At 43.7% G+C, this 144,179-nt stretch overlaps 1 protein-coding gene across 1 annotated transcript; it reads right to left on the reverse strand.

Annotated features, from left to right (window-relative positions):
• Positions 1-45,845: 45,845 nt before the first annotated feature.
• On the reverse strand, positions 45,846-119,555 carry SLC1A3 (solute carrier family 1 member 3). The gene is made up of 10 exons (XM_080933760.1): positions 119,441-119,555; positions 117,586-117,862; positions 97,560-97,697; positions 61,400-61,604; positions 60,086-60,128; positions 56,170-56,462; positions 52,938-53,171; positions 52,214-52,408; positions 49,423-49,557; positions 45,846-47,964 (listed from the first exon to the last, which is right to left on the reverse strand). Exons 2-10 carry the CDS (start codon positions 117,764-117,766, stop codon positions 47,757-47,759), a joined length of 1,632 nt encoding a protein of 543 aa, XP_080789886.1. The 5' UTR covers positions 117,767-117,862; positions 119,441-119,555; the 3' UTR covers positions 45,846-47,756.
• Between the last annotated feature and the right edge of the window lie 24,624 nt (positions 119,556-144,179).

A 144,179-nucleotide genomic window follows, 5' to 3' on the forward strand; every position in this document is an offset into this window, starting at 1 on the left:
GTATCCAAGTTCTTTCTCCCACTTTTTGTTAAGATATTAATAGCAAAGCCTAGAATCCTATTTTAACAAGTAAAATATGTTTATAAAAGTCCAAAAGTATAAGAAAGAGTTGACTTTTACACAAATGTTCAACCCTCAAACACAGTGGCTGTGTCTGTGTGCTTGTTAAGTTCCCTCACATGACTGTAGCGATTAAGTTAGTGTTTGCCCAAACAGAGAAGTTCCTCAGGCATGTGGCTGTCACCTCTACAGCTCACAGGAGGCAGGAAGCTCCTCTTTGCTTGCTTCAAAGAGTGAATACTGAGGCTGGTGGTGGCATGTGCTCGAGGCACTGAGACATCACACAGCCACACCCACATGGCCTGACACAATTCCTTCACGACCCAGAGTCTCCCTTTCCCCACGTATGTATTGCATATTCCTGACGAGGAGCTGTCTTACAGTCACTAGACATAATGCACGCTTGTGCGTCGTCAGAGATCAATCCTGGGGCTGACTTCACTATGAACTTGCTCTTTGCCCGATAACCTGTTCAGGACGTGATCTGCTTTGACTCTGAATGCATTAAGGTCATTAACTCCTCTTGGCAATCCCATCTTCCCTCTTGGAATGTGTGAATAGCTTCACAAAACGAACCTCTCCATTCACCAAAAACCTGTTGCTAGAAGGGCTGAGAGAGCAGCTTCCCAGTGACCATCTGAAAGTTCACATCCCGGAATTCACTCTGATGAGGTACATGCGTGTTCAAAGATGCATGCGTCCGAATGTTAATTACAAGCTCAGGAATAGCTTTACAACGGAGGAGAGGCGCTGTCTAATACTTACACGTGATTAAACAAAAGTAGGGACAGAATGTGTTCGTATGATCAAAAGAAATAGTTGTTAGGAAACATTGGGATGGATGTGTCAGTGTTCCCAGGATATTAGGGGGCTGTGTTACACCGATTAAATTTCAAAACAAAAACAAATCGCAGAGCTGGGTACATAGCAAAAGTTAAAGTAATTTGTATATTCATAGGAAAAATAACTATTAACTGAACAGGCTATATTTAGGACACACACACACACACACACACACACACACAAATGAATGTATATACATTTGTGCTGGGAGTAACATTTGGTGAAAGCAGAGACCATGAGTCTGAAAGAGAGTGGGAGGGAGTATGTGAAGGTTTGGAGACAGGAAAGGGAATGGAAGAAGTGTAACTGTTTTATAATCTCATAAAAAGAAGAACTGCAAACAGCAAACCGTGAGAGTGGGCGACCTGCTGTACAGTGGGCTGAGCAGGTCAGGAGCCACGGAACGTGGAAAGAGCTTCTATCTTACAGGGTTCAGAGTTATCTGAATTTTACAAATCATAATCACGTGTGAATGTTGGTATTAAAAAGAAAAAATTCTTTATATTAACTTCAGGAAGGATATTGGAAGCCATCCAGGGGGGTAGATGGTATGTCCCATGTCAGGCAGGTTTCTCAGTCACTCCAGGACTCCCCACTCCAGCCACACACCTCAGATCCGCCTTGGGTGACCCTAAACAGCATGTCTCTCCCCAGACTTTGCCATAAGCCTCCAGGGACCAAATCATAGATAGTAATTCACAGCAACTGAGATGGTGCAGCCCAGTGAGCATGGAGTAAGTTAGGTTACACCGCAGAAGGAAGTCCAGCCCAGTGAACCACAAATGGTGTCTGGAAGACGCCCCAGACCTCGAGAGAGGATCCAGGTTCCAGAGAGTGACTGACTCCCTTAGGTGGGCAGGCCACTCTGACTCTTCAGCATTGTGGCAAGGGGCATCAGGGTCACTGTGAGCCGTATGCCAGACTGAGGTTGACAATGCCAAGGGAGGATCTGAGTCCTAGAGGATCATGGGTACCAGTCCAATAGCCAGAGTTGAGATGCCAGGAATATGTTTGCCCAGACAGAGCCATGGGTCTCAGGAACCATACAGAAGTCCCAAGGTCTTCCTGGAGGTCAGCATCGGAGACACCTGCGACTGATGCTTCCTGACACAAACAGGTCACAGGACACTTGGGTTTGCAGAGGCTACAGAGGCAGATGGCATGAGACACTGGGATCTAAATTCTAATCACTGTTTCCTTGGAGATCTGAGTTGGGTGTGTGCTGTTAGAGTAGGACACGGGGCTATCTTGATAAGCTGTCACGTTGGTTACTTTACTTTGTTTGTTTGTATGTTTGAAAGCCAACAGGATGAGAGATTTTGAGGTAGTATGTGTTGGGAAATCTTGTGTAGGACTGTATGTCCCACAGCCTCTGATGACAGGGCTCAGCACTGTACCTTGGATGTGCCACAGAGACTTTGAATCAGCTTCTTTCTCCACCTGGACCACTCTTCCACAAGATGGCTAATGCCCTGATGAATGAAGCCCGCTCCTTCAAATCGGCTCAAAATTCTGTCTTCTCCATATGACGATTATTTTATTATCTCCTTTGTTTTGCTTCCCCCCTTCACTTGTAGTGGTCGCTATTGCTTAATGTATTTTTTAAAAATGATATTCACTGCCTTCCTCCTATTTCCGGTTCCTTACTGCATCCTTTTGGGCTTTTTTTTTTTCCTGTTTGGTCCACTGAAACCCAATGCTTCAAACCGGGCCTAACAGAGGAGGAGGAGGTCTGCGCTGATTAAACGAGAGACTGAATGGTCTGTAGTGAGAACCGGGGACCTTCGATCACATAGAGAACTCCGTTTTCCCTGTGGCCACGCTCAAGTCCTCAGGGCTTTAGGTTTTGGCCTTCAATGCATGACCTATGGTTGCTGGCTAAAGCAGAGAGAAACAGATAAGAGCACAGGTTTGGATAAGAGTCGGGTGCACATCTCTGCCCGTTTTCTTTCCCAGCTGTGTGGCTTGGAGGAAGTCATCTTCTCCAGTGGGAGGCTGGAATACATGTGGACGGTCATAAAGCCTGACCTGCAGTGTATGCTCATATGGTCGCCAGTGGAGGTGAGTGAAGGAGAACAGCAGTGACTCTGGGAAATGTAGTTTTCCCCTATTGGCTATTTGAACTCTGGTCAGTGAAAGTGTTGAAGGAGGAAAACCCCCAGATTTTCTTGTTAATTGAAAAAAAAAAAAAAAAAAACCCAAGAGGTTTTGGTAAGGCGTTTTCCTTCATTGAGAAGAGCTTTAATTAACCCCAAATGATGGAGTTGGACAATGATTTTGTACCTTGTATCTTCCTCCCAGAAGAGACCACAGAACACTAGTGTGTCTGACATAGAGCCCATTCTTTGTTTTTTTGTGGTTTTATATGGGCAGATGTTTCTGCATTTGCAGCATCAACATCTGGAGCCAGGCTCCAGTAGTACAGATGGAAAAATAGCAAAATGCAAATTCTATGGGTTTAGCGGAGGGAGCCAAGGGTAGAAAGTCCGAGAAGGCTTATGGAAAGTGAGCCAGAACTAGAATTCAGGTAGGTGTCAGCAGCAGCTTTCTGACTAGAGCCTGTGGCCACGAGGAAGAGCAAGCGGCTAGGGGAAAAGCTCACAAGGTCTCAATCTACCTCACAACCTCTTTACTACTCTAGGAAACTGTGAAGAGCTCTGTTGCTCAGTGGTTAGAGCACCCGTCTTATGAAACTGGGGCGGAGAAGCTACTGTCAGCTTGACTGGATTCAGAATCACCCCGAGACACAGCTCTGGCCACAAAGAGTGAACGGGGGCGGGGCTTTCAGAGTAGAGAGGGTCCGCCCTGGATGTGAGCTGCAGCATTCCGTATTCTTGGGAGCTGAAGCTGAATAAAAGAACGAAATGAAAGGCAGATGAACGCATCCATCCATTCTCTCTCTGCTTCCTAATCTATGGAGATCCCAGGTGGCCCAGCCACACATTTCCAACACCAAAAGCCCCACCATGCCTTCTCCACCCCGGGAGACTGGAAGCTAAAATAAATCCTCCCTCATTTACATTGTCATTTGTCAGACATTTGCTAAACAAACAAACAAACAAGCCACAGAAATTTTCATTGTCAACAACCACAACTCTCAAAGTAGCTAAAGCAAAAACTTAGAGGAACAAAAAAGAAAGGCCTTCTGTTCTAAAGATCTATTCTCCTGTTTCATCAAACAAATTCCTGTATCGCTATCCACCCATTTAAAATTCATCTTTATTTTAAAACCCTTTCGTCCATTTTAAGTACATGTCTATTTAGAAGTCCCAAGATTTCGTGCATTTTTTCCCCTCTCAGCTTCTGCAAACTATTGCCTAAAACAAATGTGCGCACTGGACGCCCACCCCCACCCCCTACCCTGCCTCCCCACATTTATTTCCGTCGGGGTTGGGAGGGCCCTAAAGGAGAAGTGATAATCTGACCTGTGAATCTAGTACCTTGTACTGACTTTAAGCGAGAAAGAGAAGCTAACTCCACGTGCATTCTCCACACAGGAGGAAAAATAGCTCAGAAAGAGAAGCTCTTTCACTGTCTCTCTGCACTGTAGTGTGGCCGTGGGTGAGTGCTTGCCGGACACCCGCCAAGTAGTACTACTTGGGAAGTTTTGGAGTGTCACAGCTGCCAAGCGTATCAGATGCCCCCAAAGCTTTCTCTAGTCACGTTAAGAGGCGTCACTGCTCCACCCATCTGGCTAACCTTGGGACCGGCCAATCAGTGAAGTTTCCCGAGTTCCTCTGGGAAACACGAGGGTCTGGGACTTCCACATATATTGACTCCTCCTTGTTCCCCAAGTGGTAGAACGAACTAAAGTACAGAGGGATGATGTCTCAAGTGACTTTCACTCCCTGCTATGGCTGAAGACTCGGAGGGCCATAATGCTCCCGGAACCTGTACGGACCGCGATCACTGTTCTTATCTGACAGCTCCTCTGTTCGGTCCTTCACTAAGCCTATTAGCAAATGTTTACAAACTGTATTGCTGGGAACAGGCAGGTTGTTCCTGTGGTTTTATTTGAAGCTTTGTTTGTATTGGGTATTTGAGTCAGAAGGCACGGGGCACTTGGCAGTCAACTTTGGTGACCTCTGTCACTGTCATGGCTACTTGGACCTCCACTCTTCATTGCTCTTAGAAAAGTCATCTCCTCTTAATCCCTCTAGCACCCACGCCGTCTATTTTCCTGATCCCCTTTGCCCTTCTTTCGTCTCCCTTCCACGGTTTCCAGTCTGTAGTCTTTTGCAACGACACACACGGTTCCCATCTACCCCGCGCATACCTTGTCCATCACTGTCTTTACAGTGCGAAGTGAGGCTAACACCTTGGCTTGAAAGATGATTGTTCTCAAAGTATTCCCCACAGAAGCTGACCCACCTAACCCAGGTAAGGCTTACCAGTGAAAATAATTTTTGGCTCGGGGCCCATAACACTCACCAGTCATTACGCTGTATTGGAGAAGAAAACCGATTTGGCAGCCTCATTAGGTTATAATCAGTTCAGATCTCTCCTTCTGGCTCCTTGGAGTATAACTACCTGTCCCTGGGTGCAACAGAGGGGAGAAAAAACTACCTTTCCTCCCAGCTTTCTGTATTTCTTCTAGGCTCCTGTCTCAAATTAAATCTTCATTCTGCCAGAGCAAAGAATGACTCATTGGCCACCATGCTTTCCCACCTCTTAAGTGTGGTTCTAATTAGCTTCAGAAGCTCCCAGTGAGCCCCAGGATAGCATCTCAAGTCTCAAAGGTGCAGTTCTGGGGTATCCACTGTACAGCCAATGGATGCAGGGCTTAGATGTTTGGACCGCATTCAGTAACAACAGTAATAAGAGCCATGGCTTACTTCACGCTCATTAAGTGCCAGATGGTTCTGTATTAACCTGTTTAATCCTCAGATCAGTTTGGTGGGGTGTATGCTGTGTTATCTGACTCTAGGAAAAGGATGCTGAGGTACAGAGGAGTTTGGTAACTTGCCTAAAGTAATGGAGTTATTAAGTGGTAGGATCAAGTTGGAATGTGGACAGACTAGCTTCAGATTGCGTGCTCTGAAGTCTGCCCTGGACCACGGGCTATGGGAAGTTGATAAAGAAAACATGGTGACACTCATGTGGGAATGAGAATGCATTTGGGAATGAAGATGGAGCAGGGGGCGAGCAAATCAAAGAATCCGGGAACAGAGTCTCTCTTAGGACCCTCATCTGTGAGTATTAATGTCTGAATTGTGTAAACGGTCGTCAGGAGAAGCGCAGCTGTTAAAAATGGTGGTAAGCATGTATTTGACCTGACTTGAGACCCTGGATCGTTCAGCTTAAAAGAACGGTAGTGCTACTGTCAGAAGTGGGGGTGACAGAGAAATACCTCCAATGCCTGTGTGCCCCTTGGGCTGATAAGGTTTTAAAGATGCAAGGATGAAGGCTTCTCTAGTCTTCAAAGGAGAGGCTCTTGCTCGGAGAAGGCAAGAAGAAGCTGTGGAGACCTAGCTTATGTCCCACATTTCTCCCAGACTTTCTTCAGGGCCTGTGTTCCACCGAGAAGATAATGGACAGTCTGATGCAGGGTCCCAGGGACCTTGGGACTCTCTAACCCCCTTACAAGCCTTGGTGGGCGCAGTCAGCAAAAAGAAGCAGAGAGCAGTCCTTTAGGGGAAGGGCATGTTTGTATCTCCCTCTGATGAGAGAGGACTGACATCAGGGAAATGGAAGGAGCTGAGAAGTGAGAGAACCCACCAGCTTCTACTCTGGATCTGGGGCTAAGGGGAAAATGGAGCCTCAAAGCTCAACTCCCTAGGGTAAGGCTAGGAACCTGAGACTAAAACAGAGGTCTATGTTGAAGACTATCAGTTGTCCTTTGAGCAATGTCCCCTTAATCCAAAGCAGAAGTCATCAGGAGAGAACCTAAAGAGAGAATTTACCTGTACCCACTCTTATTATAAAGTGTGTTTCGTCTGTCCAGACTTCAGTTCTCTGTGTTCGAATTCCAACTTCCCATGTTTTCTCATTTTAGTAAAATGAACGGACTAGTGATGAGTAGACTTGAGGAGGAATAGGAGCCATAAAAATGAAGGCACCTTCCTCCACAGGTCCTCCGATGCATCAGAGCCCTGACTATAAGAAGCTCTCACTGCCAATAAACACAGACAATCTAAGGCTATGTGAATATTATTAATAGTTTGGAGACGTAGGTGGAGGTACCAATATTCTCGAACAGCATATGTTCACACTTCATCATTTTATTTAATGAAGTTTTTTTTTTCTTGTGGTTTCAGCAGGAGATGTCTTGGGGGTAAGAGAACAAGACCTGGATTTATGGGAATAGGATTTTTTTTATTTCATCGCTGAATCCAAATAGCATCTCCCTAGTGTGAAAGCAGATGGTAGGAACTTTATTTGTGGTCAGAGGCACTATGGCTGAGAACAAACCTTGCTTGGCAGGCAGATTTGAACAAATCCAGGAAATGATTTAAGATATGATATGTCTCCCAGGACCAAATCTATTGACAGGTACTTTTATTAACACAAACACAATGACTTGGGAGAGCTAATTTTCATTATGGCAAATCACAATTTCGAAAAAAAACTTTTTTTTGGCCCTTGACTATGTACATAGGGTTTAAGACCAACTTGGAAAAACCCATCCTGAGAATAAAAATGTGTGAATTTCTTTCATCCTCGCAGAAAGATGTCTCCTGACCTGGTTTTTGAGACTTCAGTGTATTTGAAAAGAATTGTTTTGTAGAAATAGCTAAATCTTGGTTTGCTATTTACTTTATTAGTCCCAAAATGGTAATTTTAGCATCTCTAGCAATGTAAACTTTCACTGATATATTGCCCCTAAAGAATTATGTAATTATACTATATTTTCAAAAAATTAGAGAAACAATTAAAGAATGTTTAGAGTTACCATTTACTTTGCAAATGTAAGAGAGTAATGCTATTTTTATAACATATGACCAAATTTCTCCTATGTTCTCAATGGGAATTAGGCAACAAGCTTACCCCTTCATGCTTCTAGAGTTAAACTGACTTTAGAATCCAAATAGGACATTTACAGGAAAGTCATTCTCAACCTGTGGTTTGAGACCCCTTTGGGGGTCAAATGAGCCTTTCATGGAGGTCACTTACAACTATCAGAAAATACAGATGTTTACATTATGGCTCCTAACATTAGCAAAATTATAGTTATGAAGTAGTAATAATACAAATTCATGTCTGGGGGTCACCACACATGCAAAACTGTATTCGTCAGGGTAGTAGGGATATTGAGAAGCACTGGTCTAAGGAATCCACAAGTAGGAGACAGCAGAGAATCGTATACTGGCAATGGCTTGCTGTTGTGGTCTATGCTGGGCTCAGCTTTCTTTGTGGCACTTCTCAGATTATAATTTCTTGATTTTCTTCTCAGTTTCTTTCTTTTACTCTCACCAATAAATGCATTGCCTGAAATCTGCAGAGTGAAGACGGGTTCGGTGGCAGAGTTTCCTGAGCTGAGAGCCTTGAGCTGAACGTTGCAGAGGTTGCGCTGAATAGATCAATGACATCCTCTCCTGGCCACTTAAAGCTACCCAGGTCTCCGTTTGCCTGGCAGGCTCCGGCTTTGGGCCAATTCAAGCCCTAATTCTGGTTAACAATCATCTTGTGGAAGAAATAGGACTCAGGGGCTGGAGAGATGGCTCAGAGGTTAAGAGCACTGGTTGCTCTTCCAGAGGTCCTGAGTTCGATTCCAAGCAACCATGTGGTGGTTCACAACCATCTGTAATGGGATCTGACGCTCTCTTCTGGTGTGTCTAAAGACAGAAACAGTGTACTCCTATAAATAAAATAAATAAATAATTCTTTAAAAAAAAAGAAGAAAGAAACAGGACACAAAAACAAAACCGGGTTCTGATCTAACAATCTAACCTGAACTGAAGTCATTCTGTGCAGTTCATGTAGCTGGTTGAAAGGCCACAGTTTGAGAAACACGACATAGGACTCCTAACTCTGTAACACCTTCAGAGCTAAAACCTTTTTTTAAATACAGAGACTAACGTAACTACTTTTGCTTGAATAGAAGCAATGATGTCCGCTTCAATAAACACAACTGAATCCTCTCTGAGGATTTGATGCTTCTGGTTCCTTCTTTACCATGACTAAAGACACAAGGTGAGTGTAGAGACTGAGAATTAATTTGGTCATGGAGAATACAGAACGCAGTGTAAGGATGCAGACCTGAGCTTTCAGGGACTTACACTACAATCACTCTTTCTGCATTGCCTTTTAAATCAGCAAGAAACAACTGGAGTGAGCCAGTTGGCAGATGAGCAGAAAACCAGGAGAAGCACAGAGAAGTGATGCAGAGAAGCAGGACCTAGACGAGATATAGAGTGACAGCCCAAGGGCTGAGACTAAGATTATGTCAGGAGTATATAAGCACAAGGGAGTTCCTGCATCAAAATGATTTCTGTTATCCATGTGTTTGTGTATATATGTATATTCATGGGGGAGGGTGTTAGGGTGCAGAACTATGCTGTGTATACTAGATTGTGAATGAGTGTGTGTGTGCATGAGTGTGTGTGTGCGCGTGTACTCCCTCTTCAGTTGCATGCTCTCATGTGTGCAGCAGTGTATGTAGGCCAGTGAACAACCTTGAGTCTCATCCTCAGAAACATATCTTTTGAGAAAGAGTTTCTCATTGTCCAGAACCTTACCAGTTAAGGTAGACTGGTTAGCTGAAAAGCACCAAGGATCCTCCTGTCTGCACTTCTCCAGACCTGAGATTTCAAGCATATGCCACCAGACCTAGCATTATGCCCTTGTGTGGCTGTCTTAGGGCTTCTGTTACTGCAATGAAACACCATGACCTAAAAAGCAAGCAGTGGAGGAAAAGACTTATTCAATTTATACTTCCATATCACAGTTCATTGTCAAAGGAAGTCAGGGAGTGAACTCAAGCAGCACAGGGGCCTAGGGCAGGAACTGATGCAGAGACCGTGGAGGCATGCTGTTTACTGGCTTGCTCTATGTGGCTTACTCAGTCTGCTTTCTTACAGCACTCAGGACCACCAGCCCAGGGGTGGACCTACCCACAGTGGGCTTGGCCCTCTCCCATTGATGACTAATTAAGAAAATGCCTTACAACTGTATCATATGAAGGCATTTTTTTTCAACTGAGTCTCTCTCTTCTCTGATGACTTTAGTTTGTGTCAAGTTGACATAAAACCGACCAGCGCAGTGATTTTAAAAATTGAGCATGAACCATTAGCATTTCTTCAAGGGGTCACTTGAGTATCAAAGGTACAATGGAGCCCACCATAGATGGCATGACATATGTTATTCAGCTTATAGCAGTTTACTTAGGGGAAACTGGTACTGTGTCTCTCAGAGCTTCTAGGTAAGTGGACAATATTTCTTGTGTACCTACTACTATGTACTCTAGGACCTGGGATATTGTAACCTGACTTGTATTCTGTGTTGACTACTTGCTACATGGCTTTACCATGTGTTTTTCATAGCCAACGTGGAGTTGACTCTTAAGTGTTTAGGTGTAGCACACAGGGGTACACTGGATACACGATTTACAGTACAGTGGTTTTTATTCTTTTTGAGGGGCCTACTATCTCTTAACTCAGAGAGATTAGCATGCTAATTGCTGCAGATCACCGAATTCTAGGTTAAAACTCGGAAACAAACCAAACCAAAACAAAGTTCTGAGTTAAATTGTGCATAATAGAGAACACGGGGTCCATGAATGTTCTGATTTCATTGGTGCTGTGACCAAATAACAGACAGAAACAACTTCTGGGAGGAAGGTTATTTTGCCTCCCAGTCTCAATGTGTTGTGGTAGGAAGGGCAATGCAAAGAAACTCACACCATGGTGGACAGGACACAGAGAGGAGAAGCGAGTGAAAGAGACCAGGGCAGAACACCTTCCATAGTTCCACCGCCTCTGAATAATCGAATAAAAATTCACCAGTGGATTAAACCCCACCATTATCTCAAAGCCCTTATGATGCAATCTTCTCTGGCAATGAAATACCCTGGGGCGGGATAATGGAGAAACACATCGGGTTCAGAGATTTTTTTTTTCGAAGAGGACAAAAGCCAAGTCAAATACAAGACTCAATTGGCAGAAACATGGACATGAGTCTCTCCTTTCAAATCTTTTGCAAAAGTGGCCCCGAGCCATTCCTCAATTGCTTCTGTGTGGACTTCTGAGCCCTCATTTCACACGCAGTCTCAACAGTGGAGCTAAGTGCTGATGCCACCCTCTCTTCCCTCTCTTCAGTGTCTACATCTTGACTGTGCCTCCTTTCCACATGAGAGACACCAGTCTCTTTGGCGGCTTCTGATTGCATTTTCTGGTTCCTTTATGTCCCATTTGGACTTAATTGTCCTCGGCAGAAACTTGTTGAATCCAGCTTGCCCGGAGGATGATAAATCCTTTCTCTACAAGCATTGTGTTCAGAGGCCTGCGGAGTCTTCCACGACACCTTAATTTTAACTATGTCAAGACCTCCCAATTAATGGAGCTTGGAAAGCAGCATTTTTAATGAGAGTCAGGGAGCTGAGAGCACAGTGCCAGTACCTTGGGGCGCTGTAACCTCTTGAGCAGCAATTCATTCTGCGCTCTTTGTATTTGGTTGCGTCCGAGTTACTTCAAAGCCAGAAGCACTCAGAAGGGACATATATTTTGAAAAGAGTGTCCAACCTTTTATTAAAGCTTTCTGTATATGACGAAGCACAGGCATTCTGGGTGTTTCTCCACCTAGCTTTCCCCATCTCTACTGCAGCCACTGACAGCTGCGCATACTGTTGCAAGCAGTGACTAAGCTGTGCAGTGGTTCAGTAGGAGACTACAGGCTGCATTCCTTTTTAGATATCAAGCTGTCCAACTTATCTTCAGTTTGGATCTGGAGCCACCTACATGTGACTTTTTCTGGTTGCCAGTTTTAGGTAGATAGCTTGTACATCATACAACTAGTAAAGAAGTAGCCACATGTAGTCAATATGCCTCTGGGTGGGTGGGGGGGTGTATTGAATGACAGGTCGACCAGTTGTACTGAGTCAGAATCTCTAAAGAGGAAACATCACACTTTAACAAACTTCTCAGATCCCCATTGTCGCTACAGTGTGTAAAGCACCACCCAGGACAGTGGTTTTCAACCTGTGGGTCGACACCCCCTTGGCAAACCTCCAGCTCTGAGAATACATTGAGATTCATAACAGCAGAAAAATTACAGTTATGAGGTAGCCATAGAAATAATTTTAGGATTGGGGGAGTCACCATGACACGAGGAACTGTCTTAAGAGATTGCAGCATTAGGAAGGTTGGGAACCACTAGATCAGAAGATTGGTTTGAAGAGAAAAGTACACCAGGGGGAAAGCTGAGGGAACTCATCTGAACATCTGTGCCATCCCCAGATCTCCGGTTTCTCAGTTTTGGGAAGAGCTGTGGATCACTGCCTATCAGAACACGCCAGCCCCACTCATGACCCGTCCTTCTAAGCAGGCCTCTCCTGCTCTCTCTAATTCACAGCCTCTCAAGCATGCGATTCCCTCGGCCACATTCATGTCCCACCTTAGTCTAGGACTAGTTCATCTCTGGTTTGATGGACTTTCTTGTTCCCTTCTTGAGTGTGACACATCTGATGACCAAAACCATTTTTAAAGGATCTATTGGCTTATGTTTCCAGGTCACAATCTATCATGGAGGGGACTCAGGACAGGAACCTGCAAGCAGGAACCACAGAAGAATGGAGCTCACTCAAAGGTGCATACACAGCTGCTTACACAATAGCTGAACTTTCTTACACCACCCAGAACTGTCTGCCCAGGGATGGTACTGTTTACAGTGGGCTGGGTCCTTCTATTTCAACTAATTGTCCAGACAGTGCCCCATAGACATCCCTACAGGCCATTCTGATCTATTCAATTTCTTGACTGAAGCACTTTCTCTCAGATGACTCTAGGCTGTGTCAAGTTTCAGTGAAGGGCTGTTCAGGACAGTAACCATTTAATTGGCTCTGTCTGGTATCTTTTTCTTTTATTAAAAAAAAAAACCAACAAAAACCTTCTCTCTGATGTGTGTGTGTGTGTGTGTGTGTGTGTGTGTGTGTGTGTGTGTATGTATGTATGTATGTGTGTGTGTGTAGAGCAGCATGTGCCATGATATGCATTCCATGTTAGAGGATAACCTTGGGGTTTTGGCTTTTGCCTTATCCCTTGTTTGAGGAAAGAGTCTCTTGTGCCCTCCTGCATACACTAGGCTAGCTGGCACATGAGCCCTGGGGATCTCCCTGTCTCCGCAGTCCTAACCATAGGGATGCTCAGATAACTGATATCAGCTACGGTGTCCAGTTTTAATGTAGAATCTAGGGATCCAAATTCAGCTCCCCATGCTTGCTCGAGAAGTCTAACCAAGGAACTATCTTCCCACATCAGCTCTGGTATTTTAATAAAGAAAGAATATCTCTTCTTCTGAAGAGTTCTGTTGTAGTTTGAATCTAAACATTTTCCCTAACGGCTTGGTTGTAGGCTAGTGGGCTATTGCAAGGTGATTGGCTCATGGGGGCCTTGCTTCACCAATGGATTCATCCTTGATGATGTCATAGCTGAATGGATTATTAGGAGGCAGGGTTGGAGGAAGTAGCTCCTTAAGGGAAGCCTTTCAAGAGTTTATCTTATCCCTGCCCTCTTCCTTTCTCTGCATCTTTCTGCTTCTTAGCTGCCACAAGATGAGAAGTCTTCCTTCGAGCCATGATGTCTCTGGCTTGCCACGCCCTTAAAGACAACGACATAGTCTGGCTGATTAAGGACTGACAAACTTCTGAACCTATAAAGTCAACTCTTTCCTTCCAAGTTGTTTCTTCAGGAGTTTGTGGTAGTGATGCAGAGGAACCCACACTGGCACCATGACCATGGCTAGCACTTAGAAACAGAATTTAATAAGATACTATAGCACCCAGAGGTGTGCCCATAATAGCAAGAGCTCATGTAGACTGCAGAGCACCATGCATCAGACAATCTTTTCCAAGCACTTCATTAATACTGAATCCTTCAAAACAATGATCTTCGACAAGTGTTTTACTATCCTTATTTTACAGATTAATTCACTGGGGATAAGACTTGCTCAGCAGTTCATAGGTGGCTTGAAGTCACATAGTTAAGGAGCCTTAGAGCTAAATGGCTGTTATTTATGAGTACTGGGTCATGCTAGAAGTACAGTGTGTGTGTGTGTGTGTGTGTGTGTGTGTGTGTGTGTGTGTGAGAGAGAGAGAGAGAGAGAGAGAGAGAGAGAGAGTTAAGAGGGAGAATACAAGACAGAAATTAGGTCAGAAAACCAAAAATGTTCAGAAATTCTCTACTGGAGTATGTTTTGGGAGTGGAGGAAGTTGAAAGTAGCAAGCTAGGCAGAATTCCAGGAAGAAATTCTTCCTCTCTCTCTCTCTCTCTCTCTCTCTCTCTCTCTCTCTCTCTCTCTCTCTCTCTCTCTCTCTCTCTGTGTGTGTGTGTGTGTGTGTATGCATGTGCCTGTGTGTGTGCATGTGCACATGAGCACTGTGTGTGTTCTCTTATTCCTTCCTTGACTTCTTATAAAGCAGCAGGAATGGCCTATAACTATCAATGTTTCTGTTCCCCCCCTCCAACATTAAATACCTTCTTTTGGAGTCGTACCAGCCAGCACCAGCTGGGACCTGCCTCTATTTGATAGACAAGTAGAGGATTTAGGATTAGACAGGAAAGCTTGGATCAGAGTGCATTTAAAGACATAAGAAAGAGGGGGGTACACATATACTGTGGAGCGGCGTGGAGCTCACAGCAGGAATGTTGAAAGAGAAGATAACCGTTCTGTGATGACTGTTCTTAGGATCGGAGCCCAGAACAGCTACTAAACCTGTAATCCAGTCTCCACCAGTGAGAGGCAATTATTCTAATAATTCAGGTGGAGAGGGAACTATTGAATTACTGGAATAATTATCTCCATTTCCTTTTCTTCTTTGGAGAGGGAGAGAGGGAGGAGGGAAGGAAAGAGAGGGGAGGAAGAGAAGAGGAAGGGAGAGGGAGAGAGGGAGGAGGGAAGGAAAGAGAGGGGAGGAAGAGAAGAGGAAGGGAGAGGGAGAGAGGGAGGAGGGAAGGAAAGAGAGGGGAGGAAGAGAAGAGGAAGGGGGAGAGAGAGAGAGAGAGAGAGAGAGAGAGAGAGAGAGAGAGAGAGAGAGAGAGAGAGAGAGAGAGGTTTGCTCATGTCAATACATGCTACATTCATTAATGGACAGAAGTGGCCTCCTCATTTAATTTTTAGAGTAAATATTTTTCTGAGTCTATATGGACCTTAACAAGATCTTGCTCCTGAAACTGATCCCTTTCACCCTTTCTAGTTACTTTCCCCTTTCAGTCAGTGTCTTGGTAGGCAATAGGAGCCAGGATGGGACTAATTTGAAAAGAAAATGGCTATTTAGTATCATTTGCAAGTCATGGTTTCTCTAGATTATGAATGATTTCACAGTGTCCACTGCAGGCAGAGGCATGAATATGATGACCTGATCCTCCAAAGTCGAAATCAACTGGTGAGCTAGGTCATGGGTAGCTTCTGCCCAATGCTCAATGCCCTGTGTAAATGAATATTTATATCCAAATGGGTCTTGGTACTGAGAGCTGACTTTGAAGGAGGGGCTGTTGTTCTCTGGGCCAGTTGTTCCTTTAAGAGACACAAAGATCTTCTGTTTCAGGCAGAGTGATTACTCCAGAGACCTTGGGAGTTTCAAGACAATTGAATGCAAGATAAGAAAGAGGATATCTTAAAAAAGATAGACTGGTGGTCCCTGCTGGGACTCTTCTGTATGGTGCATTACTGACTTCAAGGCACGAGGTCATGGAAGTGTTTTTCTTCAAGACAGTACACTCTCTGTTTTGGGAACTGAATGGAAAAAAGGGGGTGTTTTGGTTCTCCGTATTAGTTTTCTGAAATGAGTAAATTGTACAATGGATTTCAAACTATAAAGCAGCTAAATATCACTTACAGGTACCTGGATGGTCTAGAAGCTTCTTGGGGATCTCATCAAGGTAAACAGACAATGTTCTGTGCTACAGCAGGATGAAGGAGACATTTCTCAATGACATCAAGCAAACAGAAACAAATCAATAACTTTCCCTGGCCTACAACTGTCAAAGGGTCACACTGCAGAAGTGGAGAAGGTAAAGAAGGTTTTGCAAAGGGTTACCTCACACAGGCTCCTGTCACTGCTCAAGGCAAGACGACAGTATCTGGGATTAGTGACAAGTTTAGTAGATCAGCTCCCAGTATCCACCTTACCTGCTTCTAACATGGAGTGTTCAAATCACAGTTCCCAGACTTCCTGCCCTCCGGGTTCTGGATTGGATTTATATTTAACTGTGATTCTGTTTGAGTGCAAAGCTGGAAGGAAAGACTGAAGTAGGGGCCACACTTTTGATGTTTCTTTCATTCTTTTGCAACAAAACAAACAACAAACCAACCAACCAGTCTTATTTGACAACCAGTCTTGGAGACATTGTATCCTGGTTGTCAGGAGGCAGGCAGTAGAAATCTTCTTTTGCAGGCAAGAATAAAACCATTTCTGTCCTAGTGTGAATCCAACATTCTGTCCAGGAGAGCTTCCACCGTGTGACTTACTGATTTTGACACTGAGACTGTGGTTTAAGAGGAGGCAGATTCCTAATCTTTGGAGAGCTAAGAGTTCCTTTGGTGATACACTTCTACCACAGAGTTGTGGGAGCTATTTCTGAAATTCCAACCTTAGCTCATTTTCTTGGCTCTTCCAATGGCTAAATGAGCTTTTCAAATGCCCCATAGTAAATCACTCGATTCTCAAACTTACTAGAATGGCTTATGTGTCTTTAGTAGAGCTATAATTATACTTCTGCTGGTACCCAGAAGGTTGGGGACAACAGACTAAAGGTATGAAAGAAGCATTGGTTGGGTTAGTGTTAAAGTATGAAACACTGGCATTGTCTGGCAGGCTATGGCAAAATAAGTTAGCATCCATTGGTCACTTGGAATAAAGTATCTAGTGAAGGTAAAGAGAGTTTTGATGGAATTTTGTTGATTTATAAACTCTGGTTTGACTGAACCCATTCAAAGGACCCCATTGCAGCTCTCAGAGTCCTGTTTTTTCCCAATCAAGATCTAAACTTTTATATGAGAGACCTAGAGACCCTGTGGTCATCAACCATTCCATCAAGCCACGGAGTCAAACTGCACTTGTGATCAGAATGCCTTTGTCAGCCCACTTTGGTGGGTAAGATGAGGGGTGTAAAGACTATGGTAGTGAAGGGTTGTTTCTCCTTACATTGAGAGAACTTATAAAAAATGTTCTAAGGATTGTAAATGTACTGTTTTGAGACAAAATCAGAAGGGAGGTGAGAGCAGGGAGCTTTTATGACTCTCCAGAAGAACCACTCCTTTGACCATCTGCAAGACGAGTGCACTCTGATGAAGAATACAGTGTGATCCTGTGGGTTGTTGAAATGGGATCCACAGTGTCTCTAGGTCTCTCCTATGAAAGAACAGGACTCGGAGAGCTGCAATGGGGTTCTTTGGGTAGGTTAGGTCAAACTGGTATTCATAAATCAACCAAATTCCATTAACTCTCTCTTGCCAGAAATATCTTCTAGTTAATGATAAGCTTAGACAACCAGTTGCTAGGAGACTTTTTATCATTCTAGACCTGTGACAGATTAAAACTCTAACAGGCCCCATAAAGACAGGTTCACATACCCAAGGAACTATATGAGTTTGCTCACTTATATCAACTATTCCCCAAGAATCTGGGGACAAAAATGTAAGATACAGAGCAGGAAGCAAATTGTTCATCAGACTTGACTCACCGGTATGGGGGCATTTCTGAAAGACCAACTTCAAAAATGATTGTGACTCAACCTGTCTTATGGATTGGACACAGAACCAAGTGGCAGTATACATGGATGGAAATTGTGCTATACAGGGGAATTCCAAACACTTAGAAGAGTTTTTTTATGCATACATGCCACGCATGAACCAGTAACTCACCCCTTTTCCCAAAGCGTTGTGAGCAGGAGGGTGAGAAGTGCACTCTTGGGGACAGTGATGTAGTCATCCTATGTAGGAGAGGAGCAGAGGCAGCCGATACTACTGAAAATCAGTGAGTCTGCTGAGATGCTGGAGGAAGAGAAGAAATAATGCCAGAAGAAAGCGGTTTAAAAATTGAATTCTACCCCTTCCGTGATGGCTTTCTGACACTTTAATTTCCTTCTAAGCATAATACCAGTGACTCTTATTTCCAGTGGGTTGGACAACTCTGGCAGTAGGACAGATTGCCATTTTATTTTTGTTGGTAGTTAAGTTATTATTGAAGTTTTAGAGATTAGAGATAGCCAGGTTACCAGGAGAACACACTTGAAGTTCATATATTTATATCAACATGCATGCATGTCTGTGTGTATACACAAATGATAAAAAAAAAAAAAAACCAGCAAAAACATAGATCTGGAAACCACTGCCACAAGTTAAATTGCAAGAGTGAAATTGGAAAGGCTTTAATCCAGTTTTCAGACCTAAGGAGTTTATAAACCTAGAGCCACTGGCTGAAGGGGAAGCCAGAGTCTTTTTTTTTTTTTTAAATATTTATTTATTTTATGTATATGAGTACACTGTCTTCAGACACACCAGAAGAGGGCATCAGATCCCATTACAGATGGTTGTGAGGTACCATGTGGTTACTGGGAATTGAGCTCAGGACCTCTGGAAGAGCAGTCAGTGCTCTTAACCACTGAGCCATCTCTCCAGCCCAAAGTCAGAGTCTTGAGTCCCTGTCAAAAGGAGCTAATGTAACTTTAACTTTCTCAAATAGTAGAAGCTATTTGATATCTGAAATCTGACCCATGAAAAGGGAGAACTCAAGACCTCCATGCATATATTGATGTATTAATTTCCAGAGACCCAGAACACCACAGGGGTTCTTTAGAAGTGGCAAATGAATCGTGAGTGGCAATGTATCTCTTCAGGTTTATAAAGCCACTGTGTGATTGTTTTCCCAACTTCTGAATAGTGTTTGGAGCAGACATTATCAGCAGCAGGACCATGGGCACATTGGCTTTGTGGTGTAAAGACTGTTAACAATTAAGTGACAAGTGGAACTAGAACCACCTTTGCTGTCACAAAGAGAAAAACAAACAAAAGTATAACCTCACAGAAATCAGAGGTCAGGGCCTCCCAGAAGGCTTTTAAAAAGTGAAAGGGACAGTTGTTATCCTCAAATTTGCATTTAACTCATCTAGTTGGTCTTCACAAGAAAACTATGGGTCTTGGAGACATTGAATCACTTGAAACTTCATCAGGTGGTGACACAATTGTATTCACTTCATCAGATGGTGACACAATTGTATTCACTGTTCTTCATGTCCAGGCAGTGTAGCTTCTGTTCCTGATAGGCAGCTATTAAACTGGCTAATATTCTTTTTTTTCCCTTCTGTTTCAGTTGATACAGGATACTATAATCAATTGCTCTTCACCTCAGAGACGGTAGCTCATTTCACCACCTCTAGGCTCTGTCAACTACCAGGTTCTCAAGATGATTCCGTGTTATAATTTTATTTATTTTCTTTAAATGAATCGATTGACTGATGATGGGGGCACACGCATACACCATTATGTAAGCGTGGCTCTTTGTTTCCACTGTGTGAAGCCTGAGCATTCAACATGGTTGTCCAGCTTGGTGGTAGATGTCTACCTGCTGAGCCATCTCACTGATCCTTCTCAGCTTGGTGTTAGCTCCAAGAGTCAGGCTTATCACACTGGGACATAGAATACAACTTCCTGAACTGTGGGCTGCCATCCCTAATGGGTCATGGAACTAAATGAGGAATTGCAAACATCAAGGTACTAATAAAGCATTTCTGGACTTGCAGTGAACAAACACCTATTGAAAATCAAACACAATGAATCCTAGCACTTAGCCTATGGTGCATTGTGTGGCTTTATGGTTCTGAGTAGACAGCATGTACACTTTGCACTGCGAGTGTTGTCAAGACATGGAATGCCAGAGAACACACCCAGAGCACTGTGGTAAGAGACCATTGTGAACTGCAGTGTTTTTAACTGTACTTTACAAAGTTTTCTGTTCTTAGAAAGCCGTCATGGTTAGATTATGAAAAACAAGCAAACAAAGACACACCGACTTTGTGTCTTTGGGTGTATTGTGTACAGTGTTTGACTTTGAGAGTTGTTACTTGAGTTGATGGCATGAGTGAGTTTCATAACAGATCATCAGATGTCTTCTGGCTTGGCAATGGAACAGATTTTCAACAATTTTTGAAATAGTCCTAAACATGCATCTACCATTTTATACTCTATTTTTGTAAAGCAATGTGATTGTTGGAACATGGTCCAAGAAAGGAGTGAGGAAAAGTCTGAATGCTTGTGCGAAAACTCCAAGAAAACAGACAAGGATCCTTGGTTTCAGTTTCCTTAAAACACAAAATAGTTCTTAGAACGTATTTTTGTGCGCTCCAGGTGTATCAGATAGGAGTGAGTTTACTTCAGATTATTCATTACTCCTTGCTGATGTTATCAATTAATTGTTTAAATTATCCTTTATATGCCTCTATATGCAGCTTGTCCTTCTGATTGTATACTTTATTCATTTATGCTTCTTAGCCTTCCAAGTATAAATTGTCTGATGCTCTAAATAAAGTTGGCTGTTGCATGAGACTTTATTATACCTCATTTATTAGCTTTATTCTCTCTCAGGTCCCATCACGGGTCCAGAACAGTGATAGATAATCATGAAATGAAAATATCAATCAACTCTGAAAAGTGCTGATAGTATTCTACATATTTAAAAAAATATTAAGCCACACTGTCTATGAAAAATATATTATCCCCATCTCACTAGTGTAAAAATTTACCTTTATTTTAATAAATTATATATATATATATAAAGACTTTTAAAAAATAAATTTTTTATGATTGTTTGTAGGTGTTATTTTACATGAGATACACTTGGGGTTATGTAAGAATTTCTTGGGTAAAAGACATCATAAATGAAGAAAACTTAAGCTTTGACATAGAACAGCAGACACTGCTCACTGGGTTGATGACATAAATGTGGAAGCCTCAGTTCTTAGAAGGGAGAACAGAACACTCACAGGAGGAAATACAAGGTCAAACAGAGGAGCAGGGATTGAAGAAAAGACCATTCAGAGGCTGCCTCACCCAGGGATCCACCTCATATACAGCCACCAAACCCAAACACTAAGCTGATGCCAAGAAGTACTTACTGGCAGGAACCGGATAGAGAAGCCTCCTCATCTGCCAGAGTCACACAGATACAGCTGAGCATGCAGCTAACCATCAGACTGAACACGAGGACCCCAATGGAGGTGCTAAAGAAAGGAAGGACTGAAGGAGCTGGAAGGGGTTTGCAACCTCATGGGAAGAACAACATTATCAACCATCCAAACCCTTCAAAACTTCCATGGACTAAAACACCAACTATTGAGCACACATTGAGAGACCTATAGCTCCAGTTGCATATGCAGCAGAGGATAGCAGTGTCTGGCATCAATGTGAGCAGATCACTGACTGGCCTTTGGTCCAGGGAGGGCACGTTTTTCCAATGTAGGAGAATACCAAGGCAATGGGGTGGAGCGGGGGATTGGGAGTGAGTGCACCTTCATGAAGACAAGAGGGGGGGTGGGAGCGGGGTGGGGGAAGAGGATAACATTTCAAATGTAAACACACAAAGCATCTAATAAAAATGGATGAAAAGAGTTAAAATGAAAAAAATAGAATATATTCACGTTAAAAAAAAAAAGACGGAGTGAAAGAAGTCTCAGGTATTCTTGATCCGTGATCTAAACTTATTTGTTTGTTTGTTTTCAATGATAGGGTTTCCCTTTGTAGCCCAGGCTGCCCTGAAACTCACTCTATAAACCAGGCTGGCCTTGAACTTAAAAAAAAAAAAATCTGCCTCCTGAGTGCTGAATTAAAGGCATGCACCACCACAGCCCTGCATAGTCATAATCTAGAACACACACACACACACACACACACACACACACACGAACATGCATGCACACACACATATTTAAATCATAAAAATGTAAGGGTTTATCACTTCAGTAAAGTTTATGGACGTCTGTGGAGTCTGAGTGAAAGTGGTCCCCACTAGCTCATGTATTTGAATGCTTAGTCACCAGGGAGTAGATTAGATGGATTAGGAGGTGTGGCCTTGGTGGAGGAAGTGTGTCACTGGAAGATAGGCTTTGAGGTTTCAAAAGCCCATGATAGGTCCAGTTCTCTCTCCCTCTCCCTCTTCCCCTCTGCCTTCCTCTCCCCCTCCCTCTTCCCCTCTACCTTCCCCTCCCCCTCTCTCTTCCCCTCTGCCTTCCTCTCCCCCTCTGCCTTCCTCTCCCCCTCCCTTTTCCCCTCTGCCTTCCTCTCCCCCTCCCTTTTCCCCTCTGCCTTCCTCTCCCTCTAACCCCCCCTCTCTCACTCTCCCCCCTCTCTCTTATTCTTTACTCATTGTGGTCTACCACCATGCAAGCTGCCATGCTCCTGCAATAATGACAGTGGACCAAACCTCTGAAACTGTAAGCCAGCCCCAATTAAATGCTTTCTTTGATAAGAGTTGCCTTAGTCATGGTGTCTTTTCACAGCACTAGAACAGTGACTAAGGAACTCACTCTATCGTGTTACATAACATAGGGTAATTAGGCTGAAGGAGAATGGTGTTGACAATCTTCATGGACACAATGTAACTACGAGATCCTTAAACTCGGAAGTTTAAGAATGTGCCTTGGAATCCTCTGACAGCCTTGAACTGCCAAGGCCAGAGAATTTGGTTTAGCTAGTTTAGACAGGCCAAGAATTCCCTTTGCCACATAATCTAGCATATGTTTAGGTTCCAGGGACTAGGATATGACACTGTTTTACTCTGAGGAAATAAGGCACAAGGGCATGGGGAGCAGACACCTGGGGATCCCTCCTCCACACTTTTGAGTCAGAAGAGATAAGTGGAGAGTCTATAGTTTTATAGAATGGTTGTGCTGTTAGCTCAGATGAGGTGGGCTTTCTGTACACTGAATATCAGAAGCATGATTGGCTGGAATAGGCTGCTGTGAAGTTAGAGGACCTACTTGGATTATTTTCTGTTGCCACTTTAAACTATGTACAAACTTGTATCACAGTGTTTCAGTGTTTAGAAACAGCTCTCAAATTCCTGGTGACAAGAAGAATGCCAACACATAAACCTTCCCATTGGTCCACCTGTGTGCTCTTCTTTTTTTTTTTTTTTAAAGATTTATTTATTATATATAAGTACACCATAGCTGTCTTCAGACACACCCGAAGAGGGCATCATATCTTATTACAGGTGGTTGTGAGCCACCATGTAGGTATCTGGGATTTGAACTCAGGACTTCTGGAAGAGCAGTCAGTGCTCTTAACCACTGAGTTATATCTCCAGCCCACACCTGTGTGTTCTTGTTAGGGATCAGAGAGTCTTCCCACAAACAGGAGATCCTCAAATCTAGTTGCTTTTCTTTTTTAAGAGCCACTCAATAGTCAAAGCCCCACCCCAGACAGAATCTCAGTCTACACCTCAGGGTGGCCCGGAACTCTCCCCACCCTCTGCCTCAGCCTCCCGTGCCAGAATGTCAACTTCATACTACCACGCCTGGCTTAACCATTTTAAAATGGAAAGCATTCTTTTCGGCAGCAGTCCTTTCAAGTGCCTTACTTACTCCGTGGCTAGTCACCATCTGTGGGGGGCTTGCTCACCTAGCCCCTCTGGGGGCTGTTGCATAGCGTTCCACTCAGACAGGTTCATGGGGAAGCTATCCTTCACGAGAACGCTTCTGAGATGTCTTGGTTTTGTTTCTTTTAACTTGCTGCGTGACTGGTAACACCTGCTTTGAACATTTTCTGCGTCAAAAGTGTTAGAGTTATGACCCCTGATACAGGATGCCGGGAACTTAGCACTTCCTTGCTGACATGTTAGGAGCTAAGTGTTTCTCCAGGAAACCCCTGGCTTTGCCCGTGGGTAGACTACAGAAGTTCTTTTTGTTCTTTTGCCCACCTGATGTCAAAAGCATCTGGACACACCCTTCACCAGCATCTCTATCAGCAGGTTAATCCTTAGTCTGTGTCTGGGGCCACATTGAAGAGGAAGAAGGGTAGGTTAGTCTTGCAAGGTCAGGAGCAAGCCCCGCCCCACACTATGTCCTGTTGTGTGCACGTTCTTGCTTTTTTCCTGGTGATGCTGGACACTCTTGATGTCTCTTGCTCTCCAGTCTGAGGTGAGCCTCTCGGATCTAGTTCCTACGTTGCCACTTTGGTTGCCTGGAAACCACTTTCTCCGGTTGAACTGAAGGATAGCTGTAGAACCTGTGATGAGCAGGGATTTTCTATTTTTATACGTTGCTGGTCTTTATCCCAGCTTACGCACGATCACAGTGGAGTGTGTATTGATGCTGAGAAACTCTTTAAATTCTCTGTGGATCAACAGCTGGCATACTGAATGTTAGAACACCAACAGTTAATACTCAGCCCCATCGCTGGGGAAAAACTGGAGCTGAACACCAGTTACTTATCTTACTCCAGCAGATTGGAGGGGTGGAGGGTTGACCTAATGTCATCTACTTCACTGTGGAGATCATGGGGTTCTTGGTTGCCTCGTGAGAAGGGACACGCTACACCTGATTCACTACACTTTTTATTACAGATAGGTAAATGACCCATGAAACCACAGTACCGGGATTGAATCTCAGGGGCGGGTAGATGGAAAAAAAAAACCCACCACCTGGGACTTTCGTTTTTATCAAGAGAAGAAAATAAACAGGGCTAATTGCGTTTCCAGCCTTAGATTATGTTTTCTGACATGAAGTATGGCATTTTAAAACCTCATGGTGGTATCTAAAGGTCAGATAAAAGTGCTCATTCTGGGTGGTGCCTCCTGGGTTTTTTCATACTGAGGAAGCTTGAAAGACCCTTCCCCGCCTCTCACCGTGCATTTTTCCTTACTTCTCCCCTTCCTAATCCTGCCCAGAGTTGCCATGTGGGCCCCACTACTGTGCTAATAATAGTGGTAGCTGCTATTAATCAAGCCAGTACCTCGTGCCAGGCGCTGAGTGGACACCCTGGCTCTGTTAGTCCGGTCATTCTTCGGTCCCGCTTTCGAGGAGGATGGTCGTATTTGTGTAATACCCCCCCCCCACCCCGACATGGGTTTTAATTGCTCTGTTATGTCTTTTTGTCAGCACTGCAAATAATACAATTATTGGCATTCTTAATATTTCTGTGCCTGGCTTAAGATATATTGGGAAATATGATGCTGTGGCCACTGGGAAAATTAAAAGTGGCAGGCAGACTATAGGGAATTGGGGTTACGTTTCATTATTTTCGAAAGTCTTTCTCTAAGTAAGGATGACTGGTGGCCAATGAAAGTTCTGGAAGTGGCTGTTTGTTTCACATTGAAATGTAGCCAAGTCTCTCTCTGCAGTCAAAGAGATACCGGTGAGTAAAAGTAAGAGGCAGTCAGGTGCTGAGCTGTGAACTCAACTTCTCCTGGTAGGGTTGGTATGAACCATCATTTTCAATGCCTGATCACTTGAGAGAGCAAACCTACCACAGTGTGGGGGGGCTCCAGACTGTCTGCCAGAGCCAGCCTTTGGGATGGAGACAACTGGTTCTGGAGAGGACGCAGCCAACAAAGGCTGGGGGTTTTGTCTTTTTCTCCCTCTTGGACTGTGCATTACCTTGACTTCTCCCTGTGCTCTGTACATAGTATTCTCCAGAATTCTGCTTCTCGGGTCAAGTTCTGAAGGCTGCTTGCAAAGCCGGGGCTCTGGGGACTGACGAGCGTTCCACAGGCTAGCGACCCAGTTGTCACACAGGAGAATGGAGCCAACTTGCTCAGGCAGAGCAAGGCCCCGTGAGCCTGGCCTTACATCATCTGTGAAGGAGATTTCGTCAGTCGCTCTGTGAGGGAGGATGGGATCCCCAATGAGACAGGACAGGAGGGGCTGGTAGACTGGGACTTAAGTGACCCTCACCCGTGGGACAATGAAAGGCAGCATCTGGAGGTGCAGGATTTAACTGACAGCTGGAATCATCATCCCACATATTCTAAGATGACCTTAAAGGGAACCAGAATAAGCCTCCTGGAGGAAAGAGGGCTATTGGAAGATGAGGGTTGTTAGGGAACGGAGAATTGCCAGAATAGTTTCTTCTTAGTCTCGTCAACATAAACAAGGTGTGGTCAGGACTTTGGTCACTGATATTGTATGTGATTTGTCTTTGTGTGTGTGATTGATTGTAAGATGAAAAGTTTCTGTATATTTTGATACTATAGTGGACTGAATTACAGTCTTCAAAACATCAAGTTTTAAACCTTGGAACTTAATAATGTCATCTGTTGTGTTGATGCAAAACCACAACTCCCCCCTCAGAGGGCGCTGAGATAGTTTATTCTGGAGCCAACTATGAGTTACCATAACACAGATTTCGGTTACCCCTAACTTCATAGTCCAACATCGGAAGTACTTGCATGAAGTTTTTATAGCAACAGAACAAAGAATCACTAATCAAGGCGCTTTCTAAATATGTGGTCAGGTATTTTTGACAGTTACTATAGTAAGGCAGAGAAATTTCAGCGAAGGGTATCAGATGCTATACAATGTCCAGTAGGTAGAAACTATGGATTTATTAAATTAATATAGTCCAAAAGACTTGTCTATTAGTCACAGGTATTGGACTAGGTACCTAGATGGAAAGGGAATGCTACTTAGGGGGGTAAAGACAGCCCATGATACATTATCATTAGGCTCTAGACATGCAACATTCCAACCTCCCAGAGTCATTGACATTATAATCAGCTAATCCAATCTCCAGAAGATCCTGCTGTACCTTCTTTCTGGGAATTATGGTCTCCCAGTTGGAAAAGCATCTTTGCAGATCTTGAGATGGAGTTACTACCCCTCCTTACCCAGTATAGTCCACAGTGTAATTTTTATAAGAGGGAAAGGGTGAGATTTGGTACACACCAAAGTAAAGGCAGATACTGGAGTGGGGAGCCACAAGCCACGGAATGGCCAGAAGCTGGAAGAGGAGAGCAACAGATTTTCCAGCAGGGCTTTTGGCAAGACCTAGATTGTTGTCCAGTGATACTGACTTTGGACTTCTGCCCTCTGGTACCAGGAGAGGATAAATTTCTGTTGTCTTTAGGCATTAAGCCTGCGGTAATTTGTGACAGCAGCCACAAGAAACTAATCATTTAGATAACTTGAACTGGATGGGCCTCAGAGAAAAGAGCAAATAGTTAGCATGTCTCCTGTGTAGGGTGGACAGTAATGTATGCCAGTGAAGATACTTCTGTGGTCTACTTTGTATGTTTTCCTAACATTTGGTTCATTGCATGAGAAAAATTAATATGCTACTGAAAAAGAATAAGACACATTATTGATTGTATCCCTTTAGGATAACTCAGAACAGGAAACGGCTGCAGGACCTTATGGGATTTTTCTGGCGTGTTTCTGGGATTCGGTATTTATGGGTATGTATGTGTGTATGTGTATGAGAGAATCCATGTGGGTCTTCTCGTGTGTGTGGGTATACATGCCAGCGAAGGTGAAAGGTCATCCAGGGATGTTGTTATTTTGTTTGTTTATTTTGTTCTTCTTTTTTATTGAGAGAGAGTTTCTCCCTAGCCTGGAAACTCATTGGTTTACCGAGGGTAGTAGACTGGCGAGCCCTAGGAATTGTTTGCCTCTACCTCCCAACACTAGCAGTGCATGCGTGCACCTTTGTGTCCAGTGCTTGATGGGGATTCAGGGGACCACACTCAAGATTCTGTGCTTGTGAGGCAAACACGTTACTGACTAAGCTTTCTCCCCAGCCCCTGGATGCAGTGTCGATTAAGTTCAACATGAAGCAGGGCCAGACTTCCACAGCAACACTAAATGTGTTGCCATGATCTGATGCCAAATGTTACATTGCAATGGACATGCTTAGCTCTACCTGCTCTGACCACTCATGGTGAATTTTAGATCTCAGGCACACAGGAAACAATTTCTTTCTTTATTTTACAACTAGCCCGAGACTGTTCTTAATGCCACGTGAGTATTTTTACTTTCAAGTTAAACATTGGCTTGGGAGCTGAGATGAATGAAAAGGCAGCAGATAATGTGTTAAGAAAAAAAAAACATACCTCCATAAACCTAACATATACATGATTGGATTGTCCAAGTGTCAAGCATCCTCCCGTGGATGCAGTTTACACAAAGCTGACCCAAGAGCATAAATAGAAACCATCCTCCTTTACTTCTCCACACAAGGGTCCCACGTGGCCTCTTCCTACCATCCAAACTGTTACTGTAAAATCAACTGGCAAATGTTTATCCTCAGCCTAAGAAGTGTGGATGGAGGCCTACCAGAACGGCTGCGGTTCTCACTCCAGCTGCTCAGCACGAGCTGCGACACATTCATGCTCCTCTGTCTCCAGAGAATCCAGCATCTGCATCTTCACCTTGCCAGCAAGAGGCAGCAGTCTGGACCGGGATCTGAACTGAGCATCCTGCCCCAGTGCCTCTGGGAAAGGGAAGAACTCGACCCCTGCAGAGTATCTATTCTCTGCTAGGCACAGTTAAAATCAATCCACTCAGTCCTCTTGCCAGGTCTCCAAAACAGCTATCAACAGCCCCAAGTCCTGTGGCGGAGGATGAGCTTGGAGGCTTAGAGAAGTCAGGCAAGTGATACAGCTGGTGTGGGACCATAAAGCTACGACTCAGAACCTACTCCTGACTCCTAAATACATCACATTTCCCAATTTCAGGAGATAAGGATAAATGAGTTTTACAAAGTAGTGGTAGGGAACTAATTAAAGGGAAACCATAACAAAACAGTGGTTTTGTTGGAACTCTGTACCCTTGCCTGTACTGGGTTCTTGTTCCCACAGTTTTCTCCAATCCCTGCCATTTCTCTTCCCACCACTGATCCTCTTCTTTTGCCTTTAGTCACTTAGTGGCCTCTGATCTCCATTAATAATGCCGTGAGCTGTAACTTCCACACCTCCCGCTGTAACTTGCATCAAAGTGGCTTTGTTTCTTCCCTCCTATCCTGAATCTATCCATCTCTCTGTCTCCAAGGTTTGGCTCAGTGTTCACAGAGCAGGTGATCAGCAATTATTTCTTCGCTTGGATTCCCTTCTGGCTGCTTTTGAATGTCCACTGCAACTACTCTTCCCTCGCCATGTTTCTTTTGTAGCATCTCACCACCAAATTTCAACTCTCTTCGATCGGCAGGCACATTCTGGGGGAAGCCACAAATAAGGCTCTCTGCCACGGTAGCAATGTTTGCGCTCACATTGTGCGGTGTGGTAGCCGCTGGCCATTTGTGGGCTATTGTGACGAAAGAATCAACTTGCTTTTGTAGAGTTCGGATTGCTTTAAAATCAAGAATTAGCTTTTAGAAGAGCAGGGATGTAGTTGAATGGGTAAAGTGCTTGCCTATCTGCGTGAAGGTTTGGCTCTGCTTCTTCATGCTGCATACACCAGATGGTAAAGTAGGAATGGTAGAGCATCCCTGTGATCTTAGCACGCAAAGCCTCCCTCAGTTACACAGGGAGTCAAGTATAAGGCCAGCTCAGGATCGCTCTTTCTCTCTTTCCTAGGGAAAGAAAAAATCAAGGATACAAAAGAGTCAATTTTAATAGTCTTTGAAATAACATCAGTTGTTTAAATAACAGCTGCCTATTGGACGGTGCAGTTATCCAAGCAGGGAACAACCCGCCCCTCTATCTCAAGCCACACCTGCAGAGGAGACATTCTCAAAAATTCCTCAGAAGTACGTTGATAAGTTTATATAAAAGATGTCTGATGGAGAAGTGTGCAATTCATTCCCAGGCGAACCATGACTCCGGTTGGCTCTCAAGCTGTTTTGAGTGAGTCATCAAACAGTTAGTCTGAGGACTAATATGTAGGCACTGCTCATAGGGTGGCAGCTCCATTAACATGACATTCACATCTATAAGGGAACACAGGGAGACACTGAAGTGGGCTGTTATTGAATTGCCCTAAAATCTCTCCAAAGACATTGGGATGCTAACTGCGACATTTTTTCCTCCTCCTTTTCTTCCCCTTCATTTCTGTCAAATTTAATTTTCTTATTTCCTTTCTCTGAAACTGTAGTAGCTGTCAAAAATAAATGTACCACTGGAAGCCAAATGTGTCATTTTATCTCCGGTGGTTGAAGAACTTTGATTTTTCTCTCTAGGAGTAATGTGCCTCCACTTAGAGGGCAGCTAGTGAACGCTCTCTCCAGAAACCAGATTTGTTCTGCTGGCTTCCTTCCATTTGTCAAAAAGACAAAAAGCTCGGAAGCCTCACTTGGTAGTAATATCTCCAAATGACTTAGCGTCATCTTCTGCCTACTTTTCTTGTCTCTATTATCTTGCATGTATAGCGAAGAAAAAGTGAACACGTTTACAATGTCATGCTCTGCTTCTATGTAGATCGAAGAAGCTAATTATTCTAAGTGAGGTGCTTTTTTAAAATATTAAATGGACCAATGCCTATGCATATATAAGAAGAAAAGACAGAATTTTATGTCTTTCCCATGACAGTTAACCCCTTCATGTGCTGGCAGAGATAAGAATGGTATAAGGCTTTGCATATTCAAACCAGAAAGCTTAATGGTGTACTTATTACAGAAGTTTCTTCTACTGAGTTTGAAAAATTGGTATTAATTGGAAAAAAAAACTCCATTTGCAAAGGACAGTAGGACCACCCAGCATTCACTCTCTCAGAGTGACTCTGTGCCACTAATGTTGAATATTCGCTAAGAGTCTTTCAAATCCCAGTGTAGGCACCCCCTTAAGCTGGCCATTCACCTCCAACTTCAATCTGATATTTATAGCCTGTGTGTCTAAAGTTCATAGTGGAGAGTTGAATATCTAGAAAAAGACTTTTTGCTTATTTTACAAGGTTGAAGAAAGGAAGAAAGGCTGAGTCCTCTCAGCAATCAGACCAACATCTCTGTCTGTGTAGAGCCCTCTTAATCCCACGCCATCCACGTGGCAGGCAGATTTGTAACAACAGTGCTGTGGCTGGGCAAGCCAAGCCCCCCAGCACCCAAGAGAGGCTCCAAGAACTTAGAGATGAGGCATGACTGAGGAAGAGATAGTGTTAGAGATGGAACATTCAAAACAAAACAAGAATGCTGTGAGCAAGACTGACTCAAAGGAAAGTATATTCTATTGGAGTCGGAGCCACCTGTTCTATAGTGGTTCTTGACCTGGGGAAGATCCATCCTAGGACAGTTTCCTTAGAGTTGCTTCACCCCAAATTCCAACCAAGAAACACTGGAAGAAAGGCTTAGCATTGAAATGGATGCTAACACAGGGTATTAGTTTCACTCACTTACTTGTCTGTCTGTCTGTCTATCTCTCTGTTATCTGTCTATATTGTCTATCACTCAACCAGTCATCTATCATCTATCTGTCTGTCATCTGTCTATTATTTATCAATCATCAGTCTGTATCTATCTAATCTATGATCTGTTTATATCTATCATATATCTATCCATTTCTATCATATTTATCTATTTATTATCATTATCTAAAATTTTATGCTTTACATTCGAGTACTATGTGAAACGAAATACTTTTTGTCTCTTGTCTTAGTCAGGGTTTCTATTCCTGCACAAACATCATGACCAAGAAGCAAGTTGGGGAGGAAAGGGGTTTATTCAGCTTACACTTCCACACTGCTGTTCATCACCAAAGGAAGTCAGGACTGGAATTCAAGCAGGTCAGGAAGCAGGAGCTGATGAAGATGCCATAGGGGATGTTGCTTATTGGCTTGCTTTTTTTTATAGAACCCAGGTTTTCCAGTCCACAATGGGTTGGGCCCTCCCCCCTTGACCACTAGTTGAGAAAATGCCTTACAGCTGGGTCTCATGGAGGCATTTTCTCTACTGAGGCTCCTTTCTCTGTGATAACTCCAGCTTGTGTCAAGTTGACACAACCAACCAGCACATCTCCCAAAGAAAAACACCAGCTGGAAATGAGGAGGGAACATTTTACTACACTAGCAGTAGCCTGGGAAGCCAAGACATAAAAAGGAACAATCTGGAAAGACTTTCTGAAGGACCACTATCCTTGGATGTGGATGATCAGGTAGAGGGTGGGCAGTGTTTGGGACGGGTTAGCTGGAGTGAGTAGTGATGTAAACACAGGTGTGTCAGCTTGGGATTCAGAGAGCCCAGTGCCACTAACAGGGGTAAGGGTTGGGGATATGGGTAAGTATGGAAGGGTCCAGAATGAAGGCCATGAAATTCTATAGGAATGTGGGTTTTGTCCTGGATCTGGGAGAAGTCAATGAAGGGTTTAAATCAATGGTGGCAGAAACCAGAAGGCCGAAGACTTTAACATCAGACTTCCCTAGATGGAACCCCAACTTCCCCATCTGTTCACTCTACAGCTGAGAACCCCGAGTTCCTCTTCTGTTCACTTGACAGCTGAGAGCAAGTCAGCCTCAGCTTTCTCACCTATAGATGAGAGTAACAAGAGAGCCACCTCAGGGGCCTTATGAAGCACACACAGGAAAATACATGCAAAGAGCTCAGCACTTAATGTGAGCTCTGTACATGTTGAAAGGTGTATGAAGCTTAACATTGAAGGAGGTACTGGGAAGTAAACAAAATGAGCTACTCTGATTGTACAGTGGATTGGTTTTTCTTATTGTGATGTCACAGGGACACAGGACAGAGGATGATCCTGACCCCGTAAGACCGTAAGTGACCTTGTTGAGTCCAGCTGCATGGAGAAGCAAGATGGTCTAGGAGGAGGGACATATAAGAGAATTCTGCTTCAGTGGGGGTTGGTGCCTTTTCCCTGGGTCCGTGCTTAGAATAGGGCATTGTCATGCTGGCCTCGCCACAGCCACCAGATGTCAGTGCTGACAGGAGTTGCTCCAGGGTTCCGGTCTGAAGAGTTAGCTCCATGAAGAGGCAGGATGAAAACATACAGGAAGGGAAATCCTGGGATTCTGTTTTTTTTGTTTTTTTGTTTTTTTTTGTTTTTTTGTTTTTTTGTTTTTGTTTGTTTTTTTTTAATGTAAAGCATAAATAAAAAGCCCCTGTGGACTGTGAAAAAAAAAAGTTAGCCCCAGAATGCACTCAGGTCTTCACTGAGCAGATAAAGCAAGCCTCTTGCTGGTGACCAAGTTCAGATGTACCAGACTGTGTGATGCTTTCTGGGGGCAGTGGGCCAGAGGACCACCAACAGACCTTTGAACTGAATCTACAAAACGTGCGATAGGAAAGCATTTGGCTTTTTAAAATTCACGTCATTACTTCCTGAACAACCTGTCTCTAAAAGACAAACTTTTGAAGGCCATGAGTTCTGGAAACTGGAAAGTCCTCAAATTCTTGCAGTTCATAACATGGAAAATTATTGATGGGCTATTAGGTGTTGGCCAGAAAATACTTGGAACTAGAGCTTTAAACTTGTGGTTTGTGAGCTTTTAGAATAAAAGCTTATACATGTAAGTAATTGAGGAGTTGTCAAAATGGAGTTTTCGTGTGTGTGACTTCAAATCCTTCCATTTAAGAGTGCTATCTGGGGCTAGAGAGGTGGCTTGGTGGTTAAGAGCACTGATTGCTCTTCCAAAGGTCCTGAGTTCAATTCCCAGCAACCACATTGTGGCTCACAACCATCTGTAATGAGATCTGGTGTGTCTGAAAACAGCTACAGTGTACTCACATACATTAAATAAATAATAAATACTTAAAAATAATAAAAAAATAAAAGTGCTGTCTGGGGCCCATTAACCTCCAAACCTTCAGACTGTTTTGGACAAAGTTCTGGGTGTGCAGTGCTTACCTGGAGTTAGCTTCCAGGGTTAGAGTAGGCCACAACAGGGGAACACCTGCTTTGGATGTAGACCTTGAATAAACTATGCATCTTCCAAGCCTCCACTTTCTCATAGGTAAGTAAACAAATCAAGGCCTGTTTACAGGTTTCCTTGTGACATGTTGATTATATCTTTATATATATATATATGTAAACATATATATAAATCATATATATATATAATATATGATTATATATTATTAGGCTTTTAGCACATTCTTCCCCCTTCTGTATATGAAGTTTTTAAGTTATACATAACAAGGGAACATTATAACTTAACTAAACAAAGGCATTTCTGATGTGCAAGGGAGACTGAGCACCAAAGCCAGGCATGTAGTAGTCCTGTTGAAGTCCGTGTGCCATGGTGTTTGGGGCAGCATGCTGGGTTAAGTATCTCATAGAGAGTTGGAGGGATGAAGACAGGCCTGGCTCCTAGTGTTGTTCCCTGGGATGCCCTGTCTCACCGTCCGCTTGGAATCGTCACATGAATATCACCACTGCTTTGTTTTCCCTGACAGGATCTGTGCTTGTCTAACAAACAGTAAGCACCCCACATATTGTAGTTAGTGCATAGTTATCATGAGCCTGGAACTGGTAGAGGAGACATGTTGCCTAGAGGATTATAACTAGGGAGTCTTGGGTGATGGGGAAGATCTGGGAGTATCAACAGTAAGGACTTAGGATTTGCTTTCTAGGAGCTTAGTTAAGGTGGTTTTTTTTTTTTTTTTTTTTTTTTTGCTTGTTTGCACACCAGCTCTTCTGAGCCTTGATCTGTGTCACTGTCTTCTTGTGATGTGTTTATAAATAATCTTCCTTGCCCGAGCGTTAACTCCTTGGACCTGTCTTGTAGTAACATAACCACTAAATTACCCATTTGCACAGACTGCTGTGGCTTCAGAGCACAATGGTGACAATCTGCTGCCATCCTGTGGTGGCACTGCTCCCTCTGCAGACACAGCATTGTGGGACAAAACTCAGGAAGGCAGCACTTAGGGAGGACGCGTGTGTTAGTGTGTTAACGGTGGGAAAAGTCTTTTGAGCCACTGGCTTTTCAGACGTGGTGTGATCACACAGAGTCCCGTGGCCAGACTGGTGAGCGATGTTCTGCTTAATTTCAGCCCTAATAAAGTTCTGCCTTTTTTTTTTTTTTTTTTTTTTTTCAGTTCTGTAGCTGCTGGGCACGAGCCAAGAGTGTCTTGATTAAGTCTGTAAACTTCTCTGATTCTAATGTTGCTCACCAGAGGAGGAAGGAGGTGATGCTGGGAACGGAGATGTGGAGCTGCGAGTGCAGGGACCGCAGTATGTAGAAAGAGACGGGGGCTGGGGCGGCTGGCTGGGTAAAAACACTCGCAGTCAAGACGGATGATCTGAGTTGAGTTCCTGGAACCCAGACAGTAGGAAGAGAGATCTGACTCTCCTAAGCTCACCTCTGACCTCCACACGTATCCTTTCCAATAAACAAACAAACAAATGACATTTCAAGAGACAAGGGTTCTGATGTGCGTCTGGAGCCTCAGGCTACGCAGCCGGTGCACACCGGTCATTACCAGGAGTGCGACTCCACGCCTCAGGAGCTCACTGCAAGCACTGGGTGGGAACAGGACAAGGAATAGAAGCTAATGAACAAGGGAGCGTTCTTTTGTTTTTCCAATCTGCAAAGACGGACCGTTGCTTTTCTTCTGTACGATGGGATTCTGGTTGGAGATACCACCTCTGCGTTCCCATAGGGACAGGACAGTCGTTACTGGCTTCTCCCTACACCAAAGTCTTCCTCAGTCTTGGAGAAGACCCCGTTAACTCATGCAAAGTCACGTCTCCTCTCACTCAGGTTCTCAAGAACCAGACAGGATGCAGCGCGCAGTGTGCCAGGGCCAAGCTCCTTCACTGACTTCTAGGGTGGCCCAACTCGTTCTTCAGTGGAGGCTCTTACCCTTTTATCTTACGGGGCCTCTGGAGTGCAGGAAGTCCCGGGTGATCTGCTGGCATGAGCTGCCATTTCAAGGGAGACCTAGGTAGAATAAATTAGAGAGGCAAAGCTCAGCCAGACATAAAAGGCCTGCATGGTTTGAATTTCATGGATGAATAAATCTCCGAGGGAGAAATAGGATGCAGAAGATGAGTTTTTGAAAAACTTATATGAAAAAGAACCCCAGAGAAGAATTCTCTGCCAGGCCTCAGGTTTTTTTTTTTTTTTCTTTTTATAACACTGACATAATATTTGAGGATGAGCTGATGCAATTTTCTCTTTTACTTGTCAGAATACCCTCAGCACAGCCAGCCAAGGCCACTCATTTGTCTGAAGAAATTGGAATAATTGCAGTAGAGAGAAATTGACAGCACTCAGGTTTTTTGGTTCTTAAAATAGGATCCTAGGCGATAGGACTGAGAGCATATATTGCAAAGGAATCCCATTTGCTAAATTCCCTCTTTTCCCTTCCTACTTATCGTAAGCCAGACCGCAGGGTTCTTATGCAAAAGTGGGCAATGCCAAACCCAGCCTGGCCAGCTGTGGGCACGGCTGGAGAAAGAAGGGTCCAGGAGGAGAATGACTGTATGCCCGACCTCATTTCCTGATTGCCTTTTGTGCCCTGACCAGCAGAGGGCGTGACGGGCATAGCTGATCCCCCACCCCCACCCCCACACGCATTCCCGTAGAAAAGGGAAGGACAGGTCGACAAACAGGAAGTCTCATGGGGCTCGGTTTTGATAGGCTAACAAGGGCTGACTGAAGAGAGGGAGAAGAGGGGGTGGGGAGACCAGGAGGTGTCGTCGATAGGGTACCAACCACCTCAATAGGAAGTGGCTGAGTTTGAGATTTGACTTGCATGGGTAAAAATATGGGATGGCCTCGCCAGAGGACAAACAGAGAGGTTATATCTTAGTTCCATTTGCTATGATCAAATTCCTGGCACTCTGGGTGGGGGATGGGGGGCATATAAAGAGCAAGGATTTACTTTCCCACAATGCTGGAGGCTGGAGAACTGAAGATAAAGGTTCGGTAGTCAGGTGAGGAATTTATTCTCTGGAAGGCTAGGGTGTGAGGAACAGAACGCTGCATGGAGCCTTTTTAAAAAATCAGGACCGTTATCCCAGTGAGAAGGAGAAGCCCCATTGCATACTCACATCTTAAAAGGCCCACTGCTTACTATCCAGGTGATGTCAATGTGCGAACGTGTTCTGGCAGGGACACGTTCAAATCTAAACGAAGGGGCTCTTAACCCTTCCACCGCTGGAGGCAACCCAGCACACCTAGACTGAAGGCCTCTTCTTCCATGTGAGCTGTAAGACCCTCTCGGTGGACCCTTGGTCCTTGTCTGTCTCCAGCCCCTGCATTCGGTCACTCTGCCTTTGAGTGGTACTTTGCTTTCCCCGGGCAAGCCCACCCTGCATACCCGAGGTGCGTTACCACCAGCTTTTTCTTCCCTCCAAATCCAAAGCTGGTGCCTTACGTTCTGAAGATCTAGCTCCTCTCCGGACTTCACCCTGCACCGGTGTTCTTCCCAACAGTGACTACACCTATCCCACATCTTAATCTGCTTGGGCCGCCGTAACAAACACCACAGACTGGGCAGCTTAAAGGACACACAGTTCATCTGTCCCAGTCTGGGGGCCGAAAGCCCTTGGAGTGCCAAAATGTTTGACCTCTGAGCTGGTTTCTCCCGGCTTTCAGACACGTGTCCTTTGCTCTGCGCATGCTCCCTCCCCAAATACATGTCCACAGGGGTTAAGATTCAATGTATAAACATTGGGGGTGAGACATGGTTTAGTCCTCAAAAATGGATTTTACACCTGAATAGAATAGAGTTCTACAAGGGAGGGGGAGGAGCTTTATCGACAAGTGCCCATACTGTGCCTGACGCGTGGTAGACACTCCATAAATACCTAACAAATAAGTGGAGAACCTGAGTTTTCTCGGTGGGTTGAGGGGTACCACGAACAAATTTGTTGCCTCACATAATACACTCATTAAAAAATCTAAATTAAATTAAATTTTAATTAAAGTATTGGTAAGTCTAAGGTTGTTAAAAGTCACAGAATGAAAGGAAAGAGAGATCTGGTCGTGAGGAAATCTAACATCCTCACCAATGTAAGGAAAAGATGACGGGGCACCAATGAAAGGAAAAGTCACAGGGCACCAATGTTGTGAAAGGATAACGATCCGAGTCACGGCACCAATGTTAGGGGAAGGATGAAGAGAGTGGGGGGCATATGGCCCATGGAGGTGCGGCGAGGCCTGAGGGCAAGGGAGATGCCTCTGAGGGGTCCATGTTGGGAATCCCTTCCCTGAGGGACCAGCCACACAACAGTATAGTACGGAATAGAGTTTATTCAGGTCATGGGAGAGTTAAGAGGGTGGTAGAGGCAGAGAGAGAGAAGTAGAGGAGTAGAGGCCGGCCATGAGCACGTGGGAGAGAGGGGGGAAGGGAAATGGGAGAGCAAGGCTGCAAGAGCACAAGGGCAGGAGAGGCCAAGAGAGAGAGGAGGGGTCAAGCAGCTCCTTTTATAGTGTCAGGTCACTGGGGCGGAGCATACCTGGCCACTGCTGGGTAATTGAGGGGTGGGGTATACCTGGCTGTTGCTAGGTAACTGAGAGGTGGGGTTTACAGAATCCCAACAGTAAGTCTTTGAACCAGTAAGCATGTATGCATACCAGTGGCTTTTCTTTTGTTTTGTATCTATTCTGTCAAATCCTAGGAAACAAAAATGCTCGAAGGCAGGAGATGAAAATGCTCGAAGGGAGGCGATGAACTTTAAGTAACCCACCGAAGGGCCAGAGCATACCGCCAAGGAAAGATAAGGACGCTGGCGGTAAGCTTCGTGGCCCTTGCCTTTTCAGACTCTGGATCTGCAACCTTGTTCTAAACAAGGTTCTAAAACCTTGGTGTGCAACAGTCTTGTTAAAAGCAGACCTCTGAGTTCGACCTCCCAGAGTCTGACCCAGGTCTGGGATGAACCCTGCAAAGTCGCCCTTCTAGTAAGTTTCCAGTCAACACCCATCCCGTCCTACACTTATGGAATCACACCGCAGACACGGACTTCTTCAAGTTCACTTTTCATCCGACTTCTGAGCTATGTCTCGTTCCGCAGCCCTCCCCGAGGCCATCCCTGATGAGTTTTAGAGAACGTCCTGCGTTTTCTCTGGTGTGGACCGCTCTGGGCCGGAAGGCCCTTGCCACGGGGTGGCAGCAGTGTCCCAGGTTCAGAGTGGCCGCCTCTCTGGGCTGCTTTAGTATCAAATCTCCCGGTTCCCACCAAGGGAAGGCTTGCTTGACTGGCTTTTCCCTTTCCACTTGGCTGGGGGAGAGGAGGAGGACAGCAGTGGGAAGGGGGCCGGCGGAGGGGGAGGTCACCGGCACACAGAGGGACAGTTTTGTTCTCTGGGAGACTCTGGGAGAGGAAGCTGGGTGGTCTCCCTGGAGTGTCGAATTATGTATGCGTTTCACAAAACCTCCACGCAGCGCAGGGCTGCTGAGAGCCAGCACTTGACAAAAGCTTCGCAGACACCAGCAGGGGAGGCTGGTCTGCCCGGTGCAGCGCCCTGGGCCCCTCCTGAAGAGCTCTGGCAGATTTTGGAGCCTCTAGTTTCCAAGGGAGACAGGACTCCTCCCCACAGCCTCCCTCCCAGAAGACAGCAGTTTCTGCAACTTCTCATGAGCTTCCTTCCCTCCCATCTGCAGACTCCTTAGCACCGCTCCTCGTTCGGTGTCACGGCGAAGCCTCTTAATGCCTTTATCGGTCTGTTTCGTTATAAACATTTCAAGAATCGTCCAGAGTGCCAAGAACTGAGCTTAGAGTTTGATGAACACACATTCATGTAAATGATATATGGGTACTCTGTTTACTGCATTGCCAGCCCTGCAGAAGGAATAATTACATACATCTGAGATGACGACGTTGAACTCTGTAACGGGCCATTTAACTAACTTTCGCTTTATGAACATCCTTTCTAACGTAATGTGAAAGCTAGTTTGGGGATGGTGTCTTTATCCGTCCCCTACAGGTACAGATGGGATCGCCGAGACCCAGCGGCTTTTGCAACCCGATTGAGAAGTCGGGTATATTATGGTTTAGATTAACCAACTGTGTCCAGATTTGGGTTTAAGGAACATCTCTGGTGCTGGAGAGATGACTCAGCAGTTAAGAACGCTGACTGTTTGCTTTTCCAGAGGTCCTGAGTTCAAATCCTAGCAACCATATGGTGGATCACAGCCATCTGATGCCCTTTTCTGATTTGTCTGAAGACAGCTACAGTGTACTTAAACATAATAATGAAAAAAAAAAAACTTAAAAAAAAAAAAAAAAGAACATCTCTGAAGCCGAAGGCCTTTAAGTTTCAGGAAACATTTCTCTCTTTCTCAGTCTCAGGTTGAGACATGATCTCAACTGGCTTCAAACTTGTGATACTTTGGCCTCAACATGCCAGAGTATCACTCAAGGCATGAGCTACCATGCCTAGCACGATGTTTTCCTTAGGATAGCTGTGTTTTCTGTGTGTTTGGTTCATAGTTCTAGGCTTGAAGGCAAGCTGGCGTCGGGACCCTGTAGCTTCAATGCGGTGGGTCTGGGTACAGTGTTCAGATGAGTGCTCCTGGCAGAAGACAGGCCATTTGACCAGTTCAATGACCGGAACTGAGCTGATACCTAAATAGTCTTTATTTTCTCTTGCAATGGCTATGTCTCCAAGCTCCTGTCTGGGCACTTTCAGGACTTTCCCCAAACTTACACAGTTAGAGAAAGCACTCCTAAGTCGCCACCGATGCCATTTTCCAGTAGATTTACCACGGTCTTGAAAGTGGCTGTGTACCATCACTTGGGCGGGAGACAGTGATTCTATTTGTCCCTTCTGTTGTCCCAGTTGGACACTGCTTCCCCAGCCACCAGACCCGGCTAACCTAGGGGCTTTTATGGAATGACTGCCGTTCAGAGTCTGGAAAAGATTTTGAAAAAAAAAAAAAAGCCCCATTTCCCTCTTTATAGCTCCTGGAAAACGGTCAGCGTTGAACAGGGCAATAGGGCAGACACACAGGTACTTTTCTAAAAGTAAGGGGGAAATGGGGCCATCTCTTGAAAGCCATGATGGTGACATGTCTGTATTTTAATGGATTGCAGAGGATGTTCTGTGTGGAGTAGGGATGGAGAGAGAATGGGAGGAGAGAAGGGGAGAACTAGAAGGAAGAGGAGCAGATGGCAGCTGTAAGTACTTCAAGCACAGATAAGCTAAACATCATTTAATTTATGTAAGACAGTTGTGTGGAGCCTCATCGGGCTTTTAAACGGTGGCTACGAGATTTACAAGGACATGATCAGTGGTAATATTAGCAGGACAGATAAACTGTAGGAAATTCTAGATGTGGGAGTTTTAAAGAATGTTTTGCTTTCATTTAGCAATTAAAATTTGGAGTGGTGACAGTGAAGACCCTCTCCTCCAGCACAGACTTTTCTCATATTATGTCCCATATTATCAAATAACAGAGCATTCCGTGTTCTGCTTTTCATCCTCACTGCATTCTTTATTTACTTACGCTAAGACAATATTTACTTCCCTGAAGTTCAAGTTTAGTGGGATGCTGTATTTTATATGACCACCCTTCCTTCAGAGTTAGAACTTAGTGGAAGATGAATGCTCTAAAACCTAAGGCTGGAGTAGCAGTTGTGTGGGCTGGACAGCTCTGCCCTGTGGCTGGAAGGCGTTGCCACATTGTCTTCAGAGTACAAGTGTGTGTGAGAAAGGACAGGAGAATGAGAGTTCCCTAAGACCCTAGAGCTGTGATTCTCACCCTAAGTCCAATCTCTAATGCTGCAATCCTCATTTTGTGGTGACCCCCCCCCAATCATAAAGATAGTGTTATTGCTACTTCATAACTGTGATGTTGCTACTGTCAGAAATCGTAATATCTGCGTTTTCTGATGGTCGTAGGCAACCCCGATGAAAACGTTGTTTGATCCCCAGAAGGGGTTGTGACCCATACATAGGTCGACAAGGATCTCTGAGAGGTGATGGAAGAGAAAAGCTGAAGGATCCCAAGGAAAATGAGGCCTTTCAGAGAGTCTGCACAGATGAGATGGCAGAGGGAACCGAGAAAGGAGAGCCTTCCGGAGTTTTAAGCCACTGATGGCTTTTACAGATTAAGCCTTCTCCCTGGTGCACTTAGAATTAAGCATAGCTCAGGTGACTTCTCAGGCAGCATCCTCCAGGGTGGTTCCGGCTGGGCTGCCCCCCCCCATAGGCACAGTGGATGTTCTCATCACTTAGGACACAACTCACCCGTTCCCTTCCCTCCCCATTCCCTTTCTGTGGGCTTATTCATTCAGAGTGTGCCCCAGTCGCGGAACTCGGTTGCCTTGGCCCCGGAGAGGAGGCCACACAGAGCTAGGCATTGTTGATCCAGATCTGGGACCACCCGGGTGGGAGCAGTGGAAACACAACCTAGTAACACAGAGGCCTCATGACTGACAGCAGCTTCGGGTCAAGTGCCCTGCAGGCTGCCCGGAAAGAGGCCCTGTGTTGGGGAGGGGAGACCCATCGAGGTCTTCCCTACAAAACTCCCCTCCAGGGGGAAACAAACCTTCCTCCAATCTTCCTTCAGACTCGGCAAACAGTAGTGCTACAGTCCCCCCCCCCCCCCCCCCCTTAGCAAGGACTCCTGTGCCTTATGGGAGTGACAGGTTGAATACAGGAAAAGGAAAACAAGGGCCTTCACTTCTGAGGGCCTAGAAACTTTAAAATAATAATGTTAGAAAGAGAGAGAAAACAAATGACAAAACCAAACAACAAGGAACAACCGAAACAAACAACCAACAAAGCTTAGTAACGGTAGAAAATGTTAGCCTGAAATTTTTTTTTCATAATTCTGTTTGTGCACAAATTTGTGACCACCCATGTAGGGAATCTTTCCCTATTTCCTTCTCATTCTGCTTAGACTGGGACTGAGACTTCCTGTTCCTCAGCACAATGGCCCTGTCCAGTCTCACAGGGACCAGCTTCTTAAGATGGCTCTATGGCCTTGACAGACTGACTCCACCTGAGGCTGCAGAGTAAAGAGAAATTGGTTAAGGAGCAAGTACTTTCTAATGATGGGGTGATTCTCTATGCTTCCCGGAATGCTTTTCAACGTCTAGAATATTCCACAGGCTTGCAGATACTGATTTCTTCTTGATAACCAGGTTTTGTTCTCTCAGGTTTGAGCCATCTCCTCCTATTCCCATGTAGAATATCATCTATGTTTTAGAAAAAGATTCAAATTTATAAAAAAAAACTTCCTAATATCCTATAGAGAAACTGGTGAAAATTAAGAAAAATGCAAATGTGCTAGACTATATAATATCAAGCAGAAATCATTCTGCTGAAGTCTTCCCAAGGATGGCTCTGGCACCACAGGCTCCATTTAGGAAACTTTTCTGAGAGCAATTTGCAAATTCATTTGGAATAATAAAAAACCCAGGATAGCAAAAACCATTCTCAACAATAAAGAAACTTCCCGGGGAATCACCATCCCTGACCTTAAGCTATATTACAGATCAATTGTGATAAAATCTGCATGGTATTGGTACAGAGACAGGCAGGTAGATCAATGGACTAGAATTGAAGACCCAGAAATGAACCCACACACCTATGGTCATTTGATCTTTGACAAAGGACCTAAAAACATTCAATGGAAAAAGGACAGCTTCTTCAACAAATGGTGCTGGTTCAACAGCCAGTCAGCATGCAGAAGAATGCAGACCGATCCCTTCTTATTTCCTTGTACAAAGCTCAAGTGCAAGGGGATCAAAGACCTCCACATAAAATGAAGTACACTGAAACTATTAGAAGAGAAAGTGGGGAAGAGCTTAGAACACATAGGCACAGGGGAAAATTCCTGAACAGAATACCAATGGCTTATGCTCTAAGATCAAGAATTGACAAATGGGACCTCATGAATTTGCAAAGTTTCTGTAAGGTTAAGGACACTGTCAAGAAGACAAAATGTCAGTCAACAGATTGGGAAAGGATCTTTACCAATCCTACATCTGATAGAGGGCTAGTATTCAATATATACAAAGAACTCAAGAAGTTAGACTCTAGAGAATCAAATAATCCTATTAAAAAATGGGGTGCAGAGCTAGACAAAGAATTCTCAACTGAAGAATATCGAATGGCTGAGAAGCACCTAAAGAAATGTTCAACATTCCTAGTCATCAGGGAAATGCAAATCAAAACAACCCTGAGATTCCACCTCACACCAGTCAGAATGACTAAGATAAAAAACTCAGGTGACAGCAGATGATGGTGAGGATTCAGAGAAAGAGGAATAGTTCTCCACTGTTGGTGGGGTTGTAAGCTGGTACAACCACTCTGGAAATCAGTCTGGTGATTCCTCAGAAAATTGGTCAAATTGGTCATAGCTGTACCACTCCTGGGCATATACCCAAAAGAAGCTCCTGCATCTAACAAGGACACATGTTCCACCATGTTCATAGCAGCCTTAATTATAATAGCCAGAAGCAGGAAAGAACCCAGGTGTCCTTCAACAGAGGAATGGATACAGAGATTGTGGTACATATACACAATGGAGTACTATTCAACTATCAAAAATAATGACTTCATGAAATTTCTAGACAAATGGATGGAACTTGAAGCTATCATCCTGAGTTAGGTAACCCAGTCACAAAAGAACATTCATGGTATGTACTCATTTATAAGTGGATACTAGCCAAAAAGTTCGGAATACCCAAGAAACCATCCACAGAACTTAGGAAGTTCAAAGAGAAGAAAGGCAAGAAAGAGGATGCCTCAGTCTTTCTTAGAAGGAAGAACAAAATGTTCATGGAAAAAATAAAGGAACAAATAGAGGAGCAGGGATTGGAGAAAGAATCATTCAGGGACTCAATCATGGGGGGATGGGGGGTTGGGGGTATCCACCCCATATGTAGCAACTAAACCCAAGCACTATTGCTGATGCCAAGTAGTGCTTACTGGTAGGAACCTGATATGGATGCCTCCTCAGAGGCTCTGTCAGAACTATACTGACACAGAGAATGCTTGCAGCTAACCAGCAGACTGAACAGGAGAACCCCAATGAAGGAGCTAGAGAACGGACTGAAGGAGCTGAAAGGGTCTACATCCCCATGGGAAGAACAAAATTAGCAACTATCTAAACCCACCACAGCTCCCAGGGACTAAAACACCAACCAACGAGTTCACATGGAGAGACCCATGGCCCGAGGTGCATATGCAGCACAGGATAGCATTTCTTGACATCAGTGGGAGGAGAGGCCTTTGGCCCAGTGAAGGCTCATTTTCCCAGTGTAGGGGAATGCCAAGGTGCTGAGGTGGGAGGGAGTGGTTGGGAGAGGGAGCACCTTCATGGAGGCAATGGGAAGGGGAAGGGGGATGGGACTGTGGGAAGGGGATAACATCTGAAATGTAAATGCAGAGAATATCCATTAAAAAAAATTGGACGGAAGGGGGGGGGGAAGGAAACTTTTCTGTAGGTGACTGCCCCGTGCTGGTAGCCAGAGAGATTAAAGGATGTACAGCTGAAACTTCAAGCTGTAGGCTTTGTGATATTGCTCACCAACTCTTTATTAAGAGGCTTGAAGAATAGTCTTCCATAAGTGGTTATTAGTAACCAGGGCTGCTTTTGAAATGCCTTTGGGGATCTAATCCTGTTCTTTTTCTAAACGGCAGTGGTAATCACAGAGATAAATCTATTTAATTTGAAGGTCAGGCAGGAAATCATTTTATTTGAAAGAGTCCTATGGTACAGTCCTGCTTTTCTAATACCAACACAGAAATGGTTCCTTTTATTTGAGAAATCAGAATCTGACGTGCGCAACCAAGTGTAAGTGTCATAGCCCCACGAGTCCCTCATCTCGAGTCCTCTTTTTGGCCTCCTGTTTTAGGAGAATGAGTGTGTCATTACTTATTGCCTCATAGCTGATTCCCACAGCCAATTCTGCCAAGATTTTACTGTCCAGAGAGCCATCTTTTTCTAGCTCTCCTTGAACTCACCATTCCCACCAATGGGGAAGAGAATAACAACACTGTACAGATACATTAATGTAAAACTATTCTTTCTTTATTGAAAATACATCCACAAAGTGATGTTTCCCAGCCCACCGTGGGTACGCAGAGCCTGTAATGGGCTGGCGAAAGGATCACCCTAGAGGATCTGTTTTCGTAAGAGACGGTTAGTATAAAAAATATCACACTGGGTGAACAGCATTAATTCGACATGATTAAGTTTGTTCTACAAGTGTCCCCAAATGACTGCCACGCAGATTAACCTCTGTCGTGTATTTCCCAAACAGAGCCTGCCATTAAATGATCACTTCACCGTAGCCTAGTGTTAACCTTTATATGCACGTCATGCTCAGAATCTCTAGGAAAAATGTCTCTAACTGTAGACTGTAGATACGATTCTAGATCTTCAATCTGTTAGCATAATTATGTGTATTCACCACCTTCGGTCAGAAAGCCTCACACAGCTGGTGCTGTCAGATGGCTCGACTGGATATTTCTAAGGGAGTAAAAAATAATCTCTTTTTAACCTGGGAGTTGCCTTGCCTGAAAGTAATTCCCCTGCTGTCTTTTCTCCCATCCTCCCCGATCTGATTTTCATGCGGATCTATCTGCATTTGGGGAGGGTTAGGAACACAAGCAAACTCCACCCCAGATGAGAGTTTTGAATTTGTCAAGAGACGTCTCTATACAAAGAAGTATATGGTTTTGTCATCCTAAGAACTTCTGGTTAAAATAGCAAAAACTAACCAATCAACCGGAAAACAACATTTTTTTTCCCCCAGAAATGAGACCATCTACCCTGCTTATGGACCTGTCTCAGAGATAGCGTTTGTTGGATCGTGAAATAAGAAGTGGTGTTATATGTTGTTTCTGTGGGAACTGATTGGGAACTGAAGACAAAGTGTTTCTTTAAAAAACAAACAAACAGCCTTTTCTGATCTTAAAAAGAATCCTCCCTTTGTAATGTTGGCCATACTCTATTCTTTCTCTGCCCTTTAGTGTTCTATAGTAAGACCTTGAACACATTTGACAGTTGCTAGTCTTCTCTATATTTCCTAAACTTCTAATTGGTGGTGGGAGGCTTTCTTCCCTGGGGTTTGGGAAGAGTACCTAAGAAAGGAGTGCTTCTAATATTGGAAAACAAAAGAAAATAAAACAGAACAACAGGCCAAGGGGATGGCCTTCCACCTGTCTACTTATATAAACCAACATTCTGGACCCAGGATCTAGTGAGCCACACACAGCCTGCCCCTAGAGAGAAATGCCCACGCTCATTAGGTGTCCTGTCTGAGATCCTCATGGGATCCTTCCTGATGTTGCAGAAGGCTGGGCTAGAGAGGTTTATGGTATCTAGAGTCACTCATTTTCTGCATGAGAACACTGAGGCCAAGTGATAAGACAAGGCTCACTCAGGACCATTTGGGAGCCTCACGCTCTGTTCCTCACAGCTGTGCATGAAAAGTCAGGACAGAAGATGCTTGTAAAGTCAGGACAGGAGTCCGAAGGAAGGGGAAGCCTCTCAGCTACCCAAGGGTAACTGATAATTGCTCATCAAATTGTTACGTTTTAAGACTAAAACTCAATGGTGTTCTGAAGGGATATTTTACATTTCGAAAGCTGATTTTTAAAACACTTTTGTAGCCTATCGTTTGCTTAATGCTTTTACTTATAAAACAATCACACTGGATGGTTTGCCATCTAAATTTGCAATATCGAAACTGTGTTTGATTGTAGTCACTTATTGGTAAGAAACGATTTAAAAAATTCAAATGTGGGCTAGAACCAATACATTTTGGCTGCTGCAGAGCCCTCCTTTGCTTTTGGACATTTTCCAATCCTATCAGAGTAGGGAGGAAAGAGGAGCTCACTGGGAGAGTGAGCTCAGGGAGATGGATTCATTGTAGCATAGTGTCCAACACCTGGTGCTTAAGAAAGCACTTCTGAGTCAGTCTACATCTTGGTTTCACTATCTGCCACGGGTTTCTCTGGTTCATTGTCCTGGGCAATCAGCTGATACGGCTTTTTCATTTCGTTCTCCTCAATCACAGAGTTCCCCATTTCAACATCTCGGTTCTTCAGTTCATGTCGGGACAAATGCTCAACAATCCCAGCTCCGAGGGAGTCACCCAGCACATTGGTGGTGGTTCGGAGGCGGTCCCTGCAGGTGAAGCAGGAAGGAAGGAAAAGAGAGGGTCACGTGAAAACCACCAGATCTCGGCTGCTTGAATTGGCTGGAGAAGGCTTTAGAAGTATCTTTCAAGCTCTGGGTAGTATACTCCTCCGATGGAACAATTTCATACTTGGACACACAACACCTACAACTAATCACAAGTAGGTGATTAGTTTCCAGCTATTTAGTCTGGCTATAAACAGAGAATTGACTTTCTCTCTCTCTCTCTCTCTCTCTCTCTCTCTCTCTCTCTCTCTCTCTCTCTGTGTGTGTGTGTGTGTGTGTGTGTGCATGTATGTGAGAGAAAGAAAGAGAGAGAGAGAGTAATATGTTGTCCATTTCAATCAGTTTTAGTATAAAAATAAAATCTTGAGAGTAGAAGCTTCTCCCAAAGTACTTTTCTTGTTTGTGTTTTTGTTGAGACACATTTTTATTTAGCCCAGGCTGCCTTTGAACTCCTTATGTGTCTGAAGAGGATAGCCTTGAACTTCCCAGGTGCTCAGTAACAGGATTGAACAATCCCCCCTCCTCCCTCTCCTGTGGTGCTGGGAAAGGAACCCAGAGCTTCATGACCTTAGGCAAATGCTGTAGCAACTGAGCTATATCCCCAGCCCCAATGCATTTGCACCAATTGATGCCTGGCGCCAGACCACAGGCTAAGTTCTGATCTGAATTTGGTCCCTAGAGTATCAGCAGGAGGCAGAGAACATGGGCATTTCAACTTTTAGGGAGGTGTAAACTAGGGTGCTTAGGGAGGCCGACTACTGTTACAGAGAGCTGATCTAGGGAACCTGAATGAGCTCAGTCCCCTAGCCATAGTGCACAGCCGTAGGGGCTCTTCCTAGCTCTGGTGATGTCATCCAACATGGCCTCCGGCATCCAAGGTGTTCTCAGAGGTCCTCTTTTTGAGTATCCCTTAAACATTTCCCCCCCCCCAGTAGAAGGAAATTTATGAAAGACAAGGGACAGGCAATGTCCCCGGAAGGGTGAGGAAAGGCGGCTTGAAGACCGGTCCTACATTGGTGGGGTCTGAGGATGTGGAGGGTACATTTCTTAGGATTTTCCTCAGAGCCACAAAGCAATTTCTTTTGATAATAAGAGCTCGCTTCTCACTGTCTGCACAGATATCCCTTCCCTCATGGGTCTCAGACATAAACATCTGCCCCGCATTATCTCACTGTGGGAAGCACAGGAGGAAGGGCCTGAGCTGGCACGTGGGGTCTGCAGCTCCAGCTGCTGAGAGGATGTGTTGCGCAACCCAGAGAGAGCCGGGCTGATTTATGTCAGCTTTGCAGACAGCGAGTGGCTTTATGGAGTGGGAGGGAGACCAGCCAGATGTGCCCCGCCCGCTGACTGAGAGAGGAGGGAGTTTGCTTGACGTGTTAGGCTGGGACTCTAGGTGAGGACTGGGGTCCGGTGATGAGGATGGTTCCCTCAAATACTCACAGAAACCAGTCCACTGCAATGATGAGTGTGATGTCATCCGTGGGCAGGCCCACAGAGGTCAGCACGATGACCATGGTGACCAGACCGGCCTGAGGAATCCCAGCTGCCCCGATGCTTGCGGCCGTGGCGGTGATACTGTTGACAGGGGACCAAAACCGAAAAGTTTACTTACAAGTGTCTCCTAGTGGAACCTTGCAAGACTCCTGTTCCCGTGTTTGAGTGGATGGCCTGCCTTAGAAGAATGGAAATAAATACATACACAAACAATTCCCCCAGTTAATGGTCAGACTAATTTAATTAAATCATGCACATGGTGAGCATGCTTTGCCTCGTTTGATTGTCACAATGCTGTGGTAGCCCACAGAGAAGTGGGCTTTATTCTGTGACCGGTTTTTAAGTGAAGAAACTGGTGGATACATTCTTTTGTATGTCCTCAAAATCATTTTGTATGCTATAAAGAGCAATAGAAGAGGGAGGGTGACTCTGGGGTAGAGCATTTGCTTAACACTCGTGAGGCCCTGGGTTCACCCCAGCACCACAATGGAACTGAGCTCTAAAGGGCCATAGATTTATAGTGACAACTTATTTCTAATAATTGCCTTATTCAAGAGGCTGAATTTCTATGATTGATGTGGCCACAAAATTAAATTTATTAATTCAAATGAGGAATGATTTATGAACAAAAACCCTGTAATGTTATAATTGTGTGTGGGGGGTGTGGGGTCAGAATGGATCCGGTTTGCATGTATGCTAAGTGTCTAAGACTTATTGATAAGGTGATGTGAGAATGTGAACATGTTTCCTCAGGAATAATAAAGTATTGGCAAGACTATAGCAATATTAATAAAGCAGTGAGTCTGTGGGTAAAACACTAATGATTCTTCATAGTCCTCCTCATGCTATACAGCATTAGAATGGCTAGTTGGTATGGCCACTTGGGATGGGAACTACACTTCCCAGCCTCCTCAGGGACACAGAATAAATTCTGACACATGAAACACAGATGGACGTGATTAGCCAACCTCTGACTTCCCCTCTTCCCATTGTCAAAAATTTGGCCATGTTGAAAAGCTGCCATAGATCCCCTAGGTGAAGGGGATACCTAGAAACTTTGCATCTGCAGCCTCTGTCCCTTACATTGTAGAATACCAACCAGCTTTTTAGGCTTTAGGTCTTGTTTTAGGGCACTGATACCATTATCAATATTAGCTCACAAGCAGCTGAACCTCTGTCTTAACTCAGGGCTCTTCAGCCAGTATGTCAAGATGCATGTGAGAATAGTTGTATTGTACCAAGACATTGTTTTCCAACCTCTGGTGTGGTTAGCGTGGGCTTCCTGATCCCCAGTCGGCCTGGTCTTGGTAACCTAATCTCAATGTTTGCTAATGTTTACTACAGCTATTGCCCTTCTAAATGGTATATATGCATACGAAAACCATTTCTAAATAAATATCAGCAATATATGGGGTGAGTGACAGAGATTAAAAGAGCACAAAACATACTTTAGGGTATGAAATCGAGATTCGATCTTTATCCGAGGAACAAGAAAACTGTAAAGGACGTTGGGGAGGGGCAGTTAGGGGAAGTCTGAAGGTAGCAGGTATTCTGGAAGTACTTTTGGGATTCTGTTACTGTGGGTACAGAAGAAGAGGAATGCTAGGTGGTGTAAGTGAAATATGACAGGAATATAAAGGAAAGAAGAAATGAAAAGAGGAAGGGGAAGGGAGGAGGAGAGATGGAGAGAGAAGGAAGAGACAGAGGAAGAGAAGGAGGGAGCGAGAGAGGGATAGCAAAAAATGATAGAATGTTAATTTCTAGATCTCAGTAGAGGATATTGTAATATTGTTTTAACATTTCTAAGGATAAGGCAACTTTCCTAATAAAGAGCTGCAAAAACAAAAGTCTGGCTTCTAATATTGTTAATATTAGCCGAACCAAGCCCACAGCAACGAAAAGCACAGACAGTCTGAACTCGGAGTCTTAAAGCCTCCTGTTCACTGGCTTGGTCTTTCTGGCTCATTGTGCCTGTTCCAGTGGTAAGAAAGGGCAAGGGGTGAGGTCTGCAGGCACACAGGGGCTGACTCTGCAGATCACGAGGAAAGTTACTAGGAGTGAAAGCTGATAGGAATGCCATACAGAATAAAACTAGGAGGCTTGAGAAAGCTCAGAAGGGAAAATCACTCTTCATTGGACATCTTAAGTGCTGGTTAAATGATTCTCTGTAATCTCAGCCTTGTATGCTCTGTTGTTATTCACCTTATACTGCCTAAAAATTAACCTAAGAGAAAAGTCTTCAAGTGTATTTTTACTTTTCAGTATTGCCTATACACATAGCCTAATGTTTTCAAAATTGCAATATAACAGCGTGTTTAAAATGGAATTATCTGTACCATATTTTTTTAGATATGTATTTTTTTTAAACAAGCTAGATGTATTTCTAAGTTCTGATTTGATAAACCAGTCAAGGAGCATGTGTATGGTGTATGGTTAATTACTAAAAAGAAGTGCTTATACATCCTGGCGTTGGGAAAGGTCTTTGGGAATCGATCGTGGACAATGGTTATCTACAGACAGATTTAGAGTGATATGTTAACAGGTAAATCATACTTTTCAAGTACACGCTTCTGTATTATTTGAACGACTATTCACACCTGAAGATAACCGCTCCCTCCAACTCCAACCTCCTGCGTATGTGTGATCTCTTTCCCAATCAATGTCTTCACCCAGCGGCTTCCGCTCATGTGTTAAAACCGTTCTGAGGAAAATGACGACTAGAAACCTCCCCTTGTACCTTATTGTTATAATCTGTCCAAAGTTCAGGTCAAAGTTGTTGACTTGGGCGATGAAAATGGCGGCCAAAGCCTCATAGAGAGCGGTCCCATCCATGTTAATGGTGGCCCCCACGGGAAGCACGAATCTGGTGATGCGTTTGTCCACACCATTGTTCTCTTCCAGGCACTTGAAAGTGATGGGCAGGGTAGCAGAACTGAGGGCAACAGAACAAGGCGTGTCAGCTGAGTGTCCCCCAGGAGTTCTGTATTTTTGTCTTGGCTCTAGCACAGACAGTTCCTTCCCCTCTCATGTCCTGACTAGTTCAGCATTGTCTAAAGTGCCTGGAGGTTCAGGGTAGTTTGATGCCCTCGCAGGGGTACTTGGGCACTCGTCTGTGCCTGGATTCCTCCGAGGCATTACTTGGGATGATTTCCATACCCGTAGATGCCCGCCCCACATCGTTTTCTCCCTTTTTTTCCTCAGGCAGACGTCGATGGAAGACAGGAAGCCCGAGGGTAGGAAAGTGCTCTTCCCCTTCCCTTTGCCCTTAAAGGGATTTACAGACAGCTTTTTCCGGGTTCCAAGGAGATATGATCAATATCAGAGGTGAAAAGGCCAATTCAATATTCCTGACATTTGTAACAAAAAATGCCTCCGCTTACTCGCAACCCTAGGCTCAGATCCCAGGTAAAGGTTTAGACACACTTCCTTAGAGGAATAAAGCCGCGTGTATACACACATACCTTGACGAGGTCCCAAGGGCTGTGATGAGCGCTTGCAGCAACCCTCCAATGAAAACCCAGGGGTTCTTCCGGGTTACCAGGAAGTAGAGGAGAGGCAGGACGATGACGGCATGAATGAGGAGGCCAACAATGACTGTCACTGTATACATGGCAAGCTGCCCCCCAATTACACCCATGTCTTCCATCTCAACAATCTTCCCAGCGATCAAGAAGAGGATGCCCAGAGGTGCATACCTACGGCAGAGCAACACATGCTCAGTTGTGAGTTTGGTTTTCTATAAGTTGTACGTCAATTACCAAGTAGGAGAGAAAAAAAGAATAAAACAAAATCAAAAGGGCAAGACAGGGTATAGGTTTGTGTTAAAGCAATGTATGATTAGACCGGTGAGAAATAGGTGGGGAAGGTCTAGGAGTGGAAGAGGAGGCAGGAGGCAGAGATTGGAGGGAAGAGACTCTGGGAGGAACGAAGATGGAGGTGGATATGTATGTCTCTCTCGGTGCATCTCTTCAGAAATAAGGTTGTTATGAATGCTTTATAAGAGATGGAATTATACAAGATCATTTGACTTATCTAGGTTGGAAAATTATATTATACCTATTGGAATAGAGTATGTTCTTTGATGTGACTACTCAATTGAGTTCAAAGGGTGTAGTGGCAGAATGCATAAAGCCTGCCACAGAGTTGGGATGTGTGTCTAAGGCTTGGTGACCACATGCTGGGGTGCTTGTATCCACCCGGGTCAGAAGCAGCAGGGGCGGTAGAGTGAACCACACCAGAGTTCACAGAAGCGCCCTGGAGCACCAAGTGGTGTTGGTGGAGTGAGACCTCGGGGGCCAATAGAGGTTAAGCCGTCTTTTAATATTTACTGCAACACAGGGGATTTCCAAGCAAAGACCTGTAGAAACTACAGATGTCATTCTTTTCTATTTAAAATACAAAGTCCCCAGATAGCTCTAAATCAGGTCTTCCTTTTACTCTGAATTGCTCTAGGACACCCCCATCCCATCCCCACTGGCCTTAGACCATAGGAAGGAGAAACACTTTGGGCCTCATCCCCGTTTTCCTAGGCATAGCTAGATGCCTGTTTGGGTCTTCAGATGCCTTGTAATTCCCATGTTCTCTTGACTCCTGCTAAGTATCTGATACAAGCCACTGTACCAATACCACACTTTTTAGAACATTTCCCACACCACAGCCTGCTTCCCACGCTAAAGCAGGCAACATGCTATGGCATGTCACACCACGTGATGTCAGTGTGCTAGATGTACAGTTAATGCTCTTTCTCTAGGGCAGTGATTCTCGACCCGTGGGTTGGGACCCCTTTAGGTACCGAACAGCCGGTTCACGGGGATCACTTAAGACTCAAAAAGCAACGACAAAATAATTTTATGGTTGGGGGTCACCACAACATGAGAAACTGTGTTAAAGGGTTGTGGCATTAGGCAGGTTGAGAACCCGTGCTGAAGGGCCGGTTTTATTGCTTTCTTCCATAAGCTATGTTTCTCTTAAAATGTTACCCATTAATTTTCTTCGAGTAACCTTTTATGCTTAAGTAAATTTCCTTTCACAGGAAATTTTATGTTACTATGTAAACTAAATACTAGTACCGCTTGCCATAAATAGAAGACCATAAAAATAAACCCAGAGCTATTAAAATTAATAAAGTGTGTGGATGTACGACTCCAGTCAGGTTATAGGCATTTGAATTAAGTAATTATCCACAGGCTGTTACTCACCGTCTCTGCAAGAATGGGCAACTGACCCCAAGATGACTCACACCGAACTAACCCTAATTGTTCAGCTCCCTTTGTGTGATGTGTGCGCTGAGCTACAACCAGACACACTGCCAAAGACAGAAGCCAATCGCCTTTGAGGGGAAGGGGCTGCTGGGAAGTGCGGGGGACCTGCTGCAGCTTGAGAAACACAACGCTTCTTTCAGAGGCCCTTTAAAGAATGCAGGGCAGGAAATCACAGAAGTACCTGCTCTCAGAAATGTCATAATTCAGTGTTGAGTGGGTAGCAAATGTATAGCTAGAACTCCATGTGAGGTTCATTCAGTGGCCTTGAATGGGCTCCTTTCATAGCAGAGGTGAAAGGTGGAAGGATTTTAATAATATGAAGATAAATGTCCACTTTCAGCCCGGCCAGGATTTCAAAGGAGATTTCCAGTTGAAGGTTCCTGTGGGGACCACATTCTGACCTGTCTTTGTGCCAAGTTCATATTCGTCTTGTGCAGACTCCCAAAGAGGTGGATTTCTATGGGCTTTGTGGGCATTCGAGACAAAGGATATTTTTAATCATGTTGGAGAGTGGACGCTTTTCTTGGTGAATGATGCCTTCCTGCCCCGGGTACCAAGAAGGACCCTAGATATTAGACATGAAGGATGAAGGAAAAGCAGCTCCCACACTAGGCCCATGGCAAACAAGGCTCTTTCTCTCTCCCTGCCTGGAAGAGCTTATTTTATAAAGTGGACGCAGCACCCTTCCCCCCTCACGCTTGGATTTAGTCTTTTCTTTTGTCTCCTGCTCTGAATCTTACTAATGGAAGTTGGGTTACAAGTTTCGGCTTAGCAGTACTTCCTCTGCATCCTCCTGGATGCTGTTACAGCTCCGACACATACACTCCTTCTTATGGTTCAAACAGAATGGAGAACTCACCCCCCCACACGCCAATGAGCTGGGGCTTGTGTTTGCTTTTTCTCCTACCGGGAGTGTTCTTCTGTATGATGGGATGTGCCCAGTCATTCTGATCTGAACAGAAAGAGTCACCCAAGCCTTTCCGTACCCCCCAAGGCAGATGGCACGCCTTCTACCTCTTTTTTCACCACACTTCTCAGGAATTCATATATGTATATATTTGTTTGTTTATTCTTTGTTTATTTCCTCTAGAAGCATATGAGATGTAGAGTACCATCTACTCTCCCTGCGGTAGCTAGTGCGCTTGGTACTCTATTCTAAACACTGAATAGAAACTCAGGAACTGTGTGAAGAAACAACCAAGCACATGTAAGAGGGTGAATGGGGTATGGGAGTCAAACCTTTTCAAAACAAAGACGGAAATGTAGGTTTAGGGCCTCCGCAGAGCCAGAACCACACGGGCTTTCTTGTGGCTGGCTTCCAAGATGGATCACTGTGAGTATCCATCTTGGTGACATCTTTCTCAGAACAGACCAGACGTGGAATGCAATAAACCTCTCTGTACACAGCCAGAAAGCACACAGAAATACATACCACATTATCACCGCTACCAATCTCATGATGGCTTCGTTAAGAGAATCAAAGAAATCTCTCAGCGCTTGCCCCTGCTCCTTCATGTTTCCGATCACAAAACCAAAGCACATGGAGAAGACAACTAGACCCAGGGCGTTAACCCCATTCACAGATCCAGGAACTGGCACCATCTCTTCCCGGATCCGGGTCAGCGTCTCCATGGCCTCTGACACGTTGTTGATCACGGCGCCCAGAAGTGTTTCGTTGGACTGGATGGGCACTTTGAAGCTTCTCTTCTCATAGCTGGTTTTAAACTTAAAAATAAGAAGCAGAAATAGGAATTCAGTGGTTGCTATACTGTCTTGCTGTCCAAATTTTCTATCATGATAATATGTTATTTTGTATTCAAAGGACAGCGTTGTAGATAATGTCTGTATATCTACCCACCCATGTATGGCCTATCTGATTTGTACCAAATTCCTGTTTCTCATCACTGACACACACATTGAAATACATGTGAATCATAACACACACACACACACACACACACACACAAGTACATAACAAATTACAATAAAGAGGAGATATCTGGCTAAAGGTGTTAGACTCAATATATACTTGCACCTCTGCTTTCTTCTTCTTCTTTTTTTTTTTTAAGATTTATTTATTTTTATTTATATAATTACACTGTAGCTGTCTTCAGACACACCAGAAGAGGGCATCAGATCCCATTACAGATGGTTGTGAGCCACCATGTGGTTGCTGGGATTTGAACTCAGGACCTCTGGAAGAGCAGTCAGTGCTCTTAACCCCCGAGCCATCTCTCCAGCTCCTCTGCTTTCTTTGGAAACCTTAGTAGAATAATTCTAATGAGATTGGCCCAAAGGGTTCCAAACTCAAATACCCTTGAGCCCTCTTGCCTTCTATGGTCATCACGCAGTGGGCTCATACGCAAAAATAACCTACCATCTTTCTTCCCACAGCTACGTAACAGGATGGTGACTGACTTTACCTCACAGGGTTGTGGCAAGGACCACCAGGGACATCATTATGTAAAATGTAAAGTATAACACTAATGTGGACTAATGGTATTCAGTGACAATGGCCTTCGGGATTAGACCTGGTTGGAAACTTCAGAGGGAGGGAGTGAAGATCCTCAAGTGCCCAGTCTTCAAGAGAGTCCTGACGTAATAAATACCAATCCTTAATGTCCTCCCTGCTGAGGATAACCTGCTTGCTCCAAGCCACTTCTCTCCTAAGCGAACCCATGGCCTAGCACCCCCTACCCCACAGCTCCTGCATAGATGTTCCAGTCAGCAGGTGCTGAGAGCTTGCAGTGGATAAAATGAAGTCTATCCCCCTCTGAGCTCCAGAAAAGTGAAATTCCCACCCTGGCCTTGATAGCGTTGGTCGGGAAGCCTCACTGAGGAATGGTGTATGAAGGCTGACTGGGTTTAGGCATGGCCACACACCGAGCGCTTGGCTATTTTTGTACCAAGAAGTGTGCAGGAGACTTTCTGGCCCATTGGAAAACCACTGTCTCCAAACAAGCACGTGGTCAGCCGTCACTACCGTGGATTGTTGGTAATTTTAAAAACACATAAAATTCCAGTACAGACAGCTCCAGTCTCTTCACTCTTGGATATTTGTGGAGTCTGTGGGTTCTCTGGGGGGTGCATTTTCAAGCCTGGTCATTTTCTCCTAAGCCTCCTACTCTTTGCCTTTGCACGTAGTTTAGAGCCCACTCAGAAACTGCAACCGTATTATAGATCTCGGGGCAACACGTCTGCTTCCCCCCATGGGACCGCCAATGCACACAGACTAAAGGCAAGTCTGTGAAGTTCAGCTCTTTTCTCATCTGACAGATCTAGAAATCAGAATTATTCTTTATCTCACCCAGTGCCTGCTAATGAGCAGACAGACCCCTACGCTGGGCTGCTTTGCTGGATTGAAAGGGATGTGTTATTTATTGTTATTGTAGTGCTTGAATAATAGATTTTTTTCACCTGCCTGAGCATTTTTGACTTTTGTGGTCCTGGGAACTAAACTTAGGGTCTTTCATGCACTCTCTAAGCACTCTACACCTAGACTGTATCCACATCTCCCTCTGTATTTTATATATGAATATAGAATATTTTTATATATAATATATACAACTCAAATGCTGTTTTATTTAAATATTATAAAATATATTTTTATTCAAGTTTTATTATTTTATTTAAATTATTAGTTTAATTTTTAAAATTAATTAAATTAAACATATCTAACTAAAATTGTATTGCATTTATTTGTCTTGTGGGGGTAGGGATACATGCTAAGGTGCCCATATGGGGGTCCGAGAGCAATTTGGGAGAATTTTTTCTCCCCTTCTAACAAGTGGGGTCCAGGGATTGACTTCAAGTTATCAAGCGTAGTGACAAGTGCCTTTACCAGCTAAGCCATTTTACCTGCCCTTTGATTTATACTTTGAGACAATATCTCATTAAATGACCAAGGGTACACTTGAACTCACTCTGTAGCCCAGGCTAGCCCTGGGATTGTTATCATCTTTCCCTCCATTGGCTTTTTGTCTCTTCCCCCCACTCCCTTTCTTTTTTAAAGAAAAGAGTGTGTCTGAACCATTCAATCTGCTTGTGCATTTGTAAAAGATAGCGTGTGTGTGTGTGTGTGTGTGTGTGTGTGTGTGTGTGTGTATGTGTGTGAACACACACATTTGTAGATGTTGTCTGATATATGTAAAACCCAGTGCCCAATGAGGTCAGGGTTCATTTTTATTTTGTGTGTCCCAAGCCGAAAGGTCAGGTGATTTGATACCACATGGAGGAGGAGTGTTTGGGAAGGAGAATTTAATCTGCTGTATGTTTCCCTTTCATAGCTTGGGCAGCAAAGCTTTACTAGTCAAGGTGGTTAGAATGAACTGTTTCCCAGTGCTAGAAGATATCTGTGTTCACCATGTAGAGAGCCAAGAGCTGCTTAGATGTGAGGCAGAAGGGGCTGAACCCTACCATAGCCTCTGGGTGGAGTCTCTGGGTTGCTTTCTGGGAAACAGTGTGGAGTGGTAGGAAGAGGTTAGAACAACCAGGTCTGAATTTGGGGTCTGCTATTCACTACTTGTGAGAACTTGTGTTCAATACGTAATCCCCTGTTCTCATAAGTGAGCAGCCTCGTGGACGAAATGAAGACAGTAATACTCGTCATGTCCATGTGAGGACTAAATATAACACGGGTACTTGGCACACAGTCAGCCGTTCACAAATGATGATGCCATCCCTTTCTGACATGGCCCTTCTTTAGAATCCCTAAGGCTCTTCATAGACTTTTAATAAGTAGGTCAATGATTATTTTTAAATCAAATCCAGAAATAGAATAGTCTAACTTTAAAGCAAGTTGTTAATGTATTTATTTACATTTAAATTTGCTTACATGGGAACACAAGGAGGGGAAGAGAGGGCCTCCCAATTAATCCTCTTTAAAATACATAGACCCAGTGTACTGTTGTGTGCAAGATGAATGTGCTTGGCAGCTAGGCCCCCTTTAACACAAGTGAAGGGCCATTGCCGCCAAAGTTCCCCAGGTAATCCCAGCGCTTTGCATGTGGTTGGCCAAGGAGGTATGTTTTACTGTAGAGAAATGAGAAAGCAAGAGAAGAGTGTCCTCCTGGCTTGCTACAGTCAAGAGGAATTGACATTTTATTATTTTTTAATTGTGTATGTGTGTGCGTGCATGTGTATGCATGTGAATGCAGGTGCCTAAAGAAGCCAGAGGTGTTAGAATTATTGTAGCTGAAGTTCCTGGGGGTTGTGAGCCACTAGGCACAGGTGCTGGGGACCTGGCTGGGGTCCTCTGGGTGAGCTGACAGTGCCCTTTATGACTGAGCCATCTTTCTAATCCCCCAGGAAGAATATAAAAGGTAACTTGGAAGTGGGTGAGTATTTACCTGTTTGAAGCAGGCTTCCACCAGATTGGGAGGGAACATGTTCCTACAAAGACAACAGCAGTCATTTGCAAAACTCCCCCAACAGTAACATTGTTCCTTAAATCCAGATTCCCTGTGTCTAAGGTAAGGAATGCACTGAATCCAGTAGCAAATGGCAAAAAAGAAATGGTGACTTGAGGCTGGGTACATAGTGGCTCCTAGGTATGGCCCATGCAGCTCATAGATTTCCAAGGAAGCTGACAGCTTAGAGAGCAGTGAGAAAAACAACAAAAACAACAAAGGCCATGTACATATTCACAGCACCCTGGTTCAGTCGGACTGACAGCTCTTCCTCTCCTTGTAGTTGGACCGCCTACACTGAGGCCTGTTTCCCAAAGCTGCAGCTCTTTCTGTGCTTCATTAACACTTCCTTTCTGTGTCCCTTCACAGACAGGGGTGATGACAAAACAGACTTGTCTCATTCTACGTTGGAGCCCCCCCCTCCCCAGACTCTGTTTAAAGACAGGGTCTTGCTAGGTAGCCTGGCTGAGGCAGACCTCAAACCCGTGACTCTCCTGCCGCGGTCACCCAGTGCTGAGATTACAGTTTGTAGCGCATGCTGACTTTCGAAGTTCCTTTTGAAGCTGTAGTGTGCTTTTTGCTAGGAGCTGACTGATTCGAGGGAGTGTATGGAGAGAAAGGAAAGTGCCAGGCTCAAACTTGGGCTCCGTTAATGATCATCAACCCCATTGCAAGTGTTAGATAAGACTCAGTTGTAATCATTGTCTAGTTGTTTATAAAACACAGCTGAAGGGCATCCTTCAGTGTTTCACTACGACTCTGCCAAATACTTCCTCTGCAAATGGTATAAAAGAAGGAGCATTAGTCAGGAGTGGTCAGGTGAACCACTGAAGTTCCTGCTGAGCTGTGCTGTTTGGGACGGACAGCGGTACTGACTACTGATTTTAAGTTGGGCGTCTAAGGAAGGAACAGGTCACACCTTGGTAAAAACTTTACAGAGTGAGACTTGGGAAAAGAGCATTAAGAATTATCCGGTGATTCCAGGGTGAAGTGCTCAGTGATGAGAACTTAGTGCCAAGGGTTTTGAGCCCTATAGCCGGGTTCTTCAGACCTTCTTCATCTCACATCATTTATGTGGGATCAGAAGTCATAGGCTCAATATTAACTTCTGCTCGAAGAAAGGAGACTTCTATCTGAAGCCTCACAAGGCTGGTTCTGGCCAAACCCTCTTTGAGACTTTGGTTGGCTTCACAAAATTTAAGAGGGATCGGGCAGTCAGAGTAGACACCCCAGGGGTGGTTTTCAAGGACATACCTGATTAAATCCAGGAAGGCATCCGCCGCAGTCACCTGCACGATTTTACCTTCTCTGTACATGTTTTCCTTTGTGCCCTTTCCGGGATGGATGATGATGACAATGATTATGCCAATCACCACAGCAATGATGGTGGTAGTCATGTAATAGACTACGGCTCGCATCCCCATCTTCCCGGATGCCTTACTATCTAGGGCCGCCATTCCTGGGGAAGGCAAACAGAAGGGTTTCAGGGAGTCAGTCCAAGGGGTTCTCGGGTGGAAGACTGTGGGAACTGGTATTTCCTCCTACCCTCACTTTCCTCGTCCCTCCCAGAAATACCCACTATGAGAAATCGTCAATAACTATGTGATCACCCATGTTTACTCCAGGAGCTAATTTCATGTGGGTAAGTAACACCAGCTTCCCAAAAGCTTGAGGTGCAATTGACTTCTTCCCAATTATTATTAGTTGGGAAACCTACTGTATGTGTAGCGGTGTGTGTGTGTGTGTGTGTGTGTGTGTGTGTGTGTGTCTGTGTGTGTGTGGGTGTGAATATGTATATAGAATTTCTAAAACTGATTTCCATCAGGATAGGCTAAGTTTACCTTGTGAAGAATTATTATTTTAGATGTGCTTTGTGTAGTCTTCTGGGTGTCTCTTCTATAACGTTTGTTGTTTTCATCACAAGCACTGGCCAGTCTGTCTTTAGTTTGTACTTCAGGCAGACATTTGGGTCCTAAAAGCTAAAGTGCTTCTGTTGCTTCTTTGCTGTTTTATCTCATCTCATTTAATAAAGTTGAAATGATGATTTTTGTGGAGTCCTCCTCACTTTTGTACCCTGTCTTCTTCTTTCCTGCCCCGCAGTCTGCCCCATGACAGGTTAAAAATGGTTCTCCTTGTTTTCAAGACATATTCAGAGTCTACTTAAGGTAAACTCTAAGTGTTAATCAAGGTGAAAAAGGATGTTTGGTTTTTAAGGGCTCCCAACGGTGTAGGCTAATGGGATATACTTCAGGGTTTGTTGGTCCATAAGACAATGGGAAAGAAATCCTCTGCAGAGTAACTCAGCTATAATAATATGGCCTCTCCTGTTTGATCAGCTGTTTCTCCTTGTCCTTCCTTTATCCTTTTCAAGTTTATTATAATACTGCAACCTAATTACTATATAATCTAATCAAACTTTTATTTACTGCTTTCCAAGACTTATTTTTACTTATGTGCATATGTGCATGTGTGCATACGTATGAATATAAATGCTCACAGAGTCCAGAAGAGGGCATCCGATTCCTAGGGCCTGGGTTTACAGGCAGTTGGAAGCTGCTTAGTGTGGGTGGTAGGAATTAAACACGGATCAGAACGTACTCTTAAGAGCTGACCCATCTGTCCAGCCCTACGACTAAGTTGTGTCTTTATAAATGTACTAAAAGATAATAGTATATTTCTTTTTTTAAATGATTAATTTATTTTTATTTTATATGCATACATGTATAGCTGCATGTATGTCTGTGTTGAGGGTGTTGAAATCCTGGAGCCAGAGTTCCAAACTGAGCTGCTGGGAGTTGAACCTGGGTCCTTTGGAAGAGCAGCCAGTCCTCTTAACTACTGAGCTCTCTCTCCAGACCCATTAATGACAGATATCAGTGTCCACATTTATACAAACACATTTAGAATATGTATTGAAAAAAGTATTCATGATTGTTAAAATTACGGCTTACAACTTATAATTCTAATAATATTCTACGGGCATCATTTATAATTTTCACAAGCACTTAATAGCACCTAAAGTCTAAGATTTTAGTGACTAGCAAGTAGGAATAGACTGGGGGCTCAAACTTAGACCGTATGTAACTAGGTTTGGTAAACATGTTGCCCTGAGACAACCAACAGCAGCTCTCACAGATGAGGAGGCTGGCTGGCTTTGTTTAGTGCATGAACTTGACACCTTATCTTTGAAACCCAGGGTTAAAGATCCATTTACTGAGATGGCACCACTCAGACAGAGCTTCAATCCGTTACGATTGGGCTAATCCGTTCTCAGTGGAAGTGGTCATCCTCACTGTCACTCCCGGGTCTGATTCATGCACCAAAATATCTTTACTCGGCTGTAATTTCGATGATATCTCTGTCTCAGCCTTCTGGCTCTTTCCCTGTCTGCAATAGTTGCTATCTGGGCTAGGAGGTACCAGGCGGCCGGATTTTCTTGGGGGGGGGGGGAAGGGTTTCTTTTCCTTTGCCTCCTACCCTGCAGCTCTTCTCTGATGCTTCTGCCCATGACTGTCAACCTATAACTATTTAGAGAGAACACTGGTGGTCAAGACAGCAACGGGGTCCAAAGTTGCGAACAGAAGAGGAGGATTCCACACCCTTCCCCCACCCTGGCCAGAGAGACAGGAATCTTATCATCATGGGCACAGCAAAGGGATAGAAACTTCAGGAAATGATTTATAGGGTTGTTTTTTTTTAATGTTTTGAATGAAAACCAACATAAAAGTATCATTTTGTACTTTCTGAAATAATCAAGACAACCATCTGAAGGCATTGTCTTAGCAGAGAACACAAAATGAGCCCCGCCCATCAGAGGAGAGGACTCGGCCCCTTCTGCATACTGGCCCTTTAGTTCTGGAAGAAAATAAACTGCTATTGTTTCAACCAAGGAAGATGCTCCCACGAACCAATTCTCCAGGGAAGTCCTTCTCCTAAGGACAGTGTGATGTGCTCCACTGGGCCACTTACTCACTTTTACCCCTGCCACACTCCAGCTTGTAAAGCTGAAGACCCCATCAAGAACAAGGCCACATGCTGTTGCCAGGGAAACAGTAAGGAGAGGTATACAAGTAGTTCCCCTCACAACTGCCTTGAAACCAGTGGGGGCCCCAGAAGCGATAGACAGGAGAATTCTAGAAGACAAAGCCTTGAGTGGACAGAAATTGTTCTTCCTGTCCCACTCCTGAACTCTGTAACCATCCTCTCTCCCCAACGTGATGAAATATGAGAGAGCAAGTCCTACAGCGGAGACTAAACACACGTAAAGAGAGTCTGTGGCAAGGTTAAGGCACTAAATCACTTTGTAGAAGGGGGGGGGGGCTTTGGTGGGAATGTCCCAAATGTTTAGAGAGGGAAAGTCTGCATAGATCTTTGTCATTTAGTTTAAAATATAAGGGAGGGGGGCATCGAGGTGGTGGGGAGATGGGAGTCACTTGGGCATAGGGGTGCTTTTAGCTTAACATGTCTGAAAACACATTCCAGAGAGAGCTGTTAAGACAGTGAGCTCAATGATTTCTTTTTGCTCCTTGACATTGAAAACATCTTTATTAGGAAAAAGCCCCCCCCATCAGAATCCTGGAATCGAAAGAAATCCTCTGTTGTGTTCTTGTTAGAACCTCAGCTCTTCTAGCTACAGCAATATGCCCGTACATTTTGTATACTTTGAATTAACCTTTAAGTTCATTCACAGGCTCATTCATAAAGTCCTAATGGTTTCTATTCATTTAACTCCATGGCATGCCAGAATGCAGATATCACTGATACTGTGTTTTAGGTAAAGAAACAAGAAGGCAGAGAAGGAAGTAACTTGCCTTGTGCTTTGCAGCTAATAAACTTCAATGGCAAGATCAAAACCATTCTTCTGAAAGAATGTCTTCCTGCTTCACATCCTTTTGGGAATTGCCCACATTGATGCCCGCTTGTTACCCATGTTGATTCTCTCTAGCCTTCATGTGTTGAGATAAGATACAGTCCTTAGCTTGAGGAGGACCCTACTATAGTGATGTCATTATAGAAAGCCTCTGTTCTCCTACATGCCTTAGATCTATCCAAGGGTCAAGCTGAGTACTCCCAGTCACTGGAAGAAATAGTTAGAAAGGTAATCTAATTGCAAACCTCCATCCACTCCTGGAAAAGTGGCCCAGAGCAGGCAGGCGCACTGTACTGGAGGGTGGAAGATGATTGATCTTTCCAGCTGTGAGCAGACTTTGCTTCTGAAAAATCTATTTATCAATAAGCAATAATTATGCAAGTAATTATTTCTGAAAACCTTTAATATATTTAAGAGTTAAGTACTGGGCTGGAGAGATGGCTCAGTGGTCAAGAGCACTGATTGCTCTTGCCAAGGTCCTGAATTCAATTCCCAGGAACCACATGGTGGCTCACAACCATCTGTAATGGGATCTGATGCCCTCTCTTCTGGTGTGTCTGAAAACAGTGACAGTGTACTCAGATACAATAACAAATAAATAAAATCTTTAAAATAAATAGTTAAGCACTGAACAGAGATGACAGGATGGGGTTCTAGAATACCAAAGATTTAAAAATTGCTACAAACAACTGTGTGTCTGAGGTGGTAGTCACCTGAAGACATGAAGCAATCTTCTCTAAACAAATAGAGAATAACTGTTTTACTTCTGAGGATTGTCTTTTGGTATTCAGTTTGTCACAATGGATATGCACCAAAATCCATGAGATATTTTAGAGTGGGGAGAGAGGGAGCATTTCCTGCACATACTACGTGGAACTCTGAATTGAAAATTAAAATTTTTTTGATATGATGCTCTCTATGACTTGAATAAATAAAATATGTCTTCAGCCAAGTTTTAAAGGGGAACATAAATAACTCCAGGCTCCCAAGGTTCTGTCATTTTCATGGATTCCATTCTCCCATCTGCTAAGAAATGTATGCCTTTCAGAAGAGCGTGTTTTAGTCTGTTTCCCCTCACAGTTCCTGTCTCTGGTTTTGGAACAAGAACTCCAAAGCAACCCTCTGTTTTGAATTGTCTTTCCATGTATCCCCATGATATTGTACTGTTCTACCAAGGACCCTGGACCAGGCCCAAGGGGGATAGAAAAGGGTGATGGCAGATGCTGATTCAAGACGATGGCTGGCTGTGCTTTAGTTCTGAGTATCTTAGATGTGCTCCTTCTGCACAATGCACTCTCAGATGCTCATCTAATGAAAGCCGCCTGTTTCCAGCCCTCCTAGAATTTCAAGATGGGCAAACTTACAGCACAGATCTCAAGAACAAACATGTACCGTATTCATTGGAGTACAAGGTTATGTGATTTCTAAAGATAGGAAAATTAAACTCTAAGAATACAGTTTATTTCATATTTCTATTGTGGATAGGTGTGGTACATTGAACAGCTAAGTATTGGGCAAACAGACACTTACAAAGGGGTTGGGACCAGGGGGCCAAAAGCTTATAGAGAAAGGGCAGTAGGTGGAGGGGGTGAACACCAAGCAAGTCATTTTAAATCCTCGACTACAATTATGCAAACATCTTTCGTATTATACTCTTTTCTTCTGGCCCTTTATAGATTAATGATTGTAAAGAAAATGCCAAGTTCTATGATTCTATTTACCTTCCAGCAGGCAGGTTTCAAATTAATGGTAAAGAATGTGTGTTGTCGTACTGAGACTGGTAGTGTACAGTCTAGCTGATGGGGGTTAGGTGGGGGCTCAGGAATGCAAGTTCAAGGTCAGCCTGGGCATCTCAAAGTGGAAAGTCTAAGGCAGGCCGGGGCTGCAGTGGGCAGCGTCTGTATATTTCTGTCTTAGTTCCTCTGCTTGCTGATATATTCCATTCTTTCAGGTGGGCACACAGGGTTTCTATTCCTGCACAAACATCATGACCAAGAAGCAAGTTGGGGAGGAAAGGGTGTATTCAGCTTACACTTCTACATTGCTGTTCATCACCAAAGGAAGTCAGGACTGGAACTCAAGCAGGTCAGGAAGCAGGAGCTGATGCAGAGGCCATGGAAGGATGTTACTTACTGACTTGCTTCCCCTGGCTTGCTCAGCTTGCTTTCTTATTGAACCTAGGTCTAGCAGCCCAGGGATGGCACCACCCACAATGGGTTGGGCCCTCCCACCCTTGTTCACTAATTGAGAAAATGCCTTACAGCTGGATCTCATAGAGGCATTTCCTCAAGGGAGGCTCCTTTCTCTGTGATAACTCTAGCATGTGTCCAGTTGACACAAAACCAGGCAGGGCACATGGGTAATTGCTATTGTTCTATCTTTCAAGACTTTGACAGAAGAGTGACCAAATTAACAAGCAAACAACATAAGTATACAAAGGTGAGTTCTAAAGAAAAGGCACTTCTCAGGTTGTGAAGTCAATTTAGTGGGTCTTGACATTTAAAAAAAAATCAACTAACAAGAAACTAGCACAGAAAATACTAGAATATATCACATGTGGTAAAGATGAGCAATAGTTGCTGGAGTTGTCTTCAGCTTCCCAGCCATAAATATGGATGTGGCAGCCACAGTGTAGGATGAGTTTGTCATCCAGGTTCAGATTTACAAGCACTAATTATGCTCTTACTCAGCTGACAGCAGGGGGTGCCTGTGACTCTGGCGTGTTCCAGGGACCTAAGAACTAGCTTGTTTTCATAAAAAGAGACCAAGGAATAGGGTGTTGGTTTCCAGTGTCTGGTCAACTCATCTGACCAGAAATCTTATAGACATTATGATAAGGGAAAGATCCTCAGAAAGCTTTACGTCATGGAATTTTCTGGAAAGAAGGTAATGTCTTCTGTGTGTGATGTATGCATGTATGTGTGCATTTTACATTTATTTTCTGTTTCACCAAGAACGAAACCCTCCAAATAAAAACTAACTTTAAAACAAAGTAACCAAGCACCATTTGATTATATTTAAGGGCCACCCCATGAGATAGAATCTATACCTGAGAACATTAAAGTAGCCAAGAACCAGAGAGGGGATAGGTCATAGGAGAACACTTACCACTATTCAGCTAGAGAAGTGTAGCAACAAGATGATTCCTGACAACACATTGCTACACGGTAAATCAGTGCTTGACCAGCCGTCATCGGAAAAGCTTCTTCGTGCAGTAGATGTGAATTAACAGAGACTCAGAGCTAGACAATGTGCAGAGATGTCTTTGGAACCCTCAGCCCTTCCCCTCGGGGTTCAGGGATTGATGTGAAAGAGAAAGCAGAAGGATCTTGGGACCCAGAGGTGAAGGATGAGCCCAGTGAAACCGTATCTTCCAGTCACAGCAGGACTAGTAATGTACACACAGATCCACAGAGACCGCCACAGCATGCAATAGACCTGCCCCTGTTCAAACTAGACGATCCCAGCACAGAAGTACAAATAAAGCCCAGTGCTTAACCGTGAAACCATCTGCAGTGCTACCTGGGAAAATCAGTTTTGTTAAGTGGAGTGTCACTAGATTGCCAGCTGCACTCCAGGACAGGCCTCATGCCCAGGAGTAAACGGCCAACATAGAATGGATCCTGTTGTCAGCTTCTAAAGTGCATTCTGGGGATCCAAATTTGGATACTCATCGTGGTTGCCCCAATCTCTGTCTCTCTCCCTCTTCTCTCTCCCTGGGACAGGGTCTCACTGTGTAGCTATAGCTAACCCACAACATCCATACCATGGAGCCCAAGTTGACTTGCAGTCCTGACAACCTTCTCCCAGCCTCCTGAAACTGTTGGCTTTGAGCCATCCATGAAAGTTAGCTCATCTCCACAAAGGCTGACAAAGACTTTGAAGCTTTCTCTGCCAGTCCCATTACAAGTATTTTCATGTCAGCCAAAATTTCCCTCCTAATGATGGCTGATCATATCGAAGAAACTGCCACTTTGCTATTCTGGAATGCCTTTTAGCTCTGCAAGGTAATATACTTGAAGGTAATAGGCAAATGGTACTTTTTGTTGCTTTGTGACGGCATATAATCTGTAGGGAAAATAGATTGTTTTTTAAATTTGCTCCTAAAAACTTGTTAACACATCTTTGAGTTCCAGCGTTCCCTAGAAAAATGAAGTGCAGAAAAGTAAATGAGAAACACTTCTTTTTGAAAGATTGGTCAATGAAAACATCAGTGCGGGCAATATTACTAGTGGCAGAAAAAAGCCAAATCACTTTTCTCCTCAGCCTTCGAGGACTAAGCACACAGTCCTTTTGCTTTTTCTCCCTCTAAGCTGTGATGGGATTGTTTGGTTTTGTTTCTTAACTTATATAGCGAGTAGCAGGGAGGGGAAACCAAGGCCCACCATTGCTACCTCTTATAAGAGCCGAAGTGCCTGTTGGCTTAACCTTAGGTTGGAAGTACCTTCTCTTAGCTATTCAGGCAGTGAGAACACGGAGAGCCCAAACTACCCCTCTCTCTGCTCTGGTCCTTATCCAGCCCTGAGATTCTGGTGATGCTGTTTACTCTGGAGCCTACTCCAGGGACTTCCTGTCACTCTTAGCAAGGTCACCGGAAATGGTCGCAGGGGGCAACTCTGAAAGTCTCCTCTCAGAGGATCCCAGCTGCGGGTGCGAGACCCCCTGCGAGGTGATTTAGATACCCATTTACCCTTCACATTAGCCCATCCTTTGCTCACAGTATTGGAATGTACCACACAATATGCTTTTTTGAAGAGGAACCAGAGAGTAATTCATCTTCTTTATGTGTGCTAAGCAGAGCAAAGGGAGAGGCGAGTGGACCCGCGACAGGCAGGGGAATAGTGATTAGTAACAGCTGACAGCCTCAGACCAAGACCCTTTCTTTGGTTACCTCACTGTAACAGGCCAGCACAAAGGGATCACTGTCTTCCTGCCAAGATTTAGAAAACCCAGGGCCATGAAAAATAGAAGGAAAAAGACAAGTGTGTGTTGGGTAGAGGGGACAGTAGGGTGACCAGAGACTCTTGATCGTACCTGTAGAAAATAACCCTCTGTCTAGTGGGAAGACGTGCCTTCCCCTGCAGGGTAGGGCATCCAGTGGTACCACCAGGAACCCTAATAGTGGGAAAGTAGGTGAATTCACTAATAGAAAGAGCCTGCGGAGCCAGTCAATAGTTTGGGGTTAATGAGAGGAAGTTCTTTGAGGGCCAGAGCCCCAGCTGAGGGCCTCCCCTTGTCTTTTCCCCCTCCCAAATCACAGCTAGCAACCAACCACTGGATGAGTAGTTTGCAATTTCCCTCTTTACAGTTGGGTTGTGTTTCCTGCTATGGAATAAGTCTTCCTGCATGCTTTTCTTATGAAGATGACCACGACACCGTGTCTCCTAACTGCCAGAGTGCTGAATGGCCACTACCAGAGTCTACAACTGGGCTCTACTTTATCCGGTTAAACCTAAGGATGTCTGTAGTGGAGCGCAGAACATGTCAGACATCCAGGGGGTGCCTTTTCTTCCCATGCAAGGCTTGTCCCTTACAGAAGGAACTTCAATAAAAGCCCCAGAGAAATTGAAAGCATCCATAGATGCTGAAAACTAGTTTAACCTGGCCCAGCTCCTAGAAGAACAGCTGAGGCAGGATAAAGGGCAGGCCCAATACAGTGTACACCTTCTAGGGTCAAAAGGCATGCCAAGATCCTGGAACCAGAACCAATCCTGGAATGGGTCTGAGGTTCAAGTTCATAGCCCAAGCATGAGATTAGGAATTGTTAAAAGATGCATTTTTTTTTAATGCCATCAGAATAAACCTTGCTCACCTATTTCCTGTTAAGTTTCAAATCCAGGACAAGCAGCTGAGGTTTCCTACTTAACATATCAAGGCGGACCTGGTCTCCAGGTTCTCCCAGCAGCCCTCAGTCCCAACCTGTTACAGGGTACAGCAAGCATAGCATACCCTGCCCTCTACCCTGAACTCTCCAGCCTAGGGACTCGGTTGCCCTCCACCTAAAGGCTCTTCCTAATATAATCTGGACATTTTGGTTACTTGCCCTCTTTTTGTACCTTTGGCCTCCTGGTTGCTGTATTTGATTCTCCTCTCTCCTTTCCCTTCCCAATCTCCCCATTTGAATGGTTATATCCAGATGTGGAGTGGTCTCCTACAGATGTGTCTGCCTCTGGCTACGCTCCCCCACTTACCTACAATAAACTTCCTCTTCCACCCATACCTAGGAGCAGTCACGGCCTTTCCTCTCCTCTTTACTTCGATTTTTTTTGTTCATCTGATTTCAAGCCCTGGGTGAGAGGACACTGAGCCGGTGAGGTGAGACAGATCATTAATAAGGTGGGGAAAGAAGCTGCTGACGAGGACTCTAGAATCAAATTCCATAGATAGGAAAGCCAAGTCTTCAGGAGTCTCCCTGCTTGGGAGCATGAGCACCGTAAGCAGCCTATGCCTGTGTGGGACCACTGTGAGCATAGCCAGCATCAGTACCAGAGCCACAGCCTGCGTGGGACCACTGTGAGCATAGCCAGCATCAGTACCAGAGCCACAGCCTGTGTGGGATTACTGTGAGCATACCCAGCATCAGTACCAGAGCCACAGCCTGCGTGGGACCACTGTGAGCATACCCAGCATCAGTACCAGAGTCACAGCCTGCATGGGACCACTGTGAGCATAGCCAGCATCAGTACCAGAGTCACAGCCTGTGTGGGATTACTGTGAGCATACCCAGCATCAGTACCAGAGCCACAGCCTGCGTGGGACCACTGTGAGCATACCCAGCATCAGTACCAGAGCTATGGCCTTGGTGACCTCAGGCAAAGCAGCCTCAAACCTGCCTCAAAGGGTGTCTCTTCTGCCAAACAACCACTACCTCATGGGTCCTGGAGAACTGTTTCCTGCACACCTGATCTACAGTTATGATGAACTCCAGATGTTGTAGTCATGGCTGCCGATGGATTACTATGGAATTCTCCTAGCAGCACCCACGGCCATTGCCTAGAACAAGTAGAGACTGAGGGATGCTGGGAGAACCTGGAGGCCAAGTCCACTTTGATGTGTCCGCTTCCTTGTGTCCTTGGCTTGAATGTTAACATCTCCTAAATTAAATGTGAATCTCATTTACTCTATAAAAGAATATATTATAAGCTAAATTCAAGTCCACTTTCCGATTAGTTGGAATGTGCCAAACTCAGTCTTTGGGGATGGAATTAGGGCTGGGGAAGGGAGGAAAAAAAGAGTGTGTGGAGAAAAGAGAGTTGACCCAGTGACAGGAAGAGAGAAAAGAGAAAACAAAACAAAACCCAGACTGTGAATCTGAAAGGCAGAAGAACAAGAAGCATAGAGGAGAAAAGTTCAGTGGGAGCCTTTATCTTGGTGTTACTTCTTGGCTGTGGCCAATACAACTGCCTTTTGGTTCTGATTAGCTTTCTCAGCATTTAAAAGCTCAATCAATTGTTCTTGTCTAATCTACAAAGGAATCGACACACCCAGGGACTCAGAGATTATATTTTCCCAGTTACCTTAGCCAAACAATAAAGCAATATCACTCACGGTGTGAAACAGGCCTCGGGTCTGGAACCAGTCAGCCTTTCCCATCTCTGTCTTTGCTGTGATATGACAGTTTTCCCCCTAGTAACAGGAAAAGCTGTGGTTTTGCCCTAGGCCCAAGGGCAACACTGGAGTGACATTTCCTGATAAGTTCTTCAAGCAGAGGCCAACACTTTCACAACTTCATGCTTTCCAGAGAGGGGAGTTAGTTCTGTTAAGGCTGCTTGAGTTCTGTAGCAGTCTGTCTGTCCACTGCTTTCCCATTTGAAAGGCTTCACAGGGGGTGGTTAGGATTCCTAAAAAACTTTCCAAAGAAAATTGGACAGTTTCTTACATTAAACTACATTTGTTACCAGGGATCCTAGGATTGATCCAAGATCACTACATAATTCTGGCTGTCCTGAACTCACTATGTAGTGCAGGCTGGCTTTAAACATGCCCTGATAAACTACATTAATTAATTACCAATAGACCAGATATCTAGAAGTGTGTACAGAAAAAAAGACATAGAAGTGACATTTGGCGATAATGTATGGGGCTGGTTGGTATCAAAAATTAGCTCAGAGTGTAGGAATAGGGTGGATGTTTAAGTAGCCACAGGAAATGCATTGGAGATACTGTTGTTAAGAAGGAATTTGCGAGGTAAAGAGAAACAAGATTGAAACATGAGCTTTAAATGAGTGAGCCAGGGCTGTGGCTGACCCATTACAATAATGAAATTAGTTCAAGTGGCCAAGTTCTATCAATAACACCTTTCTCCTTCTAGGATGATGCTCACTGTTGGAAGAATGCTCTCACTTATGAATGCGTTAAGTCATCACAAAGCACCAACTCCCCAGCTCTGAGATAGTACTTCACCTAGGCAGTTTTGATTAGAAACAAAACAACACCAAGCCAGTGCTTAGGAACACCTGAAACCCTTTGAGACACATTTTTGACCTGGAGTAAATCTGACCCATGTCCGCCATGCAAATGTGGCCATCTTTGCTCTTGACCAAACACCCTTCTCTAAGGGAGGTTGCATGTCACTACTTCCCAAGGCTCATTGACTGCAAAGCCTCCCCTCCCCTTGCCCCCCAGCCAGTGTCCTCAGACTCTGTCCTAAGCTTTTCACAGGTCATTTCCCACTCATGCTTACCCCGCTCTTCCAGCCAACCTAGGCTGCTCAGTATTCCTCAGCGATGCCTTGGGTTTTCCTGTCTCTGCATCTTTGCTTCCAAGGCTTCCTCATTTCCTGTACAAATCCTACAGCCACCAAATTCCCACAGCACATTCTTTGTGCTCCTGGCTTTCCTAGCCTGCTTTGTTTTACAGTCATGTGCCTACCTGTCTGGCTCTCCCTTTATATTTCCAAGTTAGAGACCAGCAACGGCTCTTCCCAGCATGACTGCCTGCACTAGTTAGCACATCGGCGGCTCGAAACAGGAGCCCCATAAATGTATCTTGGACTGGATTCAACATCCTCTTAATAGCTACTCTGCTTTGTCAAAAGTCCCCACTGAATGCGTTTGGGATCCAGCGTGTTACTCCCAACTCAGTGTGACCACCGCAGAGTAGAGTGAACTATTAATATTTCTACTAAGGACGCACACAGCTATATTTCTCCCTTTGTAGCCATCGCTTCCTACTGTTGGTTCGGATTAAGCTTTTAGTCCCAGGAGCTGCTGCCAAGCTCGGTGGCTCCCATCCTGTAATTGCGCAACTGCCTTTTGAATCTAAAAGTAGAAGTGTACATCCCTTGCCTGCTGTACTCTGTCTCCTTGGTCTCCGTCCAGCGCTGCAGCCTATTGAAGCAGATTTCATTGTGAGTGCAGGCATTTGCTGTGAAAACCATCTTTTGGGGGAGGGGCCTATGCCATCTGAGACACCAGCAAAGGCTTCCCATGTCCCTGGGTTGCTGATAAAATAAGGAACAGGATGAGTTTTTTGTTTTTCGGTTTTTACATGGGATGGTTCCAGGCTACCATAAAACTTTAAATATTCGAGATAGAAACACCCAGTTGTGTTAAAATCTACATTGCTGTCTTTTGATATTGCTTATTTCTTTGTTAGGGACAGGGTCTCACTATGTAGTCCTGACTGTCCTGAACTCATCATGTACCCTAGGCTAGCCTTAACTGTGCCCCGGTCTTTCTGTGTCTACCTCCTGAGTTGTTGGAATTACACAGGAGCCACACTGCATCTGGTGACGTCACTTTGTATCCAACCCTGCCTTACTGATAAAGGTAACAGGGAAGGTTCTGCATGTTTCCAAATAGCCAAAACACATTTTATCAGGAATCTCACAACCCAAAATCACCGTGGTAAAGGAGCATGTTTTAAAAGATAGAAACAATTCTCATAGTATAAAAGCTATTACGAGATATTTTTGGGGGTGCTGGGAGAAGTTAAGGTTGAGCTTATAACTCTAGGAAACAACTTCTGTAAAAGTATCTTAGTGTATATGCTAAGTATTTGAGTTTAGTAACTGCTGACCTTTGGGCCAGATTACCTGTAATGCCAGTTACCAATCAGAATAAACCTGCAGCCAGAAAACCATTTTCCCAGATTAATGGGGACATTTGAGTGATCTGTGGGGATTTGAATGGTCTGACTGACAGTAACAAGTGGTTCAACATCGGCATCTTCAGCTGCAAGCAACATATCACATAATTATCGAGAGTTATCAATGGCCAGGCTGGTTCTACTTTAAGTAAACCACACAGTGTAGCCTTTAACTTGCCTTAAACTTTTATTTTATTTTATATTCAACTTTATTGTGGGCGCTGGTGATAGACCTCAGAGCCGAGAACAAGTTGGAGCAAGCGGTACCCAGTCACATTCCTAATATCACTCTCACTTTAATGCAAGGGGGACTGAGTTACAGAGACCATAAACCCACAGGGACTCCACAAACACCCCTGGAAACCAAGTCTATCATCAGAAAGCCAAAATTAGCCATCTACAACTGGGTCTAAGCTAGAGTCGAGGCCCTCCTGGTTTGGCAAGTGGTACCAATGACCCCGAAAGGCTCACTGGTATAAAAAGCGACACTATTTGTTACTGGTACAGCCAGGACTGAATGAAAGCTTCATGTCCTTTGCTAACACAAGTCAGCTTAAGGCTGTTCTTAAGGGTACTAAAGTGAAATTCGTTACATTAACAGCAACAACAACAACCCCCCCACCCCTGCCCTTGCAAAGTCATGTGCTTCCTTGACAAACTCCTTCCCATGCCCCCTATTACTTTCTCTTCTTTCTCTTCTTTCTTTCCTTTTTTTTTTTTTAAAAAAAAACTTCTAATGTCCTGTAAGCAGCATCCACAAAGCTGGGACGAGCAGGACTCCGGAGCATGTCAACTGAAAGCATTGGAGAAACAAACATGCGGTACCTCTGAAATTGGCCAGTGATGGCCAGTGGGGATGCCAGGAGGACCTGGGCCCTGGCTAAAGAAATGGTGCTCTCTCGGCTGATTCTGCATGTCTGCATGAAAAGATTTGACATTTTCCACCAAGAAAAGCAAAAAGAGGTTTGGAGTTTATGTTCATGGTGCTAAAACAGAATCTAAGAATATTGCGTCTCACCAACACTAGCCCAGACTCAGGTAAGAAAAGGAGGCTTGTAGTCTAGTGTGGTGATACATGATTGGACAGTGGAGAGAAAGGTGGGGGAAAGGCTAGAAAAATGGAAGAGGAGGAGAGAGAAGAGAAGAGAAGATTCTGGAAGGAACAGAGATGGAGGCAGATGTGTATGTTTCTCTTGGCGTGTCTCTAGTTTGAGGAGGTTGTTATTATTCCTAAGGGTTTCTATGGGTCTTTTTATCTCATATAGAAGGGCAGTTAGAGCTCTGTCCATTGGATGTAAGCTTATTGTGTAGAGGGTTTGTGGATTGAGAATGTAATATATAAACCTGCTTGATAAGCTACCGGGCTATGGAGTCATGTTTGTACCAGGCAATGGAGGAAAGGAACACACTGGGCGGTTACATCCACCCGGGACAGAGGCAGCAAAGGGGACGGTAGAGTGAACCGCGCCAGAGTACGTAGAGGAGGTGTAAGGCCGCCAAGTTAGAGATGCCAGCAGTGCCAGATGGCCCCATGTGGGAGCCGGCAGAGCGCGGGATAAAAGGTTGAACCATCTTTTTAATATTTACTGCAACAGTCTAGGTCTCCATCAAGTCGCCCCAAGCTTGGAGTCTTTCCATCACACTCACTAGTACTCCGATTTCCACCACACAAAAGAGCTCCTGATGTGAAAATGGCTCCTACAGGCAGCCATGGCTGGGTCTAGTATAGAACTAGATTCTGGTAGCCCTTAAGTTTATCTTCTTAAAAATCAAGCAAAGTTACCAAAAATAAGCCACGGTGGCCTGTGCATCCTCGGCACCTCTCTTTGGGCCCCAGTGCAACGTTTCCGATGCCAACGTCTTGTCGCAGATGAGGGAGGTGAAGGGGCTGGAGGCCAAGGATAGCAGCCCCCTGCCTCCCCTCATCATCATCTTGCCAGAGGAGTTGGATATTGAATGAATGAATAGCCTCAGCCCCGCGGTTGCTGCTGGGCGAAACTCGGAGCACAAACTCAGTACGGGATAGAAAGGAACGGAGCAAGAATGTACACACTGTCGCTGTAGCAACTGTTTACTACGGCATGCTCAGTGAAAGCCCGGAGCTATGTAAGGCTGGGCAGAGAAGTAAAGGAAATGCTGTAGGTCATGGCGCCGAGAGGCATGTCAATCGTTCATGGGAAGTTGCAGAACTTTGTAAACTGTCTCTTGGATGCTGTGGGTAATCTTTCAAAAGAGCATTAATGCCAAGTATTTTAAATTGGGGGGGCGGGTGGAAGAAAGATCAATGGGGTGTTAATGAATGAAGACTCAGATCATAGACAGTCCCAAGTCTTGGTTTGAGGCATCAGAACTTTCTCACTGGCACAGACAACCTACACTGTGTTGTCTGTGTACCTGGCCAATCTGGGGTGTGCTTCTCAGCAGCCCCAAGAGAGGCCTCAGCGTGGCCAATCTGGGGTGTGCTTCTCAGCAGCCCCAAGAGAGGCCTCAGGGTCCCTCCGGAGCAGATTCTGAGTCTTCTGAGGTTAAGTGGATGAAGGAGAAGACATTAACATTTTCCATACTCTTAGCTAAGCCTCCTTGGCTCATCAGAGATGCATGGATACGTTTACTGCATGCTAGCTGTAGGGGCAATAGACAGAAAGCAACCAACACAGTGCGTGTACTCTTGAAGCAGTCCAGGCAGATCTGTCTCACTGGATGTGAGGCTGAGAAAGGCTTCTCATGTGGCAGGAGAGGAGAGGAGACCCAGAGGAGGGGACTTGGAGCTAATACGGTCTAAGTTAGTTTTGTGGCAACACTCCTGGGGTCAGCTGGGGAAGCTCACCTCAAGAGAAGGCGTGTTAAATCCCTTAAATGTGCCAAGTCAGATCAGTTCCCGTTTGTTTACAGACAGACTTGACTGGAAGTCAAGGATTCAGCTGTGGTCTTGTCAGAACCAAGACTAGGTTAGAACTAGTGTGAAGAGAAACAACAGTTAAATAGGTTTTGTTTTTGTTTTTACGCACGGACATGGAAACACAGGAAGATCCCAAAGGCTGTTGAAATATTAAATATGAGATATGAAATAACCCAACTTTGGGGGGTTAGCATCTCTCACAACTCCTAGCATTTGTTTACCTCTAGTAAGAGCCATCTCCTAGGGGAAAGGCATGAATGGGAAGCCGCAGAGGTGTGTGCTGCTGGGAGAAGCTGCCCCCTCCTGCAGACATATTTACAAAAGGACGTGTTAGGGGATACCGTTCTTGAGCGTGCATGGTCATTCAGGATCAAGAAGTCTGGGGAAACTTGAGGAGGCCATCTTAGAAAATGAACCGAGAGCCAAATGAGATTTCAACCTGCGTTCTCACCCAGCTTTTTCAAGCTGTTCCCCTTGCTCTTCCAGCAGAGGCGCTGTGGTTTTCTGCCATTTAACCCAGACCCTTTCCCAGCGCTCAGGGCAGCCATATTGATTTCTTCGGGGTAAAGTTTGGAGGTCTTAACTTTATTCTGGGGTCGGGAAAAGGAGTGTGCATGTGCTCTCCCGTTCTACAGTGACTCGGGAAGAAGCCCTGCTTGCTACAGCAATGCCACCGAGCTAGATCGCGTTACTTCCTTTTTCACTGAACATTCAGGCCCAGTTCTTGCTCTGTGGGGAACTATGGGAATTCTCTAGAGGCCCACAGAAGATGTGAATCTAGTGCTTTGTGTCTGTAACAGAATACCTGTTACTGATGCACGAGATGAAAAGAGCACGCTAATCACACGCAGTTCTATTTTTAAGCGATTGTGCTCAGTTCTGGGAGAGGGAGAGCTGACCTCTCCCCTGAAACTTACTGAGAGCTGGCTACTCTGTTGTGCTGTAAATGTAGCTCCCAGACTTTGAGGACTGGTAGTCTTAGGTACTGAGGGTGACCAAATGGTGGTGGTGGTGATGGGGGAAGCATGTAAAAGTGTGTGTGTGTGTGTGTGTGTGTGTGTGTGTATTGTGTGTGCATGCGTGCCCGCTCTGGTTGGAGCTGCAATGCCAAATTTTTATCATTCTTCACATCCAGAAATGCCTGTCAGAGAGGCAAACTAACTGGCAGGCAGAAAACTTGCATGTCATGCCGAGTGTTTTCACGGCAGGCTGACACACTCATGTGTCCTAGGGCGGATTACATGCCGTGGCTTTAAGCAGACATTCCACCAACATTAACCAAAAGACTGAGTCGCTGAATCTTTCCAGGAAAGCACGACAGAGCTCTCTGCCTGTTGGAAGAGTGAGAGGAAGAGAGCGAGGAAGGGAGAGAGCGAGGAAGGGAGGGTTGAAGGAAGGGAATTCAGCTGCAAAATTGGCAGTAGATTATAAAATCTCTCAAGTTAAGTCTCTCTCTCTCTCTCTCTCTCTCTCTCTCTCTCTCTCTCTCTGTCTGTCTGTCTCTCTCTCTCTCTCCCTCCTGGTCTAATAGTTCTCAAGGAAGCAGTACCAGACCTGGGAACATTAATACCTTCTCCCACTCCTCCCAAAAGCACCTCTGTAAAACTGCAGTGTAGAATAGAATGCTTTCGAAAGTGAAAGTGGGGATATTCACACAGTGCCACAAAAGAAATTAAGACTGTTAAGAATCTCAAATAACTGCTGGTGGCAGTCCTTAGGGATGGGATTGTTGAACACAGTGGTTTTTGCATTTAGGTCACAGTTGGCTAGAAGAGGGCAGACAAACTGTGGGACCACCTAACTACAACTCAAAAGTGGGAGGGGATCCTGGAGACAGTGACTTACCGGGTAAGACCTGAGAGTGAGGAGGGATGTCAGGTGAAGAAGCTGAGAAGGGTTCAGGTAGGCACATTGGCAAGAGTGCAGGGTGTGGCTGGATACAAGGGAACTGAGATGGAAAGACCAGACAGGACCCATACCGAAGGCATTTGGAAGTGTGGACTTTATTCCAAAAGCAATGTAGGGAGGAAGCGCAGAGCTGAGCTTTGGAAAGATCATTCTGACTTCATGTAACAGAAAAAGTCAACAGGAAAAGAGGCAGACTCTGGAGAGGGCTGGGAGAAGATCAGGCAGACCAGAAAGAAGGTCACTGTAGATGAAGATCAATATGGTGCTTTCTGGACAAGAGTGCAGGAGGAGGCTACAGTCAGAAGCCAACAAAGGAGGTAGTCTCAGCCAACATGGCCAATGGAGGAGAAACTCAACAATGGACCAACTTTTTGCCTTAACCCTGAGTTTCTTTATTACCTCTGGTAACAACAACTTCTCTTTCTTTTCTTCCTCTTCTTCTTCTTCTTCTTCTTCTTCTTCTTCTTCTTCTTCTTCTTCTTCTTCTTCTTCTTCTTCTTCTTCTTCTTCTTCTTCATCTTCTTCTTCTTCTTCTTCCTTCTTTTAAACAAACTTTTCTATAGTTCTCTTTTCTTTAAAAATCTAAAATAGGTGATTTCTATATGTTTATATTCTTTTTAAAAACATGTGTGTGTGTGTGTGTGTGTGTGTGAGAGAGAGAGAGAGAGAGAGAGAGAGAGAGAGAGAGAGAGAGAGAGAGAGACTGGGAAAGGTGGCTCATGCCTTAAATCCAGGCACTCAGGAGGCAGAGGTAACTGTGAGTCTGAGGCCAGCCTGGTCTACATAGTAGTAGGTTTCAGACTAGTTAGAACCACACAGTGAGACCCTGTTTAATAAATACCAATGCAATAAATACCTGAGACTTCTAAAGGAAGAGATGTTCTAAAGCTCATCATTCTCTGAGAACTCTACTTGGAGAAACAGATCTCATTCAAGTGCCGAGAAGAAGAAATGTGCATGGGAATGTTAGAGTAACTTTCAGAGTCTTTAAGCCCTAAGTTTGCATATTTTGTCCTGATGCTTCCACATTAACAGTCAGAACAGAGGGAGTGGTAACTGAGGAAAGGAAGGGTGGTCTGCTCTCTCCTGTCAGTGTCTGGGGATTGGCACATCTTTGAGATGCACTGGTCTGGACTTTCCTTTAGGGCATTTTCTCAAAGTGGACTATACCCTGTCCTTTCAACATTGCTGGGGCTTGTTTTAGAACAGATCTGTTGGAATGAAGAAGCTCTTGAAGAAGACAGATGAACCTTTCTGTAAGCTGGCAACGACTTACAGAAAGGCTGGAGCCCCTGCCTTTCATGCTCCTTTTAATCCCAAATGCCTCTATCACAAAGCACTGGGTGTAGATCACCATGCCCAGTGTTATGCTATACTGGGGATCAATCCCAGAGCTCTGTGCTTACAAGTACTGTGTCACCACTGAGCTACTTCCCAAGCCTCACCCCCAAACCCGGGAGATGGTGAAACTTAAGGAATTCAAAGTATAAGTGTCTGGAAGAACAAAATACTAGTCCCCGAATCTCTCTCTCTACGTGCTTGGTCTTCAAAGAAGGGAACCCATAAAAATCCAAACAGTCACCTTAATGCTAGTTGGTGCCTCCACCAAATGAAACATTTAAGTGGTCATGTGAGGCTTTTCTAACTCTGGTGCTGCAGGCAAATGTTGATGATTTAAAAGATAGGGTTCCAAAGCCTTCTCCCAATCAACATTGGCATGAAAGGGAAGCCACAGAGTTACCTCGATAAACTGGGATGTAGGAAACAGCCACAGGTGATAATTGTGGTCCCAGTGCCTTTTCTCAAAACACAACTGTAGTTATGACATGAAACGAACCTCTGAAGTCTGGATTCTCATTAAGGAAATGTCCTTCAGTTGGATAACAATCTCCCCTTTTCTGGAGAGAAAAATCATCATCGTTGAAAAAGTTACTGACTCTCCCTCCCCCCCCCCTCTCCCTCCCTCCCTCCCTCCCTCCCTCCCTCCCTTCCTTCCTTCCTTCCTTTATTTCTCCTTGCTTGGTTTTTAAAAATGGCTTGGTTTCATTCATGCTGGTTTTGAACTCCTGACCCTCTTGCCGCTCTCCTCTATGCCCCAGGATTACAGGCATGGCCGCCACACCAGGCTCTGTCTTAAGTCTACAGTGGGTAGTGAGTCAGAACCCACTTGCCAATGAAGATTTTCCATTCACGGATGCATTTGTGCTCCTGCCTCTTTCTTTTGGTCAATGTTTTGAGTGATTTTCAGATGCCAAAGGAAATATTCCCCTTACTGAACAGTGCATCTGAATTTGAGTATATCTTGATAGAATGTCAAAAGTAAAAACATTTGTTTGGAAGAATCGAGGATACTTTGCTCTAGTGAAATTCATGGCAGCTAATGTTGCCCTTTGTACATAGAAAATCAGCAATTTATTTCATTTAATTTCTCTTAAGAGGTTGGATCGTGACTGGTATGTGACTGAAATTGGAAACTGGTCAAAAGTGAGTGTTTGCTGAGAACTTGCAGGACCCAGAGGGTATTTCAAGAGGAAAATGATCGAATGTTGACTCTTATTTGAAATGGGGAGGGGAGAGAGAGAGAGAGAGAGAGAGAGAGAGAGAGAGAGAGAGAGAGAGAGAGAGAGAGAACAGTTTCCAATAGAGTAAAGGAAAACAAACGAAAACGTATTTCACAATAGATAATGTTCCCTAGCCCCTGGGTTTTACTAGAACAGAGAGACAGGAGGAGGTTGACTAATGACAAGAGGGCTTTGGAATGGAGATCAGTTCAAGCAGAAACATTCTGTGGAATCAATTCTACCCCTCAATAGCACAATTAATGTGGGGAGTACAGTGTGCTTTTAAGTTCCTGCCAGTCCCTCTGCCTTTCTCATGCCAACCACATGGTTCCCCACTAAGGCAGGGGTAAGCTTGCACCTGCAAGCTTGAACACACTCTCTCTTTCCCCCTCAGAAGTAACTCTTTCAATATTATTTTTAGGCACTGTTGAGCTAGAAAAATTTCAAGGACTTAGGAGAGACGTGGAATTTCCTCCTCTAAAAACCATAAAGTGACACTGTGATGTATTTCTCCCTGTTGCACCAGGAAGCCAGAGGCATCCTAAAGAGTTTTTTACAGTCTTGCTGGGTGCCCAGCCATGGGTGCAAGTGGCAGGACCAGGCTGACTGCAAAGCTCAAAGCAAAGCCACTCCTGCCTTCCTGTGTCTTGTACTTGGAGAGGCAACCGGTGCCGAGCCGGGGAAAGCAAAGCGCAGGGTGGAAGAGCCCGCACACACCACAGCAGGCAGACAGGGTGAAACAATGTCTAACATTCAGATTTCAGAAAAGCTTGAGATAGTCTCTCTCCCTCTCTCTCTCTCCCTCCTACCCTCTGAGGGTTTGTATTTTATTATGCCCCTGTGTGGATTTCAACACAGAAAAGAAAATCCGCAGAAGCAAAATAAACAGAGGAAACCAATTGTTAGTGAAAAACAGACATCCCTTGTTATCACAGAAAGCATGCAAAATACAGTCAGTGTTCTTAACATCCCAGTACATCCTTGGTGTCATTAATTACACCAGTGGAGGGTTTAAGGGTGACACTGTGGTCCTCCTAGACATCAGCTTTGGAAGACTCAACCATCTTTCATTTTTCCTTACCAGCAGTGCTCTGTTTCTGTAAAGTTGCTTGCACTTCAGTTTTACTAGGGACTCTTCTGGGTTTTCTCGAGTGAGTTTAGTAGAATGCCCTAGAATCTACACATGCGTCATAGTCAAGCTTCCATATCTATGAATTTCATACCTGTGGATTCATTTGGGAAACACTTTCATTTGTCCTGAAGGTGTACAAGCTTTTATAAAAGTTTCCATGCCTTAACGGTATTTAAATATTAAGTTCATCACAGGTATTATAATCATATTATATTATATTATATTATAATATGATGGGGAAGAGCATATAGGTTACATGCAAACACTACAGCATCTTGTTACCAACTAAAGTCAATACTGAAGAGGCAGGCTAGAAAAGGAGAAGGGAGAGGAAGGACCTTCTCACTCCAGAGTCTGGTTGAAGCTTCTTGGTAGCTGAGAATCAAGATTTCTAACATAATTCATGGCATATGATTAAGGGCTCTTCTCCCTTCCAGATAATCTACATTTTCCAAGGAATCTTATCAGAAACCTCACCATGTGTATATGCATGTGTGTGTGTGTGTGTGTGTGTGTGTGTGTGTGTGTGTGTGTGTGTGTGTGGTCTCAACACCTTTGTTCAACCCTAGTGGCTCCTAGTTTTACCATATCAAATCTTCTTGTAAGATTATAATCCTATTCAAGGTACTTCTAGAGCCACCCTAAATCTTACTGAGAGAGAGAGAGAGAGAGAGAGAGAGAGAGAGAAAGTGGACAAATATCTTAGGGGTTAAGAGCATCTTGCTCTTGCAGAGGACCCGAGTTTGGTTCCCAGTGCCCACACCACATGTCACAGTTTCAGGTGATCTCATACCTTCTTCTCACCTCTGTGGGCATCACGCACAGACATGGGGTACCTACAACTAATCAAAAATGCAGAGCTGTGGAGCCCAGTCCCAATCTACAAAGAAACTCTCAAACCAAAGGCTAGGGATCATTTTATAAGAGGCGGGGAGGGAAAATCGTCAGAGCCAGAAGATCAGAAAATTGCTGTGAGATTCTGTCTCCTAGTAATGTCAGAAGCCACGCCCATAAAATCTCACCAACATGACGGCCTAAGCACGACCTGACCAAAGTAACGGACGGAGGAAAGCCCATGAGGCCTCAACCCTACACAAAGAACTACAGGCAACTTGGGGATGCTGATGGCAGGAAAGATAGTCTTTCCTCAGGGGAAGAGTACACTAACTGGCTATCCAAAACCAATGGTCAACCCCTAAAGCACAGACAAGTAGCATCATGCAGACAGAGCAGGTTGTAGTTATGTGTTTAGAAATATACATTTCTATACATATATGCTCTCGACAAGCAACTAATGAAAAAGGAGCCCTGAATTTGAAAGGCAGCCAGGAGGGGTATATGAGAGGCCAGAGGAAAATGATGTGATTATATTATAACCTCAAAAATAGAATAAATAATTTAAAAGGGAAGATGCCTGTTATTGATACCCGCTCTTCACGCACATGCACAAATAATAGCAAGTACATGTGCATGCATACACTCATGTATATACACACGCATACACATGCACATAGGGTTTTGGAGGTTATGCAAGACAAACAGTATAAAATGTGGATTTTAAGTGTTATTTGTGCTTTTGAAAGAGAAAGATGATCTTTTCTGGCAGACTCTTAAAAACAGACCTGCAGAAAACAAGTGCGTCCTTTCTGGATTGAAAACAACACGCTTCAGGTTTAAGATCTCAGAAACAGGAGCTTACAGGGTATCAATTCAATCTATTTTCAAAGGTCCACGCAGCTTGTAGCAACACAGTCCTTCTGTGAGGTGGTCTGTACCTGGACACCAGGCAGCCTGTGAAATCCACTTCATACCAATGGGGTCTGGGTCAGCTCTCTGGTCTTAGTATCCACATTCCTCAGAGGCAACTCCTGTATGTATAACCCAGTGGGCTTTCTGCTTTGTGCCTTTCCCCACTACTCTGACCCCAACCACCTCCTTAGGTCAGTTACAGGGCAGCTGGAGAATGTCTTACCTAGGAGACAGCTGGCTGATCACTGCCTCTGACACTTGTCCTAGATAACTCAAGTATTTGAATGACTCATCTCAGAAAGCAAAACCAGACACGGGGAGACCGTCTAACTCAAAAGTCGCAAGTGAAGAGCTTTGAAAGCTTTTCCAAATTATGAAAACGAAATAAAACGCAGAAACAGTAATGGCAGGATAAATTGTAGTAGGCTATATTGATAGGCTAGTGTCGAGCATTTAGAATATCCTTGGAGTTTTGTTCAGCCACAAAATTAAAATCATCAGGTGCAATGGTGCTTGCCTTTAACCCCAGGACTTGGGAGGCAAAAACAGTCTGATGTCTGTGAGCACTGAGACCAGCCTTCCCCACAAAGTAAGTTCCAAGCTAGTTGGGATCACATAGTGAGCTGTTGTCAGAAAGCAAGCAAGCCTGAGGGGGAAAAATGAAGAATCAAAGACAGACACCATGCATTTTCTCATTTGTGGGTCACAAATTGCCAATAGGTATTCCCCCCACACCAGACACACACACCCTTCACACAGAGTAATTGCTATGTAATCTAGTGTATTCAGTTTTTGAAGGGTAATTTTAACACAGAAAGAAGTGACTACAGTTCAGTAACAGAGTGGCAACATGAATAAAAGAGGACCAGGAATCCGACTGGATGTACTTCCGATGACGATCTCCAATGGCCAACACAGAAAGTTCATAGGTAGCTATATCATGAGGATATCTGCAAGTCTGTGGGAGTCAATGCCAATATGGGGGGTAAGGGGAGAATAGGGCAGTATGGTCAAAGAACATGATAGATTGGCATAAAAGCATGTTTATGAAATCCCTTACCACATACAATAAATATGTTAATGAAGCTTATATTTAAATTATACCAACCTTTACATTTTTTATTTTTGAAATTAAATGTAGGTACATCATTTTCCCTTTCCTCCTTACCCTTCCCCTATATGTTCTTTCTCAAATTCATGGCTTTTTCTTTAATTGTTGCATGCTTGTGCATGCGCGAGCACAAACACACACACACACACACACACACACACACACACACACACACACACACACACTTCTAGATAAATAAATGCAAAGTGCCCAGTCTGTAAAATGTGACTTGCATATGATTTCCGGTCTGACTACTTGGCACTGAATGACCAATTAGAGGGGCATTTCCCTGAGGAAGGTCATTTTTCCTTCTCTCAGCATTCTCTAGTTGCCCATGGTTCTTTGTCTAGGGTCAGAGTTTTTAAATTTTAATTGTATAAAGTCATATAACACAATTATCCTCCTTGGCCTTTTAAAAGCACACAGATCAGTAAAGTTAAGTTTATTCAAACTGTTGTGTTACATGCATCATTTTAAAATTAACTTCATTTGTAATAACTGTACATAAAGAAGTAAACACATACTGTATTCTAATATAAAAATACACATTGACAAATTTAGAATCTATATTTTATGGAGTTCTGCAAAGTGTACATGTCTAGGTTTCAGCTAAAACACAAAACACATAAGAGCAAGAGTCTGCCTGGGCTTTAGATGAACAATATATACTTTAAATCACATGTCACTGTTTCGGTAAATATTAAAAGAGTGGTAACCTTTTATCCTGTGCTAGTGCCGCCACCATCAGGGCCACATGGCACTGTGGGGTATCTTTATCTCAGCAGCTCCAAGTTGCTGCCAAGTGCCCTCAGACCCAAGCAGTCCGAGAGTCGTTCTAGCATCCCACTTTGTCACGCTGGTCTCTAGAGTCATAATTTATCTCTGGTTAGTGTATCTCCCGACAGCTCTTTACTAGCCATAAACTCTCTGGTTCCAGCTACCCAGCAAAATCAGGGCTTTAGAAGTCCAGCATGGGCTGGCCTATCATGGTTCCCCGCTACAGACTCTGCTCACACTCCCAACAACCGCGCCCTGGGAGTTAAGGTATAAACTCCCAACTATCCTGTGAAATCATGACTCAATAAACTAATTTTTTTCAATCGGGTTTATATGTTAAATTCTCAATCCACAATAAACTCACAACCAGTTGGTAAAGATATAAACCTCCCACCTAGATAAGATAAATTGACCTATAGAAATTCATCCCTTAAAAAATATACATAACTATGTAGGGCCAACTAAGACCACTCGTATCTGGGTCACCCTACTCTGTCTCCATCTTGATTCTCCTTTCCTAACCCTTCTCTACCGCCTTACAAAAACTTTGTCCCCTTTTTACTGTCCAACTATGCATGGCCTTGACCTAACTTGTGCCAGCCCTCACCTGCATCTTGGACAAATTATATGCATAATAATTGCTGTTATTATTTAGTGTATAGAGGGTTTTAAAAGTCTAATTTTAGCATACAAAGGACATACAGTTCAATACTACACAGACGGGATCTGAATCGGGATTCCTCCAAGAGAGTTAACAGACTACGGTACGCGAAAAGACATTCAGTGTCGTCATCTGAAAAATCCCAGTTAAATCTCAGGAAGATAGCATTTTGTACTGGCTTTGATAAAAATGTATATGCCAACAAAATAATAGTCCCTAACAAGTATTGGCAAGAAAGTGGCAAAGACAGACTTGTTCTACTTTGGGTGGTTAAAACAGTGCATCTGTTTAATAACTACTCTGATTTATTTTTTAAGGCAAAGGAAAGGCACTGTAAAGCACAGAGATTCTATTTGTAGATACCTAGGAGAAAATGATATGCCTATAAATATTCATAGCAGCCTTATTCATAATAGCTAAAGCTAAATAATGCCAAACAAAAATGAGAAGAATTGAAATGTCCACTGATGAACTGAAAACTCAGTGCGGTTTGTCCATCAATGAACTATCAACCATCTATAAAAAGGACCAAAAAGGTGATGTGTGAGGAAAACATGATGAGCCTTGCAAACATGCTAACATGAAAGAACCACAAAGGAGCATGAACTGCAGGTACAACCACACTCTTAGACCTGTGGACAAGTGAATTATGAACATCCATTACTGTGTGCCTGACATTGAGGCAAATGGAGGAATTTGGGGATGCTGGCAAAGGAGTACAGAATTTCTTTCTGAGGTGATGAAAATCGCTCTAAAATTGATAGTCATTATGACTGTGCAACTTCATAAACATAGTAAAGCCCACTGCACTGTAGACTTTTACTTGTAAGTGTCAATACATTGTAGCAAATTCTAACAACCCTAAAAAAATACGTGCAATTAAAAATACCTAAGGCTGTTTGTACTAAGACTCATATAAATGAAGTAACTTGTCTTTCAACTGTGAATTAAGTTTCTATCATTTAAGGAATAGGGCAAAATCATATAGTTGACAATTTGGGCAACAAAATATGTTCTGACAATTAGACGGTTTGACACACTTTGATACATCACATCTGTCATGTAAAGAAGATGTGTTCACTGGATGGATGGATGGATAGATGGATGGATGGATAGATGGAGCACTTCCCAAGCATCTGATCTCATTCCCTGAGGTCAGATGATTATTTAATGGTAAATTATATAGTAGCTGCAAGGTATATCCCTACAGAAACCCTGTACCCCATAAGGCATATGTAGATTTTTTTCAGCTAAAATAAAATAGCCCTCAGTGCCCATTTTAGAGGAGGGAAAAATAATAGATTAAAGGTAGTAGATCAAATTGTTTCAATATTGGGATTTTTTTCACCACAACATTGTCATTTCTCCATTTTTCTAGTTTTTTTTTTTTTTTTCTGAATACTAACAGAAAGGAACTCAGCAGCTCTGAAGCATCATATACCTATGTAGTATTGGAAAATCTGAAATTGTTAATCATACTTAGATTTAATAACTTTACATTCATGGAAAATAAATCTTGACTTCATAGGAGTTATGAGTTCCCATGGTAAATATTTTTGCATATAGAATTCAATATATAAAGGTTGGTTTTTTGTTTGTTTGTTTGTTTGTTTTGAGGCAGGTTTTCTCTGTATAACCTTGGCTATCCTGGAAGTCCTAGAACCTGTTCTGAAGACTAGGCTGGCTTTGAACTCATAGAGATCCACCTGCCTCTACCTTTCAAATGTTAGGATTCAAGGTACATGCTATCACCTCCTGGTGATAATAAAATGGTATGAACATTTTAATTGTTTTTACAACAATATTATGCATTTTATATTGCTTAGGTACTGCTACATTAAAGTCTGTCTTGTTTTTTTTAGGGAGGTGGAGCTCAAATCAAAGGAATGAATATGATAGTTAAACACTGGGTCCCAAGACATGACTGAAATTCTAGTCCCAAGTAAAAAGGAGCCAAGAGAGAAATATAATATAGGAGCTGCTGCTGCCTCCAATTTTTTTTTCATAAATTCTCAGTGTGGGGTGTAGGAATGCTGACACTAGGGGTTTGTTTTCTATATTGATGACTATGTTTCAATTTGGAAATTTCTGCAGTATATTCTAAGTTATCCTTAAGATAACGACAAACCAGCTTGTGGCACACCCTTAAAACAATGTGTTCAAACTGCAGTTCAACTAGAAACCATCCAACATTAGCAAATTCAGGTTATCTGTTTTTTTTTTTTTAAATCAATCATTTCAAACATACAAGGTATTTGAACAATTAAACAACATCCCTTCAATTATCTGCACTATGCTTTCCAAAACTAAGCCTAGCGCATTTGCTTTGATGTCCTTAACACATTTCCCTAACTTCCGTAGCTACTACTCCGGAGAGGAGATCCTTGCTCTCAGGTGGAGTCAGCAGGGGCAATTTTGTGCCAGGCCTGAAGGCTAAGCTAGCTCTCAGAGGAGTCAAGGGACTACAGTGGGGCTGTGGAAGAAGTTGTGTCAAAAGGCAAAGCACCCGAGGAGGAAGGATGAAGTGTAGAACATCGAAAGAGGAAGTGGTCAGGGAAGCAGTGCACCACAGAGCTGGCACCGTGGCTCGTGAAGTCTGTCAAGGGTCCCATTCGCCTTGCCAAGAAGTCATTCATTAGGCAATGCAGAGAACAGGCCAGGCAAATGTTCGCTACTCTCCTGAAGCCTTTGTAAGAACAGGAGGCAATGGTGTTGCAGTTAACTATGAAACACAACTTGCTAGAGCAAAGATGGGGGAAAGCCAGGGATGGCTTCCTGGAAGAGGGAGCAACTGAACTAATTAGGGATGTAGTTAAATGGCAACACTGGAGACCCTAGGTCTGGAAACCAGAGGACAATTCTACAGAAACTATAAGTGGTAACTGACAACCCTAAGTACACAGCAGAACCACCTTGAGGACTAACTATTAAGTAAACATCAATTTTTGGGGTCCCTTTCTGACCGGGTAATTGAAGGACTCTTATGGGAAGAGTGATCTGGGGCTGAGTGCAGCCTCCAGAGGGTATGGTGAATTTGAATGGGGCAGTGAGTCTTCTCAGATCGTGAGCTCTGGATGTCAGAGGGCCTAAGACAGTTATGGTGGTTAGCTTCCATAGACAACTTGATATAACCAAGAATCATCCGGTGAGAGGGCTTCAGTGAGGGACTGTGTACATCGTGTTGACATGAGGACATGTCTGTGGAGGATTGTCTTGACTGTTGTAATTGTTATAGGAAGCACTGGGCCTCCTTCACAATGTTGCCAACAAGGGTTATTCTGCCGGTCCGTTACCCTCCATATCCCAACTGTGAATTAACCTCCATAAACCAGACTAAGAATTCTTGGGGGACAGGGCCTTTGCTTTCTTCACTTAGGATATCCTTAGGTCCTGGCAATAAAATACCTGACATATCCAGAGCCTTAATAACTGCTTACTGAGTGAAGTTGTGGCACTGGAAAGATGCAGTTCTGTGACAGCCAGATTTCGATGACCACCCCTAAAATCCTGCTCATGAACATTGGTCTCATTTCCATGATATCTGATGCAAGTTGCCCGGTTCCTTGGATGGGCTCTTCTTACTGTACCCTAGGACTGCTTCGTTCAGGTAGTAATGCTTCAGCCTTCTCTCCCACATTTGTGAACAGCTTCTAGGAGACGTCATAGGAACCCCCTGGAGGCTCCAGATGAAGTGTCTTCATGGACGACTCCTAGGTCTCCATGAGTTGGATGTTAAGGTAGAGGCTGAGTTTTCCCCAAGTGCTGCTAGTTGTAGTCAGTCCCAATGGAATCCAAGGTGCCCTCCATGGGCTGAGTTTCTCAGGGAAGACTGAGAAGTTGTATAACCAAACGATAATATTTGGAGTTATGCAGCTGTGATCAAGGAAATGGGATCTCTTGCTGCAGGGCAGAAACCAATCGCCCCCAGTGGTGAGTGAGGAATTCTCTTTGGCTCCATGCTGTTTCTGGATTAACTTTCCGGGTTATTTAATTTATTTTAATGGGAGAGTGGTGGATGCAAGAACCATAGACAAAGGAGGCTTGTGGAAGCCACAGCCGTAATTACAAGCCCACGAGCTTGAGTTCTCTGTTCTCGCTGTTGTGTTTCCATATGTGCAGTGGGTGGACAGCCCTTGCTGTCACTGCTCTTGCTGTCAACAGCTACTGCTAGTTGAACACATTCCAGGGGCCAGGCAACATGCAACCCTCACACGGAGCCCACAACATGCACCCCACTATCTATGTTACTAAAAATGAGAGCGAAGCCTAAACATACCCCTCCCTTTAGAGTGGGGCCATCTATCCCAACTAACGGAAATGAGTAAATGGCTTGCCTTGAGTTCTTGTCCATAAATGCCCAGAGTATTCAAATTGGCCTTAGATACATGCCAGATACTTGGCAGACCAATACTTCAAAATATTAAATTTCCCTTAGCTGACCTTGGCTCTCACTTTTTGCAGGCGCTCCACATGTGTTTCAAAAGCCCAAGAATTAAGAGTTGCCTTGCCCAGGTTTTTGTTCTTGATTACTTGTGTTAAATGACAAAAGTTTAGTTTGCATTGGTTGTGAACTATCATGGTTCTGAAGCCGGAGCGCCACACTCTGAGGCCAAATGTCTACTTCATTCATATTCATTGTTTTCTCAGCTAGAAGAACCCTTTGCTGGCAATTCTGGCTTGTTGGCTTTGTACATAATCGATTCTTTCCTCCCACAGAATTCACTGGTCTACACATTTGAAAGGAAAATGTCTAAGTAATATTTGACCAAAGAGAGCCTGTCACATGGGGAAGGGGACCACAAGGCAAGTGGGTATTTTGTTTTTTCTGGTTCTTTAAGTTATTGCTTCTTTTATTTTGGGTACAAAGAGAACCATTAGTTTTACAAGGACAAGTGAGTTCCAAGGATCTCCTGTTCCTGGAAATGTCTGGGCAGAAGCTGGACAATCATTTGGAAGGGAAACTGTATGCAAGGGTGAGCATCAGTATTTCCCAATGAGAGGTAAATATAGGGTTCTGGAGGAAGAGAAACACTTTCCTCTTTTATAGGAAATCAGACAGAGAGTGAGAAATTCCCTTTTCAGTCTTTGGGTTAGGGGAAAGAGAAAGCCCTCAGGGTTAGGGTATACTGAACATCTTGTGGACACTGCTAATTATATCTCTTTTCCTCCTTAATATGACGGGGGAGGGGTCTCAGGCAGCAATGTTGATTCAGGATGAGGCAACATTATAATTTATTGTCTCTTTCACAAGATAAAGGATGGGGGCTTTCCATTCTTAGTAGCGATTTGAAGCAATGTAAAAATTGTGTTAACTTGAAAAAATGTTTGCGGGGAATACGAGTGACATCTTTGCTGGTAAACTCTAGAGTAGTTGACGTCAGGTGGGAGACGCCTCAAGTGAAGAAAATCAGATTTGGAATCATGTTCTAAAAAGTGAACCAACGGGAGGGGGAGGGTGGATATGAGCTGCATACACATTGTATACAGACATGAAGTTGCCAAAAAAAGAAAAAAAAAAAAAAAAAAAAAAAGAATTAAACTGCCTCTTCCTTTTGTGGCTTGGAGAGTACCAGTGAAATTGGTTCTCTGAGGATTTGCTCATGTACACTCTTCTGTGAGTCAAGGAATTTTGGGAGCCTCTCTCCATCTAAGTAGACATACACAATAGACCCATGTACATCAACTTAGGGACTTTCTCTTTGTATTCAGGCACCTCCACTGCCTAGCTGACTTTCTGACATAGAATAAAACTGTGAGTGAATGGGTGAATGAATGAATGTAACAAGATGAACTTCATCTATTTTGTGATCTAACCTCTGGTATGCCCCAACACAGGCTTCAAACTGCTGCTCTCATAAATGTGCCTCATACACCTCTCTCATCTCTGTCACTTATACTACACCCCATGAGAGACTGTCTGTCAAAAGCTTTATTCTTACAGAAAACTGGGGCTGATGGCAAAGCTTTCCTATGCCGACTGGTTTGCTCAAAGATGCACACTTCAGATGAAAACACAAGAAAGCACCAATTAAAAAGAAAGAGATTCAGGAGTAAGGCTAGCTATGTCCACTCAATATAACCAGACATGGCATTTAATTACTATCCTGTGCATTGAATCAGGTTAAACCGGCCAAACCAACTCATATTTCTGGCATGAAATATCTAGTTTGGCTGCTTATCCTGACCAAACCAATAGGAAATGGTGCCAAAGCCTTGTTTTATTGTGTGGGGGTGTTGGCATAGACCCATTCTTCTTGTCTGAGAAAAGAAAGAAAGAAGAAAAGGTACTTGAGTACAAATGTAGCCACTGGGCTTTCTCCCAGATTCTCCCTGGAGCTTCTGGAACTAATACACACCAGGGATGTTTGGGAAGGCTGGATTTCAACTCAGGACAAGAATGTGCCTCACAGAGCTTTAATGCCTCAGCTCACAAACACGAGTGTTTCAAGTACAAAAATTTGACTCAGAGCTTTTTATGTTGGTCTGGGATGTAGCTCAGTGGGAGGAGAGAATGTTTGCCAGTCATGTACACGTTGTGTGACTAGAACACAACAAACGAAGAAACTAATGTTAAGAAATAAAACATGACGTAGTGCCGCTCTGTGTTACGTATATTCTCTTGAATCTTTGACAACTAAATGCAATCATGATTTTATTCAACTTAATTTCTATCTAGCAGACCCCTCCCCCGAAAAACTTTTGAACTTGAGAGAAGGTTTGAAGCATTTTCCCATAGGAGAACTTCTTGTATGGCTGTGTGACCTCTGATTTCTTACTATGATGCTCTTGTCCGATATGTAACAGAACAGCTGGGACCACACTCAGAAGATAGAGGGGAAAGCCTTCCCAATCACTGTTTGTTTAACAGTAATGAACATGGCGTCCAGTAGCCAGTTCCACAGGAGGTGAACTGTGTTCGATTTAGGATGACCAGTGGGTAAGTCAGGTAACATAAAATCCAGTAGAAGCCTGATAGAGGTCCAGAACCAGCGGGGCGTTTCTCAAAAGCAGTAGAACTGACAACCAAGCCTGTGTTTTGACACTGTACTTCAAGGGTTGACTGAACCAGGGGATGTCCTTTGGTTGGCCGCACTGTCCCTCTTTTGTGAATTGTATCAAAACTGAAAACTTGGGAAGATCTCTTCAAACCTTAGATAAGTAAATTCTCTTGAACACTATGACAGCTCGTTGAAGCTGATTCATTTTATATTTCTCAAGTCTCAACGGCCTCCTTGTCCCACTCTCAGCCACATTATTCTGCGGTGCAGTCACAACCTACTTAGTCATCTCACTTAGCCCGGCTCTCTCTCCGGTTGCAGAAAAATAGTTCCCTGTATCCATGACTATGAAAGTAGGGAAACATGAGGTAGCCTGGGAGAGCATCTTCGTGTGGACACAGTCACACACTTGATGACTGCAGGATTGAGCATTGATTTCTTTTTCATTCTCGAACAATGGAACCTTACTTTGTCACCTCCCAGGGCAACACATTTCCCCAGTAACATTTCCCAGGACACCCAGGGACCCTCTATGGGCTCCGTGTAATTTGCAAATATTTCCTCTCTATATTCCCACTTTTTAAAAATGTTTTGTATTTTAAAACCACAAAGGAAAGTCTCACTGAATCAATCAGTCATTTTAATTGATCATAAGTATCTGAATTACTGTGTAGCTTGGGGATTAATCCCTGGAGACAAACACTGTAAAACCATCTTTGGTTCAGTTGAACTCTGCCTCCCCCCCCCCCCCGCCCATTCCTTGACCCAGTCCCCGAAGTTTGACCAAAAGTTTTTTTTTTTTTTTTTTTTTTTAAACCACTGAAAGGGATCAGATCAGGGGAATTTTTTTTTTTGTCTGAAAAATTATCCAACCAAAGCACTTGTTTTTTTTTTAAATAAAGTTGGTTATTAAGTATCTAAAACACAAGGAAATTCTACTTCAGGGGAGAGGTCAACTAAAGCTGTTTCTAAACTGAAACAATGTTTTTCTTCTGTGACAGGACGAGGGGTTTCTGGGTGTGTCCCACCCAAAAGGTTTTTAGCACACTTGTGGGAAAGCAGAAGCAGGGGTTCCTCTAGAGAACTGATAGCAGACAGGAATCTGTGTTCAGAAGAGCGTACCCTCAGCCCAGAAGTTAGCTGCTACTGATGACGTGGAGGAATTCCCTGCTTCACTCAGAACAGTGTTGGATATGGGCTCTGACCTAAGTGATTTCTGCAAAGAGTTCCCCCTTAGAGGAAAAATAGTTAATAAAATGAAAATGTGTCCCATGCCAACGTTTAATAAAGTATCTGTAGTAAGAACTGTAGCTTCCATAGTTACTGCTAGTCAGCAACTGACCAGTCCAGTTTTGTAAATAGATACCCGAAGAGATGAGAGGGCTGGTTTATGGGTCATTTATCCTCCACTCTGAGCTTATAGACATGCAGTTACTTGTTTAAGGCCCTGGACAAGTGGAAGCCAGCTCAGATCTGCAAGGCACCAAGGAGCACCCTGAAGGTTTCTGTGCATGTAATGGCTAGCCCTCTAAGGCATGTGGTAGTCAGAATGTTGCCCTCTGACCTTTTAGTTGCTCTGTGAAGTTTTTGTTACACAGAAAGCTTGAAAGATTCCTTCTTTGAAAACCCCTGGAAAGAGGGAGAGAGATGCAGCTTGCATAGAGGTTCCCAAGGACACTGACCACAGGTAGAAAAAGAGGCCAGGGTCAAAGTACCTGAGGTCTGGGACTTTAACTACAAACCCCAAAACCATCCTGTTGGGGAGATGTTTATGAAAATTCTCCAAGTCAGAGATGTGTAGTGAGGAAAGAGAAGAGTGGGCGGGAAGGAATGGATGGTAACAATTTTTTCCCCCTGCAACTTCTTGCCCTTTTTATATTCGTCAACCATTCAGCTAATGACTCTTAAACCTGTCCCCGTGCAGAAGTAAGCTGTGGCCTCACTGTCACAGCAAAGAGATCGTACCCTGTGAAGCTTCCACTGGTTAGAAATCAAAGTGTCTGTGGATAGAGTAGCCAATGGGGATATATCCCACTCCACCCCCATTCTCCCACCAGTATAAAAGGGAATGGGGGCGGACGGGGAAACTGGAGAAGGAAATGAAATCATGCAGGTACACCAGGAGGAGATAAGTGTTGGTGGCAGCGGAGTTGGTGAGTGTGTTGTGGCATTACCTCTTGATGAGGCTTCCAAGAAGTCTCCCGCTCATGTCCTGGTGGCTCTGAGAACAAGCATTCTTGCATCAATAGCTAATAGGCTGTCCAACCAGATGTTATCTGGGTGGGATAAGAGGGTGAGAAAACAGACCTGTTGTACGCTGTTGTCAACTACATCACTATGGTCAGAGAGAGGCTGTTTGTGTGGTGTTTAGCAGGGCACCTCGTTCACGGTGAGGCAGACCAGATTACGTGGCTGTTTAAATCCATTTCCTCTTGTGATTGGTAAAAATACGAGAGTTCATAATCATTCATGCATTAGTAAAGCCTCCTTTCCGTCATCTCCAGGAGACATTTTCTTACATTTTTTTTTCAAGAACAGAGCATGCATCCAGCTGAAACCTAAAGCATTGGCCTTTCTAAGCATTCTTTTGCCATAAGCACACTTAAATGGAAAGAAAGAAAAAGAAAACACACAGCAAAAATCTGTCTATGACAGGTACCTGTGACGAGACTGGAGATGATCAGGGGTAAGACCAACATCTGTAGCATCCGCATCAGAAGCTCTCCAGGAAATGAGAAGTACTTGACCTCCCGGTAGCTCATTTTATATGGTCGGAGGGCAAATCCAAGGATTGTACCTGAAGGGACAGAAAAGAAAGAGAGAGAGAAGGGAAAAATGAGTCTTTTAAAACTAAGGCAACAGCCTCTGGAAGAAAATGAGCAAGTATCTGGCCGGTGGTTATTCAAGTTTGACAAGAGTAATTTATTTAAGCAGCAAATATTTATACAGCACTGGGAGCAAGGGATGTATCTGTCTTTGCAGCCATTATGTGGAAGGGTTTGTGGAGTCCAGGACTTCCAGTAGCATTTGCAGAAAAAAAAAGGCTATCTGGGCTGAGTAAATGAAAAATGTCTTTGTCTAACTTGAATGCAGTGGGACCCGTTTTGACCCGACTTGGTGTAGGGAGGAAGACTAAAGTATAATCTGGAGACAAATCAAAGGGTCCTGCGCAAGATAAAATGGGAAGAAAAGGCCACAGGAGAAAGTTCGAGAAGAACAGATGATAGAATTGTATAACCACTTATAAGACACAATTAAACTTTCCTTTCTAATTAAAAACAAACCAACACCCTGATGCTCACACTGTAACTCTGTTTCAGCATCTCCCCTTTGTACACACCATACCTTCTCTCTCACAGCCCCTGATGCTCACACTGTTACTCTGTTTCAACATCTCCCCTTTGTGCTCACCATACCTTCTCTCTCACAGCCCCTGATGCTCACACTGTTACTCTGTTTCAACATCTCCCCTTTGTGCTCACCATACCTTCTCTCTCACAGCATGCTCTTGACACTGCCTTGACAACTATATTGCACAAGAGGAGCAAAAACTTCCCCCCCAAAGTTTCTTCTTGAGAATTCTATGAGGGGTGGGTAAAGAGAAAGGAAAGTAATTCTCGTTTTAGCTTTCCTTCAGTCTAGAAACTTTGAAATGCTTTTTCAGAATAATAAATTCATACACAAACTAGATGAGGCATGACACCTGCTGACATCCAGAAGTTAATATGATTATCAAATGCATTCATTCCCTCTCCTCTTTCTCCACCTTCCTTTCTTTGCCCAAGGGAATTTAGTCATTTGGATATTGCAAATATTTTCAAACATTTGCCTTGTGTTGAGATTTCACTTTTTAAGAAGTCAGAGTGAATTATAGAGAAAATAAAATACCTAATATTGAAGGATTTTTTTTTTTTTTTTTTTAAAGCCAGAGGTCAGGGGCGGGATAGGGGAGGAGTGAATTCAAGGTTTTCCTGAGAATGTAAGAAGTCCTTACGGAAACTAAACTTTCCCAACTTATTATGAAATGGCTCCTCTGTCTTAAGAAACGAAACACAAAGTTCATTTCAACCACCACTACAATTCCAATTTCAGTTCTTGGGTCCCGGCAACCACGGCCATCCATTCTCCAACTCTAGACGGTGAAGGTCTAATAAAAAAAACACCTCAATGTATGTGACTAGAAAATCCAGTTGACCCGGGTCTCAGGAAATGCAAGAGTAATACATAGGCAAGAGAGGAAAACAGATTTGGAAAATACAGACAGCTTGGAGCAGAAGCTGCCTGTGTTGGCCCTACCACTTAGATAAGGAGGAGATAAATGAATCTCACTGAGCTCTTACCGGAAGCCAGGCATTGTCAGTAGTTTTACTCCTGTTAGCAATGCAGATGCTGTCTCACAGTTTACAGGTGGAGAAACCTGATCACAGTGAATGTAACAATTGTCCAAAGTCAAGCATACCCAGGTGGCAGGGCTAGAACTTAAGGCCATGGCATTTCCACTCAGGTCTCATGCTTTCCCTCATGTCTAACCCTTCCTGTCTCTCATGATAAACCCTGTTAGCGGTCCATACTGAGTTTTATTTCCAGAATGTTCTGGCACATAATTTCATATATGGGTAGTGTACAATGACAAAGTCCTTTCCTTCTCCTAACTGCCTAGTGTATACTGAACAGTGCAAAAGAAAGACACCCAAGGAGACAGTGTCTCAGGAGGTTGTGTTCTATGAGTCTCCTTATAGCAGTGGACTAGTCCTGTTGGGCGGTGCAGCCTGGACAACAGCTCCTCTCCAGTGAGTCTCAGTTCTTTGTTACAGAGTTACAGGTTCAGTTCAGCACGTTCACATATATCACTTTCTTCACTGCCCATCTGCACCTCCAGCCCTGCTCTGGCCAGTTCCATTTCCCTCAGGTGTCACTGCCTTCTGACTTCTTTTATGTGGATTCCATTTCCCTCTCCTCTCACCTCCCACCTCTGAAGATCTTTTCCTTTCTCTCCTGCTTCCTCTTCTAGTTTCATGACCTCTAGACTCATTAAGCACACACACATACACACACACACCTCAGTTACACATATAAGAGAATAATATGGAATTGTCTTTCTGAATCTGGCTTATTGTACTTACACAAGTTCACTTTCATCCAATTTTCCTGAAAATATAATTTCATTATTCTTTATGGATGAATATAGTCCCATTGTATGTGTGTGTATTTATATTTTCTATATTTATCTGTTATTGATGGACATCTAGATTGGTTCCATTTCCATTTCCTGGCTATTGAGAATATTATAGCAACAAATATGAATGTACACTTATCTCTGTGATATGTGGCCTTATAAAAATTTTGTTGAAAAAAAATTCCCCTCCTCCTCTAGTGCTGGGGGTTTCACTGCGGCCTTGTGCACGCTAGGTATGCACCGTGACCTACAACCTTAGCCCTATAATCTCCATCTAAAAGCTCGTTCTTCCTGTGGGAGCATCAGAGGTGAGGCAGCATTCACTGTAAGGTAGTGGCTTCAGGGATGGTGCTGTGAGGAGTGAAGTTGGGTAGGATAGAAACACTGGGAATCAGATTTGTCCTGGATTAGGTTTTGTGCTTACTGTCCTTGTTTCACCGAGTGAGCCATTTCTACCCTTGGGAAAGAGAAGTTTATATTGGGGTAGGGCTATTTACTGAATCCTTATTATGTATTAATGGTAGTCTCCAGCCCTCATCCCAACTTTATTAGGCAGCTATGAACATGTCTATTTTAAAATCAATAAAATGATACTAAGAAGTCAGTTAACTTGCTTAAAAAGCCAGTAAGTAGCCTGGAAGTCTTGGAACACAGGCCAGGGCTTTTCCTACTATATGCTGGTAAGAGTCCCTACAGTGCAAATGCATCTTTGTAGCTTGGGTCTAAGGGTAGTTCAGAAAAAGTATTCCCCTGGTCCTCAGCATCTTTAAGTAGCATATTGCTCACAGCTTTCAGTCATGTTGGATTGCCCGGAGATGCCACACTAATCTGAGCTACTGTGGAACACTGATCTTTTCATCTTCTTTCCCTCATTTTTTTTTCTTTTTCTTTTTAAAGACCATATTGCTGGGTAGCTCAGATTAGTGTGGAACTCACTAAGTAAGCAAGTCTGGCCCTGAACTTGTGATTCTGTTGTTTCAGCCTCCCAAGTGCTAACTAAGGTCATAGACTTGTGCTACCATGTTTACCTTAGCAAATCCTTCTCTTAAGGAATAGTTTAAGTAACTACATGATTTTATTTAAATAAAATAGACTGTCTTAACCATGGTATGTACTCACTTATAAGTGGATATTAGCTGTAAAGGACAACTATGTTACAATCCACAGACCCATAGAAGCCAAGTAGCATCTCTGGGATGAGCTAGAAACCTACTGCAATGCAGACTCTCAGGAATCTATAAGGGTGCCTGTGGCTAAGATTCCATACAATGGGGCACAAGGAGTCCAAACCAGCCATCTCTTATATGCTTCAAGACTTCTAGTGGAGGGATCAGGACACCAACCCAGCCACAAAAACTTTGACTTACAATTTATCCTGCCTACACAATGTGCTAGGGTAAAGGGACCACAGAAATTGTGGGAGTGGTCAACCAATGATTGGTCCCTGGTTCAGCTTGAGAACCATGCCATGAGAGGGAACCTGCTCCTGACACTGCCTGGAGGGCCAGGACCCAGAGACCGGACAGCCCAGAGACCTAGAGTAAAGCCAAACACGAATAGCCAAAATTTCCTAATGATACTCTGCTATACTCAGAGTTGGTGCCTAGCCCAGTTGTCATCAGACAGGCTCCATCTAGTAACTGATGGAAACAGATGCAGAGATTCACAGCCAGACATTGGAGGGAGCCGGGGGAATCCTGCGTTAGAGGAGGAAGGCTACGAAGAGGACCTGGTACAGGACCTGCTGCATGCTGCCTCAATCTCTGTGAGTTCCTATTTGCCTTGACTCAGACGGCCTCATTCTCCTGGTGTCCTCCATCCCCTCTGACTCTTACACTGGGAGATGATGTCTCGCAGACATGTTGCCTCAAAGATACTGTTGAAGCCTGGACTGTTAGAATACACACCAGAAAGGACGAGAGCCGCTGAGCTGAGCAGGCAGATCAACTGCCAACACCTCACAGCTGGTAAACAGTGGCACTTTGGTGGGATTAGAGAGGGTGAAGCTGTCTGCCTAAGACCCCCAGTGAGCAGCTGAAGGGGCCATGGTACCCGAGCTGTCCACAGCTCCCCCTCTCACTGTCTACTTGGCTTTTCCACATCACACTGCTGGTTTAAGGAGCCAACATCGTCACGCTATGTTTGACCACTTGTTAGTTGTCTTGCAAAGCAGAACCCTTGTGAGTAAACTAATTCTCACAAGTCCTAGTGTGCTCACGTGGCAGAAAGGTACTAAGATGGCTTTGCTTAAGGAAGCCCCCCCCGCCATGCTCACAGTGCAGTGGGAAACAACGGCATTTTCTTCAGTTTTCTGCTCCTAGCCAGTTCCAGTTGTAGGCTGGCTGCTATCCTATCAGAACCAGATCATACGGAAATGCTTGGAATAGGAAAACTGCCTTTTTCTTTTCTCTTCTTTCTTTCCTTTTTTTTCTCTTTCCTTCCTTCCTTCCTTCTTTCCTTCGTTTCTTTCTTTCTCTCATGAGCAGTAAGACTTTCTGTTTCCTGATTATTTTTATCCCAGCAATGAAAAGGAAGAAAAAAAATACACTTCTCTGAAAACTAGTGTGATGCACAGATTTCTGAGTGGCCTCATCATCCCAAAGCAAGGTGAAGTCTTCTGATGAGCTGAGCTGGCTTCCTTTGGTCCAGCAGCTGAGCTCCTGAGAAACCGATGTCCGTCAGTGGAACTTAGACACTGCCTGATGGTTCCAGAGCCAACGTGAAGCTTTAAGGTGGCCACTAGAATGTCAGTGCAAAGGACACGTCTTTATTGTTGGCAAGTCTACAAAGATGACCACAGAAGTCAGAATTACTCTGTCAGAGCCAAAATATGCTTATCCAAATTTGTAGTTTGGTGACATAGAAACATGAATTGTGTTCACACTTAGTCTGCCATCTTCCACCAGCTTTAAGTGTGACATCTGAAAGCTAGGAAATGTCATAACTAAGATTATCTTTGGTGGTAAAGATCCACTGTGTGGTTGGATCCTAAGAACGGTGGTTAATTTTTGCTTAAAGACTAATTCTTGCTCATGAAAATGAAATAGGGATTCCAGCAGGCATTCAGCATTTCCCCACAGAGTGCACATAAGCACTTTCTGGGAAGACTAATAGCCAATCGTTTTCTAAACCAAGACAAAATGGGCTTATTTTTTAAAGATAAATACACACAAGAAGTTAAAAAGTGTTAAGAACTTGCTAATGTGTCAACTAACAAAATCATGGAAAACACCGAAAAAGAAGGAGGATGAGACTCAGTTGGTCAGGACCAAGTCACTGCATTTAGCTTCTGGTGAATGCTGGCATTTGGAATAGCAGCATCTTGCTAAATGTTATTACCCATAAACCCTTGCATTAAATGGATTGGCAGACGAAAGCCTTCTAGGGTCATTCCTCACAATGCCATATGCTTCAAGGAACACACTAGATAAAACAGGTAGAGCTAGAATACCCAAAGGAAATCTGCTTTGCTTTGTTCTGTTGCTTAGAAACAAGACTCAAGTCCTGGGCAGTTACGTATTGTGGTTGGCCAGGGTCTCTCGAACCTGCAGCTGCCTATGGGCCTGCTTACTACGTACACTGCTTCTATCGTGTAGGAGCATTCACAGAGAATACTCTACAAATGGTGATACTCGACTGATAGTGAATGAATGAGGCTGAGATGCTAGGCCCAGCTCTGCCTTTACCTTCCTCCCTGATGCTGGACATGCCCTTAACCTCCTATGCTTTGATAGATATTTAAATATTTAAAAATATGTAAACTAATATATATACATTCACATACATACATACATGTATGTCTCTCTATCAGATCTATCTATCTATCTATCTATCTATCTATCTATCTATCTATCTATCTAAATAAAGGCTTTAGCTATGCATACTCCTCTTTCCTTGGACTGCTATAGTAAGTAGCCTTTCAGCTGGTTTTCCTGCTTCTACTTGGCTTCTCGATAACACGATGCCCAGAGGGACCCTTAACATTTAAAGTTATCATTGATACCTCCCTCTGGTGGCATCAGGCCTGGCATATGGAGGGCTCTACAGCACCAGGAAGTCACTGTCAGCATTTGTCTGTCTTAGCTCCACCCCACAGTTACATGGCAACAGCCAAGTGAGTCGAACCCACTGTAGGAAGGGCTGCTTGCCCCTCCACCCTGTTACTCTTGCCTTCTTGCTCCTGCTCTGTTCTCTTCCCCTTCTTTCCCTCTCTTCCCATTCCTCCACCATGTGCTCATGGTCAGCCTCTACTTCTCTTCTCTGTCCTCTCTCTCTCTCTCTCTCTCTCTCTCTCTCTCTCTCTCTCTCTCTCTCTCTCTCTCTCTGCCTTTCTCTGTCTCTACTACCCTCTCAACTCCCTTCCCCATGCCCTAAACAAACTGAAGTACTCCCTTCCCCCATACCTCACCACACATCAACAAAAATATTCCTGCTCCCCTTGTCTTTTTATAAACACAATAGTCACCACCCACTCCTCCCCCCCTCGCTTCTGCTTCTACCTTTGCCCCTCTACTCCTCCGCCACCCTCTGCATTGTTTTCCCATCACTTTGAACTGATTCCACTGTTTGCTCTTTGTGAAGAAGTTTAGAGGGAAATTATGGGATGGAGGAAGAGAGAAGACTTCCTCATTCTGGAGTCTGGCTAAAGCCTCTATGAATCAAGTTCAGAATTGAGAATTCCAACACAATTAGCATTTACTGAAGACCCCCTCTCCTTTCCCTAGGCTGCAAATTTATAATCTGTTAGAAAACTCATCACAAATTCTATTTACAGAAAGAAACATGCTCTAAATCCTTTGTGCAAATTCTATGGCTCCTGGCTTTACTCCATCAGGTTATAGTCCTGTTCAAGCCACCTTTGGAGCAGTCTATGATCTCATTCAAACAGGGGAGAGGAAGAGGTTCTTAGGAAACCTTTGAGGTGTAACTTGAAAAGCCATCAAAACAGAATGGCTAATGCTAAACCTTGTGAGCGCCGCACTCCCTTAAGAAGTTTGTATCTGCTGGGCATTGCATTTCATCACACACATTTCAGCGCAGGAGGCAGAGGCAAGCAGATCTCTGTGAGTTCGAGGCCAGCCTGGTCTATAGAGTGTATTCCAGAACAGCCAGGGCCACACAGAGAAACCCTGTCTCAACAAACAAACAAACAAACAAACAAGTTCATATCCACACTTGAGGAGGTCTTATTCTTTCTCTGAACACCTCCATTTAGAGCTTACATGTCTACATTAAAATGGCATTAATATAATGTAAAATGTATTTTATACAGACTTCTTTGAGAAGCTTGCCCCGTGCTACAGTGCACTCTGTTCTTTCCCTGACAACTTTCTATTTTAAACAAGCTCCAGCTCTTCTCCGTGTTACCTCATCCCCTCCAAGGCCTGAATCTTGGATTTAACCTGAGTTGGGGTCCTCCAAAATTAGGTGAACTCTTCAGGTTTTACTGGTGACTGGTCTTCCATCTTCCTGCTGTTGATGATGCTGGGCTTCTCTGCCTCCAACTCACTATACTCAGAGAGTCACAGGTTGCACTTCCTTTAAAGTTAACTTATATGTCTCCTTCACGAAGCCCATCCCAACTTTGCTTCTCCTGAGCCAGCTTCATTAGCTCCAGAAGCTCTCATCTCTCCCCTCTCAGTATATCAGATTTATTAGTTCCCCCACTCTCTCCCTCCCTTCCCCCTCCTCACCCCGAAAAACTTACACTTTTTAAGATGAGCATCTCTGTTAGTTCTGTTCACAGACATATATTAAGTCCCGAAAACAACTCTTGTTCCATAATAGATGTTTAATGTATTGTTGAACGAATGACTGAATGAAGAACAGCACTGATTTTCTCTTGGCTGACCATGTGGAACACGCTTCCTGAAGGTAGGAATCTCTTGAGTCTGTGTTATCAGTAAATCTTATTTCCTGTTACACTCTGTGAGCACACACTACCGCAAGGAGCAGCTCTTCTGTTTAAAACAGTGTGATTTCTCCCTGCGCTGTGCAACTGGATCCTGAACAAATTATAAACTCTTTTATGTTTGAGTTTCTAGATTCCCAATTCTTGTGCACCATAGGCTGATAGGGTTGCTCTAGAACCCCAGTTCCCTTGCATAGCAGGTTTTTAGGATTGCTCTAGAACCTCAATTCTCTTGCATGGTAGGCTTTTAGGCCAGTAGAGAGCAAGTGTAGCTCTGTGGAAAGATTGTGAATTCAGTGATGTTTGGGGCCTGAACGACCAGCAAGTTAGGCTATAAGATAGTTTATGCAAATGATTTAATCCCCATAAGAAATCCACAGGACTTGTTTTTTTCCTTGATGAGTAGGTGTGGTAAGTCATTTGTGTTATAGTGGGCAATGTTACAAAACAAGCTTTCAAATGCCTTCCCTGGAAGTCTTCAAATCATACAATCTCACCAGATTCTTTTTTTTAACCTCCAATATGGGAGTACACTGGAATAGGTGATATCTAAGCTCCTTTTGATCTTTAAGATTCTCAGCTAAACACTTGGAGTTTAAAAGAATCATGCAAGCCCAAACATTATATAAATATCTAAATATTTTACTTGAATTCAGCTTATTTTTCCTAATGAATTCTAAGCTCTCCCATAATGTAAAAAAACGCTTTGCCAATTTGACTGTGACAGCTTATTTTCTATTTTTTTATTTTACATGCACAGGTACTGCACGCATGCATGTGTACCACTTGAATGTCTGGTGCCCACGGAGGACAGAAGTCAGCATAAAATCTCCTGGAACTGGAGGCACAGATGGTCATGAACTGCCTTGTGGGTGGGTGCTGGGAACTGAACCAGGTCCTCTGGAAGAGCAGTCTGGGTTCTTATTAACCACGGAGGCATCTCTCCCGTCCTCTGTTCTAGTTTTCTAGCAATAAATGATCATTTGATGGGTTGAGTAAATATTTCTATTTCAGGATTTGTCTTTCAATTTGGAGAAGTCATAAGCCAAACTCAGCCAGTCTGGGCGAACCAGGTGGGTGTAACTTTTCATTAGCTTGTTTTTACAAGTAGGTCAAAGGCATAATGGCTGATTTACCTGACCAAGAGTTCTGCTGGGCTCTTATCCCCAGCCTTTTGTTTCCGATTCAGACTTTCCAGGTAAGAAGCTACTTTGTGTTGGAGACAACCTTTCAGCTCTCTCCCATACCCCTCTGAGATTCCAGGTCTGGCCTGGGTTATCTTTTGTCCTTTGGTATTTCCTGTTGCTGAGGTGCGAAATACCTGTTCCCACTTTGCTTCACCCTTATTACTCAGAGGAACCAGCTCAGGGTGACAGATAGATGACCAGAGTGCAGACACCAGTGTGCCTGGGGGAACCTTAGTTTTGAGAAAAGCCAGGCGCTCTCTGTTCCTTAAAGCTTACTAACAACACTGTGTGAGGCTGGGGTGTAGCCCTCTGTGAATGGAAGCACATGTTTACTCTGGGTTTGAGTCCCAGCACCACCCCCGCACCCCCTCTCCCCTATAAAACCCTGTGTAAAATGAATATTTAATTTGCAAATAATCAGAAGGGTCTTTTACACATCCAACATATTGTTCAAAACAAAACAACTTCAAAAGATAATTTTTACTCTAAAGAGCACAGCCAACATCATTAGAGTCTGCTAACTTCCTGTCTTGAAAAAGATATGACAATGAGCGAGTGGAGACCCAGAATGAGGTATGAGCAGACTTTTCCAATTCCCCTTTGTACCATTCATGACCGTGTCCTAGGCTTGCACGATCAGCGAGCCATTTCTACCTGCTTCCTTTCCTTCCGAGTCTCCGTTCACTTACATACATGTCTCTGTGTAACACAAATATCTCGGCTTACTCCTATTTCTGAATTTTATCTTCTTCTCTGACACTCAGTAAGGCCCTCTTGTATTCAGATTCTCAGGCTATTGGTACAAGGAGTCTGGGGCCTGTTCATGGACTGGAGGCCTCATCTAGGACCAGGGCGGGCCTGGGAGGCAGTGGCTCTCAGTATTTTGAGTCTGATCCCCAGTGGCTTCTTATTTCTAAAGCCCTTGTTGCACAACACGTGAGCTTCTAAACTGCTAAACTGAAGGAGAAAGTTGGAAGCGGAAGGATTAAAACCCAAAACCCTGTCCCATCCCTTTTGGTCTGAGTGAAGGTCATAGATGGTAAGGGATAAGAAAGTGCTTTAAAAGTTCAGTGACTCATGCAAACAGCAGCTTTGGACATCTCATCTGAAGTAAATCCAAACTTTGGAAGGAGACAGAATACCAGAATTTGCTCAATTCTAGCTCCCAAATTGTGTTTCTTCACAAAAATTTCTTTAGTTTCCTTAACTTACCTGGCCAAGAGACACACACACAGCCAAAGCTCAATCATTCTTAAGTCTGGCAGTGAGAGCAGCAAAAAAACTTAAAGCAACAGTTCAGAGAAGCAAATTCCTATAACCTCTATGGAACTGAAATTCTGCACCAACTTCATTTCTAAGGTCATAACACACAGATCTATTTTACCAGCATGACATAATAATATCATATTTATCCAATACAATGGTATCCACCACACTGCTTTTATAAGTGACATATAAAAGCTAAAACAACCCAAATGCTCACCAACTATGGATTCTTAAATAAATTATGGTACCTACAGATGCTGCATTTAGGAGGTAATGAAGAACTTCTGTGTGTCAACGAGAAATAACATCCAAGATACAGGGGAAAATAGAAAGGCAGAAAGCAACGTTTTCATACCATGCTATTATGTGTACAGAGGGGAGGACACCCCAGAATTACAAAGGAATAATTACATTCTGATTTTTGTGTTCACTAAATAAAAACATGCCAATAATGGCTAAGCCACTGAACCTCTCAACTTAAAATAAAAAAAAAAAGTCTTACTAAATTTGTTTTTACATTAGCTTTTCATTTCTTGTAAGCAGTTGCTTTTTCATTCTGAGTTGGTTTCTTTTAAATTCCACTTTAAACTGCTTCAATGAAGAGATTCCTTCATCTGAACAGAAAAGGGAAAGCCTACAGCTACCCTTGGGAGTGGAGCACTCTGACCAACAACTGTATCTTTCCTGGCGACCAGGAGCTGAATCTAGAACTCTGAATTTAATTGTCGTTGTTGTCGTTGTTGGTGAATGTGCTGCTTCAATCACTTCACCCTTAGAATCGAGGTACCCCACACCCCAACTGAAAACACAGTACCTCATGCAGCAAAGGTGGGATGCTCTCTACTACCCAGTGCCCTATGAGAAGCACTGTGGCTGTGGAACTTACAACATAGTAGGAGTTTTACTCAATGAAGTAGTAGGAGGGTTTTTTTTTTTTTTTTTTTTTTTTTTTTTTGACAGTATTGTTTCGTTTTTCTTAAACTTAAAATGAAAACCTAGGAAAACAAAGATGAATCTACAAGAGAAAGTCAACTTAGGTCTCAGGCCTTCTCTTAGGTCTCAGGCTGTCTCGTGATAGACTCTTAATAGAGTTATATCCTGCTGCCTTTGTTCTCACATTCATCAGTGAGCTGAATAAATTAAACCAGCAAGCTGGTCAATCACAGGATCCCTGGAGTTTTTCCCTCTTGCAGTGATGAAGGGTTTGAGAGATACAAGGTGAACAACTCTGGTGAACTCACTCCTTTCTGAGTGAGGAGGGCAGGAACGGCCCATCTCTACCCTCATGAGGGATACTCGAGCCTCTTCTTACAAAGACCTCTCATTACCGAAGCCCTGATGACCTTTCTCTCAGAATGGCAGCTCCTGTCCTTTCTGGAAAGGGCAGAAGTTGGTGCCCTGGAAGCCTAAGCAGGAAAACCTAAGAAGCCTCTTGGGGAAAGGCAAATGGAGTTGCTTCTCTGGAGACTAAGAACTCAACCTTAAAATTCGAAACTTGATTGTGCGTCTCAATTTGTTGTTCCTGATTTTACTTTCAGTTCTTTGATACAATACACAGGAAAAGGGGGCGTGGCTCCCTCTCTGCCTCCACCTGTCCATGGTGTACCGTCTCATCCAAACCTCATTTGTTCTTTTACCTTCCCTTTTAACATCAAAAATCAAGAGGTTTCTTGAGCTTCTCTCTCTCTCTCTCTCTCTCTCTCTCTCTCTCTCTCTCTCTCTCTCTCCCATTTTTTAAATATGTGAATGGTTCTTTACAATATTTAATTTTTTTCAGAACTTCAAGAGCTGAACATTAAATTTTACAGTATGTAGCTTTCTAGCCTCAAAGAAAGAAAGGCATTTTTTGCTGTATAAATCTACCAAGGGACTCCATGCACTTCCTTGACCCAAGCAACCATGTTTGAAGAGCATAGCTTTTGATTGGTCTTAGAGCTGGGACTACTCTTGGCCTAGGGAATCAGCTATGGGCAGTTTTTATTGCCCTGAACCTTGACATAAAACTCTTTTTTTAAAAAAAAAAGAATCTTATTTATTTATTTAATGTATATGAGTACACTGTCACTATCCTCAGACACACCAGAGTCTCTGTCTTCAGACACACCAGAAGAAGGCATCGGATCTCATTACAGATGGTTGTGAGCCACCATGTGGTTGCTGGGAATTGAACTCAGGACCTCTGGGAGAGCAGCTAGTGCTCGGAACTGCTGAGTCATCTCCCCAGCCCAGCATAAAACTCTTAATGCTCAGACTTAATGAGCATAATGGCTCAGCTTGGTGCCCTGAGATGCTTTGTACGTTTCCTCATCTCCTGGCAGTAACCCAGCATCCCGGCTGCCAGATCAAATACCTGATGACCGACAGCACCCTACCCCACTATAAACATAGAGTACTCTTACACTGGAATGTAGTATCTGAAAAGATGGTGCCTAAACTCTGCTTGTCTCCCCCGCACAACGTGGACTCATTATAGTCTTGTTTGTACAAGTACAAAATCAAAGACTCCCCATGTTCCATCCCTGATCCTTGACAGAAGAGCAAAAATGGTTTTTGCAGTGTGCTCCCCCTATGTCCTTGAACCCTGAATAGAGAACACCCACCATCAGACACATAGCCAGATACACGAAGATCTTTTAAGAGTCACGAGAACAGAAGGCTATTTTTTTTTTTTTTTTTTTTTTTGGTTTGGAGAAACTGGCTCAAAGGAGTAGATCATCAGGCCCAGGGAAAGGGTCCTGCTGTGGTGGTCAGTGTAGCCATAAAAATAAACACCGTTCCATATATCCTGATAATTTAGAGAAAGGTAACGTGTGCTTCAAACATTGTAACACAGAGATCAGAAGCAGACATTAGTTCCAGTGTAAGTGGTGAGGAGTTATGAGCTTCGCATTCAATCATCAATTGACTAGAGTGTGCAGAGAGCAGGGGCTGTAATGAGGACTTTGAGGTGCTCAATGCTTCTGAGCTACATTGCAGATAGCCATCGGGCCAGGAGGTGGGTGGACTGGCTGTGGCTTACACGGCTGCACAGAACACACACTTCATAAACTGTAAACTCGTGAAAATGGAAGGTATTATTACTATATTATTACTATAGGCAATTGTTCTGAATGATTTGATCAACCATTTGAAAGAAAAATTAGAAATGCCTTGTTTGTATTTCTCTGTCTGAATCTGCCACAGAGAAAACATAGCAAATAAAACCCAGTGATAATCTAAGAACATCAAGTCTTCAATCGGCTTCTAAACAACCTGACTGGCTCTCTTGGGAAGCAGTCACATTCCTCTCCCTCATCTCCCAACTCTAAGGAGCTGGAGACACAAACATACTGGAGAAAAGTAAGAGAGTGGAGAGATAGAGATAGAGAGAGAGAGAGAGAGAGAGAGAGAGAGAGAGAGAGGGAGGGAGGGAGGGAGGGAGGGAGGGAGGGAGAGAGAGCAAGGGAGGGAGAGAGGGGGGTCTTCTATAGACTTCAAGTAGCATGAACAAAAACCCAAACTCCTGAGTATTACATTTAACAAAATACTGTTCCCGTAACTCCCCACTCTCCTGAGACTCATCCTGTCTGGTCCTGAGTACTCTGTGCTCTGATACTGGCTGCCTGGGGATTCTCCCTGCTCAAGAGGCCATGGAAGAAAGGGTCAGATAATGATTGGATCACTTTCTGGCTTTTATTTCTGCTCTCAAAGCCCTTCACAACTATCAGGTCTCTTCCTACAACTCCCTTGGTGTTCTTCTCCAGCTAAAGAAACAGGAGCTCCACCTCTTGAGCCTAAATCAGGTTAAGTATCTTCTCTCATTCCCACACTTAATTCTCCCAAATCCCTGGATCTGGCTTTTCCTAGCCCACACACACACACCACCAGAACACTGTGTGACATGGGTCTCTCCACGGCAACAAGCAAGCAGACCATAGGCCTTTGCATTACTACGAATGCACTTTGGCTTCATGGCTTGTGTGAAGGCAGAATGTGGACAAAGAAGCAGGCAGAGAGTTTTTATATGGAACGGAACAGAGGCTTGAGTCAAGAAACTGCTCCATAAACCTAGGTTGTCTGATTTCAGAAGCCAGAGCTCTGATCCTCTTTGCTCTGCACAGGACCACCCGTGCAGAGATAGTAGCTCCCTGGAACACTTTACATGTGTGCCAGATGTCTGCCCCTGTCAGCCCTGATAACCTTTCTGAGGGTCTGCTTCTGAGTGTGTGTGTGTGTGTACATGTGTGTGTATGCCGGGGGGGGGGGGACGGGGACGGGGGTGGGGTGAAGGCACTCTGTCTTTACTCCCAATCCTTATGCTATTTCTCCAGGGCAAGGAGATGACTTCCTTCTCTCTCAGGTCCTACTGTTCAGCCTGTGTGGAGATGCCAGGGGCTTCAGGAGGCAGAGGGACATCAGCACGGGTGTCAGACTGTGCCCACTCTATGACTCAAGCAGGTGACCGGTGTGGCCTCAGCCCTCCAGCTGATAGTAAATCATACCACATCCCCGTGGCTTAATCTATTTGGCTAACACAGTCAACTGAAGCCATGCAAGTGTCTGAGGCACGGAATATGTGATGGTGACTCTGAAAGACAGCTGCTTTCATGAAGGGCCGAGCTTATGCAGGATGATAGCCTGATATACTGCTTCCTCCCATAATCCTCTACAGTGTGCTAGCAACACCCTCTGAGTGTTGAACAGTGAACCCTGCCCACTGTCTAGTCACAGCAGGTGCATTCAGTCTGACTCAAGGGGATTCCAAACAGCTCATTCAGAATTGGAACACACTCTGATTCTTGGATCTTTCCCTTGTATGCTGACCCATGCATTGAACCACGTGGTCATATAAGAACTGGACCACCATCCTCTTTCATTTAATTATCTTGTCTCACGAATGTCCTTTCTAATGATCTCAGTCCTTCTTCTCAATTCTCACATGGAAGGCTCAGCACAGGCCTTTAGGGAAGGGGCAGAAAGACAGGTGAGCAAGGATAGGACTGCGATGCTGAGTGTGAACACCAGTAAGAACCAGTATGAAGCTATAACTAGAGTGAGATGGGTATGTCCGTGTGTGCGTGTGTGTCCATGAATGTGTGTGTGTGTGTGTGTGTGTGTGTGTGTGTGATGGGCTCTCCTCACTCTGATTCCTGGGTTCAAGTGATTCTTCGTCTCTAGAATCCTGAATGCCATGTGTCACTATGTCTGCCCAGAATCCTCCTCAATACGCACCAACACTGAAAAAGTGTCTGTGCCTTCGTTTCCTCACCTGCAAAACAAGAATAATAGAGGCGCTTCCCCTCTCTGGGTTGTCATGAGGTTGAAGCAAAGTTAATAGGGAAGAGTGTGAGGCACCCAGCACAAGAGGTGGCTGATACTGTTAGCTGACTGTAACTGTGATGAAGGACGAGGAAACTAACCCTCAGAGAGATGAAATACTTTGGGATTACACAGATACAGAAAACTACGACTAATGTAGGAGTACAGGTATAGCCTTTATCAAAAGCCCAGATTCTCACTTATTAATATGGTATATTTAGGGCTCCCCCTATGAGAAAATAGAGACCTCTGGGGTACCTGCAGACAGAAAGAGTATCTACTATAACAAAGTGTGTATGTTATCTTATTTTAAAGGTTGGGGTTTCAAACTTCTTTATTACAGCCTTTGGCTGTTGTATATTTCTTTTTCATCTTGCTCTTTATCCATCTCTCCCCACTAAACCTCCTGAGAGCAGAGAAACTCACTGCAAAGTACAGGGACAAACATACAACCTTCAGTAACTGTTAAATTGGTGAATAGCATTGAGTTGTTGTATAAGTATTTTAACTTATATTAATAGACAGAAGGTAATAGTTGATAGTATACAAATGAGATAGAAAATTCAAACTATACAGAAACGTAACCGGAGCAAAGTAATACCCCTAATTCTTCAGATACCCATCTCCTATCGTAAAGGGCATCCACAATGTCAGCTTCTTTCAAACTTAGGTACAGGCTACACACATGCCAACTTGCCTTGTGTGTGTATAATCAGCCAGACCATCAGTAAGAGAGTAAGATTCCTATCCCTTGCTGTTGATCTCATGACCCCTATTCCTGGTTCTCTTGTTGAAAAAACAGATTCTCTTTGACAGGGACACTTTCTGTCTCTTCAACAAGACAAAAAAAAACTTCCCCTTTCTTTTAGCAAGATGTGACATCACTCTAACTTTATCAACTGGAGTTAGGAATGAGAAAATGGTTTCTAGACGAGGGGAGACAGAGAGCCCTCTTAGCGCTTAGTCCTTTTTATCAAATGTTTGTATAACCAGGGAGGCACACACTGTCTGAGGCTCTCCTCACAAACTCTTCCAAGGGGACTTGGAACTTGCTGTTGTCTTCTATCTTGCTGCCAACTTTCAACAGTTATATGAGGTTTTTGTCACAGCACAACGCAGTCACACCTTGCCAGCGCTTAGAAATGGCACCCGACTACGCATTTGTCCCTGTAGAGGACGTGATGCTGAAATCAATACAATTCTCTGCTTTATTCTGGACTCATGGAGTCATGTATCTCTTTCCCTAGTCCACAGTACTCTTGTCTAGTTTTCATTTCCACATTAAATGTATATTCATCTTATTTAAAAAAAAAAAAAAAAGAAGACAGAGCAAAATGAATCAGACAAAACCGTTAAGCACCTTTCCCTGAGAGCTGACCATGCCTAAGAATTTGGAAAACTTTTATCTATGATTCACAATCACATTTTCGGAAAATGATTTCTTCTTCTTTACTTGGTAGCATCTGTCTCCTTCCCCCATTTATGTTCCTATAAAGAACAGGCATCCAGACTTGTTCCTCCCTCATTGTTTTGTTAAGGGCTAACGTAGTAGACATGGATTCCAATGACAAGTGGAGCCTTTGTTTCGGCTGGCCCCTCACTGGAAGACATACCAATAGATAACAAAAGACATCTTCCTTTTCTCTAAATCTGTTTGCTTATGAGTTGTCCGTTTGCTATTCAGGACCTTGGGTATAAGCTCTGTGGTCTTTCCGACTGTCAATGAGCTCTTTTTGTGTCTCTTTGTGTTTCCTCTTCTTGCAGCTTCTAACTCCTCAGTTTCCATTAGTAAAGCCAACCATGGGGGCATCCGGCCAACTTATCGACTCTGGCTCTGCCAACTTTGAGTGCCATTCTCACAAATCTGAGGAAAGGCCCCACTGGGCTAGGAAGTGAGAGAGTTAGAGAAAATAGCCCCTCAATCCCTGGTGTTTTCTTCTTGTGAGGAGTGATGATGTTTCTCCATATTTAGCAACTTCCTTCTCAATTAATCCAACTTCCCTCCCCATGCTCTCTTTTCATGGAAATATTCCTGTCTTACAGAATGAGCCCTTTTGGTGTTTGGAACACCATTTTTGAATAGCTGATTCTGTGTCTCTTTTACAAATATACTGAGCTCCATGCAACCAGTATTAATGCAAAGCAAGTGGATATGTATATTAAATGGGTGTGAGGAATGAGATCTAATTGTAGAAGAACCGTCATTCTTTTCCTTGAGTGTAACTGTCCGACAAATGGTAGTGTGCTAATGCTGTAGAGCTGCTGTTGACTTGCTGGTCTCCACACCACAGGACACTCCCTGTCTTTGCATTTCTCATACAAGTCAGTAGTCAACAGGGCCAGGGCAAGATGGCTCTTCTGTTAGGAGAATGGCGTTTGGCACCAGACTGACGGTGCTTCTCTTCTCCGGCATAGTGACTTTGGGCAAGCTGCTTGGTCTGTTTGTGAGCAGTTCCATCCATAAAATGAGGGAGTCTGTAGTAGCATGCCCCCCATCATAAGTGAGCACACAACACCCTCGGAGCAGGTAGTTGGACCAGTTCTGTGTAAATACTGTGCTGTGCTACCCCTCGGCTTGACAACAACCGTGATTCAGGGCATAAAATGAAGTAAGAACAAGGTAATTTGCATTGACTCCCAAGAAAACAGAAAACACCATTAAAACTCTTTTTCCTGAAATGGATTCAAGGTGGGGAACCTACTGGAGAAAGCTATTATTTTCTCTAGCTTAGTCAGGACATGTCACCTTTGAGTTTTTCTACAATGAATCGGAAACAATTACTAAGAAGGGCCAAAGGTGTTAAAATGGGGTAAATCTAAAGTCTATGACACATTTTTTTTTCTCTCCTGCTGTATTTCTCTTTGTCATTCATAAAGTCAAGTTCCTTGACAAAGTTCTATCTATATGTTATGCAAGTTTCTTAAATTTTTATGAAGTCATTAATTCTTTAAAATTTATGGATATCTTGGAGTCATTAAAATTTTACATGAATGCCTTTTGGCGGCAAGTTGGTAGGAATTTATTTTAGAACTTATTATTACTTTATATGTTTCCAGTCTCAGGATGTCTACACTGGTTGGATCAAAAATTCCAGATACTTAGGGTTTCTTTGTTTTTTTTTTTATCCATATTTTAAGATCTGTGTTGTGAAGTAGTAAACTAAGATTTCAAATAGCCGTAAAACCAAGCAAACAAAGGTTTTATTAATATAGATTGCTGTCAACCGTGCTAAATTAGTAAGAGACTGAAATATTTTAGAAATGACGTAGCTGGCTATGAACTGCTCCATGAGGCCATGAATGAAAGAGAACTGTGTTTGCAACCTCCCAGTTTACCTTCCCCAGGCACTGCATGGGAGCGTCCAAACACAGGACAGATTTGACTTCCATTTTTAAGCACCAACACTCAGTTTCAAGCCTCACGAACTAAGGATATAATTATTATTAGAGGCCCACGATCCATCTTGAGCCTCTTGTATAAATCAATGTTTAGTAGCAGTGGCATTGGATAATGATAACATTTGGCCAAGTCTTCTTTCTCTTCTGCACATAATCAAGGGATGTGCATGATGCTTACCAACAATTCTTTCTGACCGTCATGTGTTTAGCATGTGTGCTCCCAACCAATGGGTTTTTGTTTGTTTGTTTTTGTTTTCTGGAGAGGGAGGAGAAAAACCCAAAACAAACAGAAGGAAAATCCAACTTCTTTTCAAATGCAGAGGAGATTCTGAACTATCAGTTTGAAATACCTACAACCAGTCTATCTGATAACACTACCCTGCATTCAAATGTCCCACTGAAACAGGATACAGGCTTTTGTAATTTTGGCTTTGGTCCAAGGACTCACCCACAATGACAGCGGTGACAGTGAGCAGCACAAAGGCATTCCGAAACAGGTAACTCTTAACATCCTCCTTCGTGATGTTCTGGACTTTCTTCTTGGCCAGAAGCGTCCGCTTGCGTACCCCTTGCTGGAATCTCTCCATCCTGCCCCCGATCCTGGGCTCTTCTCTGTTGCTTTTAGTCATCTTTTATCTTTCCGGGAACGTTTCACGTCCTTGCACTTCAGTCTTGAACTTATCCCCAGAAAGCGGAAATCTCCTCTTTGGTGTCAGAGAGGACAACTAGAGCGGAATAGAAAGGAAAAAAGTTACAGCCTCCTGGGCTGAACAGCTGGCACCGGCGCACAGGATGGCAGACAAGGGCGCCAGAATCAGAGAATTAGAAGACCCCGAAGAGCTACGGAATCACGCTACATTGTGTATTTTACTGCACTACGTGTACAAAATAAACATACAGTTAGAATAGAAGAGAAAAGGTTGTGTTCCAGTTCCAGCTTGCTCTTTCTCCTCAGTGAGTAAGGGGTCCTTTTAGAGTTGGATGAGAGCAAGCACCGACATTCCCGCTCTGTTCTCAGAGCCTAGCCAAGTGCCTTGCACAACTCACACTCATTAAGTGCCCGGTTGAACTAAACAGACAGAAAATTCCATTTGAGAACTCGAGTCTTGTGGAAGACATATAACTACGTCAAAAAAAAAAAAAAAATAAGGGAAGGGAATCATTGAGTTACTGACATGTAGCAATTGGCATATATAGTGTGAGTCTCTGGATTATTTATTTATTTATTTATTTATTTATTTATTTATTTATTTATTTATTTATTTATTTATTTCACTGGGAAAGAAACATGAGCAAAGTAACTTTTAAGTACAGCCATAGAAAGAACGCAAGTGCCCAGGTGACGGTAGAAGCAGCTTTTACAGGGACACCTTTTCGGTGGAGTTAGCACACTGCCCTGGGCACATCTATAGATGATCGAAAATCACAAACCATTTTCCTATCGTTATAAGTAGGAGCATAAAGCAATTTGTGCTCATGGCAAACCCGCGAAGCACTCGAGTCTTCTGAGGAAACCTTCACTGCTGTCTCCGTATTTTGAAATTTGGGATTTTTTTTTTTTTTTTTTTTTTTTTGGAACAGAGGAAGAGAGAATCCAGCTTTCATTCCAAACATTACAGCGTGCGGTTTCTGGTTTCTTTAAAGTGCTCTTAGGTTATTCAAATACAAAACGCCTAAACCATTTTCCTTGCTGGAAGTCGTGGGCTTCCTCCTGCCGCGGTGCAGGAATCCTAATCCCTAGTCTTTGGCTACGATCAGCCGCGCCTGTGGACGTGTGTATCTGGCAGGGTCGGAGCCAGCGTGTGCGTGTGTGGGGGAGGTAGCTGCAACTCGCAGGCTTCCAGTAAATCTAAGGGTGCAAAAAATATATATAAAGACTTAATAGTTTTGACTTTTAAATAAAATTGCAGCTGAGGTGATTGATATCATCAAAACCTGCAAAGTATTTAGTACTTTAAACTAGATTAAAAGCTTAAAGAGGAGAGTATAAGAGAGGAGAGTCCAGATTTTTTTTTTCACTAATAATTCTGATGTCCTTAACCCGTCAGTGCCCCTTCAAGTACACCAGTTCAATCTTGATTTTATTCTAGATCTCGAACCTCCGTCTACCCCCTACCTCCAACCTGGAACGACTGAATTTCAAACTCAGAGAGGACTGGGCTTGCACTAGTTAGCACACGCTGGCTGCTCTCGGTCCTAACAGGACCTTACCTACCAATATGGCTAGCTTTACTCCGGCGCTCAGCAAACAGAAAAGTGGGACGCGAAACAGAGCCCCGCGGGCTACCGGAGGCTGCGCTTACCTTTTCTGACTCTGTGATGGGTGGAAGACACCCCAGGCTACGTCGAGGTGAATTCCCCAGCAGGTAGCTCGGAGTAACAGCTCAGCGAGCGGCGGGGCAGGCTGGCCCTGACAACATGCATGTGCTCTGAAACCGCCACTTACTATCAGGGAACTTAAGAAAAGAGGCGGAGCCTGTGCTGGGGAAAGGGGGAGTGAGGAAACGAAAACAGCAGCAGGAGGAGGGGGGAGCCCGAGCTCCCCGGAATATTGATTAATTTTGGCACAACAGGAGCATGTTCTATGGCTTTGTTTTGCTCCTCAGACCACGTTCACGCTTTGTTAGTTCACTTTCATTCGAAATGCAAAACCAGGACCTGGAAGAATCGAAAACCAGAGCGCGCACACACATGGACGCTGGAAGTCCGGATTAGAACGTGTGGAAGACTTCTCCAAGGCCACGTTTAATTACCTCACTTTATTTCAGGTTTCCTCCCCCTTCAGGAGGGTGTTCTTTTGCCTGCTCATACAACTGTTGTAGCACCCCACCCCTTTAGCACTGGGGACATAACAAATTTCTTGGAAGGATCCTGAATACAATTAAGTATAGAGGAGAAGGCTTACTGCCTCCACTCAACTTGTATAAAGTTACTCAAAACACAAGGTGAGACATGCCCCTGTTCTACAGTTTAAAACCCCAATAAAAGAACTCTGATTGGGCTCTGGCTGCCTGCTCTGCGAAAAGCAAAAGGTAAGAAACACAAAAAGATCAGGACGGCTGCCGAACGTCAGGATTTCCAAAGGCAAGTTGCTGTTCGGTTGCTTCTGTTTAAAGGATGTTCGACGTCTCCATCCCCGTTTTCAGGAATTAGAAAAGTTCTCTTGGTTTTGAGACTATATCTGGTATTTTCTTGGCCATTTTTCTTTTTTTGTTTTCTTGATCTCTCTCTCTCTCTCTCTCTCTCTCTCTCTCTCTCTCTCTCTCTCTCTCTCTCATTTTCTGTTCTTTCTGGCGCTTGTGTGTGTGTGTGTGTGTGGTTGGTTGGTTTGTTTTTGGGTTTTCAAGACAGGGTTTCTCTGTGTAGCCCTGGTTGTCCTGAAACTCACTCTGCAAACCACGCTGGCCTCAAACTCAAAAGTCCACCTGCCCCTGCCTCCCAAGTATGGTGTGTGTCACTGCACCCAGCTTTGTCATTTTTCTTAAAAGGAAAACGGACTGCACAAAGAGACAGCCTATGAATAAAAAATGAATTGTTGAGAGTGACTTACCCCTCCCTCCTCACATTTAAAAACTTGTGGAGGTGAGAGGAAAAAATGGCTCACCAGAAGCTGGTTCACCAGGATCCCCACACCAAGTCCACTCAGTTTCTGTGTCTGTCATCCAACATTAAAATATGTATTTTTGCTCCTCCTTAGCAAATCCAGGGAGCTATGTAAAAAAAAAAGTTCCCTGCCAACCTTAATTGTTCATGTATGTGCTTTGGAGCACCTACTGGTTGGAAAGCTATGGTTGGTTGTACGAGTGCTTGACCTGTCAAATTAGCAGCAATTCTAACAGCTTCCTAACATAATACCACTCTAATAACTTAATGGAAATCTTCGGTCTCTTGTCAGCCTCGGTCTTGGTGATCTTTTCTTTCCCTGGTCCCTCAGTTCCCTTTTCCCTTAACATCTGCATTCCGTTGCTTCACACTTAATTGGCCTGTGCCCTTCATGCTAAGATCATGTCAAGTCTGGGCTTCTCAACTAAAGGATAAGTTCTTTGAGGGCCAGAGTCTGTCTCCTGTCTGATAAACAGCGAGCATTAAGCAAGCCTTAAGACTGGCTGATGTGGTCTAAGGGGTCCCATCCCTTAATTACCACTTCCTGTGATAAGTCAAGGCCTCTGTTACCTGTTGCTACCTTGGATGCACAGACACTGTCATCTAAACCTGAGTCACGCTTTTGTCACCTCTATACTACTTCTGCATATGATTTACATTTCAAGGAAATTGGGAAGAAAAACAGGACACTTTTAAGTGGCATCTCAGTAGCATTTAAATCAATAACATACCCTTTCTGCTTCACCTTGCCCATCTTCCAAATCCAGAAAGAAAAAAAAAAAAAAAAATCCGAGGAGAGCCTGCCTGGTTCCCCCCACCCCCACTCCTTAAAATTCCTAAAGCTTAACTAAAACTATTTTACTATTTCAATTTGTGCAAAAGGCACAGGAGTCTGGTGTTCATGGAGAAAGGAAGTAATTCTCCCTTGAAAATTTTGTTGGTTGTAATAAAACCTAATGAGAAAATGAGAGGCAAGGAGTCTCAATTCAGAGTTTATATGAACTGCAAGGTCTGGGGTTGGGCCAAATACTGGGAATGACTTCTTCTGCTTGTACTTAAAAAACAAAACAACAAACTATAGCAGTAACATACTGGGCAACCTGATTTGTTCTGGGTTCTCCTCCCACGGACTCCTCTACTTTATAAACTTTGAAATGATTGCCCTCCGCTTCTTCTTAGGAGCGCCAAAGAAACGAAAGATCAAAACCAGTATGAACCGAATGTTGTGTTACATTTCAAGTATTTGGGTACTGGACACAGAGCGCTGGAGGCATTAGCTCCGGAGTGTGTGGCAGAGGCTGGTCCTTTTTGAGAAGAAGTGGCTAACTTTTTTTCTTTTGAGCATGCAAAGACAACCTGTGGTTTAGGTAAACTCTCTTTCTCCTGGGAAAACAGGACAGCCGAAACAACAAAGCAAACCATGGGAAAGTGAGCCCCACCCCCACCCGGCTGCCTATCCGGCAGCAGGAATAACCATGACCGGAAGTACTAAGACATCTACACGACTGTCAGACTGTAGAGCCGACAGTCTAACTTTAGAGGAACGGGAAAGACCCTACTTACCCCCAGTGGGTAACTGTAGACCAGATAGGGAGAGCAGGAAAAGAGGCGTGGCTGAGGGTAGATGGTCTTTTATTTTGCTGGATACATACACACATACTCCAGAAATATCCGTAGTGAACCCTCCGGATTGTTGTGTTTTTAATGACTGGATTTTATTTTAAAATCATACGAGGACTGAGAAACGCAACTGTTAACTGTGGAGGTGAATAGGTTTATAGTGTTTGTTGGTTTATGTGTTCAGTCAACCAGCACGAAGCAATCACTGTGACTCAAAATGTTGCTTTCATTCATAGCCACACATCCATAAACATTATGCAGCAGACCAGAGAGTGTGATGGGAATTCCGCGGGGAGCCCTATTAGCCCGTTTGCTAATGAGATAGAGAACGAGACAAGGGAGGGAGCTGCGTGGATTCCTGCTAGATGTGCAGTCACGGGGCCCCCACTGGCGGACGTGATGTGCAGCAGCGGCACTGTGGGTAAGATGGGGATTCTTTCTGGAGAAGAGGCAAGAGTGTCCCAAAGCAGGACAATAGCCCAGAGCTGAAGGACTAGACTGGGTACATAGTTCCAGGCTGCCCTACACCATAGAATGAGACCTACTCTGAACCCCATTCTCTGAAAAAAAGAACTTGAACTAAACTTTTACGTAGTAGGACCCATGAGAAACAAGCACAGGGGTAGTTTTGATTTTTAGATAGGACGCAAAGCCTTTGAAGAGAAACCCTTGAGCTCAGAAGCTGAAAAGAGAAATGTGACCAAAAGAAGGTCCACGGATCATGAAACCTGGTATTCTATTGAGGAATGAGGAAAGCTCACATCATGGCTTTGAAGACATCAGTAATGAGGAGTCATGGCCACTTGGTTGGGTAATTTCTCTCCGGGCCATTTGGCCTGCCTGCCTCACTCTTTCCTAATACAGCACGGGTCTCTGGGATAGTCTAAAGGTTTGATCTCTTATGGGCTTTAAGAATAGGTCAGAGCAAAGAAAGATCCCTCACATAAGGAAGAAAATGAAAAAGAGGAATCCCTTAAACAGATATCCAAATAGAGAGAAGCCATGCCCAATCACTTTGTAAATTACAAATTAACTAAGAATCGGACTTAATCAGGACTTTAAGAAAACCCAATGGATTTATTCCTTTCATATGAAAGCTAAAAGGGGTCTACTTTGTGGTACAGATTCCATCACTGCTGTTAATATTACTTATGTTATAAGGTGAATTTTCCCCAGTGACTTAACACAAGCAAGATTTCTATAGTACTGAAGCCTTGGTTTACCCGGAAAGAGCATGAGATAAAAAATGTCAACCATAACAGGGTGCCCTAGTTATGTTAGTTGTTTAAAAAGAAAACTGATTTATTTTACTTTTGTTTTGTGTGCATGTGGGGCTGTGGAGGCCAGAGGACATCAGATCCCCCGGACTTGGAGTTACAGGCAGTTGTGAGCCACCTGATGTGGGTGTTGGCAACCCACCTCTGACCCTCGGAAGGAATAGCAGATGCTCTTAACCACTGAGCCATTCATTCCTCCGGCCTTTCTATTAGTATTTTTTATGTACACCATTTGTGTTGCTCTGCATGAAAATGGTCCCGCTCAGAGAGAGAGACACTATTAGGAGGTTTGGCCTTGTTGGGAAAAGTTTGCCACTTTGAGGTTTTTGATGCTCAAGCCAGGCCCAGTGGCTGTTTCTTCCTGCTGCCTGCTGATCCAGTTGTAAAACTCTTGGTTCCTTCTCCATCATTATGTTTCTCTGTGCACCACCATGTTTCCCACCCTTAGTATCATGGACTACACCTCTGAACCTGGATGGCTGTCTCAGTTAAATGTTTTCCTTTCTAAGAGGTGCTGTGGTCATGGCTTCTCGCCACAGCAATAAAACCCCAAGACAACATCAAATTTGATCTTCATGATAATACTTTGGGATATTTTCTGTTAATGCTAGTCCTGCGGGTCCAGATGTTGAAACAAAGATTTGTAGAGATGAAGCAATTTCGCCAGGATTATGGTGTAAGGAGGGGTTCTGCCTGGATAGTTCTTGAAAATTCAATTTCTAATCTTTTTCATCTCCAAGAAGTCTACAGTAGTCTTTATTAAAGAATGGGTAGGAAAGAAAGTAAGGAAAATGAAAGTGAAGACCCTTCACCTGTGTTTCCTTCAGGCAAGCCAACTCTAAGCCCCTCCCACCCCATCCCCCACCCCCAGGCCCAGCAGGGTAGCTGTTCTTCCCTTGGGCATGAATTTCTAACTCCTCACTCATTACTCTCTTCACTGTGCTTTAGTTCCCCCCCCCCCCCTCAGTCCTGTGATTCTAACCTTGGAATCTCATCAGTAAACATTGGAAAAAGGTGGGGCTGAAGAGATGGCTCAGGAGTTAAGAGCACTGACTGCTCTTTCAGAGGTACTGAGTTTAGTTCCCAGCAACCACATGGTGGCTCACAAGATAGAACCTGATGCCTTCTTCTGGCGTGTCTAAAGACAGCGACAGTGTGCTCATACATAAAAATAGGTAAATAAATCTTTAAAAAAGGTCACCATATAAAACACACTCAAGCAGTCTGCTCTAGCTGAGTGGACGGCGTGCTTGGCTCAAGCCTCCCTCTTTTAACTCCTTCTCTTTCTGCCAAGTATCCCCTAGTCTGTGCCTAGTCTGTGGGTTGATTATTCACATCAGTTTGGAAACAGAGAGGAACAAGGAAGTCAGATCAACAAAAGCCACAAGTTCAGGTTTAGAATTCCGGTCCCTGGACTCTTGGTCCCGATATGTTTTCAACGACATAACTGCAGGCTCCCTTTTCCAATTTTGAGTGTCAGCCATAAAGTTAGATTCAACTAGATTATTTGTTTCAAATCCCCTTTACAATTCTAAATCGCATCATGTTAATAATAGGTTTGCCATCCCCTCTTTGGTCTGTTTATTTAGGGACACACATTTTTATACATACTCAATGATTAGTAGCTTCTCATTAGGTTCCTCAGCCCCAAATTAAACACAAGCGTAATACAGTCACCCAAGGATGCTTACTGAAAAGCAAGGGTTTCATGAGGCACAGCGATGACATGAGCCTTTTATAACTGTTTGTGGGTATAGAATCATAATTACAGCAATCAAGATAGATACACATCTTTTGTAAGGGGAAAGAAAGTAATTATAATTTAAAAGCACACAGCTCAAAGTTGCCATCACAAAAACGACTATTATAGCAACTATTTTGCGTTTGGACATTTTTTTGGCAGGAGGTCTGAGCATTGTTTATTGTGAGTCAGAAACAGGCACTGAGAAAATATGCAAATTTTTAAGCAACAGAAAATGCAGCTTTGAGCTGAGCAAGCATGGGATGGTAGAAACTGTCTGGACCTCGATCAAAAATCAACCTTAATGGCTGAAAGAATTTTGGGTTGGATGCTGTTCCAGCAACCCGGGGTTAAGGTCAGAATAAAGTTAGTTTACGTGTTATAATATACATTTAGTATTTATGTTGTGCTTCTAAGCAAAGGTCCCATTCTGTGAGATGGGTGTTAAACTGAAAGATTAGGGAAGAAATGATGTTGTGGATTTGTTAGTTACATAAGGGAAATACTGCCTTCAGGAGACAATTCACTTCTGGGTTGTTGGAGACGTAAAGGAGATTCCTATCCGGCTGCCTCCCCGCCAAGGAGAGATAATACGTTTCTGAAGTAAAATTAATGCAGATGACTAGTCACTTATGCAATATGAGAAATAAGTAGAAATAAAACAGATCAGTTTGAGAGACTGATCATGTTTGGTGGCCTTGTGACCCAGTTAAATCCCAGGATAATGGTTAGAAACAAAACGAAACAAACAAACAAACAAACAAACAAACAAATTTAGTTTCCTCAAAGTCAACCAAGTGGATGGCAACACCAAGAACAGAATCTAAGTTTGGTAGCTCAGTGTTAATCATTTTTCAGAAAAACATATTGTCCTCTGATCCCAGTTGCACTCTGTGGATGTCTGACATCATAGGATGTCCCGATGAGGCAGGAATTTTCCAGTAATGCTATGAAGTTACAGGGCCCATTGATAGCTACCGGTCACTTGGAACTTGAATTGAGCTAGTAACTGAGATATTCCTTTTATATATAGAACACACATTGGGTCTGGAAGCCCAGTCTTCCCTCAAACGCACGGTGTCTCATTAACACCCACTTATATCGATTTTATATTTAATAATACTATTTTATTGTGCTGGATTGAACAGAGTATGTCACCCTTCCCTCTCCATCCATTGCTGGAGCAGCAGCTGCCAAGAGATGTGCAGTCTCCTGATAATTCCTGCTAAAGCAAGAGCCCAGAAAAGCATTTCAGCACACCATTCACACCTACAGGAGGGACTTGAAACAGAAGTGCAATGCCTGATCTCCACCCATCCTAAAAAACAAAGTTCTGGTTGTGAGAGGACACAAAGGGGTCAGCAGGCTAGCAAAGCAGTCCAGGTCCCCAGGAAGAAAAAAAAAAAGCCCTTTACATTTAATGAGAACAGCAGGAAAGGGTTAATGGCACAGCTATCCATGTGTGCATTCACCTTGGCAAGGTGGCTGTCACCAGAAAGGTAGGAAAAAGCAATGGAGAGCCAAGCCTGCCAAGTAGGAAAAGAAAAAAGAAAGCCACTGTATGGAAGACATTGAAATGATTCAGGAATAGAAGGATCTTAGACACAGCTTTTCACTGAGAACAGGTTGAATTTAAAAAAAAAAAAAAAGAATGTATGTTGAGATTAATCTCACATTTCCTTTGCTTCTGTTGAAACAACTAGTAGACATTTTAAGCTACACGAGAGACTCACATTCTACTTCTTTTTGGTAGTACACCTCCAAAATGATTGCTCCTTACAGAGCCATGTTAGATGGAGTTGGCAGGACTAGGGAAATTTCCTCTCTAGACCAATTTATTTAAAATAGATTAGCTCATAGTAAGACTGTTTAGGTTTCTGCACAGAGGTTTAATGTTAAGAATATTATGATAACTATAGAATTATCAGCCACTCATTAAGTCTCTGCTGTGCCAGGCGCTGTGTCCCGGTCCTTTATATCTGCCTCATTTGCTTGTCACAACGATCTTATTGTTAGCAAAGTTCTATTATCCTCACTTCAGCAATGAAGGAACTTGGATTCCTCGAGTCAGCAACCACTGAGGTCCGAAACTGGTTGAACGCGCAGCTGGGACGTACCCCAAGCCTCTGAAAGCCCAGGAGCATTGGAGCCTCACGATTTTACTCCATTGAGATAACATCTCCAGGGAAATTACTGTCCTCAGAGTTCTGAAAACCCCTAAGACATTTGAAAGCAGTAGATGGAAGATTCGATGTCCAGGGCTCAAAACACTTGCAGTCCTCAAGGACCTTAAAACACAGCAGGGAAAACAGGCAGAAGGAGTTGAAGGCAGAGGAAGAGATGATGGTCAAAATTGACCAGTAAGTCCCTTGGGGCACTACTGCACAAGAGGGGGATATAGGTAAGAACAGCACTGCCCATTTCAAAAGCCCAGAAGAAAGAAGTTTGAAAGTTTTTACCATAAAGGAACAATCCATGATCGAGTATAGCTGACCCAATTTAAACGATAATGTAGCTGACCCAATTTAAACGTTATAGGATGTAGATACATATCGCACGACACCTACTTAGCATGCACAACACTCTGTATTTTCATAAACAAGTTGATGAAGTACAAATTAGTTTATTAAAATAAAATTACCCAAGCAAGTAGCAGACAGATTAATTCTTGTCACAGAGGGGGAATAAAGGTTTTATAGAAAAGGCAGCATGTTGGATGGAATCAAAAGATAGAAAAAAATTTTCATAGTCAGGAAAGTCAGCAAGAAAAGGTAGTTCTGATGGGGGAAGTGTCAGGAGCAAAGATACTGTGGAAAGGGAGGCCAGAAGAAAGCCTATAAGGTGCTCTGTTTGCATATCAAGAAAGGGTATGTGACCTGTGGAATGGAGTGGGGGAGGAGAGAGAAAGATAGACACACACACACACACACACACACACACACACAGAGAGAGAGAGAGAGAGAGAGAGAGAGAGAGAGAGAGAGAGAATACTATGTATGAGATTACAAGGTGCAAAGTAAAAAAGAAACAGACAGAGCAACTATACTTAATTTTCCTAGGAAGCACTTGTAGCATTAGGAGGTCATGGTAGGCTTGCCTTGAAGCACACTGTAGAAAGCCTTATGGCTCAGCAGTTAAGAGCACTCTTTGCTCTTCCACAAGTCCTGAGTTCAGTTCCCAGCAACCACATGGTAGCTCACAACCATCTCTAATGGGATCTGATACCCTCTCTGGTGTGTCTGAAAACAACAGTGTACTCACATAAATAAATACATAAAATCTTAAAGAAAGAAAGAAAGCTTTAGTTTTTGCTCAGCATTTGCTACAAGAGCAGCCACTGTCCAAGAGCTGTCCAACCTCCAGGAGGAACAAAGGAACAGTGTCTGATGGCAAATGGGGATTCTTCAGTCCTGAACACCAGGATCTCCTGTCTTCCAGCCCTTTCTGTCCAGGCTTTGGCCAGACAGAGCAGAGCCTCGGCCTTTTTGTTTTGTTTTGTTTTCCTGTTCTATTAGAAGAAGCCCGTCTTAAGAATGATACTTAAAGAACAGTGAGCGGCAGCGATGGCTGAAGAGATTGCCAACGCTCAAGTGGTCCAGCCCAGTGGTGACAGGATCCCCGCCAATATCATCTTCGAGGATGACCGGTGTCTTGCTTTTCATGACATTTCCCCTCAAGCACCAACACACTGACTGGTGATTACCGAAGAAGCACATACCCCAGATTTCTGCAGCAGATGATGATGATGATGAAAGCCTTCTAGGACATTAATGATTATTGGCAAGAAATGTGCTGCAGACCTGGGCCTGAGGCGCGGGTATCGGATGGTGGTGAACGAAGGTGCAGATGGGGGACAGTCTGTCTGTCATATTTACCTCCACATCCTTGGGGGTTGGCAGATGAACTGGGCCCCTGGTTAAGCAGGTTAGGGATAAGTGTCCTTCTCTAAGTAGTTGGCAAGCTCTGGTAAGTTAAAAGGCACACATAGTTTTGCTTGTGTATGGAGAAATAGAAGAGATCATTTAAAAAATTCTGTGCCTAATAAAAGACACTGTTGCAAAAAAAAAAAAAAGATTTATCAAGGAGTAAGAATCACTAACTTTCAGACTCAGGCAGAAAAGACGCCGCCGCCTAGAACAATAACTTTTGTCATCTGCGATGAATTTGAAATGAGTTTGCCCCTCATGTCCTGGACACACAAACACAGTCTCCTCTTTTAGAGAGATGACTGCTTGGACTTGTGTCTTTCCCTAGAGTCTGTTTGGATTTAAAGCTCTTTCTTCTATCTGGTTTCAGATACCTCTAGGGCTCTTCCTCCTGCTTCTTTCTCTAAATGGTTAAAAGTAGTATCAGTGCGGTGGTCCTAGGATGGAGGATGGAAAGAAGGCCTGCAGAAGGTACCTTCCTATTGCTTTTATCCAGGCAAATTCCACTTCTTCCAGAACTCACGTTAACAAGAAACCGCTCACTGAGAGGCATAGTGGTGCCAGCACTTGGGAGGCCGAGGCAAGAGGATTGTCACAAATTCAAGGCCAACCTGGCCTGCTTAGCAAGGGTCAAGTTTGCAAAAGACCTGCTGCCATTTCCAAAATCTAAAAACAACAATAAAAACCACAAATAAACAAAACTCCAAGCAAACAATCACAAAAGTCAATCCTGCAGATCTGGAGCTGCCATAAACATTTCATGTAGCCACTAGGAACAGAAAAGAAAACAAACCCCGTCTCATCTTCAGACTCTCAGCGTGTGGCACTCTGGCTGGACAGAACTCATTGCCTCTGTGTCAGACAATGGATATAAAGAAGAATCTAACAGTGAAGTTGAGGTTTTGAAGTGAACAGAAGCAGAGAGCTTGGGCTTCGAGCATCCCTGTTTCCGGTTCTCTCGTGTCTCCAGATAGAAATGTTCAGGTGGCAATGGCATTCTAGAGAGAAGAGGCTTGGTATTCTACATCTGGGACTTGTCACTCACATGGAATTTGAAGCTCTGCATAGACATGCCAAGAAAGTATGAGAATGTCTGGCATCTGAGATGGCTCATAAATGGAACGGAAAGAACGGGAAGTGAAAGGGAGTTATTTGAACACTGCTTGTGCAAGTTTACCAGGAAACCACAAGCACTGGTGTAGCACCTGGTCCGGTCTCTGGTCTTCCGCTTCACCTTTGTTGCCAAAGTTTCTTAAGCATTTATTGACTCTGAAAACCTGGTATCAAAGGATTTCTGGCCTGAGCAACTGGAGAAATCTAGTTTTTCTGATTTGGGAGGGGTTGTGGGGGAGGCATAGCAGGTTATGCAGGGTGTGGTCAGGACGTTTAAACGTGACAATCAAACAGGGAAGTTGGGTAGAACGTAGAAGAAAGCATTCAGGAGTAGGGCTGGACTAGAGATTAGATTTAAGTTTATCTGCATATCCATAGAGGTTTAATGGGATGCAAATGTTGCCAAAGAACAGATAACCGGAGGCTGGGTACTCACCTGGGTCCACAGAGGGGAAAGATACCTAGGCAGTGAAGACTTAGTGCTTAAAATGCCAGTTATATTAACTGTAAAAGAACGGAAAGTGCCAAAGAGTGTCAGACGCTTCCTGAGCTCAGAACAAGCAGAGAGTGCTGGGCTTGGTTTCAGACACACATGTAGTTAATTTGATACCTCTCCAGGATTTTAGAAACACACCTGATAAGAATGTAATCACACCACCCAAAACCTTAGAATTGTTTTCTCAAAGCACTGGTTGGAGATATTGTGTTCATTTACAGTGTTGCCCTTTGTTTAGGATCTTTGGTCATGTGACTTGATGTTTGAGGAACTGCCAAGTTAAAGCCCTGGTGTCCTGTGCTTGAGAGATAAGTCAACGCCTAGGGGGTTTTGTGTCTTTACCTAACTTTAAGCAACTTGATTGATAAGCTGATTGCAGTTTGCAATTTGCCAGTCCTGGTTTTTCTACATTTATGTTAAGATCTTTCCCTGGGACATTAGTATCACAAGAAGCCTTCCAAACATGTAGTACTAGAACATGTGGGTCTGTGAACTTGGTTGGGAAAGGCATTGCAAGTTTATTTCTGAACCTTTTAATAAGATCCAGCATATTCCTTCCCCGGTGGATGGAGGAAGCATATCACATCAGTTTCTGGACCTTGTCACCGACTGAAAACCACAGCTATCTCCAAATTATCTTTCATTTATTCCAGGTATTTCCAAGGTCTTTCAGGCTCACCATGGCTTCAGAGCACTTGTTAGACTGGGTGCCGTCTCTATTTATTGGGTTACAACATAGCGTTGGGCTGGAGAGATGGCACCATGCTTAAGAGTACTTGTAGCTCTTCCAGGGAACCTAAGCTTGGTTCCTAGCATTTCTACCAAGTGACTCACAAACAGCTTTAATTCCAACTGTAGGGTATCTGATGCTTCCGTCTTTCTGAGACACCCACGTGCTCGCACTCGTGTGTGTGTGTGTGTGTGTGTGTGTGTGTGTGTGTGTGTGTAAGCACATAATTAAAAATTAAATTTAAAAGGTACAAAATGCACCTCTGTATTTGAAGGAGAATGGGTCCCTCTGTGCTCTTTTGGGTTTGGTTTTATGCTAATATGCATTTTATTATGACGAGAGAAGGGATTTTATTGGTTTTGATGGGGCAATGCAGCAGACAGGCTGAGGGCCTTGCTGACTATAAACTTATATTCTTCATGCATCTGAAGGTGTCTCATTGGCATTGGTAAGGCACAAACAATACTATCAAAAACATTGGCTTGATTGATCGGATTCTTTTTTCTTGTCAGAAAATTTTGGTTTGCTAGATGGCAAATCTTTCATTCTTTCTTGTTTCTCTGTAGCTTCCAGGTTTTGATTATTTCTTGGCAAGGCTTTCTCCATTCAGAAGTTATAAAAGCATACCGAACTTGCCAATATTTTCTTTCAATTTTTTTGCTTGTTTATTTATTTATTTATTTTTGAGACAGTTTCTTTATGTAGCCCTGGCTGTCTTGGAACTCCGTAGATGTGGCTGGCCAGGAGAGATCTGCCTGCTTCTGCCTCCTGAGAGCTGGAATTGAAGGCTCCTTGCCACCACCACCCATCTTATTTATGCTTTCTAAAACACTCTTTCCTATTTTGCTTTGGCTTTGTACACCAGGCTGGCCTTGTATTTGAGGTAATCCTTCAGCCTCTGTTTCCAAGGTGGAGTATTAGTTATTGGTCTAGCTTCTTCCAACATTTTGCTGTTGTTTGTTTGTTTGTATTTAGAGACAGGGTGTCTCTGTGAAGTCTGGCTGTCCTGGAACGCACTCTGTAGATCAGGTTGGCCTTGAATTTACAAAGATCCTCCTTCCTCTGCCTCCCAAGTGCTAGGATGAAAGGCATGCACCATTACTACTCTGTGTCTTTCAATATTTTTTGTTTGTTTCCTAAAATGATAGCAAAATGTTTCATTGACTGATCTTTTCCTAGCTCACCCTATGTTGTTTTTAAAGGCATCTTTAGAGTATGCACAGTTAACATGGATGGCCAGGTAAGTCTTAATGTTATATAGACACGTACAACCATCAGTATGATAAATATCGTAAGTCATTTATATTTTTATGTTTGTTGGATATATTTGTGTGATTCAAGATTCAATGACACATTGTTATGTATTGAAGTCTGTATTGCTTCACATCTAATCTCAGCTCTCACTTTCTAATTCCCTCTCCAGAAGCAATGCATGTCATTTTTTTCTTTTGTATTTTAGCACAGGCATTTTATACATGAAAAAAGGGAACATATATATATATATCACAAATATTATATTATATATCATATATATTTATATTTACACATTTTTTCATATTCTATTAATATTTGAATATTATTTCATCTCCATATTTGAAAATATTCTGAAATATTTTCTAAATAAGTATTTATTGAGATTGTATCAGGTGTGAAACACTTCTCTCACCTTTGGTATATCAGTGAACAGCACACAGGAGAACTGCTTACCATATGTCATATGCTATCATTAAGTAATCTACTCCTGAGGTGATCTGAATAAAAATGGCTCTCATAGGTCCCTAGGGAGTGGCACTATTAGGAGGTGTGGGCTTGGGGTAGGTATGGCTTTGTCAGAGGAAGTGTATCACTGGGGAGGGGCTTCCAGATGCTCAGTCTAGAATAGTGGCTCACTGTCTCTTCCTACTGCCTTTGGATCCAGATGTAGAAATCTCAGCACTATGTCTGCCGGCACACAGCCATGTTTCACACCATGACAGTAATAGACTAAACCTCTGAGCTGTAAGCCAGCTCTTTACAAGACTTGCTGTAGTCATTGTGTGTTTTTACAGCAATAGAAACCCCAAGACAGCTCCCTAATAAGACATTCAGACGATTCCAGTCTTTTTCTATTATGGGAACTGCTGTAGACAATCCTAGATGCTTACATTGTTCTGGATGCATGTGAACACATTGACAGGAAGCAGTTCTAGTAGGGAAATTTTGTGGTCAAAAGATGTGTGCACATGGAAAGTTTGACTGATGTAGTCCAATCATTCTCAGTAGAAGTTATTGATTTATACTCCTAAAATAATGTATTGATACTGCTGTTTTCTCTGTGAGTTATCTTGGTAGGTTTAGTTTTATTTACTTATCTCCCTGATGAAGGACACTAAGCAGTGTATAATACCTTTAGAAGCTATTCTACGCTGTATCTTGTTTTAAAATTATTTTTAACAATTTATGTATGTATACAATTGTAGTGATTGCCTATCTCGCCAGCAAGAAAGACGTGCCACAACAGGATCCTTCTACAGGCGTTTATTGCGGGTTTGATTGCAGTTGTGAAAGACCCCGAGCCCAGAAATCAACCCTCCTTATATATGCTTAGGAGGAATGTGTCACTACCTGATTGGTGCATTCTGTGTGCCCTAATTAGCATACTTGGGACTAGGGAGTGAGTCAGCATGAGTCAGCAAAACAGACATATGTGCATGCACACTTAGGTTGCTTATCTCAAAACTGGCCAACCTCCCTTTGGGCTGGGCGCCATCTTGTAATGGTGAATGCTGTGGCTTCCCACATACAATATGTTGCAGTCTACTTACCCTCTCTTTCCCTTCTCTTTCCTTGAGACACTCTTTGCAGATGGTCCCTTCCTTGCTTAGTATGTATGCACGTGTGTGTGCACATGTATCTCATTGCCTTTAATTAGGGTTGTTTATATGAGCCTGAGTGGGAATCTATTTACTGGAGCAGTGGTCAAGGCACTGAAGTAAATGATGCTCTTCACAACCAGTAGCTGTCAATAGCTTCTTAGGGAAAGGTGAGCTTCTCATGCTCCTCCCCCATCCATGACAGAAGTCTTCTGCAAGCCTTGTGTACATAGTCACAGCAGCTATGTGCTCAGAATCACAACAGCTGTATCATATGCAGAACACAGAATCTCAGAGCACCTCTCCTCATCCTCTGACTTTAAATTTTTCCCCTCTCTTTTCTGTGACTATGGTGGTTTGATTGAGAATGGCCCCTGTACCGACCGGTTTTGTGTCAACTTGACACAGGCTGGAGTTATCACAGAGAAAGGAGCCTCAGTTGAGGAAATGTCTCTATGAGATCCAGCTGTAAGGCATTTTCTCAACTAGTGATCAAGGGGAGGGCCCAGCCCATTGTGGGTGGTGCCAACCCTGGGCTGGTAGACCTGGGTTCTCTAAGAAAGCAGGCTGAGCAAGCCAGGGGAAGCAAGCCAGTAAGTGACATCTCTCCATGGCCTCTGCATCAGCTCCTGCTTCCTGACCTGCTTGAGTTCCAGTCCTGACTTCCTCTGGTGATGAACAGCAATATGGAAGTGTAAGCTGAATAAACCCTTTCCTTCCCAACTTGCTTCTTGGTCATAATGTTTGTGCAGAAATAGAAACCCTGACTAAGACAGCTCCCATAGGCTTATGTGTTTGAATACTTCGTTTCTAGCTGGTGGAATTGTTTGGGACGGGTTAGGAGGTGTGGCTTTGTGGGAGGAGTTATATTCCTGGGAGGCAGGCTTTGAGGTTTCAGAAGCCCAGGTCATTTCCAGTTAGCTTTCTTTCTGTTCCATGCGTCTGGGTCAGACATAAGCTCTCAGCTACTGCTTCAGCGCCAGTTGTCACGCTGACCATGGACTCACCCTCTGAATCTGCATGTCCCCATTCACTGCTTTTTTTTCTATACATTTCCTTGGCCATAGTGTTTTGTTACAGCAATGGAAAAGTAACCAAGATAATGATAGTCTCTGGTCCTGGCAGAGGTGATACAGATGTGTCCTTGATGTAGGGGCTTTAGGATTCAGTCCTCAACAGTCACCTGTTCTCAGCCTTTGATCAGCTGAAAATTCCTTTATTCATTCTCCCCCACCACAGAAAGAAACCTTGACCAAGACAGAGAGCAGCGTTGTTCTGTGGTTGTAGCCTATGTGGATATTGGGAGGAAGTTTGGTTACGTGTTAAGTTTGTGAAGCATCAGTAGTAGATTCTCCCCAGCCATAAGATTTGAACCAGGTCCATAATACCAGGCATGAATTCCCTCCTGTGGAATGGGCCTCCCGTCCAATCAGAAAGCAGTTAGTCACAACATCTCCCTCAATATCCGTGATACTACTGCACTGGTGGGCAGTTCACTGCTGGGAAGACTGTTGGTAGCTTTTCCCACTGGCAGCATGCATAGTGCCTTCCGACTCCGTGAACACTTGTCTGTGACGTGTCTTCTGTGTGTTTATCTATTGAGTTTTTGTCGTTAGTTTTAGAAGCTTCATGTAATAAGGAATGTTTGTATTCCATCTGTGATTTGCTCCTACTGTGTATTCAACTCGCCAGTTGATTTTATTGTGATGTTTCTGTGCATTTTGCTATTTTTGGTTTTCATTTTTGTGTTGGTGAAATGATCAATTTTTACCTTTATAATTTCTGAGAATTTTTACGGTTCTCTGAAAACCTTTTCCAGTCCTTTATAAAAAGTCAATGATTTTTCTCTCTGAATGTTAGTACTTATATTTTTTTAAGTTAATTGTTTATAACAACTGGGATTATCTTGCCATAAAAATAAAGTATGAATATAATGATGGCTTATCTAATATGATTTAATCAACAGGCTTCCTTCACCTTTTCTACTGATTTACATGCCATGTTTATAATTAGTATATTTCTACAATATTTAGGTCTGTTCATGGACTTTCTAAACTAACCCGCTGGCTGTTTGCATTTTCACTGTATGCATACTAGTAGTTTTATAGCTTTATAATGTAAAGACCTTACTGTTCTGTTCTTCACAACTGTCTGGGCTATTTTTGCATCATCATCATGATCATGATCATCATCATTATTATTATTATTATTACTTTTTAATGTGAACATATAGACTAGAAAGATGGCTCATTGGGGAAAAGCATTTGCTTTGCAATAATGGGGATTACAGTTTGGATTCCAGAACCAACATAATAAGTGGGACATTCCCATAAACATCTGTAACCCCTGCTGTAAGTGGACAGAAACAGGATGATACTGGGATTTGCTGGCTTCCAACTGAGAGGAGAAAATGCGCATCCCAGGTACAGGATGAGACCCTTCCTCAAAGGAATATGTGGAGAGTGATAGAAGGTGACCCCCTGTGGCATCCATATGTGCACACAGACATATATACCAGCACACACATATGCATATATGCTCACATAAGCTTGCAAATACATTTCAAAAGTAAGTTTGTGTTTATAATGTACATAGATGATATATTCTATTATTTGGCAAGGATTCCCAAGGTTGCTTAATAGACACACAGTCATCTGTTTACATTGTTTTTCTTTCCTGCAGAGATTTACAAATAATGATTGTCATCGTAGACATTGAATGCTTAGTTTTCTCTAAGAGTTTGACACTTCTGCCGGTCCATGTCTCAAAATAGCATCATTGGTCTTTTTTTGGAATCCAGTCTATGATCTGACTGAGTGATACTGTGCTGGTCACACAGTGCCACCTTCATCATCGTAAAGTTACCCATGAGATTGTAAATATGGACCCTGGGTCTGAAAAGGAAAAAAAAAAACAAGAAAGAAAGGAAGGAAAGAAGGAAGGAAGGAAAGAAGGAAGGAAGGAAAGAAGGAAAGAAAGAAAAAAGACCTAATGTTCGCTGTAAGTTGGTGAACCTGAAACTAAAATTATTCAGGAGTTGTCACCCAACATCTGCCCACTCCTCACTTCTCCCATGGGACTTGGCTGTGTCCAAACTGACCAGCACAGCTGGATTTCTCCTGAGACATTCATTCCTCTGGGTGGTCAATCCTTCTTACCTCTGAATCTTATCTTAAAAACATAGCCCTACGGAGCCCCAGACATTTTCCTCCCATTTGTGTCCTGTGACAGATAATAACTGTGAGCTGATCTTAACGGTATATTAGCAGGAGGTTGAAGAAGAAAAAGAATAGATTTATTTTGATTTTACTGATAAAAAAAAGATAAACTTTGTTGCTTAACTTGCTGAAGAGTTACATCAATTTTTTAAAATGGTCTTTCTCTGTGTGTTTGTTTTTAAAATTTTCGGTTTCAAAAAATCATTCTCTAAATGCGACCAAGTTCAAGTGCTCTCAGTGAAACAGCCTGTTAGTGCTCCTCACCGCTGCTGTGTTTTATTTGGGGAGGTCCTTGGAACTTAATTAGAAAGAAAGTTGGCTCCATTTTCTTCTTTTTGTCTCCCTACTTGAAGAAAGAAAGCCTGGCTGTTTGACGACCCCTTTAAAAAAAAAAAATTCTTCAGCTTCCTCTTGATTTGTGTTTGCAGCTCGGTTTTCCCAGGGGAAGGCTGAAGGCAACCCTAAAACAGTTCAGGCAGACTGCTCTATCCCCTTTCTATCTCAGGGCTCTAGATAAGAGCCCTAAGGATAGGAATTCATTCATTGCTCACAGCAGGACACCAGTACTTTATAATAACCTCTTCCACAGCCCAAGGGCCTTAGAACTATTCATTTGTACCAGAACCCTTAACACAAAGGAAGACTTTGAAAGTCCCTGGACCCCACATCCCTGCTGAGAGCCCAGGCTGCATGACCCAGCACAGCAGTCATCAAAAAGCCCCCTAATTTTATTTCCATCTCTGGTTTCTGGGCCACAGTCTTCTGCTTGAACAAGGGGAAGTACAGCTGTGTAAATAAACACAGATACCAGGTTTCGTTCTTGCCTCAGTTACTGCTTGCTGACTCCCTGCTGATTGTGTTTCGGATGGACAGAGACACAGACAGTGAGTACACACATAGACGATATTCTCTGACCATAAATGTGTCGGTTGTTAAGCAACTAGGAGAGTATTCTGCATGAAATAGGGCTACCGCCCTGCTGGAGAGAGAGAAGGAATTTCACCATGCTGAAGTTAGGAACCCAAAAGAGAACCAAACAATTTTTCTACTGTAAGACCAACCAAGCATCTATTCAGTGAATGGCCATTGAGCATTCTAGAACTCCCAGAGTTTGGGAAGATGTTTCACAAGCTTAAGCACGCTATGTCTATTTTGGCTATGGCACAAAACAAAGATACAGGAAGTCATTAACAGTTTAGCCTCTAAATCTATTTGACAGTAATCTTACTGCTTTACTTACTAGCTGTGTGGTCTTGGGCAAGTTGCAAAGCCTTTCTATTTCTTCTTGTTTAGTATTCTTTTTTCCCCGTGATGTCATTATGAGGATTAAATGACATGTTGTGCAGTGTCTATTCAATAATAAGCCCTCAACATGAAGGTTATTATATTCAGTTAGGGTATAACTAAGTTGCTGCATCAGAGAGAGCCAAAGGCCGGTAGATAGTAAGTACCATGGTGTTGTGCAGATAGAGGTTCAGAGCTCTACTGGCTTTTCTATGCATCACATAGCTTCCACCTCTCAGACCAAGGTGGTTTCTTCAGCCCTTACTGTACCTGAGCTATCAAGAAAGGGAATCAATCAGAGGAGGACATGTTTGATCTATTTAATGGTATGACCTACAAGTAACACAATACCATTTCTGGTTACAGCTCATTTGCTGGATATAACAGGACCAAGCTACATTATCTCCAGCTGGCCACAGACTATCTCTTATCATGTAAAACTCCTAACATGGTAAGAGGAACTTGTAATCTTAGTCCTGGGGAAGCAGAGACAGGCAGATTCCCAGGCCTTGCTGGCTACTTGGTGAGATCCAGGCCAGTGAGAAGCCTTTTTTTGAAAAATACACGGATGGATGGATAGATGGATAGATAGATAGATAGATAGATAGATAGATAGATAGATAGATAGACAGACAGACAGATAGATGATGGAGAATATTTGAAGAATAATGATACAGAAGGTTGTTCTTTGGCCTCCACATGGGTGACTTATGATATGATAGCTGTTCATCGCTTCTAATCAATTAATACAATTAATACGCAGCCTAGGTGGAGACTGGGCAGTTAGACTTTAGACTTTGTTTCTGGCTTTCCTTGAAATTTGGTTTGGTTATACAACAAGCTTTAAAAAACATTACTAGCTGCATGCTTTGAATTACATACCATGCACAGTGATCGTTCGTCTTTATACCCCCGTTTCCTCCCCCAGCTCTCCCCAGATTCACCTCACCTCCCACCATCACCCATGTAAAAAGAAAAAAGAATCCACCAATGTGTGCCGCTCATACTTTCAAAGGCGTAAGGCTTGGGTACAACAAGTGTATGGAGGCCACATTCTTAAAGAAGACTGACTCCCCTTCTTCCTTACGACACTAGCTGTCAATAGCTCTTCTGTTAGGCTCAAGCCCTTCCCACTCCAAGGTGGAATGTTGAGTACTTTGATCTTTTGCAGGTCTTACACAGACCACCACAGTGGCTGTGGTGTTGAGTCGAGTGGTCCTGTCATATCCGAGAGACACTGCTTTGCTCCAGTTTTCCCCAACATCTGTCCCTTACAATCTGTCTGCACCTTCTCTGATGGTCCCTGATCCTTGAAGCAGGGTGTGGATGTTGATGTGACTGGAAACTCACTCCACTAACACTTTTTTCCCCGTGTTTTGATCAGTTACGGATGGTCCTCTACTGACCATTGTCCACTGCACAGAGAAACTTCGCTCATGAATGTGGGGTAGCACTCATCTCCGTGGACAGGAATGTGGATTAAGACGGCAGCGGGATGCCATGTCTGTTTAGTAGAACAACAGTGGTAAGTTCACCCCTGGGGCCTGTTCACTCCACAACCATGGATTCTTGGATGGATTTACAATAGCACATGCGTTTCCTCGGTGGAGTGAATGTTAAATCTGACCAGAAGGCAGTCTGTCACCTCTGTAGTATTAATGGGACAGTTATTCCCAGGAGTACACGTCTCTGTGCAATTCACTATTGCAGTTCACAGCTGAGCATGACTCCTGACGACTTCTGCCCCCAAAGCCTACTTAGCACCTTTCAGTAGCATGGAAGCTGACCAGCAAGGAAAAAACCTCCTGTGGTGCCTATACACATCTAAATTTTACTCAGATGTAAGGGAAAATAAAATTATAAATTTTGCAGGTAAACAGATGGAGCTGGAAAACATTACTCTCAATGAAATAGCCCAGAGTTAGAGAAACAAACATCACATGTTCTCACATGTGTATCTTAAAATTTGTGGGATTAGCCTGGAATGTCTATAAACTATAAGAAACTAGAAAGGAACCATTGATGAGAAGGAAGAAAAAAAGTATGAATACACTGTAGCTGTCTTACAACACACCAGAAGAGCTATCAGATCCCATTACAGATGGTTGTGAGCCACCATGTGGTTGCTGAGAATTGAACTTAGGACCTCTGGAAATGTACTCAGTGCTCTTAACCACTGAGCCATTCCTCCAGCCACTGAAAGGCTTTTTTGTTTTAAAGAGAAAAGAGGGCATCATAGTTCTCTCTTTCATCTTTCTGACGTGGGACTGGAAGACGCACTCAAAGGCTAGAACCATAGGTTCCACCTTAGGCCAGGAGGAATGTAGAAGACAGAAGCTGATGATGAAGATAAACAAAAAGAGGAAAGCCAGCATTTCTGGTGACAGAGTTCAGTTGCCAGGCAGCCCAGGAATATCTCTTTCTAGTATATTTTCCATGAGAGGACATGAACTTTTAACTTCTTTTAGGCCAGACTTTCCTGATGAGATGTATAAAGAGAACCAGACCTTACCGAGATGGCCAATACTGAGAACCAAAAGTCCTGTGAGGAGCAAAACTCAAGACTCAAGCATGGTTGTTGGCTTCTGTAATTTATCTTCAGCTTGATGGGACTGAGAATCACCATAGAAACACACACTTCTGGATGTTACCAGAAAGGTTTAGTTGATGAAGAAGATAAACCATGAATGTGGGCTAGGAGCTCAGACTGAACAAAAGCAAAAGGTGGGATGTTTCTGTTTCCTGGCTGCAGATTTAATGTTTGACTATCTGTCTCATGTTCCTACAACCATACTTTCTACCATGATGGACTGTGTCCATCAAACTGTGAGCCACAGTGAGCTTTCCCTTCCCCCTTCCTTCCTTCCTTCCTTCCTTCCTTCCTTCCTTCCTTCCTTCCTTCCTTCCTTCCTTCCTTTCTCCCTTCCTTCCTCCTTACTCCCTCCCTCCCTCCCTCCCTGCCTCCCTCCCTCTTTCTCTCAACCCAGTTTCCTTTGCTGTGAATCTCAGTGACACAGTAAGTGATGCTGGAGGGGCCGTGGGGTGTGGGTGACTTCTCAAGGCGTGAGCTTGGGAGACAGGCTGCATTTCCTCCCTGAGTCACACACTTGCTGTGTCGTTTCATATGGTTTCGGTTTTTTTTATGGGATAAACCTAGATAAAGATACAGAGATGCTTCCTTTACTTGGTATTTGGGGTTGTTAGGGATATTTAGTTTGTGGGGGCTGATTTCAATATACTTTAAAGAAAAATAAGCTGGGAAGCCAGGTGGTCAGACCTGGAACCCACGAGGTAGAAGGAGAGAGCAGGTTACCCTCTGTCCTCCACACGTTCCATGATATAAATGTGCTCCCCAATGTAATAAAAATAAACAAGTAGAGAAGACTACCATCATATATGATTTTATTACACTTATTCATGATACAAAACTCATTTGGGCTAAGCATATTTGATCTCTCTTAAGCTTCTTTGGAAAGTGTTTTTAAGCACTTTGTTGCTCCCCCCCACTTTAAAAAAATTTTTTACTTAGATTTGATACAGAGATCCTTACTCCTCCTTCCAAATAAAAATGGGAGGGGCCACCTGTAAACCCTGTAGGCTTGTGTTCATTAGAGAATCCTCACTAGAGAAATGCATCTGAGCACTGACAGCTTATTATCTCACTGGGTCGGCATCATCCGGTGGGGGATCAGTTGGAAGAGACTGAGGACTGAGGACTGTGTCCTGAAAGGTGCAGGGCTGTGTGGGATTCAGGCAGAGGAAGAAGGAGCAGCCAAGGAGAATGAAAAGAAAGCAGCCTTGTAGAAGCTTGTACAAGAGTTGTGAGGATGGAGCTGTGTCCTATGCTTAGATGTGTGCCGGTGACAGTGTTTGTTGCTCTACCTGTGAGTGCCTGTGTGTACATGCCTGTGTGTACATGCCTGTGTGTACATGCCTATGTGTACATACCTGTGTGTACATGCCTGTGTATACATGCCTGTGTATACATACCTGTGTGTACATGTCTGTGTGTACATACCTGTGTGTACATGTCTGTGTGTACACGCCTATGTGTACATGCCTGTGTGTACATGCCTGTGTGTACATGTCTGTGTGTACATACCTATGTGTACATTCCTGTGTGTACATGCCTATGTGTACATGCCTGTGTGCACATGCCTGTGTGTACATGCCTGTGTGTACATGCCTGTGTGTACATACCTGTGTGTACATGCCTCTGTGTACATGCCTGTGTGTACATACCTGTGTGTACATGCCTGTGTGTACATGCCTGTGTGTACATGCCTGTGTGTACATGCCTGTGTACATACCTGTGTGTGCATACCTGTGTGTGCATGCCTGTGTGTACATGCCTGTGTGTACATGCCTGTGTGTACATACCTGTGTGTACATGCCTGTGTGTACATGCCTGTGTATACATACCTATGTGTACATACCTGTGTGTACATACCTGTGTATACATGCCTGTGTGTACATACCTGTGTGTACATGCCTGTGTGTACATGCCTGTGTGTACATGCCTGTGTGTACATGCCTGTGTGTGCATGCCTGTGTGTACATGCCTGTGTGTACATACCTGTGTGTACATGCCTGTGTGTGCATGCCTGTGTGTACATGCCTGTGTGTGCATGCCTGTGCGTGCATGCCTGTGTGTACATGCCTGTGTGTACATGCCCCTGTGTACATGCCCGTGTGTACATTCCTGTGTGTACATACCTGTGTGTACATGCCCATGTGTACATGCCTGTGTGTACATGCCCATGTGTACATGCCTGTGTGTACATGCCTGTGTGTTTGCCTGTGTGTACACGCCTATGTGTACATACCTGTGTGTACACGCCTGTGTGTACATGCCTGTGTGTACATGCCTGTGTGTACATGCCTGTGTGTACACGCCTATGTGTACATACCTGTGTGTACATGCCTGTGTGTACATGTCTGTGTGTACATGCCTATGTGTACATGCTTATGTGTACATGCCTGTGTGTACATGCCTGTGTGTACATGCCTGTGTGTACATGCCTGTGTGTACATGCCTGTGTGTACATGCCTGTGTGTGCATGCCTGTGTGTACATACCTATGTGTACATTTCTGTGTGTACATGCCTGTGTGTATATATCTGTGTGTACATGCCTGTGTGTACATGCCTGTGTGCACATGCCTGTGTGTACATGCCCTTGG

Source organism: Micromys minutus, assembly GCF_963924665.1.
Source record: "Micromys minutus genome assembly, chromosome: 20".
In the NCBI taxonomy this organism is placed as follows: Eukaryota; Metazoa; Chordata; class Mammalia; order Rodentia; family Muridae; genus Micromys; species Micromys minutus.

Excerpts from the sequence above, each read along its gene's own strand:
- SLC1A3 (XM_080933760.1), bottom strand. The coding sequence starts at position 117,766 with ATGACTAAAAGCAACAGAGAAGAGCCCAGGATCGGGGGCAGGATGGAG. Across the intron at positions 53,172-56,169 it reads TTGGTAGCGGTGATAATGTG|GTATGCACCTCTGGGCATCC; the intron begins GTATGTATTTCT and ends GCTCTGCCGTAG. Across the intron at positions 52,409-52,937 it reads GCCCTTGGGACCTCGTCAAG|TTCTGCTACCCTGCCCATCA; the intron begins GTATGTGTGTAT and ends TGTTGCCCTCAG.